Consider the following 144,179-nt stretch of genomic DNA (forward strand, 5'->3'; position numbering starts at 1 on the left):
TTTTTTTTTGTATATTGCTCTAATTCACCCGTTCGATTTGGTCTGATCACGTAACATGGCGTTTATTACGTTTTTATTTATTTTTTTAAATTTTGGTCGTTCACCGTGAGCCGCCAAAAACATCACACCCACACGCCCAGTTTTAATTTAAATTGTACACACAAAAAACATTTAACGTTCAATGATTTATTTTCAACCACGAGGTTTAAATATTTTTCGCTTACTTAAACCGGAATCAATCGTTTGCCTTGTCGTTATTTGTGCCGACACAAGTGGTGGTGTAATACACACATTAGGTATAATAATATAATATGACCACGTCGTTTATTAAATAATATAATAATGCGCGTAGTGAATACGGTGGCAAGTCCCTTTTTGTTGGGCAGCTACTAACTTTTTTTCTTTTTTGACGCCCAACAATGTTTTTCAACCTCATGTGGTTTTTGGGTTACCGAATTTCGGGAAGTGAAGACAAAATGACGATCGGGATAATGATGTCACATTCTTGGGATCGAATTGAATACCAAATATTTTCTAACACCGACCTGTAGATGTTGCGCAACCGAACAATGCTAACAAGCGTAACATCCCTTGAATACTCCGTTTTTTAGTTGTAAAGAATGAGTCTGATGTTTTTGTTGTCTCGAGTATCTAAAAAATGAACCTAACATAAATCACTAGTATTTTTTTAATAATTCGATTATATAGATGAAAAAAATTCAGTTGGAAATCGTACACTATTTCAATCCTTATATAGTATGTATAATTCAAAACATAACAATATTTTTCAACTGTTTTACACTTAAGGGTCCCGTTGCCAGTTTTTCAAATTTTCCACAATTCTATAAAATTTGAAAATTAAATTTTATATTTTAGCTGTCACCTCAATTATAAGACTTTTCCACAAATATACTACCCGATACCTATTTAGGGGGGGGGGGGTTGATAGGGTGTATTATATCGAGAAAAAAATGAGTTTACGGGAATATGAGAGATATAAAAGCTTTGTAGAATTGTCGGATTTTGATGATTTTTTTATCTAAAAGAAGAAAACTTCCTACAGCCTGCATCAATCTCTGATTTTGTATTTTATTTCAAATAATTGTATTAAAAAATTTGTAAAAAAATGCTTTTTATCTTGTATTTTTTTAGGCATATTATAAAGTTTTAAAATAAAATATTGAAAAACAGAGATCGGAACGGGCTGTAAAATATTTCCCCCTAGGAATTAAAAAAAAAATTATGAAATTTGGTTGATTCTACAAGCCGATATTATTGTTATTCCCGCAGAGTGTATTTTGGAGGACAAAATAGCATCGGCACCGGACGCCTTAAATTCAATTTTACAAGATAATCAATCATTATAATATTTAAAAATGCGCTAATATTGTTATCCTTCAGTTTCGATTCAAACAATTTAAATCAATTAAATCAAACAGGTATTATAAAAATCATGTTCTATAAAAACTGCCTTATCGTATTATACTAGTTTGAAAATGCACCTATTTCAATTATTGTTAAAAATGGAAACACAGTTAAAGTCAAAAAGTTAATTTTTACCGTTTATAATTCCTATATTTTATTAGACACACAATGTATTTTTAACAGATTATTATGTTGTATTATTTTGTAGTACGCATCGTATTGGAAATTTAATGATATACCTACGATATATTGTATTGTGTACAATGTACATCAATATTTTAGCATAATTTGACATTGTTAGGTATATGATTTGTCTGTATGGTTTATACATATTATTTCTGTTACAAAGCATTATTATACTATACAAATTAAAAACCTATATAATAATATATTTTATTATGATAATATTATGGTATAACCAGTGTGGTCACAGGTGTGCTAGAAATTTTTTCCAAGGGGAGGTGTGTTCAATATTTTCATACTAGTACGAATATTAAGTTTTGCCGAGAACATTGCATTTGAAAATGTCAATGTGTATATATAATATTATAAATTACTGTTATAACTTTAAAAGTTTTAAGTACTCACGCATAATATTTTTAATTAAGAACAAAATAAATAAAATTCTTTGTTTAAATGACTAATTTGGTCCAAATTTAAACTTAAAAGTTAGAATACCTATGGAAAAAATTGTGCCTATTATAATTTAAATTTTTTTGTTCAATTATATGAACTACTTACAAGTTCCCTTTGTATTACATTTTCAAACTTAAGCTGTAAAAACTGAACATTTTATACATTTTTAATTACAAAATAAATTATGTTCGTGATTTTGACAAATGTTGTCAAAATGTTAACATCAAAAGCTTATAATTAATAAATTGTGCCTATATATCTTTAATATTTTTCAACTGCTATTATAACAACTTCATAAATATAATAAATGCAATGTTTTAAAAAAAAAAATTAATTCAACCTATAGTAAGTATACAACAAATAAAATAAACTATTTTAATAGTATAACGCAGCAATATATCATATAATTTAAGATTTACCTAGTAATATCATACAGGATGTTACAGGAAAACCTGTTAAATAGAATAACTGTTGTACTAGTCATTATTTGTAATATATATTTTTTTTTAACATATTATTTACTGACGCTTGGGTTAAACGTAAAGTGAAACATTTTTTATTTTTATTGTTCAATACTGAAATTAAATATTTTTGAAAAATTCCAAATAGCCAATTTGTAAATCTTATTTTAGAAAATGTTTATTCTAAAAACATTTATTGAAGTCATGTACCTAGTTATTTTTATAATTTTTTGAAATATCATTATTATGTTGAGTAAAGTTTATCCAGTCGTTTAACATTTTAAATTCAAAAAAAATTAACTTTTTTTTAGATATTTTATGAGAATTTTTAAATACGTTTTTGTTAAAATTGATAGATTTTTTTTTTAAGTTACTATGTTTTAAATTAACAAGCCTTCAAAAAAATTTGATATTTAAAAAAAAATCATAAAATTAAACCACTTGACTTCAATACATTTTTTTACAATTAAATGGTTTCTAAAATTCAGACTAACAAATTGGCTATTTTGATACATTAAAATAACTTTTCTTTTTCTCACCTTTTTACTTTTAACTGTTATAACTTTATAAGCTGAACCTAAAAATATTATAACAAGCGTAATTAAAATTCTGTCTTAAAACGTGTTAGAACTTAAAAAATTAAATTACAGTTAATGAAAAAACTTTTTGTATTAACTTAACTTTTAACTTAATTGATTTTTTATTGATATTAATTTAATAAACAACAAGTTACTCTCATTAAAATCCGAGTTTTTATTTTTTTTATTCTTGGTACAGCATCAACAACTAAGCTATACGTATGAATGAGTATATTAAATTTCATTAGATTGAGTTATACATGTTAATATTATGAAAAAATAAAATAATTGTATTTATTTATTGTCTTTGATCGGGCTCAGAGCTTTGAAAATATTGTCTGAAATCTCTAGGCTACTTCTGAAGTTATGTTTATTTATATACTATTTAATAATAAATATAACAAAATGATTAAGTATTGATGATACCTACATTGATACATCAATCATTCCATTTAAATTGGGAAACTAAAAATGTAATTCTTAAATTTATTTCTTGTAAAAGCCATAATAAAATTGTTTAATAAAAAAATGTATTTAAAAAAAAAATCTGTCTACTCGTCAAAAAGAAGTTGGACGCTATAACGTGTGCTTTCAGTTATATAGTTTACTGTTTGCTGGAAGTACTGTAAATAAAATATGATCCACTTTATTTTTTACCTCGGTTAGGTGATTTATTCGTGTAGTACCTCAATGATAATTTATTACTTAAATGTTCAACCAATGAAATTGTAACTCTTTATTAGGAACAGTTTTTATATAAATTTAGATTTTGGATAAATAGTTTATTTTTCACTATTTAACATATTTTATCAATCACAACAAATTATAGCATACTAAATAAAAACTATAAGTGGGTATGTTTATTTGACAGGTTTCATAAGCTAATATAACTTTTCATTCTAATCTTTTTTTTCTAATATATTTCTTCTATCGATAACTCTGAGTTATCTTCATAATTATACACAACTGTATATAATGTACAATTCACTATAATGCCATACGTCTATACACAATATATTAACAAAAAAGCTTTTCTATATTTCGATTGTATTGGAATATGTCGTCTCTATTAAATTTTTTCTATAAATTCAATTATAATAACAATAATTATGTCTTATGATGATATTATAGTATACAATGAGCGTATAGTACACATGCATTTAAAATATTGTATGTACGATGATAAAATACGAATAAAGGTACCCACTGGCCACTGTAGACTTTTTGGGTAATGGTTTAGATATTGTAATAATTATTGTTAATAGTTCTTTAACAAAAAAATAAATACAATATTACAATACAAGAACAAATATTGTTTTATAATAAATATTTAATCACTAAATTCAAATTGTAATAATCTTTTTTTTAGGTTATTATCGTGGCTTTTTGTTGGTGTGTATATTATGTACCTAAATTTTGTTTAGAATAATAGTTTTAGATTTATATAATTTGTATCCTTGAAAACTATATATTCCACCCTTTCCAAATAACTTGTTGTGAAACTATAATATAATAGCATATTTGACAACGTTGTAAATTGTACTCCTCTATATACTTTTCATATGCTAATATATTTGAATATCACTCATATATTACTATTCCATGTTTCTAGGTTATGGTAAGCTATTGTGAATTTTTTACGTAAATCTTATAAGTACACTAGATAAATACTGACAATGCCATATCATGTCTATACCTATGTGTAACTCAAAAGGCCTATACACTATCGTCACTATGAGAATAATATAATATAATATAATATAATATAGAAAAATGAAAAACAATAGTTATACCTACACATACAAAAGTCATAACTCATAAACGTATTTTAAAATAAACTGATTTATTTTCTCGAGAAATGATATAGAAGTACATAATCAATTAAAATATTCTTACATTTAAAAACTTAATATTATATATACTTATTATATAATAAATAATGCACACACGTGGGCCATGTTATCGGCATTTTATCGTACGCAAAAACTCAACTGATTTCTCAAAAAATCGGGTAAGATGTATTTTTTTTTTAAATAAAATGTTTTTGTTTTTACGAGATTGTGCTTGAGGCCTCTTTATCGATCAAACTCTAGTGTTACAAATAAACCAACGAGATGTGCGACTGCGTTGCACACGTCTTGTACCTGTAGCTGTGCCTGCTAACAATGTGTATACCTAAAATAATATTATATAGGTCATACTTGATAATATTATTATCATTATATTATACCGTCATTGTCACCCACGGGAGTAGACTTCCGATGTGCCGGAAGAATGGACGTGTGTCTGTCGTCCGCGACAGCTCCTTGTGGGGTCCGCTCACGTTTTTCTCCTCGGCGGGACACCCGACCCGAGTGCGCCGCACGTTCTTCGTTCGCCGTCGACGACCGTTTTCCACGCACATTACGCATTACCATCCGTTTTCCGCGCTGCGCCGTCCGCACAGGATAATCGGACCTCGTCGCCACTGAAATAACGGCGGCCGCCACAGTGTCGTCGCGGTCCAATAGTCTCCCGAGAAAACTCTACGTATATATATATATATATATATTATGTTTGTAATCAAATATTATCGGTACCTGCTATGGTAGAAACGACTCGTATCCGATATAAAACTGTGCAAGTCGTATCGTATTAGTCCATTGTGGGGGACGCACGACGGACCCGCGGGGCTACCGTATATAACGACGAGACACGATAATAGCATCTATACGAGCTATATAATAACGATGCCGGAAGTGCCGTGTTATAATTGAATGTGCCGCGAGAGAGGGCCTTGTGTCAACAACAATAATAATAACGCGATAATAACATAATGATATTATTATTATTGTGTGTTAACATACAATTTTGTCGGGGCAAACGAGAAACGCTTCTCGAATATCTATAGCTCTCTTGAGTGCGTACCTACACCTACGTGGTGAGTTATTTCTTTATAATATATTCGTCTCTCCTCAGAGTCAACTGTTTAGGTACATAATATAGTATAGGGCCTATTATCACCCACCTGGACCGTTAGAAAGTAAATTCGATTAAAAAAAACCGAATTTTGGCCGGAAACGAGCAATCACGATTCCTAAACATTTTATAAATACGTTTATGTTTATGTTTTTAATGTTATCTTGGAATAACCATACATTTAAAAGTCTACACTCAAGTATAGGTACAATATGATGTGCCCGAAAAATAATATTCCTTGCCATTCGTAAATATTGCGCAAGAGGACTATTCGACATTCGTTGTATATTATATATTATACACGATCACATACAAATATATTATGTATTTATGTGTAACATACATTGTATACATTATTTCGATCCAAATTATGGTGTAGTTAGGTAGGAACCTTACTAAAAAAGGTGGGTAAGTGGATGTCGCTCTGCTGTACAGTAGGTTATAAGTGGTCACAGTAATCGATGGTGTTAAATTTGAATTCAATGATATAATAATATAATATCATTGTAAAAGAAAAACGATTCTGAGCGAAAACGGTCAGTCAGCCTATGATATTAGTATATTACCAAGTATATTTGATGATATTATTGCGAATAAAGTAATTTATAAATAACCTATTAACGTGGAGCCTTGTTTTCAATTTTCAATCCTTAGCTATAAAAGTTGAACATTTTATAAATTTTCAACTACAAAATAATTATTAAATTATAAATTTGATAAATGTTGTCAACATTTGAAATTTAAATGCTTATGAATAAAAACTGTGACTAAGGATTTTTAATTTTTTTCATCTGCCTTTGAAACAATAACCTAGAAGCCTTCTATTAAATTTTCAAGCTTTTTTTACCAACAGATAAAATTTTATTGATATTTATAGAAAAAAAACTAAAAAAAATGGAAACTGAAAATGTCCGAGAACAGCTCAAAATAAGTCAAAATATTTGAAAAATGTTATGGTGTATAGAAAATGCTTATATAAACATTCAGTCAAAATTTCATTTACCTACGATAATTTGTTTTAGAGTTGCACCAAAAACCAAAATCGATTTTCTCAAAAACAGATTTTGCGTAAAAATTCCCGTTTTCCTTTAATTTTTCTTTTGTTTTTCATGTCGCTTGGTCGCTTTTGAAATCTACTGGGAAATTTTTACTTATGACTCCCCAAAGTACCAACTAGATTCACTTTCCTATCAAAAAAGTTACAGTTGAAGAAAATCCAAGCACTTTTACTGTCCTAAAAGTTGATAACAGACACGAAAAAAAAAACACACATTATTGTAAAATCAATACATTCATCGCTTCGCTTAGAATCTAAAAAGAACATTAAACACGCCCAATGCCTAATAATGACGTTTGGTATAAGTAGGTATAGTGTAAAATGTAAATTACATAGGTAAGTGGTTTAAATATACTAATACGTATAAAGTCTTATACTCTTATCTTACTGTCATATTATATTAACTCCTTAATATATTATAGTACAGTATCTGAATTAAATATTAACTTCAACATATAGAAAAATGATCTTAAGTACCAATAGTAATCAAATCATAATATTTCTAGTTTATATAAATTATATATAGGTAGGTACTTTACAAATTACCACTCTACCAATGGAGTGGATCCTGCCTTAATCTAAAATCGCAAACTAAGTCGTATGGTTCCATAAGTTTAAGACGTCGAATGTCTATGAAATTATCTAATAATTGGATAGCCAATGCATATTAACATGATGATCTAACCTCGTCAAGTGTTTGCAAGCAAACCTTTAGATTTCGTCTGCTATTTGTTTATTATTTATTTATTTACGGGCAGTGAGACCAATATAATTCACAGAAATATATATATTTAACCTAAGTAGGTGTTACACTTACCCAACTTTACAAGTAGAAATTTTTAAATATAGTGAAGATCGCATAAATAAAATGTGTAATATAATTAAATACTGACAGATAATAATAATATATAAGATATATAAATATTTAGGTACTTAATAACAATAGCGATATGTATTAATATCAATTGGTTGGTTTCTGCTTTAAATAATTAGTATTGTGAGCAGTAATTGCGAAGGGACTGTAGGCAGCGTCATATCACGGTGAACTTTCTAGTTTGGAACCATTTAAGTACCTATTGAATCCAAAACATTGCAACGCAAAGCCCTCCCTCCATAAATTATATGTGCGTAGTAAGAAAATACTTTAAAAAAATAGCAAATACAATAAATTAAAAACATAAAATATATCGTTTAATATTATACACCTCAGTTCACTCAAAATCTAAAATATAATATTCATAATTCATTATTATATATTATTGTTCTATACAAATCATTTAGGGACCAGCTAACTATAATTAATTTGAGATTTCAGAACTGAATGGCTGTTGTAGCAGTAAAAATAATAATATTGTAAAAACTTATTTATCAATGTTTGTTTTTAAATTCTAATTATTTATAATTTTGACCAACGTTAAAAACCAGAGTATACAAGTTTTACAGCGACTTTTATTTTTCCTGTCGTAGTGTGATAACCTTTTTGAGCAGAAAGCGTATACTATAAAAGTTTCAAGTATCTTTGAAAAGAAATTAAAATCCTTTATAGTTTATAGTTACTATAAATTGATTTTCCTTAAATGTAACGTACAGGGAAATACTGAAGAAATTCCGTTTAGAATCGATTTTCAAATGTGACGATTTATAATTGATTTTGATTTAACACAATGTACAAAATGTGGAACACGACTTGACCACTGGCCTCCGTACATTTTTTCTTCGATTTTTTGTTTTAAACGTTAATGTATCTTTTAAAATATATTATGTTGAAACTAAATAAAATTGTTAGATTATTATATTCTTAAGATGACTGGTAAAATAAATAAATTTCAATACTATATTATTTTTGATTCACTTCCAGTTTCCATACTCCATACACAAGATTATTTTATTTGTTTCATTATTAACGTAAATAGTTTAATTTCGTTGACACTATTTAATATTATTAGACTTCCTGCAGCAACAAACACATATAAATACAATACGCAGTATATTATTCCTATACATTATATTAATAATTTATAATCACTGCCTATACAATAACTAACCAATTATTGAAAATAATAAAAAAATAGTTTCTTGTCTTGTGATTTTGTTGAGATATTGTGTCCCCTAATATTGCGTAAATACTAAATGCAGCCTGTGCTCAATTGTAGACATGTCTCGTGTTTGTGTATAGTTGTAGTTGTATAATCAGAGCAATTAAAATAATAAAGTGAATCACAGTTATTATAAAATAATCGTTAACTATCGATTGGACTAGACATAAAAATGTGTTATACATTGTTCGATGTGTCATACTTGTAAACAGATTAATATTATATATATTATATTATATCGTATTTGAGATTAAACTAATAAATAATTATGCACACAGGCACGCAGCCCGTAAAATAGCGATTACATTTAACGATTATAAAGGTTCTCAATAAAAATCAATAAATATTAAACGATAATGAGATCATAACGTTATTAATTTTTTCACGTACAAATTATTAACTTACTACTTACTGCGCATAACTATCAAAATCTAATCACAATTTTAAAATAAAAAATAATTTCACATATAAACGCAATAATCTTGATGTGCATAATGTATAGACGTCATAATAATATAACCGTTTCGATGGTTAAACGTTTTAATGTATAAGCAATACGAATGTGGATTGAGTAAAAGTGTAACATAAATTATTGTTTAGTCAAAAATATAAAAATATAAGTATATTGTATTTTGTACGTATATGAATATGTCATATATACATGTATAATTGAATGAATTGCATTGTTTAATTTTCGTCTCGTTTTATAATAGTAGCAAGAACATAAATTTTGGTCGTATAATTTTAAGTACAAAGCCAATTCGGTTCACCCTCATATTATTATTAAATGACGACCACTAAATTCCCCTCTTTGGACTCTAATGGGGATTTAAAAGGGTGTCTTCAGTAGTTGTTTTGTTAAGATCCCATTCTTGAAATTGACCCATTTTTTTGATACTTATTCTACCACACCACGTGTTTGTGTCCTCCGAGTCCAACCATAATATATAGGTACGCTGACCAACGAACCAGTTAATGCCAACTTGTATATCAAAAACAAATTTACATTGTTTTCACACGGTCGTATACAATACATAATATTAACAAAACACAAAAATCAAAAATATTGTTTATATACTCTCTATTTACGAACAAATATTATAGATACTATAGTGTACCCAATGACATAGGTATCTACCTAACTTAAAAGCCACGGGGCCTACGTTTACGATACGGCCAAGGACCAAGATTCATAGACTTATAATACAGTAGTATTAACAACTAGTGTTCATAATACTATATTTCATACCGAAATAATATTTTGTATAGGTATTGTTTTATCAAATAGTTTTATTTATAAATTAAAATAATAACGTCATGTAAGAGAATATATTTTTACTTCCAGATTAAAAGACGCTGAGTCATTTCAACAAATTTATCTATACATCGTTTATAAAAGAACATAACATTTTTAATGATAGTATGTATGAAATCATTAATAATCATCGTGACAGATGTTCTCAAATTCTCCATATCCAATATCCACTGATATTATGGCCCAATTTATCACTATTACATCATTATATTGTATATTATTAATTATTATTATGTTGTTATAAAATAAAAATAAATCGAATCTAGAACGATTATAGTAAAAATAGAATATTGAACAATTAATACGTAATAAAACATATTATAATAATATATGTCGTTATAAAGTCGTTGGTAAATATAAATTGGAATATTATAACAAACAAGTGGTTGTTAATAACATTAAAAGCAATTGATTAATTTTTAGTTTATTATTATTAATTAATATATTGTTTCCACTTTCAAGCTAAATTTCGGGCTTTTTGGCACACAGTATAATTAGTAGGTAATGGTAATTACTAATTATGGCATTAAACAGTAAGCACTTATATACCTATACCTACTTGTATAATTGATTACCTGATAAATATTACTGATTATAAAGTTCTATAGATACCTATATTTAATATAGCAATACTGTTTCGCTATGTATACTCGTATAAGTACATTTAGTTGTGATTTATTTACATGAATAATTTGTAGTATTGGTACCTTATAATTAATTTTTTATGTTTTTCTCTGTAGACATTATAACTGTTGATTGGACTGATGAACATTTAATGCTTAAATATATTTTTGTCACTGATGCCACACCATTTAAAATTTAATATAACCGCTTTTAACACATCGACATTGCTGGTCATAAATTAAAGACGACGGTCTAATACAGAGTTTGGGTCTTACAATTTGAAAGTTTAAACCTTAACAAGTGGTCCACAATACTTTAAAATAATTAAAAATAAGACTGTTTTTCGTAGGTACTTGATCAACCAATACTTTTATATTTTTGTTTATTACTGCAACGTACTCATATATATATACCTATATTTACATTTATTTCATATTTGTAGTAACTTTATATTTTATCAACTTATAAATTTATGTTTGACTATTTTTACCTTTAATATTAGACTATGGAAAAACTTATTTAGATCTATTTATAATTTTAATTTTAATAAAAAATGATTATTAGCATTGTAATGAATTAGCAATAAGATGTAAATAGGTAATGTCAATAGTATTAATGATTAATATTTATCGAGTTGTAACATAAGAACTAAAAGAAAATGAGGAAAAATTGTTATTTTTCGTTTAAACTTCAAATATAAAATGTATTTAAATTTGAGCTTCAAACGCTTTTTAACTTGTACATAATATTATATTGTTTTTTATAATATTATTACAATAAAACTTATGTGAAACTTTGTATTAAATTAAATTTTGTTTTACCAATGATAAACAACAATAATTGTGTTAATATCCAAAAATTACCATACTAACACTGTAAATAAAAAAAAAAAAAAAAATAGAAAAAAAATAGATTTTTTCTAAAATAAGTGTCACAAATATAATCTAGTTTTAACACTGTTTTAAGTATTATTTTTCATATTACTAAGATACCTATATTTTTTAGGTACATATACCGTGCGAATTCCTTATTTTTGATCCCTTCGAAGTAGGTTAGGTTGGTTAACTATACGTAAAACATTATTTCAATCTCAATTTTGAAGATTGAAGCAATTTTTCTGCTACAAAACGTGATGGCCTAAACAAAAAAAAACACACACATCAAAGTAAAACCCGCCCCGGAGTCAAATATGCAGAGCTGGTATGTACCTACCGGCCTGTTTTATATTAATATCCGGTTTTCGAGAGACGAGAGGACATCGTCTCCGTCGCAATAAGTCACTGTCTCGATTTGGTTACACGTATACGTAATCATATAATAATAGTAACAATAATAAATGTATTCGGTGGCGGTGGTGGGTGGGTCGGAACTCGGCGGTACGAGAAAAGTGGCGTATTTAAAGCGCATTATCTTTGGTGTGGAGAGACGTGCGGCCGACGACGGGGTCATCACCTGAACAGCACAATAATAATAATATATACATACATAGTATATAAAGACCGGAGCGGGTTGACCAGGGTGTGTGTGTGTGTGAGAGAGAGAGAGAGAGGTGAGCAGAAAAAAAGTCCGACTAAGCAGCCGTGAAACGCGTTAATGTCCGTGCATTCCGTGTTCATGGTAAACGATTTGATCGATGGCGCGACAGGCGCAGTCCGTGCGTGATTAAGTAGAAAATGAGCGGTTTCCTCGGGCGCGAGATCCTATAGGAAAAATCAATTAATAACGCATCCTTACTGCGGGCCTATATTATTATATATATAATAATAATAATAGATATGACTAAAAAAAAAAAAAAAATGTATTTAGTAATATGACTAGTGACTATGCCGGTGACGACTATGACGCTGTACTTAAACGCGCGTGTATAATGCAATAAGCGACGTAAGAAATTCAATTTTCGACGGGAGGAAAACCGTCGGCCGAAAAAATTAAAACAAAAAAAACTGATCATTGAGAATCGTAGACGGTGTTCTCTTCGTCGCGGGTACCGAGTTCGTCGGAAAAATAATAAACACTCTATACTTTACGTACCTATATATATGTATATTATCTAAAGGTTATCTGAATATTAAAATATTATATTTTATAGACTATAGACCATAGGGCTGTTATGGTGTACATATGGTATACATAACGATAATCGGTCGGTGTTCGACTGAGGTTCGAAAAAGGTCGTCTTAGCGTGTGTGCATGTGTGTGTGTGTGTAGCGTGTACTATAGGTGCCGTTTAGATAGGGGGAAAAAAACCCGAAAAATAACGTGCACATTGCACTGTGGGGGTTAGAGATAGGTCGAAAGCGATAAATATATTACGATAGTCTAAAACGAATCACGTGTTTTGAATACATGGATCTTGTGAATAATGAATATTATACTGTTTTATCCCTAGAAATAAGTCTTTTGATAATATGAACCACAGAAAATTACGATACGATGGTCTGATGATTTCGAATGTAATGATCAGGAATTCAACACGTGAACCGACGTATTTTTCGACTCCGGTGTTAAAACAATAACGACGTATTTAAATTATTGAAGACTTACTGATAGTGGATAATGGATATACTAGAATATTGTAGGAAAAGCTATGCTGAAATTAAATTTGTGTTGTCAAACAAATGGTACTTATAGACTATAGTCATAAACGCCAACATTGAGAGGACTTTAGCGGCTAAACCCTTCCACCCAAAATGTCCATAGCCTCCCAAACATTTCCTAAATTGTGTTTTAAGCTTATTCAATATTATTAAATAAGGGCTTTAGCCCCTTGCCTCAAATCTCAAACGCTATTTGGGCCTATGCGTATTATTATTATATGTAATATGGAACTGGTAGATGTAATGAAATTTCCTAAAATTATTGTTCTTATTTACACTAGCTTATCTCAAACTCAAACACATCTCACTATTTATATTTATCTAACTGCAACTGTAGAATATAATTAATTATCATTAAATGTTTTGTCAATGATAAGACTATTGTACAGATGAGTAGCTCTAATTAACTGTTTTTGTACACCAGCCCGCGGGAGTAAGCGATTGATTAAAATATTATGAGCGTAAATGGTTTTATTAAACGTCATGCTAAAAAACAATATGTGTTTTTACTGTGATGTTTAAATGGAGTAATGGTTATAAAAAAATTACTGAATAAATCATATTTTGTACTTTTTCCTGTTTGTAAGTATTTAACCTTTTACGAGATCGTTTGCCCGTATGCGATCGTTCGGTAATAACCGTAAAGTATAAATATTTATTCTTTCGTCATAATAATATGAACGAACTTTCGAATACAACAACATAAGTCATAACGTAATATATTACAATAAAAATTACAGTCTTACTCACATACCATATATAGCCTATAATACGTAGGTACTATTATTATACGATGCAGGTATTACATACCTAGTTGACATTTTAGCTTTATGTTATGTTTAGAATAGAATATCTATACGGCTTTATATAATATAATACATAGGCACTTATATAATAATATGTAGGCCCTTGCTTGAATTCGGGAAAATACATTTTTATATTTATTATATTACAATAATATATTATGTATACATAATATACATATATTATGTTTGTTTGATTGACATTTAAACATAACTAAACTAATATATCTCAACCATTTTGTACTTTATATTTATATATATTTTTTATGTTAGATTTTAAATAACAATCTTAATGAGCAATTATTGTCAAATCCTCCAAATAATAAAAAAAATTCTATTATTGATATATATATACCCAAATAGTGGATCGGTACATATATGAGCGAAGAGATAACTAGTACAAAATATTTATAGGATTAACAGAATATTATGATAAAGCGTACAAAACAGCAATGGCATATTTTTATATAAAACTAGATAAAGAAATTAACGATCCAATAGTTGAGGTACTGCAGAACTAGAATAAAAATCATATTCAATGGAATTAACGTGGTATCGAATCATATTTTATATTAATTATAGATGGTACAGTGGGAAGGGACATGCAAGATAAATTGGTTTCTGGTGAACCAAGCTGCAGATACACGGAAATAAATTCTGGAGAGTAAGAAGTGAAATCAGAGGCATCCGATGATGCCATTTAGGACGATAATATACATTAAGGGGATCGTTGGCGGATAGTTTTTAAGCAGTTAGAATTAGGCAATTTTCAAATTGCATGCATCCACCACCGATCCCCTTAAATAATATAATATATTATGTGTGTGTAAATGTGTAATGTGTATGCGGCCACAATGTAACGATGTGTGTGGTGGTGCGACTTATCTATACCGTTATCAATTATTTGCGTATACGAATTTCGTCAGCTTCGACTCGTGTGCCTGCAGTTACGTGTACGCAAAATGAACAAAAAAACAACCTCCCTCACTGGTGGGATTTTTCCACCCGGGCCCCCTCCCCCCTCCCCGCACCACGGGAATTTTCGCGGCCTCCTCCCCTCGCCAGCGCCGAAGTTTTCCAATTAAAAGCCATTACTGCAGCGAAAAGTTAAAAGGCGCTCGCGCCTGTTTTTCAATCAGCCGAACAACTCGGCAAAAACCGATATGCTCTGCTATGCCACGGGGCATTCACGCACACAAATAATAACCGGCCGCGGAGACGACGCCGCGAGTATGGAACGGAGAGGTAAGCGCGGGGCAGACCGCCGCCGTTTTCTCCATCCCCTTCACCCTTTCGCGTGGGGTATAAAAATAAGAGTGAAATAAAAAAAATAAGAAAAAAAAAATACGAACCATAGTGTGTAACGAAAGGATCTCGATATCCACTCTCTCTAAAAAGTGGGTTTCTTATTGAAATCAAACAGTCGATTGATAACGGCGCGGCGGCGGGGCTCGCATGATTAATGGTCGTTCCGCGGGCGGGGTGATGGCGGTGAGCTCGCCCGCCGAAAGTCTCGTGGCGATGCAAAAAAGGAAACACGAAAATAGGTTTTTCGCGATTCGAATAAAAACGCAAACGTCAGAATGACTTTAAGCCATCGCCTGCGCGCCGCCGACAGTTTTAAATGCGAAACCGATTTCGGTGGATGAAATAAAAATATAATAATGTAAAAATGTTATAATACGCATGCGCGCGCGAAAATCACGTCAGACTTTTGACACAATATTTCTATACGCGGCGGCCATCGCGGTGACCATCGTATTTTACGTAATATAATTTATTGAATATTGTATTATTATAATTAGTTATTTAATAATAATAATAAAAACAGGGCGAAACGTTTAAGCGTTATATTAGTGTACCTACAAATAATATTTTGTTTAGCAATCGAATAAAGTCGAAAGCACAAAATACTTTCGGAACTATATAAGCAGTTCGCAATATACTATGCAGTACGCGCCCTCCACGTGCACTGCAGCAACAGCGTGAAGGGGTGTCGAAGTCATATTATACCGACGCAATTTAAAGTTGTCAGTTACTGTCTATGCTCCCTGCTTCTTTCCATCCGAAATCGTCGTTGTAGATGGTTAATTTTCGGATGGTCGGGGAAATGTTGACAAACGATTTTTCCGCGGCGGACGACAATTAATAACACTGCTTCAGCAGTCTGCGTACACCGAAAAATTGGAAAATAGTTCCCGCGACGTCCGTCCGCGCGGGAGTTGAAAAAATAAAACAATTTAAGTGCTGAGACCCATTAATATTGTCATAAATACATCGATAATTCTCTTTTTACACTAATGCAGCGACGTGTTAATCGCATTATACGCACAGTATTATTCACTTCATATTATGCGGTATAAAATGACCTAGAGTAAAATGTATTCACACATACAATACACACACACACACACACACACACACACACACACACACACACACACACACACACACACAAATGTGTGAATGAATAAGTCTATTGTTGAAATAGTGCGAAATCCAAATGCATTAATCGGCTATAATATTAATTATTATTATGCACACCGGAGATTATACAATAGGTATGTATGAGTTTTGTCTTACTATTTGCACGTTACAATCGATGTCTTTGTGGAAAACGAATATTATACACTTATGCAAATAATCACTGGTAAAAAATATATAGGTAACGTCACAAACCGTAACGGAATCTATAATAATATATACTTACGTCAATAACGTCTGCTGCAGCAGGTGTGTGTCTGGCTGTACGCATTTTATAATACATAATATTGTAATGTGTAGGTACCTACAGCGTAGGTCTTTGGAAACTCGCAATATCGAAGTACAGAGATTGCGTCGTTACGCAATAACAATATGTGTACGTTTTTTCCGTCCTTTTTTTGAATAGGCTCGCGTTTATTTTTAGTCTCGTCTTAAAATTTGAATAACGCGTGGCCGTGAACGCGGGTCGCCGCCGCGTTTCAATGAATAATTTACAGTGGCTATCGGATTATTCCGAAATAGAAAAATTGCACCATAATACATTCGGTCGGCGGACCAAGGTCCGGAGTATGCGTATCACCGGCTATATACCTGTATTATGCAGGTATATAAATTGTGTATAATATAATAGTGCGTCGTTCGAGTGGTAACAAACCTGAACGTGAGCCCCACCGCGTCTGTGCGGCGTGCATTTCCTTTGGACAGTATTATTATTATATTATTATTGCAGTATTATGTTTAAAAAAGTGTACTCACGACCACACAACCTGCAGCTGTGCCGAGTGGTAGTAACCGCGAAGTGGACGATTCGTCAATCGAAGGCCTCGTGCACAAAGTCGACGAAGGGAGCTCATACCTAGAACTTTGTACTCCCCTAACAATTAAATAGGTAGTAACAACATACTATACGTTATTAATCCAAATAAAAAAAATTTGAGGAGTTATTTTTAAAAGTTTTTTTTTTAATATCGTGACTCGTTGTTGGGCTCAAATTTGCATTTGCGCCAAAGCACAATAATCGCTACATGCTGCAATTACTATCACAATAATTAACAAGCTACGGCACTGTGCACGATGCACGTAATGCATAAATGCACTCCCGAAAAGACGATTATTCACGCAGGAGCTCAGTTCAACAAAATACTTTGGTCGAGATCGAGACGAAACCTCGATTGCTGCAGTTGACTATATATTATGCATGTTATAAAATAGCTATAACTGATTTTCCCGGATTTCATTGTAAAAATGCTGCTGAATTTAAAAGTGGCCAAATTTTTTAACAGTACCTACCGTATATTATATGACTCCACATTAAATCGAAATTTCCGCAATATGGATTATATTCATTTTTAATTCCTTATTAATCAATACTATATATTATATTGTACAATAATTCCTATCACTAACTGTATACAATTACACGAATAGTTTCATCTCCGATAGCAATGCCTATAGTGTCTAAGGTAACACGATATAAAATATATTTATTATTATCATAGGTAATGTTAATACCGCAGCTATTACCCATTAGGAATATGCGTTTACCTATATTATGTCCAACCATATACCTATTACGTATTTACGTGATAACCTGTATGTATAACCTACCCGTAAACATGCGTTACACAAATCAACATCACAATGGGTTATGTTAGGTTAGTATATTACCTAACCTACACGGCAATTCTCAATATACAATATAATATTATAATACTATGCGTAAGCTCATGAATATAAATAACAATAATCTGTTGTTTTTCTTAATTGTTACATCTGTTCGTTTAAGTTGTTATTTATGTTTTTAATTGAATCGTTTGAGCTTTATATTATTATGCTTTTCGACGTTTGAACGCATGATTGGATATTATAAACTCACGACTTTATTACCTATATTGTACACGCTCGCAAGTCGCACAAGTATGCGATCGTGTACCTATTGAATGTTCGTTCGAGAGTGTGACCGAGTGAATGAGTAATGACTATTACCGAAACCAATAAAAAAATAAAATTTAAAGTTAATGTTAATGCGTGGTGTAGTCAACTTAACATACACGCGAGTGACGATGGGAATATAACGGCGTTGCAGTCGTCATCGTGCCCTGCAAAGGGTTTATCGTAAAAAACGTAAAACCTCCTCTCTTCGACGGCTTCAGTACATATATGTACCTACACATACCCAATACCAATAAAGTATAGCTACTTAATGATGTTATAAAGACTTGATTAAACGCTGTTCGTTCGTTGCAGGACTGCGCCCCTCAAAAAAGTCAATTACTGATTCAATAATATTATTATGTATATGTACAGTCGTTATTATTATTAGGTATCGGAAACAGTGTTGCGACAGCAGCTACACAACCCATTAAAATACAAATCGAGAATCGAGGAACAAAAAAATAACACGCACACTATGTTTATTTCATTATTTTTTTTATTATTATCATCGTTTGGATTCTTACAGAGAATTTTCAAAACACACCGTAACATCTTTTAACATAATATTATCTATTTACAATGGAAAAAAAAATTAAAAATTAAAACAGGCATATAATTTTTTATATAGTATATAATATATTAATTTATTATATATGTATATATATATTCATATTATAATATTAAATATTATAGTAATTAAAAAAAAAATTCTTGCAGGTTTCTTCTTCACGGTATAATATTATGTTATAATATTATTATTCGTGTGTAAAACTGTGAAAATATTTGTATATAATCGTATTATATAATAAACCTTGTAGATAAACTATACGCGTTTAAAATTTAATGTATATTACTATGTACAAATTATTATCATTGAAACATATAATTTATTGTTTTGATTATAATAATTTATTTATGCTCTCGATCGATACTCTAATGATTCGAGACAAAAAAAATATATCATGAGTGACAGCAACATGACAAGACTAATAATTATAAATTAATATATTAATATTTTTATTTTCTATACAGTATACGCTATGATAGAATCGTCTTTCTACATCTAGTTTACATTTTTTTTTCTTTTTACAACAAAAATCAAACAATAAATATTGCACTTTTATAATAGTTAAATAGTTTTGAAACAAAATATCGTCATCGACATAGCAAAAAATCAAAAAAAAGCCTGGAAACTGTTCATGATTTAAAAAAAAATATAGGAGAATAAAATAATTAAAGAAAGAACAATAAAATAAGAAAACAAATCATAAAAAAACAACTAGGTATTTTAATGTTTAAATATCTTGTTCTTAGAAACTAAAACATAATAATGATAATAATATAATAATAATAATAATAATAATAATAATAATAATAAAATAAAGAAAAATCACAGACTCTGGGTTAACACATTTACAGAAAATAGTTACAGCGTAATTTATAATATATTTTATACCTTTTTATACTATTTAAGTATATGTATATATATTATATATAGAATATTTACATTTTGTTGTTTCATATAATATGATGAATAATTTACAATAAAACCGTATAATATAGTAAAAATACTAATAATATCAACACGATAGTTGTACGTGTGCGACGACGTATAAATAATATAATATAATATGATATATTATTATAACGATTTTAAAATTACATTGTACATTTTTTTCTTAATTTCGTGAAAACCGGTTTGAGTGCAATAGTAAAATACAATGAAATATTGTATTTTTATGTAATATTGCGTACATAAATAGGTTTCATTATAATTTTATAATATTATAGTACTGCCGATGAGTTCGTTTCCGATAAAACTCTGCCTAAAAGCGTGTAACATTTTATGAGTGCGGATTCTATCCAACCCTACCCCCCCCCCCCCCCCATACGCTCCTCCGGTCTTCCGGTCCTCGTCGGGATCGATGGCTAAAAATTAAAGTGTGATAGCGGAAGTCGAATAGGTGAGAAAGTCGCTCGCTGTCGATTTATCGATTTTTTGGAGATCGCGGAGGTTCGTTGACAAGAAACCCACTTCAAATTATTTGAAAATATTAATATTTTCCGGTTTGTTATGACGTGAGAATTATGTGTGCCTCCTATGTGTATGCGACAGTGCGACGGCGTATTAACGGCATGAAACAACAATGGTACTTATTATTATAATAATACACTTGTGAAATAATCGATCTATACGAATAATGCGATCAATGTCATTGACGAAAACCGTCGAAATCAATCGGGCGCGCTCAAAATAGTTATCGCTCAAAATAGTAAAAATGTACGATATACACCGGACACATAATATTATTATAATAAGTAGTTATTTGTGCGCGCCGTATAATGTGCGATACGTATAGGTACTAATAAAGTTTTACACATCCGATCGATCCCGCGCAATTGTCTCCTCCTTTCTTATCATATTTTTTTTATTTTCGCGCATCATCGTCTCTCTATTGCACAAATAGTTATTGCTACGATGTACGTAACGAATAATAATTGATAGGTACCTCCGATTATAGTCCTAAATGTTAATTCTCGCCTACACAGCGGCACACGAACCGCGGGTGTTATCTATACATTATATTCTGCCGAGTATTAAAATATAGTCTTCTAGGTTGTTTATTTTTCTGTTTTCGTGCTCGGGTACACAACACTCAAATCTTTACGTTCACACCGTCCGGAAACAGTATATAGCAATTGGGTGTACTATTAAGATAGGGTGTCCGTATCACGCATATTATATACGAACCGAAGATTTTACGATTGCCCACATTTAAAATCGGTCTTGCAATGGGTGTGTAATTTATTGTCACAATATATAACAAAAAATGGTATGATATAACACGAAATCGAACGAAAGGTGTCGAGAGAAAGGTTTTTTTTTTGATTTTTTGTTTTTTTAATACGACGTGCTTCCATTACATTTTATTATATTATTATTTAAAAACACATTTACACAATAGTATTACACGATACAACATAATATTATTTAAATTATGATGTCCAAGCGATCAAATTGAATACAAATCGCAATATGAAATGAAATAAAATAGTATTCACCTATAAAATATAAATATATAAATACATAATTATAATATATTATATATATATTACTTTTTTTTTAATATCGATATTGTACACTTTTTACACACATATATTATAGTTACAGTGTCATGACGGTCGATATGCGGAGTCGCGAATTTCCCGCATACCCGCCCGTCGTGTAACGTTCGCGTGACGCGTTTTCGCACGTCTTACGCGAATTTTATTTTTCAAAATATTTTTTACGTATTATTAATTTAACGGTTGTCTTACCTATCGCGTGCTCGCCGCTATAAGCGACGCCGAGGCCGTTGCCCGCCGTCGATGTGGATGAACCGACATCCGGCGAATGCGACGACGACGACGGCGCCGCTTAAACGGAACCGTTAAATTAATAATACGAATCTCAGGTGGTGAGGTGCGTGAAGGGGTACGGGGTGCCGTAGGGCTGGGCGGCCATGTGATAGTGGTACGGCACCATGTTCATGCTGGCCATCTTGTGCTCCTTTTTCCACTTCATCCGCCTGTTCTGGAACCATATCTTTATCTGCCGCTCGGTCAGGCACAGCGCGTGCGCGATCTCGATCCTCCGCCGCCTGGTCAGGTACCGGTTGAAGTGGAACTCTTTCTCCAGCTCAAGCGTCTGGTAACGGGTGTAAGACGTGCGCTGCCGTTTCGTCTCGCCGTTGGCGTTCACCGTACCTGCAAACATCGAACGCAAAACGCATGAGAACAAACACTAATATTACAATAATATAATATGTGGTGGTGATGACGATGACGATGGGTGTCTGTCAATTATTGTTATAAGCTGTCCATAGTAAAGGTGTTACGATAACGATATATTATATAAATGTCGTGCAAAGGGTAGGTTTTATAGGAAGGGCCCACATAAAATTTTGGGCCGCTGTACTAAAATATGTTTTTGCGGGCCCTATATACAAAACTTCCAATAAAATACAACGATACACGTTACTACAGAATTACTTAATATATTATTACATACAATTATATCTTCAAATACCTATCAAAAAACCATTTCAACGGGCCCTAAAAATATAGCCGGGCCCCTGTGCTCCATGTCCAACCGCCCAACCTCTAGCGAAGACCTTGGGTATATTATATTTTGATATCATTGCAGATTATAATTAATAAATATGCTACTAAGTTCTAGTATTTATCAACCTGTATACATATATAAACATAATATAGTGGTATAAAATCGTCACGTTATAATATAGGTATTTTCAACTCGCAAGTGCGAACAAAACAAGTTGTGAAAGTATTTTCGTTATACCTCTATACATACTATATTATAGTGTAGTTGTTAAATAAAGGAAGCAGTAAAAATAATAATTTTCGGAACATCAGGCGATTTAAAATATTATTTGAAATTAACTTTTAATTTTAAATTCAATTTCAGTATCGTTGATTTCACGTTTGAAGTTATAGTTTTCAACTGTATTCGATCATTTTAAAGACATTTTCTATTTTAGAATAAAATCGACTCAATCGTATTAATCATGGTGTCATAGACGTGCTTTTCAAAGGTTATCTACGTACAATATGTATAGATTTGAATATTTGTTTTCACAAGTTATTGAAATGGAAATCCAACGGAATTTATTATACGGCGAAAACAGAAAGGACGATTATGTGTTGCAGCAGCATCTAGGATTTGGAATTAATAATATCGCTACTATTATTACACATACATAGGAGTATCGCGTATAAATATAATATTATGTGTGGACATAATTTGATTTACGAGTGCGCAAATTGCAAGGTTCGTCCGTATACAAGTAGCTAAATATAGTATATACGATATGCACATATATAATAACATGTATATTTATACATTTACGTATAGGCTATATAGGTATACCAGAGTGTTATTATGTGAAATTTTTTACTGAAGTACAACACAGAAGTCGTTACTGTATAATATGTATAATATTATATATATATATGTGCGCAGTATATAATTTGTGTACACCATCAAGTTAGTATATAAACGGACCCAACCACAGATATATACATTGGGCGAGCAGACAATACGACGTAATTGACTGTTCGTCACTGGTGCTCGAAACATAGCTCGCGCGTACACACTGTAATCGTTATATACATATAGATATAAATATAAATATATATATATACATATTCAGTAAAAGACGTGTATGTATTATGTATAAATATACCTATAAATATATAGGTTTACAAGCATAAAAGAATCGCTGAAAAGCGCGCAGTGCAGTTGTTATAAATCTCTCGTATAATTAGACAACCTGTTAAACGGTCTAACGAGCATTTTTTCAACACGTCTCGTGACAACGTAGTTATATATTATTATCATACGTATAGCTAATGTGTGTTATAATTATTATTATTATTATTAATATTGTAATACGTCCGAGAGGTGTAAGCGTTAATTGTTCGGAGAGCACACGAGCGCCACGAAGTCTGCTGACGTCTTTATTACTATATATTATAATAATATATACCTGCACGTAATAATATATAATTGTACTCAATCGACTAAATTATAATGTCACTGGTGAAAAAATAACGATTTGAACAAAAGTGGTAAAATCGACGGCCGAAACGACTTCTGCAGTTCTTACACAACGGAACAAAAACACCGGATATCCGTTTCGTCGCGGGCTCCGGTAGGTACGTATATTAAACAGCGAGTGTATACCAATATGTATAATTTTAAATCAGCTGTTAATATCACTGTATACGATCCGATATACTGTCGTGAGCGTCACACTCGAAAAACGTTTAATCCCCCAGCCAGCGTCTAGACCGTGTACCGCTGTGCAGCCGGAATTAGTGGTCTGGTGCGGAGGGTGGAGGGGGAGGTCGCTTTCGAGTAGACATTCCGAGACAAATTTCGTGTACTTACACGACACGGGCATGTCTTTTTTTTGTTTTCCGCGCGTGTATTCTACTTGTCGGTGGTGACGTGTATATGACACGCGCGTTCAGAGGTTGCCAAAAATACGAAACAAAAAAATAGTCAAAAACGTGATAACATCGATAAAACACGACCTGAAAATATGCCTCCTTCTGCCTCTCGCTGACTCACGTACGATATTATTATAATATATTAACAAGCTACACCGCATACGAGTTAAGCTGCTACGGGGGCTGAAGTATCCCCCCTCGGATACTATTTCAAAGATTCTCTCTCGTCGATGGTTCACCCACAAAAATGTGTACTACTTTACAGACTCTAACAGTATATAGTATATATTATGTAATTATTAACCGTGTACTTTATACTATGACTATATAATATTTCGCTTATGGTTTTTAATGCTATATTTCGTGTCTACCCCACCCTGTATAGCTATATATTACGTCCCTGCGCGTAGGTAAAATATAATATTTTATTATGTAATAATATATCGTCGTCCGAGCGACTGAATCCGAAGTCAGCCGACGGTTGATTTGGGCACCAATTATTCCAGCGGTTCGAGGTTCTTGTTTATATTTTTCACGCGTCGCGACGACGGGACTCGGTTGTCACCGAGGCAGACGACGCGTCTAAAACGGTGACAGATCCGCCTGCGATACGAGACATGTCGGTAATGACGACGTCGTCGTCACCGTCGCCGTCGTCGAGTGGGCGCGCAGTAATTATTATTATTATTATACGATTTTTTTTTTTTTTAAATTGTTATACTTTTATATTTTTTTTGTTCGGGAAAACGTCAAAACCGCCGACGAATTTTCGCCCCGCGAACAGACATTTCGACGACTAGCGGTGACGATAATAATAATAATCAGACAAATTAACCGTTGACGTGTATCGTCGGGTCCATGTTTTATTTTAGACTCTTCATATCCCATAATATTATTCATGAATATGTATATTTATATTTCCATCCGCCGTAGAAGTTTATTATTATTTCTAGTTTCGTTGTACGGACACGGCGTAGATCGGTGGTGATACGATTCGTCTCGATCGCTACCGCAGAGACAAGACATTAACTGGCCTTTAATTTTTCTATCTTGTTTATACACACCACGACCACGTCGTCACAATGTCACATTCTGTTCTATCGTAATATTATACTATCGTATTTATGCAAAACGCGATGGTCGTACTATATAATAAATCTATTATTAGGTATTATATAATATCTATATTAGGACAAAAGAGTATAAAATGTACTCTCTGGTCTAAACATTTTCGACGATACATAAACACAAAACCTAACTTCTTTCTTTATACGCGTGTAGAGGTTGAAATTAAACTATAATATATTATTATAATTTATAAGCATACGATGCAACTGCAGCTTTGTACAAGTATATTAGGTATATTAAACGTTATAGACGTAGACTTTTCCGAAAGCCTTTTACTGAGTGAATTTTTTAAATTTATTTAATAGTAGTTGGCGTAAGATCATAGAGATCTGGATATCCGCTGTCGATCGCTGGTCGCAAACATTGTATGGAGTGCGCGATATGATGGTCAGGAAAAATTGTTGTCGTGAACTTTTTTTTCTGGGTGGGACTCAATAACAATTATTATTCCCGACGTCGTCTGTTAAAAATATTACGATATACTAAAATACAATAAAAATTATTAATTTTTGTTTGTCGGGTTTTATTTTTTAATGTCTACTATATATTATAGACTATAACGACGTGCTGACAAAAGCTCACTTACGATCGTTTTACAGCTGCAGACACTCACGGAGATTTATTTCGTTACGTTTGCCAATTTATTTTCCAGTTTACATATATAGGTACCTCTAATAATATATTATAATATTATAAATTAAACAGTTCTACGTACACGCTTCAATGGTGCGGTACGTATACGTATAGGTACGTATAGGCATTACATACGTTAACTATATTGTCTGTGGTCATTTCGTATGGTATATTTATTATTTTATCTCTCGAATATTAGTAACAAATTTATCGTTATTATAACAAAAACATACATAGTATACATAAACGATGGATATTAAAATGTATAATTATGATCGATCGACCAATTTCGTGTAAGTTATTTTCTCAACACAATAACAAGGAATTAACAATATAATATAAATACCTATATATTTATCGCAAATATATATTTTTGATAATGCTATAGCTAGGTACAAGCGTACAGCATAGGTACAAATAAATAGCCACTCATATTTAAAAATGTGCCTATATAGAAACCTATAACCGAAGACAGTAAAAAATGGTTTGCGCCGCGGCAATCGTCTGCAACAAATGAAATTCGAATAGACTTCAAATATTGAATATTTTATTTAAAATATCGAGAGGTTAATTTGGAATTTTAAAAGGTCGTTTTTTACATGTGCACAGTGTTCAAGTATTTTAATAAGGCCAATTTTAACAAACGATCGTTCGTATAATTTAAATCGGCTGTAATTCTTTGAAAACAAAAAATGATTAATTTAAAGAGCATTACTCATTAGAAGACGCTGCTGTCAAGATAAATATACTTTATTTGTTATTTTGATTATTCTGTTTTCTCAAGTATCACTGTATTTTGATGAAATAAATTAAAAATAATCGTAAATCGAAATAATGATTAGGAGGTATAGGTATAACATAAAATTATACGTATATTTATAGTAACACCAAGAACGATAAATTCGTCGGTCTGTGATAAACACGATGATTACACGGTTACCTATACATCTATTTGGAATATTTTTTCTAGACCGTCAAAGTATAGACTACATAGTATCCAAAATATTATCATATACATATTACACTGACGTGTGTGCCATTAAATTAGTATTCTGTTTATTTCATACCGTTATAATGTAATATAATAAATAATAATTTACAATCACAAAATAAATTCAACACAATATAAAATTATAATATTATCATAATATCATTGCCGTTAATAAATATTCGAGTATACTATTTATAAAATATTTTATGAATTAAACACAAAAATTAACACGTGCGATAAATCGGTTGTTTTTAGTAGTACTAATTTCCAGTTAGTGTTGGTGGGAGGGGGGTAGTCACTAGTAATTATGGGGACGAGAACTTCAGCCATTTTTCCATCAATCGAGTAGTTATATTACACGCGAGGACGAGGATTATACCGTATTCATTGTACTATATTATTTGGTGTGGAAGGATCCCATCGAATGACTTGACGTTTTCGACGATGACCGTGCGACTTTGATCCCGACCAACCGTTTCGCTGCCGCCGCCGCCATGACCGATCGCGGCCAACTGTATTATATTCAACGAGTCAGTATTATTATAATATACCAAGGTATATGTTGTACGCGAAATGTGGACCAGCCCCCGTATAATATAATATATTGTGACTCGCGTATCTAGATAATAATAATTTCGTTTCGTCGGCGCTCGCTGACGGCCGGACAACGAGTGTTTCGTAATAATAATATATCAAACACATATAATATAGGTATACAACAACTACCGTACAATATTGTTTGTGTTCAACATGTTTTGTGTTCTTGGTACGTGTGATGTGCGCCGCGGAAATGGAAAACCGCGACCTGCGAAAAACGCCGGTTGCCTTCGCGGTTACACCCTATACTCGGGCCTTTGGAAGAGGAGCTGTAGTGTGTGTGTGTTGGGGGGGGGGGAGGGGTTGGAAAAAGAAACGTTCGCGAGAAGAACGCGTCGGCAACGGTGCAATAATGTTGTATATCTATATGTATATATGCCCTGCACCAGTATATATGCGCCACGAGGTAAGTGAAAACGATTTGAGTGACGGGCCGACCCGCGAGCGTATATAAACCCGAGTGCGTGGCGTACATATACACACGCGCGTTGAAAAGAGAGTCCCGGACAGTTATAAATGGCCAGACGGCGGCGTTACGCGCACTCACCCCTTCGCCGTCCCTCCCCGTCGGACAAAAAAAAAAAAAAAAAAAAAACAGTCGAAATAACCTCCGCGTGTGAGTTCCGCGGCTTTCGAAATTGTGTTTATTGAAACCGAGTACACCTAACTGTATACACCTAGGCGTAGCGATATTACATGCGTGTGCGCGACAACGGTCCGCGCGCGTTTGTGCGAGCGAGAGGAAACAATAATAATAATAATAATAATAATAATAATACGAAAAAATCCCCTGTACGCGAAACGTATACACCTACGCGGTGTATAGCTGCGGTACCTATAATACTACCACTCGCGTATAATACGAGTAAGAGCGACCGAGAAAGAGTGTCTGAGGGACGCAGCGATATAATATAGGTAGGTAAACGGGCGCACAACAATTTACGGCGGGAGATATTTGAAACAAATTGAATCGGATGTAGAGTCGGAATTTTTCCTAAATATATATATATTATATATAATAACATTTCGCCCGTATATACCTTTACCGTGGGTATACGACCTATCGCTTTACTATAATATATATATGTAATATTATGACGTGCAGCAGTCTAGTTCCTTGGAGCTCGACAGCGCCGTAATTGAATGCGACGCTGCTGGCGCACTGCGTGGACGCGGTCCGAGGAACCGTGGTACAAATCGTTCGCGTAATAGTGTACCGCGGTTGGGGTGGAATGGTGGGCCGTCACGTTTCAAACGGCAAATTATATCGCGGTTATGACACATGCGGCAAAGACGCCACCACCGCCACCCGTACCACCACTACCACCACTATAGTACCGGTCAGAGAGACGTCGCGCGTATATATATATATCCATCAGCTATAGGTGGTGGAAAGGGGTGTATTGTAAGGGTGTGTTTTTATAATAGGTCCGGATCGCTAGCGCTGGAGAGTGCGACTGTGTGCGGGCAGCGGTTCACCCTGTCACAAAAAGCGGGAATAGTGTGTATATAAAACTAATTGCGCGGGGTGGAAGACCGGATATATAGAATAGAATAATATGTACCTACACGGAAGTTTTCTCCCGAGACATTCGAACGTGAACCGCGATAGTTTCTACTCCACTATAATAATAGTGTACATACATTGCATCGTATATACGACCACGGGACTGCACGATTATAGTATCATAATATTATGTATATTAAACAATACATATTATAAATTATTGTCGTTTGTGTCCATTAATGTCTAGACCATTAAAATAACAGTCGCGGGACTCGTTCAAGTGTGTAATATTAGTGTAATATACTGAAGTATGTAAAGGTATACCTGTCCAAGTTTGAAAAAAACAACGCGCCATTAAAAAAATAACGCGTTGATAAACTCACGACGAGCGAGTTCGCGAAATCGTATGTGCATATATTATACTAAGCGCCAGATTAAAAATGGTTAAAAATAAACGATTCGCCCGTACTTGCCAAGTGCTCCCACATCCATGGAAGTGACCAAGATCGCAAACGCACGTTTATATATATATGTATATATGTATACATATGTATAATAATGTAATAATAATAATATTATAATATACTTTAAAACTCGCGTACCGTATCCAAACTCGATTTAAACGCAATTTGTTAACGTTGCCAAAACAAAATAAAATAAAATAAATAGTTTTGTTCACTCGCATAGTTGTCTATCTCTGAAGTATAATATAGTCTGTTAGAATAGTGTGCACTATATAGCTGTATTTTCCGCAATATCTGTATATTGTATAGATTCTTATAATTTATACGTGGCGAATAGAATAGATAATAATAGCTAAAAAAAAATGTTATTGATTTAAGCTGTTTTTTTTAATTTATTAAAAATTAAAAAATAACCTTTAATCAACATACAATTTTCTACCGGATGTATACGATAAGCATGCAGGGGCCATAAGATCAATCCTACTATACTGTATGTATATCTCGAAAATGATCACAGACATAATATGATAAATATAAAAAAAAAATATATAATGTTTAGAATAACTGTAATATCTAGGTATACCTAGGCTACCTAGCTATTGCTCAGAATCTATAATATAATTCATACTAACGGAAAAGTCTACTCAGTATAATATATCGTAACGTATAGGTAAAACTGTACAAAAATATTATTACTGAAACATAATCAATTGTGATTACTCTATGGTTATCATTATATTTGTCTACTTAGGACACACTAGTTTTGTCGATAACATACCTATAAAAAGCTATTTATTATCGTTGATGGTTTTTATATTTCTTCATATTCATTACACAAAATATAATGGACGATGTGTTAAAACAAATTAAATAAACGCGTCAATTACTTTTGTATTGCATAATATGCATACATATTGTTAACATAATTAGGTACCTATTTAATTTGTATAATAAAGTTTTTATTTAATTTCTTGTCACAATGTTATTAGGCAATAAGTAATAATTGTTATAGTATTTATTCACCGTTACAAATATTGTACAGCCGATAATAATATACTCCATATATGCATCCGGTGACTCATCGTAAATTGATAAAAAATAATTCTGGACCCCTTTTTACTTTATATGATTGTCAGTCATAGGAATAATATACGTAACTCGATAACATCGAAAGGTTATTTTACATTAATAGTTATTATATAATTTCCAAACAATTTAACTCGTTTCTAAACTCGTATTTTCAAACATAAGATTTTCGAACGTTTATTAATATAGTACCTAAATTTGAAATTAATCAGAAATTTGACTTTCATCACAATATTCAAAATATTGAAATATTATACATTTGGAACGCATAAAAAATAAATTTTACTCAAAATGTACACTTGTTTTTCATATTATCAGTTCTGATGAAGTCACGATATGAATAAATATCATACACAATAACTGTTACAAATAATATAATCGTAGAAAAATAATTAATTAGTGTCAAGTGTATTTTATCTCGTTATTTGTAATTTTATTAGCTTTCACCAAAACAGTATTTCAGATCAAAATTATTATAATATATTGTTTAAATTTACATTGTCCACTATGGACATTTATTGTTATAATATTATTAAATTATATTGTTTTAAATTAATTTTTATCGAATCACCACAATCGTGAGTGCGTCATCTTTACTATAATTTAGATTGTAGAATATAATATTATTTTTAATTCTCCTCATATATGTTTCCAAGTAAGAACTATTATTATTTTTTTTGAACTGACCGACAAAAGTGCACAATAATATTATATCATTCTATACGAATTGGTCCCGTCGGGTATCCCGGAATCGATATCCTAAGACGAGATTCGAACTTTACCATAAACTTTAAGTTATAGAAAGCCAGACAGGACCAGCTGGTACCGCGTTGACGAGTTATTTTTCATATTCGTGAACCGCACTTGCACAGCATGTAATTATACCATGTAGTGTGCACATGGTTTTTCAACAAAACTACAAAACCATGACAGTTGTAAATTCTATAAATTAGTATACCCATTGGACGAAACACCACTGGATATGATAATACAATATTATATGATGTGCATAATATACATTGGGGTGCGAAGCCTCTTGGACACCGGCCAGGCGCGCGTAGTTTATGATGTACGGATTGCGGGCGGTGGTGGCGGCGTCGACGGCGATAAGGCCGAGTGATTTCGTCAACCCAACAACAATAATATTGTGTTTTTTCGTAGGTTCAAGAGGAATTCGATAGGAAAATACTCGTCCACATCGCACAGAACGTCAAAACGAAAATAGATTTCGAATGTATTCCGTCAAAAATAATGTTTAAAATATAATTAATATAACAATAACATATGAAACCAATAAATCATATAGTTTGTATAATCCGTGTTTTTTCCGGTACCGATTGAAATTCGTTAAATTTTGAATGTAACCAAAACAGAACGACGTCACACGTCATTAGGTATATAATAAGTCTAAGAGAATAGCTATGCCAAATGTCATGTCAAGAACATGGTGTTTATTTTATATTACTATACTATATTGTGATAATTGCATATTAAAAATTTACTAGAAAACAACTTTTTACGTATAGCCGCCCTCTTTCACTACCATCACACACACACATCATAAATCGGTTCGATGCAGCAATTATTAAGTAATGTGACGCGATCGCACCGTGCCTTATCGGTTTTTTTGTCTCTTCACGTCATAAATGTTACTATATACATTATTATATTGAATAGTATGTATTATGTACATGACCGAGTCGTCAGCGTATGTAAGTCATAATTGCATGATAAATATAATATAATATCGCAACGATAACCTGCAGCTGTACGCATGGAACGTGAACAAGAATGATAAGACCGGTGACAAAAATAATGCTGAGACGTGTGTGTGTGTGTGTGTTTAATCACTCAGACCAAAAAAAAAAGGATTCTACTTATAAGTCATTTCGTCGTCATTACTTTAAACAACAGGCGTGATAAGACTTTACAGAACGTGTATATATTATAATATAATATAATATACACATTTTTGAGAGCAGTTACGAAACTTTTAGTCTTCTCGTTATTGAGTACAACGTGCCATGATAACAAGAAAGAAATTGGGCAACAGTTATTAAATATTATATTATTATGATTGTGAATTAGATGACTCGATCGCCACTTATTATATCGTTGTCGTGATAAACGCATTATTATCTTAGTGTAGTAAAATAATTATACTCGTCTCGGTCCAAAGCGGTGACGTAGTGTTCGGTTGAGTTTTCATATATATGGTATTATTGTGGTAATATAAAAACTACTCATATCTGACTAGGTCACCTTTTTATAGCTGTTATATTTTACGCGGGTCAAACGAATCTTTGACGATAAGCTAACAGCACTGCATACATATAGATAGGTGACAATATGCAATATTATAATGCGTGATATTGTCAGCGTTCGTCATTCTTTCACGCGCCGTTTTCCATATCGAAATAAAATTATAATTGTAAATATTGTAAACGCGAACGGCGAGCACAGTCGACCGAAATCCTGTACGGCCGCTTACAATAATAAGTCCGTCCGGATTATATGAATAATGTGACTGCGCTACACACGAAACCACACGCAATAAATCACCTTCAACCGACTCGGACGACTGTCCATATACGTATACCTTGGTGTATACATAATAATATTACGTATAATAATATATACAGCCGGTATATACCTACGACGACGACGGTTTAAGGATAAACACAATATCCGATATAGACGAGACGGACGAGACGGACGGACGGCGGTACAAACTATATATATATTATGTACCTACCTATATATAAAGAGAGAGTGAGAAATAAAAACCAGAAATTTTCGTCGAGTACGTCTCACGACGCGCATTCAAATGATATTGTCGACATATTATTATTTATATATGACAAAAAAAAAATTATAAAATAGCCTATATATAATATTCGCTACAGCTAGTTCTTCGTCACCACCGTCGTATAAATAATTATTGTACAATACGATCGGCAAACATATTTTGTGCGACACGACCCCCACAAACGCCCGGAGGAACGTTACCGCGCGCGGTAATTACCGCGATCGCGCCACCGGTCGTACCGGTTTATTCCGCGGCGGTGCGCCCGTAAATCACCGCGCGCGCGTCATTTCACCCGGTCGCGACGCGCACCGCACCCTTTGAAGAGCGCACGCTGATCCGCACGCACAACAAGTCATAATAATATATTATGTACGCGAACGAAAACATCGCACTCGGTTTTATGTGTATATTATAATACCTATATTTATTTATTATTCGTGATGCGCGACTACCAGTTGCTTCTATGTAAGTACATATAATATTATTGTTATTATAATGTCTACACTGGCACCGCGGCGTGTGTTTTAAATCAATTTTCGACGTCCCGACGACATAAACACACCGAGGTTAAACACTCTAGTCGTGTTTCGGGTGCACGTATATACAATAATATAATACACTGTACACGATGGATATACGCGTGTCTATGTATATATAGGGGAAAAATAAAATACACACGCACGGCGAGAAAAACCACCGGCGGTGGCGGAGGCCCAAAAGAAATTTATGGCGTTTAGATTGGGTGCCCGGCCGGATTCCTCGGCTGTCACTCGCTAGCCGGAGATATCTCAGTCGCTGTATGTTTATATATATATTGTTATATACGCGCCCGAATAAGTGTGTGTGTGTGTGTGCTACTTACACGCACAACGGCGGTCGACCGCCGCGGGGAGGGCAAAGGAAATTTACCGTTTTCTTATACGACGTGCACACCGCATATTATATACCTATGTATCATACATTTATACCTATATATACCTTATACACAAACACACCCCCCAGTTAGCATTTGCGCCCTCCCGCCCGCGGTCAAAGTGCGGTGCAAAAAATAACGCGCATAATAAAGAATAAGTGCCGCCGCCGCGGCCAGCAGCTATCTCTCGACGTTCGTATATACACATATTACATATATATATATATATAGGTACGGCGGGCGGCGCCCTCCTCCCACGGGGTGTTGCTCTCGCGTGGCTAATAGACCTCGAACTTTTTTTTTTTTTACTGATAAAACACCATGGGAATTGGTTCGACCCGTTGTTTTTTAGGGTCCCCCGCGCTTGTCTATGTGTGCGTGTTTTTTTTTTCAGGCCAAAGGGAAACGGTTTAATTGATACACACCCGGTGATCGTAAATCAAACGTGAGATTGCGTGCGTGGTGTATTATATACGTAGGTACGTGTGTACACTGTAAGGGACAAGCAGTAGTAAGCCGCCACCGAGCGCGTGGAGTATATTATATATATATATATGGGTATACGGGTCACGGGCGGCGGTCGGGATGTCAAACGATAAAAAACAAAACGAGACTGTGGCCGGAGAAAATTGATTTTTATTTCGCCTATTCTCATAAGTAATTGTTATTTTTTTTTCATTCCGATACGGTTTTTTAATTCCATATTTATATAATACCTATTCATGTCGTTGTTTAATTGTCCGTCTCGGCCTGTTATGTTATAAATATAGGTAGGTATATATATTATAGTATATTATATACAGCTAGGTACCTAAGAACAATGGTGTACGCATTTCGTTCAAATTGTTTTTTTCGCAAACCTCCCTTAGTCCTGTATACAGATTTCGTATATAGAAAAACTGTAATAAAACATTTACGAGTGTACATATTATCGCACACACACACGAATATTAAATTGTTTATGTATACAATAGGTATTAGAGACTTAGAGTTATATTTGGCATGGTACACAGAAGATTTATGGATAGATATTTCGAAAATGAGTTGGCGGAGCTCATCATACATCATCGTATCGTTCTCGTCCACCACGGTAAAATATATAATGAACAATATTATAATGTAATATTATTAGTGTCAATGTGATGAATAATATTATTATGTATATTTATGTTATTCTTTCGCATAAACATGATGACGTGTGAAATTAACATTTTCACCGAACCCAAATCCGTATTTTTTATGAAAATTAAAATAACGATACATCAATTTATAATAAACATGTAATCTCGGACTGCAAAGTTATTAAATTTCAAATTATTGCAAATAACCTAATATTATTCCCATGGTGATTTTATAAACTATGGCACCACTCATTGTAATCGTTGTATCTATATAAGACGTAGTTTTTATCGAACGAATGTCATCGTTTCTCTGCTCATAGAATATACTATATATGTATTGTTATATATCTGTTACGTATTATGTGATTTTATGCAACAAAGTTTCATTTCTCTGAACATAAATCATGGTGTGATTAAATTGTATAAAATATATGTAGGTATAAATAAAATCGTGTTCGTCTAATCCCCGTGGTTTTTGTAGCAATCCGTCACCGTGATTAAAAGTTAATAAATAAACGAATTCATTCGGGTTGAAGCAAGTTTTCAACAAACCCGTAATTTAAAAACAGAAACAAAAATTTAAACAGCTAATATAAAATAATATGCAATGTCGTATGCCTTGCGTACGACGAATTATATATTAAAATATGTAATATTATTATCATATATTTATAATATTATGTCATAGCGATTGGCGAATTGCTCGTGCGACAGACATTTTGTCCGGGTGGCGATGGTTTGCGTCGTCGACGACATTTTCCATATTATATTATATTCGTCCGTCATCGTTCATCGTATTCGTAGATATATATAGAGTAATATATTATAATATTAGTATTTATCATATTATTATATACTGTAAGTATGTAGACGACAGAACCTAAAGTTTTCATCCTTCAAATGTTTTTGAACTTTTGACATTTTTTCAACTATAATAGTATTTTATTCTAGGACTACAATTTCATCAACTATAAAACAATTTGACAATTAAAAGCCTATGAATTATACAAATAATACAATATTAACGGTGAAATATACGGCTAACGCTGTATTTTCTCGATAGTAACTTTTTTCTTAATTGGATATATACTGGAAAAAATTTTGAATTACATGTCACTTTTTCCAAAAAGTTTATAAAAATAATAATATCTATATATTAAACCACGTTATACATATTTTACCACCCCTGGACTCGTGATTGTACGCCGTTATACTATGACCGCCTCTGCCCATTCATATATTTTACGCTGGCGATAATAAAATTCGGTTCGAAGTTCGAACCTGTTTTCCCGTCATCCTAATAATATTATACTCGCAGAAACATAACACCCATACAGCACGCATCGATAGGACCATTATTATGCAGTAGGTAGGTACATAATATTATATACCTACACACAGCGTATTTTATATGCATTTAAAATATTATAATCGTATTATTATTATTATTATTTCGTGTGTTCCTTCGTATCGGTGGCTGACATACTGTTGCACGCGGGGTGTGTGTAGTGGTACACATAATATTATAATAGTAGCTGGTTTAATACAGAGAGCATGTACGCTATATGGCCCACGCCTGCGTTCGGCACATAAATCATTCTACAAAACACACTACTAACGCTTATTTAAAAAATAAAAATCTCTGAACGGTTTTATAATATATATTATATATATATATATATATTTATAAATATTAAAACAGTAGAAAAAAAATACTTTGCCAGAACACTGTGTACACACACACACGCTCGCGCGCACACACACGCGCGCACATACTTGCACGCGCGCTTGCGGCAAACAAAGTTTTAATTATAACTTTCTTTTGTCGCCGCCGCCAAAAAGACAAAAATCCGTTGATTTCGTCGTTTATAGTATACTTTATACGACATAAATCACGCGAACCAAACGCCGCCGAGGCGACAGCGGACACTACATGTGTAATAATAATAACACGCGTGTAGGTATATCATTGTAAAAGGTAACACCGTAAACTCGTCTCTACAACATATTATAATTACTATGATTAAGGTATATAATATTATGTATTTATGAATATCTAGATAGTCAAATTTATATACAATTGTCTGTATCTCATCCCTATGAAATTTTCGTTATCTATACTCAACACTGGCAGGGACGAACATATTAATATCGCATTAAGCCGGGTTCACACTACACCGTGTCGTGTAAAATAATCACGGTTACCACAGTTACCAAACGATACCGCAAAGTTGAATGTATTCGACTTTTGGCCGGGTGGTTACATTTATAATGTGCGGATAAAGCCGGGTTCACACTTATAATGTAACCACATGGTCAAAAGTTCAATATATTCAAATATGCGGTATCGTTTGGTAACTGCAGTGTAGTGTGAACCCGGATTTATTATTATTAATTATTATTGCAATTTATTATTATTTTACTAGAATAACTGTTGTACTGTTGGGCTTCGTCTTTCCGTCGACGAGGACCGTACCGGTGCTGCAGGTGTGTTTTGTGTTTACGCGTTCGCATTTCCGTCTGGTTTGTGTACGGCGGGCGCGACGTGTGCTTTTCATAATATACAAAACGATTTTCCATCCTCGTCGTACAAATAAACTGAACGCCACCACAATGCGATAAAACCACGCCAGCGTAATCGTGTTAAATCGGGGGTTGGGGATTAACAGACTGATCGCGATAGGTCCCACGCGATTGATCGAAGTATAACTGATACCCGGTCGATAAAAGTTTTTTTTAAGTAGAAGTTACGTAGGTACAGAAATAGAGGATATTATAATATTGTTATACCTTATACAACAAAAAAATACTGTTTGGTTTTAAAAATTATTTTGTGTTATGTCTAAAATATGTTTTAAATTACCTGTCTACTTATAATTCTGTAATGAAAAAAAACCATAACACATAAGTAATATTTAATACTAATATTATTGATAGTATGCCTGTTCTTAGACTCTTAAAGCTATAAAATATTTTTATTACATTACTATAATTAATTTTCTAGTTTATATTTTTTTAAATGTAAAAAGTAACCACTATTCAATTCTTAGAAATGGTTATGACAAAATATTAATTAATGGCAAATCGTATATAATATAGTGAAAAAAAAATAATAGTTTTTACCAAAATATGCCAATGAAATTTCAAATAACTCACTCTCAGGACACTCGCATACAAATTATTTGTAGACAAATATTATGTAGGTGAATACGATGTCTATACTGCTCTTCAGGTCACCAGATAAAATATAATATTATAGGCTCTATGCCATTTTATAGACGTGAAAGAATTTATATCATATTGATCTTGCCTGATTTGAATTTTGAATCATACAGGCAAGTACGATATAGTGAGTGCAGAGTGGCAAAAGCGGATGTGCTAATATTAGCTATAACCGCCATACAAAAATAAATATAGGCTCCTGAGGGTTATATAAGAAGGTATCTAAACAGATCGTCATATTTATTGGTATTGTTTGGTATTACCAGTAATACCTTTATCAAAAGTAAATCCACATAGTACTTCGGAACGTATTTTAAAGTAGGTACCTACATTTAATATGGTTTGTAGACGTGTGACAAATTGAGTAATCTGCACAGATGAATCTGCGCTTATCGAAAGATATGTATGACGGTAGACGAGAAACGTTCAATGATTTATCGCACGATAACAATCACACTGTATAACAAGGTCATAGGTGTATATATTTTTGTTTATCGTATACATTGCACAAATACATTCATAATCAGAAAACACACATATGGTTGAGAAATTTGTATGTATTCGTTCGTCCTAATAACACAATGGTTGTAAGATATATAGTGCGTTAATTTTTTTTAACTAAAATATTGGCCACCACCCAATCGCTTCAAAATGATTACGAACCGTGGCCACGGCATATTATTGTAATAGGTACCCATACAATATAATAATATACTAATATGCATACCGTGACATCGCGGTGCGAACTCGTAGACTTTCAATCTCGGTCTGGTCCGAGATATCATGCCGTTCGGGTGGACATATATTATTATGATGATTCGAAACGCACGTGACGATGATATATTACATAAGGTACCTGTGCAGAAGACTTGGTCGTCGGCAGAAAGATAACATAACATAATATATAATATATTACAACTCCTATATATATACGGAAACGATATCGGACACATATTATACAATATATATATTGTAGAGTATAATATATCTATATTTGTCGGTTGCACGTACGCTTTTAAATCATTCCGACACGAATTGAATCTGACCGCCGGCACGCCACGGTACAACTACGACCATATCACATAATATATTTGTATATAATATACAAACGCGCGTTCCGTAAAAAAAAAACGTCTTCATCGGAAATTTTAACACACACACACACACACTCTAATTTTACAAGTAGTTTATTATAATATACGTCTTAAACGCATACACCATATATATATATATATATATATATATATATATTGTGCTTTAAGCGCGAGTGCGTGTTGTGCGTATGTTTCAATATTATCTCCATTACAGTTATTTAATTAACGCCCGACCGGGGCCGTGTGCGACGGCGGGGGCGGAGGGCCCGCCACCGATAATTTACGACGTCCTCGGCCGGCCGACAATATTGTAATAATATAATATGCGGTCCCCGTCGCCCCCTTTAAAAACGCCGAATACGGTTGTACTACTACAACGGATTGCCCGCTCTACACACACGCCGCCGATGATAGTGGTAATCGTAATATTTGTAGTTGAAGTAGACAGTAGTAGTAGTAGTAGTAATGGTGGTGGGGGTGGTGGTGGTGATGATAGTTTTATACGACCTCAAATGGCTCAAATCCTATATCACATAATATTATGTATTACACGATATACGTGTAACATTATTATAATGTTGCCGATAATTGGGGTTAACGTTTTTTTTCTAGAATTTTTATTTTTATTAATTTTATTTTTTTTTTTTTGTCTTCTTTTAATTTATTGTACGACTTATTATAATAATATGCTACAACACACGCCGTCGCTCCCCTTTTTGGCGCACTATTCAAAAGAGAGGACGGCTATACGCGCGTAACACGGCACATTTAACCTGACCGATTTGACTCCCGCCGCAGTCAGTCAGTCGTCGGCGGCATACATAAAACGTCTCCTGTGTATATGATTTACTATTATTTCGCTTTTTTTCTCGATCGCCAAAAACACATTATTTACGCCGCGTGTGATGTATAATACTGTAAATATAATATATATATATATATATATATATATATTATACGAGCATGCGTCTCCCGCATACATGTACGCGTGTATTTTTTACTCCCATCATTTGTACGGACGCGGTTTTTTTTCGACGGTTTTTTTCGTTAACATAATTTACACCACGCGCGACAGACTGTGATGTTCTGTATGGGCCGCCGCCTCGGGACGTCGTACCACCGTCTCATGTGTGCCGGAAAACTATTTCCGAATCATCTTCGCGTGTACGACAATAATATAATAGCCACACGCGATTGTATACTGCAGCGGGGCCCATCCATTCGAACGGGTTTCGCAGAACAAATTCTTATACGCTCATACTGATCGCGAGTTTCGGCCAAGTCGTACGATTCGTTTTAAATATTGTACGAGAAAATTAATATCCGGAAATCTACCAGACTGCAGAGGTCCGGAAAACTGTTCCAAGACAGCCACCAACTAACTATTATACGCGAACGTAATAGTACACATTGAGTTCCGCTCCCACTGGTTTAACCGTTTATTGGAATCAAAAAAGATAAACCAAAACCAAGTCGTATATGTTACGAATTTTAAATTTACCTTTGATTAGAATCACTATACAATATATGTACCGGATATAGTTGAATCACTCTTTTAAATTGTCTTTTTTTTTTTTTTTTATCGATTTTACGGTTTTCCGAACCGTTTACGTTTGGAGACTGATTATGGTTACTGTATAATATACTATTTACATGTATGATAGAACATCATAAGCAGACGTCGCAGTGTATTATTGTTGGAAGAATAATATTATATACGATTGCTATCTCTCGTATATGATAATATATAGTATTAAATCATATGGTAAATTATATGGTAAGAATAGTAGGTATATACGAGCGCGTTAGTGTGTTGTATAATTTCACGCACGTTTGTTTAATTACACAGTATATAAATATATGCGGTGTAACAGAGTCGTGTTTAGATTCATCCAATGTGTACCGTTCATAATGAGAAATGACTTATAAATTAGATCGAGTCTTACAACAATAATAAATATTATATACGATTACGGTCATCGCCCATTGGCCATTGCTAGTCATATACCTACTATGGACATTCGTTCGGTCCATCGCGTATTTGCAGGTCTCACTGCGATGACGATCGGTGATCATCGGATTGAATGCGTTAACGTCACTCGAATAATTAAAAATTACAACAATATCCTGTATATAAATATATTATATCTTATAATACGCGCAAGATATTGTGCCATTGCCCCCGTTGCTATACGATTTGTATATATCAGATAACATTTGTTTTATGTTAACAAATATTTGAATTAAAATGTATACAACGTACGTACTAAAGTTAAAATATATATTATTTATTGATAGATTAATACTGCGCAGCGCCAGGAGTACACATAGGTACTGCAGATATCAATACATTTCCATTCGAATACGTTCAGACTATTCCGTATAATATTACATATATATACAATTCAAATAGGTACTCCGCATAGTTTTATCAATTAGCGTTTGTTATTATGTTAATAATTATACAGCACGATTTAGTTTAGATTTCTTTGGAGCCACGGAGGTGTGTGTACAAAAAATTTTAGCTGGATTATCTCATATCAGGAGAATTGAAACTTCGTGGTTAAGATTAAAACTTAAAACATACATCTCGGTGTTGTGCTTCTGTGATTAGTAAGTTTGATTTATTTTGGTATTGGTCGAAATGTAGAGTTTTATTTGATTTTTGCAACATGCGCATTCCTGATTAGCCCGTGTGTTATATTTAAATAGTTTTGCAAACACGAGGAAAAACAACTAGTGTAGCTCTCTATAGTAATTACATTTCTCGACGTTTAATCATGAGCGACGGTGTCTCTTAAAAAACACTTACGAATTTTAATTTGCCCGTTCGAATTAAACTTTTGGTAACGTCTATAAAAAATGAATGCGGTCAAACATCCGAAATGTTGAGCAGCGCCAAGTTGGGTGTTTACCCGGTGGCCAAGGCTCGGTCATAATAATATCTATATAGTGAATTTGTTTTATTAATAGTGTTCAATGCTGTGTACATCTTATTATTATTGCTATAATATGTATTTTGGACTACAGTTTTTCGGTTTTACCTGTTGTACCTGCGCGCGTTACGCGTAGGCCTGTAATGCAAGTACTAAGCAATGTAAATCCGAATTTTTTTTTACGGGCAAATTATGATCGTACGAATGCCGTTATTAATTTAACGGAAAAAAATAAAACTTATGTCTTTCCGGGCAAAAATTCTAACGACAATGTATACCTTCAAAATAACGACACGATTCCAGTAATATGGTTATTCCTATAATTGGGTACTCGAATTTCGTGGGTTTTGTATACCGCGGTGGAAAATTCGGTTACGTTCCGTCTGTTTTCATTCAGCGGTTTCTTGAAGATTTAATAATAGACGAGAGCGCGCCCGCGGTCTCCCGAACATATGTAGGTACGCGCACAAATATATAAATATAAATATATAATATTGATATATATAATGTTATATATAATACGTATATCATTGTATACGTGTAAATATAACGTAATTATAACAATATACATCGCCCGTGTATAAAATTCGCATTTCGTGTTAATGATTGTGCCGTATATATACGACAATAATGGCGTACGATGAATAAAAAGTTTATGCGAATAAAAACCTATAGAGACGTATAAAAAACGTGGAGCCGCGATGACCGTTCGAAATGGAAGATCCGATACTTATATTATCATATATTTTATTGTGATACAATTAATAATAGTAATAATAATTGCAATATGTAATAGTTGCGGTGTTATTGATGCTGATATGAATATTATATACTATTTTATAATACAATATAGTACAATACCGCGGCATTATATAGGTATATACTATATACAACTCTATATCGTATTATTCTATATTTTTTTTTTATGGATTTACAATATTATTATTATTTTATACGTATATAATATACCGGTACTTACGTATATATATATAAATATACATAGGTATATATAGTGGTTTTCGTATGCACGCGGATAAACGCCCCCGTCGTCAACGACTCGATCGATTACGATAATTACCGGTCAGTATACCTACGATACCTACATGTATACATTTTTATACGTACTGCGCTGGTATTATAATACCACAGCTGGTAGGACGCGTATCATACCTGTACGCAGGTCGTACATGAAACAAGCGCAAACTCGTACTACGGCGGCGGCTGTGCCCGAAGGCGCGAGACTTAAACAATAATTATTGATACGCGAGACGAGCATAATACTCAATAATATATATACACATTATAATACGCACGCCATATAACTATTATATACATATGTGCATATTATATATTAAATAATATATGGGTACGATGCGGTTTATATATGCACCGCTGCGCCATAGCGATGTTATTATATTATTATTATTACGACCGCTTCCTTGTCGAAAGCAAAAGTTTAGACCGGACCGACCTAGCCATAGCTCCTTCTATAATACATCTCCGTCGAACGACAAACACACACTCAACTGGCCGAACGATATTTATTCATTCCGTTCGTTTGTATATATAATAATATACCGTGTGTCCGCGAAAAGAGGGTACACAGATGCACAATTAAATTATCCATATTATAGGTACTAGGGGCTTCCACCTCAGATGTTTTTGAATTCCGTTTGCGCGACACGAAACTCGACTGTTGGATCGTCGATCGGACAGAATCTTAAAATATGTACAGGGCAATGCGTAATGTGGGTAACATGCAGAGTTATGGAGTGTACCCGGTTTTCGCGGACACACGATTGATGTATATAGGTAAATATATCTTTTATTTCGCACTTTTTTCACGACGTCTTCAAGCCCTTCATCACCACGTGTATATAAGGTGTATCGCGATGTTATAAAATATATAGGTAGTAACGGTGCTGCAATCGTATATTTATAACGATCGCCATAATATAATATTACAGTAAACAAGTCACACGGGCGCGTGTGTTAAGTGTTTGAAAAAAAAAAATGTCGTCGTTTTATTACTGCTCTCGCTCGGAAACGGACGACGAGAGTCGTAAAAAATAACTGCATTATATTATAACAAACGAAAAAATCAAAACGTAAACATATAAATTATAAACACGGTGCTTATAAAGTTTGGAAACTATATACGTACAATATGCTTCACATATACTTAGAGTATTTCTCACCATTTCGATCACTCTACATGCACATTGTACCTATCTATATACAATATCATAATATCTATAGTCAGCGAAACTCGTCCTAAATACCGATCTCGTAATCTTCACTATAGAATTCATTATTGAACCGATCCAAATCATAGAGTTTAATAATACTTATTACTAATTATATACTTCCATATAATAATTGATACACTTAATATAGAATCTTTTTGAATCTTATTTAAACTATAGGTACATAAAGCTCGGATTTGACTATATTATTATAATTTATAAGTATCTAAAGTGACCGATGACAAAAATTTTAATTATTTTAATCCTATAATAATATGCTTACATCAAATACCAAGAAGTAATAAAAGTCCAATGAAAGTCCTATAGGTACACGACTAATTTATATTTACTAAATGCGACTTTTTTTTAGGCTTTCGATGCACAATTATACTGCTGTACCGTACATACGCGCGTATTATTAAATATGATTTATCGACCATAGCACCTCCCCTTTTTCATTCCTGAATCGACGGCCGATTACCAGTATATACCTAATAATGTTTAATGGAAAAAGTCATTACGGTTTGACGCGTATTACGCGGGCGCGTGCGTGTGTTATTATCACGGGCCAATATAGTCACCCAATGCCGAGCCCCCCCCCCCCCCGGTTCATGTCGCAATAAAAAAAAATACAATTTAAACGCAGTGACACATTTCCGTAATTATTATGAAATCGCGTGGGAAATATTAATTTGTAAAATATTATTTGTTCGTGTGATCGGTTAGGTATATTATAACGAGCGCAATATAATAAAAACATTATCGTCCGGCTCGCACATATAATAATATTATATCCACCAACCAGAGGTATGCCTATATATTTTTTAACCTTCGTCGGCTGTAGGTTGATAATATTATATCATGGATTGTGGACGCGATACAACCGAATCGTCGTGCGTTAATAATAATTATTTAATTACGATTTTCCGTTTGTATATTATGGTTCGTACCTATACACAATGCGCGACGCCGATACGGCATATCAAGTGATTTCGGTTTTTTTCCTCACTCCGAATTCTTTTCAAAACGTCTGCTACATCGACCACGGTGGCGCCTTTTTTTGTACGCGGCTGCACGTGTGCGCATATTATATTATTATTTCTACTCAGAGACGGCGGCACGACGAGGATTTCCACCATTCGCTGGAATAATAATAATAATAATAGCTATATACCTATTATATATATATATATTATGTGCTACATACAAAGTGGCGTACATATATACGCTGCAGCACAGCGACGACGATACGACCGACTGACTGACAGCCGACCGTCCCACAACTGCACGCGCGACGGCCTCGACCCGGACCCGAACGACCCTTATCGCGTGTATGTGTAACCGCCGCCGACGGCCCAAAATTTGCGCCCCCGAACCCCCTTATACGCGCATTGTACTTCGGAAAACGACGGTTTTGTTCGTCCGATTTTTTTTTTTTATTTAAAAATTTTATCACCGTTCGCATATTGTATAATGATTGTATCATTTATATTGTACACGCGTTTATATCGCTGCAGCACATTGTATCGGCGAGGGTTGATTTTTCGCGGGGGTACCAAAGTCGTCACCGCACGAAGCTGTGGCGTAGGGGGAAACGGCCATTACGCGCCAACACCTGCCACCCCCGACTTCTATGCGTACATTATTATGTATAGACGATCGCCTATAATAGTCGAACGCTAGTTCGATCGTCGGCTATTATGTATAATATATGATGGGAGGAAAACCAAAATTTGCGGTTTTTTTTTTCGCACGCGGGCCCTATGATGTGTGGTACACGATTTTTGATCTCGCCACTCACTGCAGAAACGCAGCTCGTAAGGGCCCGGATTAGGCCGGCGAAATATACCGAGAAAATTTTGATTCATGAGTGTTTGGCCGAAAATTTATTTTATGTGATGATGAGAAATTATTACAATATGAACGTTAGTATAGAAAATATGATTGAATTGAATTATGAAACCGTACAGATAATATTCCACTTATGGTAGTAGCAGCCTGTAAGTTGTAGTCAAACGTTATAGAAATCTTAAGACTCGGTTGGCTGGGTGTATATGAAGAACCTATATTGTAGAACCAGGTCGGTCATCGAGATACCGCGTTTATATAGCGTTTCGTGATAGTCGACGTGTCGCAAACAAATAGTACTTGAAACGATAGGTACAATATAATTATTATACTGTCTAATCGTACCTATATAATATATATTAATATATATAGCTCAAATTTGAATAGACCTGCTGGGCATTTTCTCGTGGCTTACAAAAATCGTTCTTGTCGGCAGATCGTCTCCAAGGAGGTGCGATTAGCGACACGTTTTGAAATATTCACAGTATTTTTCATCCCAAATTTCATTTTTGTATTGTAGTATACATTTCGGTTTTAAAGGAGTGCATATTATGTCCGCGTAAACTCAACAAGTATTATCTGTCTTGTCTATGTAAATACAGCAAGCGAACTGTAACCGACACCAATTATTACGGATTATCTTATTTTACAATATATTATAATCACGAATTAATAAAATGAATATTATGCGTGCGTTTATTTATTATAATAGGTACACGGGCGCTTCTGTGTATAGTTTAATGTTATAATATTTATAATTTACGCACTTAATTGTGTTGTGTTATATTATATAGTTTCTTCATTATAACACGTTACGCAACGTCGACGGCCGTATATATTATTATTATTATAATGGTATAGTAATTATGGCGGATATCGTCTGCGGCTGGTAATAAGAAAAAAATAAACCGGCGCTGACGTCCAAATTATCGTCCTGTACTTACGTCCTATAATATAATATTATTATGCTTATAAGTTATACGCCATAATATTATCATCGTACCTATATAGTATAATATGTGCTGCAGACTATACATTACGACAGCGGTCGTGGGTCCCATCGCATACTACATTCCTTCACGAGGACTTGATTCGGACAACTTATATGCAGACATATGCATATAATATATATATTTTCCACTCGGCGTTTTCCTGCACTGTACACAATCGCTGCAGACACGGCGATGGTGTGACGATATATTATAACTGTTTGGATATTCGTTTAACCGCGCGTAATTCAGCGGCGTTTTCTACGATTCGCACGTGCACGCGTTAGAGTACTAATATTTTTATGATAATTTTTTGGAGACGACTTTGACGTAATATACGGTTGTTACCTAACCTAACCTATTAACGATGTATGCGCGTGTAAAAGGTACAAACCAAATTATTGTACATATAGTCACGCCGAGGAGGCGATCGTCGACCAATAAGTGTGTCACTGGTGGGAATCGGGGGAATCGTTTTCCGTATACACGCATATAAAATGTAAACACACGCTGGTGAGGGGACCTCGAAAAACGGCAGCGACGACGACGTTTGACACGAAAAGGCGTCTTATATACATATAATAAGCGGGAAGGGCGGCCGCGGGCGATCATCTCGCACTTTATTTACGAGGGATCCCTATCGTGTGTCTATAAAAAAAAAGCCCCTACTTGCAAGTCCAGTGATTATATATCGCTGTATATAATAATGCATACGACCCGAGATGTTGATCCTCTCGGCTCGCGCACACAATATTTTTATTACTGTGGTATTTGGCCGTGGCCCGTGCTGCAGTGTGAGCAGAGTTTTGCATTCAGCTATACGATGAGGACGACCAATTAATAAATCGTATATTTTTAAATAATAATATTATGTGATACACATTTAAGGTTCTCCGACGTCATCATTGGTACATATTAGCATATAATAATTACCATCTGAATTTCGCATGTATTCGCATTTCTATTAAGACACGCGCTAAGAGAAAGTCAGTCAGCGAGTGAAAAAGGGTGGTCGCCGATTATTTTAGTGTTATTTACCAGAAACGGTGCTGATTAGGTGTTTTTTTTTTCACGCGAACTTGAAGCGGTTCATTTTCAACCGAAACCGCGGTATACCAGTATTGGCACGTACGTTAACATATTATTATACTATAGCTGCATTGGAATTTTGGCTGATCAGACACTTCAAGCAGTATTGTAGGCAACAATGTTATATACGAAAATCGTGTGTTAAATACTACTTTACTACCAATAATTATTTTAGGTCGAGAAATAATTGTGGTGCGAGCAAATATTTGTATGAGTACCAAATTACTATAATATACTTTTGTGTTTCACCGTCTCGACTTCTTCGTTTGCTCTTGTTAGTATATATACCGATAAGGCTGAAAACTCGCGATATAATGTATTATTATACTCAGCTCTTAAAACATATTTCGCGAAATTCCCGATAAAGTTTTGTGGAAATCGTGATTGTAAGTTGTAACAAAACGAGCAAATAGATTGAAACGACGGAGCAATATTATATGGTATCCGCACCAAGTCCTTCCGATGTAAGTAACCTATCTATACCTAGCAAATAATCAGACCATTTTTTAGTGTCAAGTTTGCTGAGATCTGGGCTCTACTGATAATCGTTTTTTTCGAATGTTACGGTCCGTCACTGATGTCGAACTGGATTTTTATTTTTCACAAGTAGTACTCAAATGTATACATGTATATGTATATGATGCATACCTACCTACCAGTTTTACAATATTAGTATTTATAGTAGTCCATACAGTATTTTTTACTTTTGACCTACTCTATATAATATTATGATATCTCGAACGTGTTTCGCTCGAACGTGTTATTGAATAATAACAGAATATATTTGAACGTAGGCCGGTAATAATTATTTTATATATAATCCATTCGTCAGTAATGAACAATGTTGGTGCATATTATTCTCGTACAATTCGATGCATAATACAGTTTAATGTACAGAACATTGCAGGAGTGTTATAAAAGAAATGCTTTAACAATTAAACCGTCGTTAGTAGTTTTTTTTTTTTACGCCAATAGCTAATGTGTTATACAGTCCCATTGTTTGTTTCGAAGTAGGGTTGTTTTTCAAATTATATTTTAACCGCAACAATATTTTTATCGGTGTTCAAATCGAGTTTTAACTACCCGCGCGCGACCTCGGTGGTATGCTATTGACTCTAAATTAACATTATTTTATTATTCGGATTATTATAATATTTTGTTTTATGTTCAGACTCCCAGTGTAATTTATTCCACATTCAAACAGAATATACTCAGAATAAGATTTTTATAAATACCAAAATTAACTATAAACGGTTTGAGATTTTATTTATTGTCCACTAAACAACTTTTTAAGTAGGTATATTAATTTAATAATACATTTGATTTTTAATTTCATGAGCAAATATTTTCCTAAAGACATGAGTGCACAACATCTCTATTACCAAAAATAATTGATTTATATTATTGTATTTATGTATGTTTAATGTTTATGAGACGAAAGTATTCAAGATAAATTGTATATAAATTGATTTTTAAGTATCTGATTTTTTACACAAACAAATGCTAATCGTGAATTCACGATTTCGTGGTTAATTAAAACTTAATTAAATCATTGAAAATTCGACATTAGATTGTCAAATAAATTTACTGGCAATAATGTATTATTGCTTTAAATTATACGTAACATATTTTGTAATAATTATATTTTGTCAGAACACTTCAAAATTGAACGATATAAAAAGTGCAATTATAGAAATGTTTAATTATTTCATAATATTGTATTAAATTTAAAACGAAAAGTATATAGATTTAATTTTGTTCACATATTATATTATATTTGTGAGATGATTTATGTGAGAAATCATAAACAGGTTCTGTCAAGCAGATATTTAACCACAATTTACCCTATTTATTCAAATTATATAATCTCACACACAACGGGCACATACGATTTAAAATAATATTTCACGATTAGAATTTAACGAAATAGGTAGATTTTGACTATGCGTAAATTTAAAACTGCCAATGCTTATATTAGTCGTACGTATTTTTAAATTTCAGATAATTTAAATATAGGTCAGCGATTATCGTTTTTACAATCGCGAATTTCAAACACGAAATAAAAACGCATTGAAATTTATTATTGTAAAAACCATCACTTCCTATTACGTATAGTAATTAGTATAGTATAGTATAATATTTTGACTATACTCCGATTATCGCGATACTCAAACGAAATCCTACGATCCTACGATACGTGTTTACTATATGCCTTTTACTATCGAAACAATATCGTCATTATAGTATTATTCGACATACAGAATGTGTTCTACCTATATAACATAATATGTACCTACGCATATTATGTGTATTAAAATCAGGTACCTAAACCGGTATATATAGGTATAATTGGTATTAGCTATACATGGGGTGTACTCACTCTGTCCGAGGTGAACTCTCTTCATCCACGGGTAGATCTGCGGTGGGTTTTGGCCGGAGCCCTGTTTGCCGCCCGAAGACGCGGGCCCGTTGCCGTTGCCGCCGCCGCCGCCGTTGGACGACGTGGACGATATGGACGAGGCGGGCGACGAGGACGTCTGCGAGACGGGGCCCTGTGTGGCGGGCGAGGAACCGGCCACCGGGCCGCCGGACGACCGGACAGACTTCATGACAACGGCGGGCGGTGGTGACCGGGACCCGGGTGGCGGTGCCGCGGACGTGGTCAAGTCTTGCGGCGAGCTGATGCCGTTCGGCGTGGCCGACGCCGAGGCGGTCACTTCGTACTTGCACTGGACGACGCCGCCGGCCGCGGACGGCATGCCGACGACGTTGTTGTTGAGCGCGGACGATATGGGCGATATGGCGCCACCGCCTCCAGGCGACGGTAGACCGCCGACGCCGCCGCCGCCACCGTGGTGCTGCAAGTGTTGCAGGTGGGCGCCAGCGGCCGCAGCAGCCGCGGCCGCCTGCAACCTCTGGTGCTGCTGGTGCTGTTGGTGCTGTTGCTGATGGTTGACCGAGTGCAATTGCGTATAGTCGATCATGGACGGCGACGACTGTTGCATGTACTGCGACGCGTACTGTTGCGGCGAGTAGCAGCCGGCGGCCGGGCCTGCGTTGTACACGCCACCGCCGCCGCCACCGCCCTGAGCAGCCTGTCCGTAATAGTCGGCAGCCGAGGCCGAAGCGGCACCGCCGCCGCCCGGACTGTTGCCCGTCTGTAGCGGGTCGACCGGCGATGTGACCGCTCGGCCCTGTTGCTGTTGGGCCTGCTGGCTCTGCTGGTAGCAGTTCATGAACTGATACGAACTCATGTTCATCTAAACGGTTCGGATCGCGCGCGCGCGCTTCGATGCACGCCTCGATGCGACGTTTACCTTCGACGACCGGTCACTGTGCCCGTCTGTTATTACAAAGCTCACCGGAGGGCCGACGAACCGTGCTTTGACGATATATAAATATATATCATATATTTACGGGCAGCGGTGTGCAAATATTATGTTTGACAATGGTCCGTCGTCAGGTCTCCAACATGCCATTCGAAAACCGCGTCATAATGTCTGCTGTACCGATGGGAAAATTAACCGGGAAAAAACACGAAATTGAACGCACTCGAAAACAAAAATCAAAAAAAAAAAAAAATTTAAATAGTCGCGGAATACCTACGTGAATAGTTTATTATTATTATAATAATATAATAAAATAAATAATACGTCGAACGTCGAAAAATCACCAAGCGCGTCGCGGCCGAATAATAATATTAAATTACGATAATAATACGACAACAATAATGTTAATGTACCGTCGTACGTGTCCGTCGTACGGGGCTGGGGGCCACGTGCTAGTGTAATTTACGACTGCGGCGGCGATCCGCGTTCGGAGGCGAGTGGAACAGTACAGCGGACCGACTCGGAGGACCGAACACACTCCGAAACCCGACAACTTCCGACGCGGCTGGAGACGTGCGCGCGCTGTGCCCGTGTGTGCGTGTGCGTGCGTTTGTGTGCGCGTGTTCGCGCGCGTGTGTACGCGTGTACGTGTGCTTGTGTGTGCGTGTGCGTGTGTGTGCGCGCCTGTGTGTGAGCGCGCGTATCCGTACGAACGTAACAGCGGCCGTCGACCAATCGGGACGCCGGACGGTCGGCGCTCGGATCTGGCAGTCCCTCGTGTGCCGCCGCCGCCGCCGTCGACGGAGGCGGCGGCGGCGGCAACGACGACGACGCATGAATGAACCGGTGTGCGCGGCGCCGTCGGTGGCGGTGGGGGCGGGGGAACGTGACCGCCGCCGCCGCCTTCGGACTACCTATTTCGTCGCGGACGTCGTTGTTTCGTACGCCGCACGCAGCCGTGTCCGAGTTGTTGCCGGCGACCGTCCGGCCAAGGCGCTCGCGTATAAACGGTTTTATGTTATTATTATTATTATTATTATTATTTTTACTATTATTATTAATATTTTTACTATTATTATTAATTTTTTTATTATTTTTTTAATATATTTATTATATTATTAATAATATTATTATTTTTATTCTTTCAACTACGAGCGGAAAACAATAATATACCTATTTTCGAATAAATCACCTATATAATGTCCTAACGCGAATCATTTCATTGCATGTCGCTTTCGCAATGTAGTCTGAACACTGCCGCCTAGTACCTACACATTTTTTTTTTAGAGATTAAATACATTTATTTATTTTGACACAGATATAAAATAAATAGTTCATGTCTTAACTTAGTGAAAATGCGATTGCTCATAAATAATTATGAAACAATAATAATAACCAAATAATAATGCTAAATAATGTATAACAACTTAATATCATTTACAACGATTCTATGGATTATAATATTATTATTTTCCGATACGTGTTGGTAAACTAATTAATTTTAATATTATTTCAAAATAACTTTGATTTTGATTTCCTCACATATTTCAATGGGTTTATGTGTATATTATAATATTATCCGTTTCCCATCATATAGGTAATAATAATAAAATATTTTATTAATTACATACGTAATCTTATATGTTTATAATCATATTTTGTTGGGATTATGATTATACCTTCAATTGTTATAATAGTACAACGATTAATATGTATTGTTGAATATTTGAAATAAACGTTTATTTTGTTTGCTGATGTTATTAGGTATTTTATTTCGAATGGTACGGGTAAGGTTTAATAACGAAATTATTTATAACATTATTTGTAAGTACTCGCGTCTCACGTTGTGAACTTAGGCTAAATTTCGCTATATTTTCTTAACGAGAATTAATAATAATGGCTCCTACCCAATAATACTGTTAATCTCAGATGTATAAGACGTTTGGACACTTCGAGCAGATTGATTGATTGTGCAACAAAAGTACAATAATTCTATAATATACCAAATACTAAAATTTAGTAATTACAATTAAATTGTATGTAGGAATCCCTGATCCCTTATACAAAGGCATTGACTTGTTAAAAAGTAAATTTTTTTAACTTTTTAACTTAACTGGTTAATAATTTTTGTTTTTAACTTATTAGCTTATTCAGTTAAAATTTGTGTTGTTGTAAATTATAACTTTGTATAGTTAATTATTATTGTCGTGCAGTTAAGTTAATTTTCTTTTCATCATGTCATGCAGAACCAACTAGACAATACAGATTCGTTGACTCTTTCTCGATTTTAGTCATTTATTTTCTTATTATAATAATCTAATTTTTACACAGTGTTAAAAGTCTTGGGAAATATTTGTGTAAATCAAATACTAGGGCAGTATATGACATAAAAATATCGTAGCAAAAAAAAATTAATTTTCTTTTTAACTAATAGTTAAGTTAATTGTATTTTCTATCTTAACTTTGAACTTATCTTTTAAAATTTAACTGAAGGCAATTTAATTTATTTAACTTAGTTCGCCACAGTTAATTATTTTCATGAACTTGCCCACCTTTGCCCTTATACTATAAAAATACATTTTAAAAAAATGGAAGCTCACTTCTTCAGTATAACGTATTTCTATTTGCTCTGCAGTGATTGAGTAGGTCACTTTAAAGGATTAGTTAAACTTGAATTCAATGATAAATCATTGTGTATATGAACAAAAAATATAAAAAATGATACACCCGTCTCTGGGAAGTGGGTGGATTACTACTGGATTAGCATTTATTTCTAAGGGTATAGTTTATGTTATATTATTTCTATTATTATTAGTATTATATTAATTTGATATGTTAAATTAATATGTTCCAATAAAATTGCATATCATTCACTCAGTATCAACATAAATAGTCACTGGTATGAATAATTTTGTAGTACCTATAAATAAAGTTGAAAATAGTCTAAATATTTTGAAAATGTAATCGTTCATATAAATATAAGATATGTAAATTGTAGTAATGTAATATACATAATATTGTAATGTCCAGAAGTACCTATATAGTTTCAAGTCTTCGCGGTTAATATTTTTTGAATTATATCAAATTAACTAAAACCATTAGAGGAAAAATAGTTATTTTTCGATTAAATATTTAATTTCTTCAAAATTCGAAGTTCTAATGTTAATAAAATAAAGGTTTGAGGATGCACCTATAACTATTTTCAACTAAACTTATGAGGAATCTTATATTAAATGCTTATACTATTTGACTGAGTCACTGAGATATTATCCACATAAACCGAAAAAAATTTAATATTGAAAATGTTTATAAAATATAAATGGGTAGCTAAAAAAATAGTCGACACAAATTATTTGAAAAAAAATATTGCCTAGAAAATTTTAATTATATAAGTATTTGGTATAAATATTTCATGTCTCTACGGTGGTTATTATTTATTGAACTAGAAAACATCCAAAATTGATTTTGTGAATATTGGTGATGTGTTATTAGATTTTCTCAATTATTAATAATGGTTATTTTCGTATTTTCTACTTTCCAAATTAATTTATTACCAACAAGATCTACAATTTTCTATCAGACATCACACTCAATTTATTATGTTTATGTAAGATAGATTAAATCAAATTTTCTGCTCTAAAATGTGATGTAGACACAAGAAACCCCACTCGATTGTAACTAATTCCTTGTGCCACACAGGTGTAAATACTTAATAATATAATTTAAATTGCGAATCATTGTTGCTTGTAAATTATAGATTGCATGTCACAACACTGTATACATAATTATTATTTTATTATTATTTTATAACAAGTAGTTATTATAACTACTTAATTATAATTACTTTTAGTTATTTGGTAATCGGTACTTACGATTGACAATACACATTATTTTTATTACGGTTGTAACACTTTTAACATTAAATCATTAAACTGTATTAAAGAATAAAAATAATAATTATTTTGTTTGTGTATATAATATAGTATGGCTTGTGATGATTTAATACATTTAATAATTTTATTTCTTATAAGTTATAACTATAAAAACCCTCTGTGGCGTTGGTTATATATAGGCTCGTGTAACTTATATATGTATATATTTATAAATGGATGTTCAATAATTATATGTAATTAGTTACCAAATAGTCATTATAAGTAATTATAATATTTATTACATATATATGTATGTCTAAAGGAGTTACGTTAAAGTAAGGGATTTCCAATTTTATGAAAAATTATATAATAAATGAAAGGAAATAAAAATGATTTTATTGTTATTACCTATATGGCTATATAGGTACATATGCTTAAAAATATTATAAACAATTTTTTTTTGTATGTGGCATTACCATACCAGACAGAGGGACGGCAAATGTCGACCCGTTCGATATTGTATAAGATATTAAGATATAACTTATACAGTTTATATTATTATATAAATGTACTTAATTACTGATATTATAATATATTTTTATTAATTTAAAAATAAGTGAAATAGAGTTGTTTTTCTGCATTATTAGTTACGTCCAATATATTATCGTGTATTTTTAGTGTTCAAATGATAAAATAATAATTAAGATTATAGTGTTTCACATCGTCTCTATCGTCTAGAAAAAAATAATTGGTCAAGTACCTATACGATTTATCTATATCAATAGTATAATATATTTCTATCTACCTATTAAATAGGGTGATGACGATATGGTCAATCGTTCGTCTTCGGTAACCGCAGTCGGACGTCTATACATATTATATATTAATAATATCCAATCGATTCATCTTATCCTAACTTAAAATGCGAAAGCATAACTTATTAATTTGATACCAAACACATCGAAAACTTACAAATCAGACATGACGTATTAAATGAACACATTTTTTTCAACCCGAGTTACGCGTTTACGCAGTTATCAAAAATCCGTTGTTACTAATTGTTCGCGTCCCATGCAGCACGAAGACTTTTCGGTGATTTTACATGTCTACATAATAATATTATTTATTATGATATAATGATTAATGATCATCACTTTTGTCCGTGATTATTGCTGCACAACATGACTATATTTTAAATTTAACGTCGATAGCCCGCGTAGCCATGTCATCCTATAATCACACGAATATTATATGTATAGTTATTAGTTAATATAAATAGATTGAGCTGTTCTGAGATTTTTCAATGTCTACCTGCCTATGATTTATTTTTATATTATTATAAAATGTTGATAATTCTATTTGAATATTAGATTCCAGATGTCAATTTGTTTTTAAGAAGGTACAAGTGTACAAATAACTTTTAAACGGTATGCGATTTAATAGAAATAACTACTAAGTGGAGGTGGTTACAATTTTTATTAATAATTTTCTAATTATTTTGATTGTTTTACTGAAATTATCTTTCTAGTATTACTTAAGAAAATAATAACCTCAGTCCTTACCACATATTAAAGAAGCACAGTCTTTTTTTATAAAAATCTACCTATTACTTATTTATTTGCAAATCATATTAATTGTAACCTAACCATTATAATATTTTCCAATAATAACACATAATACAGTAAAATTATAATCATATTGAAATATTGAAATTGAACACATCACATCAATATATTTTGTATAGGTAGGTACGTGCCGTGTTTAACTTTAAGTTATGTCAGCAACGTGTAATCATAATGTATATATAAGTACAAGTTTTTATTTTCAGCTGTGCAATATACTCAAAAGATTTGCGAACACGTGAAAAGGATCATCAGACCATAAAATTGCTAAAAATTTCATCCCGTCTGCAATACGCTCTTTAGATATCCAGATGGTCGACCCCGCCCCCCGAAGCCTATAATAAAAACATATAACACAATATGATCGGTCCATCGGGAATCTTCCCGGTAACTCACCGGCCTGCCATTTGCCACTGGAGAGGTGTCTAAATCATATATAACTTTTTTTTTACATAATGTTTTAATATGGGCTAAGTATTTATAACATCACTTTAGAACAATATAAGATCAATTGATATAGATAATATTAGGTACACTAGAAAGTATAGTGTGAAGAGACCTCTCAGTGAACCGTCGTCAAATAGTTGGAGTATGTTCATTTGAGTTATTCATCAGGTTATGAAATAGTTGTATATATAAGTATATATTATATATATTTTATATAATATGCCTAAAATATTTTTTTTAAATTATTATTATCATTTATCATTATATAATAAGATAAGCAGGTCAAGACACCACTGTCTTTTTAATCTAATTCTTTTGGGGTTGTCTGGGAAAGTTATTATACATATTACTTATAATAGAGTCGAGTGATAAGCGGATTGTAATGGTGAAATAGTCGGTTTTGGAAGCGATTGTAGCATGTGGAGTTTAGCTAGTTCAATACAGCATTATATTATAGTCAGCTTAATATTTTAATAAAATCAGCTTATTCCAATCGATATTTTTTCGTAGCGCTTTGCTTACTTTCACCATGTGATGTGCTAATTGACATTTTTTCACCGTCGATTTATACTGTAGATTATATTTACGTACGAACGTCGAACGCGTTTCAAATGGAAAGCCTATTGCCGCATGAATCCCATCCAATATACAATTACAGGGACTCAATCAAAAAAAAAAAAAAAAAAAACCGGTTCTGCAGGAACTAATCTTTTGCTAGCTAACTAAAAGTTGCATTTTTCCATGTAAAGACTCTAATAGTATTTATTTATTTATTTTTGGTTGAGTTATGCATAAATTATATTGGACCTGGTTACAATCAGTAAACATTAAATATGATTTTTTAAATTTGAAGGATCAGTATACAGACGTTTTATTTTCTTCTAAGAACCATTCTGAAACCAAAAATATCATAAATAAATAATATTCCAATTTTTCAATATGACGTGATTGATTAAAATATACTTATACCTGTTTATTTATATCTATATTAATTATTGTACAAATAGACAAACTGAAGGGATATAATATATTACAGTGTATACAGTATACACACTAATAATCGTACATGCAAGGACGTGCGACTCAAATTTAATATGTGCCAATTTTCAAAGATTGCGATTTCTATAAGCCGGTGCATAATATTATATTATATTATCTTCGAACGATATTATTCATTTTCTATAATGAAAGGCGACGAAAATGGTTCAAACGGTTGAAATAGGTCGAAAATAAGAAGCATGTTTAAAGAGCGAGCGTGGGCCGGATGAAAAGGGGTAGGCGGCCCACTTCTATCTCAGGTCTAGACTATATATATATATAGGTATGTAGTTTCCTAACGAAATGCTTTAGTGTCTATTGCAACGAATATATATATATAGGGACTATATAGCGTGTGTCTCCCTATGTGTCTGTCTGTGATATACCTTTTGTTTACTCGTTTATATAATACCGCAGCGTATGATGCTTAAGTTAACCTATATATATATATATATATGTATGACATATAAATAATATTATGTCGTTTACCGCCGCCGGTTCAGGATATGCATATATATATACGATGGGTGGATACTGCAGCGTCTAGTTCGTCGCACACGTGTAAGTCAGAGAACTGTGCAGTGTGTCTATTGGATTATTGTATAGTTGTGCGGGTGTGTGCGTGTGTCTAACACATGTCTGAGGCGGCCGGTAAACGCGCGGGGCCCGACAACAACCCCACACACGGATTCTTAAGGGTTGCTATCGAGTACACGTCACACGCGCGCGCACACCCGCACCCACCCACCCCAACTACCCACACACACACACACACACACACATGACGAACATTTCGACAAACTTTGACCGAAAACCCGCTGTCCCGCTCGCGGTCCCCCGCAGCATCGCCATATAGATGATTATGCACGAGCGCGTGTCTGCGTCTAATCTATACACAATATAATATTATATTACACATGCCTAATGTGTGTGTGTACAGGCGGTCTTGACGTTTCCGTGAGTTTGCCGAAACTTTGTCCATATAGTCGCACCTCGGACAGATTGCCATCGTTTGTCACTTGGCGATACACTTGGAACCTGCTGCAGCGATAACGCGTTCGCCGCGCCGACTTGACAGCGCGCGGTGAGTCGTTTGCGGGTATCGCCGTATTATAATGCGATAAACCCACTGCAGGCCGGACGTCTTAAATGTCGCGTTGAACTGCATATATCATAATAATATATAGGTCATGGTCGAAATATACAAGTATATACAAGGTCATGGTCGAAATATACAAATGTATACAATGAAATGGTGGAAATATACAAGTATATACAAGTAAATAGACAAAAATAATACAAGTATATACAAGTAATATACAAATATTTGATGATAAAAATAAAATTAGCAGCGTAAAGAGAACCAATAATAATCTCGAGTGTGTATGCGCGGGAATTTGAATTTGTTAGCTTTTGTCAGCGTATCTTTGATGATAAGAAAAATTGATATTTGTGATATCCCTTTACGCAGCCGTTTTGTTTCTGATGATAACAATCCGACTCGATATGCAATAACCTGTATATTTCAACCATGATACAGTTGTATACTATATTATAATATATGCAACACCTGCCCCGCAAGACGTCGTTTCGCGAGACGATGTTTTCGTCCCGTTTTAGCTCGTCCGCGCGATTATTACCACTGACCCCACACGCTCCGCGGGCCGAGTCCTTTGACCGATCCCGATAAAAATGCCCGACGGACGACGGAATTCCCCCCGATTTCTCTCGACCACGCACGACGTGACACGGCTGATGGATAATTATAACGTCTAATTTGTACGTCGTAAAATGTATACATATTGTATTATATCATTATGATATACCGCGCAGATGGTAGCGTTTTCGGCGGCAGTGTTTTAAGAGGAAATATTTTTTTCCTCATATTTTTAATGTGCGTTCTGCGAGTTTTTTTCTCATTTTTTTTTTTTTTATTGTTATTTACAACTGCGCATATACCCGCTTGTTGTATATAGATACAATATGTACAGACGCAATACGCGTTGTATTAATTTTTGAAGCGCGCACGTGATCTTTATGTAATATTCAACGGCTAAATTATACGTATGTTTGGTTTGACTCCGGTTCAAGGTCTTTTTTTTTTATTTGTTCGCTGTTTGAAACACTTTATAGTATAACAGATTTTATCTATTTATTTATTTATTCTTTAAGAAGATCGCATGGGCCCCGTCACAAACTCAGAAGACGATATTTGTATTATCGTTCTATACCTTCTCGTATAATTCGTGTGAAAACGATCGATTGGAAAAATAATGAAACAGTTAAGAGATATAATTAATGGTGTTAAAAAAAATACAGTTTGTGTGATGGTTACGGATTAGGTTAGGTATAAGGTCTAGATGATCCGAGTGTAATGAAAAGAATTCTAATCGACAATAATATATCGAATCAACGAAAAATATTATTTTATAGATAAACCTTATAACATATATAGTATACGTATACTCTGTCCAAATACGCCGATCCTGACACCCTGCCATAGAGACCTTGGTTCCACTATGGCAGGGTGTCACGTTTAGGGGATGTGCAGAAGAACCAATTTTCGTCGGGCGGCGTGTTTTCTCGCTGCGGACAGAGCATATATATATGTATAGTGTATACACAATTTGAAAGGTATTTTTTGGGAGAATTTAGAACAACGTAACATACACCGTATTATTGTATGGCGTTTCAGCCATCGTTAACCTGCAGCAGCCACCCCAAGTGTAATATAATGTTATACCTACTTTTGAGTCTGACCTAAATAATTAGTTTTATACGTATACAACGACAGCCGTTGAAAAGTACAAATTTCGAGCGCTGACGAAGCTGACGAATAGTTACCGTTCCTCTGTATGAATATATAATATGATATTATTGTACACGGTTCAAGAAGTATATATATACACAAGAGACGAGTAAACATGACCATGTTTACGATACATGTGTATATGTTTGATATAGTCTGATAGAACAGTGAGTAATTAGTCTTATTATAATTTTAACCGAGTTTAGACATTTATATACATAATATATATATATATATATAATACACGCGTCGAAACTTTGAATAACGACTTATGCGCGTTTAACAACTTGACGATTTGTCAAATTGTGCCGCTGCCCTGGACTATTTATTATGTATGTATAATTCTTTGTTGTAATCGCGGTGCATATAGTATGTACACAACAGGTTACGTTATGGGAATTATTTAATAAGTCTTCCGAATCTTTTGACTATATATTTTACGAGTATACATAATATATATGTATTATAATGTGCACATGGCGACGTTCCTTTTTTTTATTTCCCCCGTGCAAAGTGTTTCCAGAAAGAGTCCCTTTGCCCACGGAACCGGTTTGCGTAAGTGCTCGAATAATAATAATAATATTATAGTTGTGTCGACGACGATGTACACCGGCGGCAGCGCAAGGGAGGTCCCTCGAAACCGTTTCTCGCATAACATGTACTACGAAATTATAAAAAACATTACTAATATAATATTAGGTGTACGTACGATACGATATAGGCCAAGGACGTTATCTACTAGAGTTGTAGTACGCTCTGGCAGGTAAATGTGTTATAAGCGTGTATATAGCGTTATATGAACTATTATAAGCAGATCGCCGTTTGTTCCAAAAACAATACAAAATACGCGAACGCGCGTGATTTAAATACGTACTTACCTTTTTTTTTATTTTGTATAACATATTTCGACAGATTTACTGAATACAGGCAATGTATTGTCGGTAAACGTACTTGGCATTGGTATTCAGTTTAAGTTTAATATTGGTGTACACAGTGTTCAAGCTGGTGCTCCGGTCCGTGGCGGCGATGTTTACCACTGCGGCGCACTCGAGTTGCATAATAATTATGCACATGCACAAAAAACTGCAGCGAATAAGGCGATAAGCAAAACGCCTATGTAAGACGCGAGTACTGCAGCGTGCAGCATAATAATGTTGCTCTGTCCGCACGATTCAAGTTTCCCATAAATGTTATATTACATCCGTATCTATACGAATATACTTATAGTAGAAATTTATTGTTTTGATGCCCATATTATTATATTCGCCGTCACCTGCCCATTTGTCGTTTAAATATACGTATACGACGAAGGGGTGTGCAGACCGCCGCAGTATTAAATATGCGCGGAAAAAAAGACCGACAAACGTTAATCGTTCGAGTACAATATATGTTTTATACTTTTCGTAAATGATTAATGATCTATAACATTCGTATTACGACTCGACAGTCCGTACCATGCGCGTGTACACGCGATATTCCGTTAGCATAAAATACGGTTTAGTGTTCACGACGGTTCGAACCGCGATCGGACGCGAATTATATGTATACATAATATTATGTACGCGCAGTTTGGCGACAGTACGTGTACAGTTCATCGATTGTTATTTGTTATATTATTGTTTTCTTTATTTAACACGCGTGAAACGAATTCTTACGTGCGATACAAATACCATACAATAGGGGGTGTATCGCACTATTATTGTAATGCACGAGCTGTACGCCAGACGGACCGCGGAAGACGTTTATAGCGAAGTCGATGAATTTTGTATACACTGCAGCAGCAGCAGCATTGCGGCACACTGACAACGGTCGTACGTCTATAATAATAAATATCATTCGTGAAAACTCGCCTTCGTACGCCCTCATAAACGGATTATACTTAAATGCACACGAAACGAAATCCACATGCATACGTCCTGCGCCTAATGCCTACCACTCGCCTCTGGGCTATGACTAATATTTTGGTACGTTCGAATGGCCTATAATATTATCTCTTTCGTATAACACTGTAGTATGGCGACGTCACTATTAAATATAATATATAGGTATATATATTATTTACTGCGCGTGACGTGTCGTTCGTCGTTTAGAGTTGCTTTGCAGATTTCGATTAAGCGTGTTCCACGACAACACCGCTTTTTTGTTGATCGCCGTACGGGTACGAGACGAACGAATATTATATTATATTTTCCCGCGTAGGCGTATAATATACCTCTCTGCCCACACCTATATATATATAGATATAGATATAGAAACGAGACGCGTGTGCACTCGAGAGGAACAAATCGACGCCGATTCGAAAGTTCTACATGACGACTCGGGTGGGCCAACGTACCAATTATCGTATTTTCCGTACATTTCCGTGAAGTCGGTGCGTAATTTAACGAATTTCAAAAAATGTGCTCGCGAATCCTCGCAAAGCACGTTTCGTTATCTATATACAAACGTGGGTGGCATACGCGTTGTTTTAGCACTTAGACTAATATAACATGCATAACAACTGCACGCGCGAGGTCCCTATATAATATATTATAATGATATTATACTTACTACAAGTATAATATGATGTATTATATTTTATATTTGACACGCGCGATAATCGTTTTTCGTTTCGTTCGAGTGGCGGTGAAAAAAAAGCGTTTGACTTGCGACCCATTGCGAAGAAAAAAAGTAATTTCATATGTATATGTGTGTGTGTGTGTGTGTGTGTGTGTGTGTGTGTGTGTGTGTGTGTGTGGAGTATTTATGTGAGTGCCCAAAAGACTGCAACAGTAGCGTTGGGGTCACGCCGACCCACCACCCCTGACGCGACTCACCGAATTGCCTTTGTGATAAAGATTCACGTCTGCACCCTCCAAGCGGTGTGCCAAAAATGTTTAATTATCAATAGAACGTGATGATATCGTCGCCTCGTACACGCACGATGTTATGATAAGGGTTATTCCGTTTTGTTATTCCAAAAATATGATAAATCCCGCGCAGTGTTGTGTGCTGTGCACATACACGACATGATGGTGTGTATATTATGTATACATTTATATGTGTGTGTGTGTGTGTGTGTGTGTGTGTGTGTGGACAACGAATTTGGTGGCATTATATTATTATAATATTGTCACGATAAAACGTCACGACACATTCACAATCGCATCGAAGTAATAATGCATATCCTATTATTATTGTTGTAGATGGAATTTTTTCGGTGTCGTTCGCCGGGGGGGGGGGGGGGGAAACGTCGTTCAAGGTTCTTCGGGGCATTTACAACATATATTATGTTTAGGTACGTCCATAAGTATAATGATATTCGAATTGGCTCATTATGCACCACGCACCGACGTCACGCGCCACTGCAAGATTATTCAATTATTGTAATTTCATACATCGGTGATAGGTACCATTCGAAGTAATATTATATACCTAAGTAGTAGGTGTCAGTATGTTTAACAGTGTCCGATGAACACGTCACTCGAGATATCTTCTTTCAAATAATTATTATTTTAGTGAATTCACCTATTATCAAACTTTAAGCTAAGAACAGTATATGTGTCCCTTACAGTAGCTTTTTTACGATATTTTAATTATTACACAATTCATAGGAATTTTTAAAATTCTAATAATTTATACGCTCATAACTTACATAAAAATTTAAATATCATAAAAAACCCAATGCCGGGATACAGATAAATATATTTTTAACTTAAAGATCGATAATAGAATTATAGTGAATTCACTCGATTATAAAAAGTAATAATACAGGGTTGGTTCTGCTAATCGTAAATTTACCACGATGCAGCGCGTGGGCCAGATAGAGAAAACAAATGTCGGGCTGACATACTCTTCAAATGCCGCGAGGATTTTTTCTCGATAAAACAAATTGCATGCAACCTACGAGAATTGTCGAAGAAGTGCATATTAGTGTATACCTATACAGTATGTTATAGAAAAGCGTCGTTTTCAAAACAAAAAAAATGCCCTCCTCCCCCTATACCGCCGCAACGAGCTAGAATCGTATCATATGATAATATATTATAATATAATATATACCTACGCGGAACTGCAGCGGTGCCAAACATATATATCGCATAACATTTGTAAAGATTGTAAACCGTCGAACGCTACTCGCGTTTCCGGCGTGCGTATTGACCAGATGCTCGTCACATGCGCGTCCGCCGCCGCCGTTTCTTCATAAGCCGATAAATTTCTCAACAGCCCCTCTCTCTCTCTGCAGCGAAGCTAAATGTCGTACTGTTAGATTATATTATATATTATGGGCCGGTATATACGTATATAATATTCCGGTATGCATCGCGCCACTAATAATATGGTAATAATAAAACAGTGGCGGCGGCGTCGTAAACTGTACGACCGGCGATTCCATCATTCGGCCGCACTCGAGTCGGCCGACCTCGCGCGCCCCGCGGTGCGATGTATATTATAATATTTAATGTATAATACCACGATCCCGTCGTCCGCTGCTGTTTGCAGTTTAACGCGCAATACGCCACCGTCGCGGTCGTTCTCACGCGAAGACAGTGATAAATAATGACACACACACACACACACACACACACACACACACACACACACACACACACACACACACGTGCTAACGATTTTATTGTTGTAAAAATCACTATACAGCCTCGGCGACACGTCAGCCACAATAGCTGCAGTCGCGTATATGATATCATTATATTATTATTATTATCATATCATTCAGGCGATTTGATTTTTTTCTACCTCTCCATTTGCGAATACGCCCGCGAATAACGCCGGTGAAATAGCTAAAATATAGATAAAATTAAACGTGGGCGATACTTTTATTCGATTCTCCGATACTATATTATATACGAGATGTTTCTCGCGACCCCTGTACATTTTCACCGTATAACATAATATATATGTACCTATATATATATATATATATATATTGTATACATAATAGTATTATATAGGTTTACGTTTCCGCACAATACAATAAATTGTTTTTGAGAAAATTACGGAAGGAGTTAATAATTAAATATATTATTTTAAAACGATTCATCGAATGTAAACGTAAAAATGTTTGCAGATATCTCGGCCATCTCAAGTGTAATATAATTATTCAAATATATGAATGCACCTATTTATAAAATTATGCTCGTGTGTTCAAATCGAAAATGCCTTTCGGAAGTCGTAGGTATGTGTAAAAAAAAATAATACAGAATAAAAATCCAGTGCTGGATGACAAAAGGTACGGAGGTACATTATGACAATATTATACGACCATTATATCTATATATTCAGTTAAACATCGGGGCGCGTAAAATATCATTATATTCATTACCGACACGCACAAACGTTAATATTATTATATAACGACGTGTGTGCGGTATTGTTTTCCGCGATGGGTCGACGGCGAAAAAAATTCAAAATGGTCTCTGCACCAGTGCCGGCGTATGTGTGCGTGCGTTCGCGTATTTGCCTGTTGCGAACATCCATCCATCTTTTATGTATTTGACAGCCCTACAGCGCGGCGAGTAGTGTACACGTCAGCGGCGGCGGCGGCGGTGGGGGGGGGGGGTGTGCCAATACCGGGGCCCGGTGTCATTAGTCAATGCAGTTCAAAACTTGAGTGACAATCCGCCCCTTGGCCCGGAGAGAAAATTTAAAACCCGAACCGCGTACGCACGCATTGTTTCTTTTCCGCTTTACCACCCTTTCCTCGAAACCACCGCCCACCACCACCCTCTGCCGTATCATCGTATCGCTGTCGTGTACGTATATATATATGTGTATGACATGCAACCATTCGAAATGAATATAAAAGGAATTCTCAGAGGGTTCCGAGTTTCGTGTTGTTGTTGTTGTTTTTGTTTTTGTTGTTGTTTTTCTGTTTTTTTTTTTTATCTTTTGACTAATGATGACGACCAAATTGGCGTGTTACTCCGAAATTTTTTTCGATTTAATGGACTTTTTTTTCTTCTCAATCGGGAATATTGCCCCGAGACGCTTTTGTTTCACCGCATTCTTGGTGACTGTCGTGGGCGTATATATACGAAAACGACTTTGCAGGGCAGGCTAACCGCGTAGAAATTGAACCGGCGATCATATAGTCGGAAAGTATAACATATAATATATATTATACAACAGTTAAAAGTTTTGTCGAACATGAATTAAGAGCGGCATAAATAATAGTATAGTACGAATATGCGTATATGGTATATATTATAATATAAACGCGTGCGTGCGTGGCCCGGTTTGATATTATTATTGTAATCGAATTCACTTTATCATGAAAACGACGTATGGTGGAGCGAAGCCACCACACCCTATTTCTTTTATTCGCTGGATTATAACCGCGAGAAAAATTTTCATATTTACATCATTTACAAACGTCCGCGCGTGAGCATTTATTATCACCGCCGCGTGGGGAGTGTGAATATTATAATGTCGGAAACCTGGTGTCTGCGAACGGCGTACACCTCCCCACCGTGACACTATAATATACGGTTTGTTCATCGACAGAATATTATTAAATTATTATTTTTCACGGTTGTCCGGCGACCACTGCTGCTAGTACCGACTGCTATGTTCGCGGAGACTTAAACGAATGTGAACTACAACGAGATTCTGAGACTTTATGTACCTGCGGCGTCATTTAATATTATTTTATACCTATATTTAATTCGATTCTCGAGTGTAAATAAATTGTGATCAGCTATTTTCAATATCGTAACTTATACTAATGGACCGGTTACCTTTTGGTTTATTCAGTTAAAGTTATAAAATCTATAGGTCACTTTTTGAATTCAGCACATTGGATTCATTTTGATTTTTGAAAAATACGTACGATTGGGGTTGTCCTGCAGTTCTGATGATAATCGGTTCCAAATATAAAAATGTAAACCATGAATACATCGTTCTTGTCGCTAATTTATTAATAAATTAAAATGCAAAATCGTGTACTTACATATCATTTCAAATCAAAAAAGATATTTCTAAAATTTAAAATACTGGTATTCTTAGCTTAAACATAAATAATATTCCTGGGTCCGGTTCTTCCAAAGCATTTATTTATATATTTATTTCCGGTACTCAATATTTTTATGGTTTTTAGTTTTCAGAAACAATATTAATAGTAAAACGTAAAACATTAGTTATCGTAATATTGTGCAGCATTCGCTCCGCGGTATATATTTTGTAGTACGCCCGTGGCAAAGGATTGGTGACATATATGTTATAGTATTGTATTTTATATTTTAATATAGTCACGCATACATTGTTATTATAAAGCGACACAGCGCATAAAGTATACCAGTATATTATTATCGATTATGTTTTGTGGGATTCGATAGTTTTATTTTGATTTTTGGTGCACGTATCACAATAATAATATATAATATTATGCTGCAATGTATTATATAAAATAATATGACGTGCGTGTGGTCGATTAGAAAGATCATCAGTCATCGTTGTATCGGCGGACGTGTGTTAATATTATTATTTTTTATTTGCTCAGGGTGCTCAAAAAAAAAAACAAGGGGCAGCAGCTGATTCGCGACGCAGGGTGGAGGTGAATGCACAACGTTTCGGTCACGGTGTTTCCGCGCGCCGAGATCGTCACGGAAAAAACCATTAAGAAGATCCGCCGCCACCGCCGACCGTGAACCGTTGTGTCCGAATGTTTTGTTCTTGTGAAGGCGTAAACATTAAAAAAAATTCGTGAAAAAACGAATTCACATGTTTCACAAATACTTCCGGAAAAATATTTCGTTGGTATTACTATATAATGTATCTCTCTCTCTCTATATATATATATATATATATTATAAAGGTATTAAGGTATTTTACATTCCTTTGGTGTTTTTATATGAAAAAAATAAAAACCTTTTGAAAATGTCCACAATATAGTTCGATTGTGGTGTTTTTATTTTACAAAAAAAAATCACCATTTAAATCGACAAGTCTCAAAAACTGACCTTATACCTACTAAAATATTGTTCCAGTTCAACCGTGTGACGTAACCCGCGATTATGCGTGGAGGAGGGCTGTTGCTACAAGTAGCTGGTAAACACTTAAACCTATATTTAAAAATAAAAAAATAACAATTACGTTTACTAGACATAATGATGAGGGATGCATTTTGCGAGTACCCAAGATTAAATTGTAGGTATTTATAATTAATGTATTATACATAGATATTGCATTTTTAATTCGTATTGAGCCCGATAGTTAATTGATTTTACTTTTTAGGAATATGATAAATTGATAACGTATATTACTGGAATAACAAAAGAATCACTTAAATACTTCACAATTTCATACTAAATTGACTTAAATTATAAATAAATAACAATTTTAAAAATAGTTATGAAATTATGTTATTTTGTGTTAGTTTGTAATACTGAACTCGCCGTAAATAATTTAAAATAAATTTTTTCCTTGGAACAAAGCCAATTGAAGATAAATCATCAAAACATTTTTGTGAATATTATAATTATGATGCAGGTATTTTAATTGGATTTTGAATGTGTTTTAAACAGGATATAATGATATTAAGCCATTTCTTATGGATACTTCTCGAGAATTGATCACATTTATGTCACTATTGTTTTTTCTTAAATTTCCATTAATTTTGAACATAATATTATATTATAGTAATTAGTGTGATGTTTCTGTGTAAGCGCTACTATAAACAGCTGTTCTAAGCTCTTATCTAGAGTCTGGACCATATTTGATTTTAGATTCTGAGGAGAGAGAGGGATCTAGTGGTTCTACAATGGTGTTTATCTTTTTTATTTTTTTTATCCTGTACACAAAATTTCTACCGAAAGTAGTGCTTCGATTTCAACATAATATAGTATCTTATCTTTTAACAAATTGGATCAATATGGTACTTTAAAGAGGTCATTTTTCTATTTTCTCAATATTAATTTAATGCCACAGGAAAACCTTTTTAATTTTAATTTCTAACGCTTTAATTATCACCATAGAAACTAATAATAAAAATAACGATTTTAGTTATTTTGTTGTAATTTATAATATTAATTCAACTTACAAGCTTTAATAATATGTCAAATTATGCTAACAATATAAAATATCTAGACTGTCAAACCGTCTCCGCTCAGAATCGTTTTTTAAATGATATAATATCATTGAATTCAAATTTAATACAATCCATTATACAGTGACCCACTTGTAACCTACTTAACAGCAGAGTGACATCCACTTACCCACTTTTTTTTAAATGCATTTTATTTTGCTGGTTTTCTATACTTAAATAATTCGTTCAATTTGGACTGAATTGCTTCACCTCACAACAATAAAATAAATTTAACTTACGGAATCGTGTTATCAAAAAAGTACCTGCACCGTTAAGCACCGTAGGCACTCGACAGTTTTCTGCCCTTGGATTTATAGTTTTTCTATTCGTAGCGGTGGTTCAAATAACGGATTGAAATTGTTTGGTGAAAAAAATATGTTCTGATACATGGCAATAAATTATTATTGTGTAAGCCATCACAGACATTTTTTTCTTTCGGAAACATGTCTTATCCCATCTTAAAAATAATAATACCGTTCGTGTCCAATACAAGTCACTGAAACAACACTCAGCCGGTGAGTGGCTATACTCCCGTGTCTGGTCCATGCAGAAATATTAGATATTTTACAAACGGATTGTTCAGTATAATTGTCGTTCGTGAAAGCGAAATTTACCTGCGAGGCTTTACGAGTAACCACTATGTACAGCTACTACAACTATTACTACTATACATGTGAGTAGGTAGGTATACTCATCGGCCACAAATCATAGTTTTCCCACACAGTGCCAGTTAGTTCACGATGTTTTGCAAAACTCATATCGTAAATGTGTTTTTAATGTCCATCTGCAGATTAGGTGTATATCGCCGCTGCAGCCACCGCCGTTCTCCATCTCGTATTTTATTTCTACGTCGCTGCGTTGCGCATCGTCATCATGGTGCAACGATGACGTCGCAATAATCGGCCATCGCGCTGTGACCCACATATTATTATTAATATTATATTTATTAAATACGAGAATACGAATACAAAATAATATATCAGCAGTGGTATTTTAGAAAACGGCGAGTTATGGGTAATTGAAGGATATAATATTATAATGGTGCAAATCGACGTGTGCGACTTGTATTTAATCTATATAGCTATATATTATATATGATATCGTGTATCAGTTAAGATATCTCAACAATTATTTATGAAAGTTAGTTTAAAAATATTAAATTTTTAATGTTTAGTATCGATCGTATAGTTTGTGTCGAGTCTATAAATTATAATATATACCTTATTTTATTTAAGACTTTTAAAAACGCGCTGTTATTGTGGTAAACTAAATATTTTATCGCAAAAGGCGAGAACCATTTCTATAAAACTCTCCACCATCGATATAAGTATCTCGGGGAATATCAAGCCCGGAATTGGTACCTGTATAAAGTTTAAGCCCTGCACCAGTCACGACCCATTCACTCACCCCTAAAATCTCGGAGTCAGTCGTCTTTTAAATATTCCATCACCACGAAACAGGGACGAACGAATATAATATGAAGTATAATTAATGGAAATTAAAACGCATTATTATGATGGTTAAAATGCAAATGGCCAAACTGTTTGTTTTTGCTCAACACGTCACTACGTCAGTAGTTTTCAAGCGGATTACGAGCGTCAGGGTAAGATATTTATTGGGTTTCATATAGGAATACACACTTTCATAATATAATAAACGCCTCTATGACGACCGTTATTGATAATTAACTGTACTTAGGTGCGTATTATAATATGTGTTTATATTATGTGAATTTTGAAAATTCTAGTAAAATCTATAGGTAAAATAGTTGTGCGTTTTCGTCACTTATATTATATATACAGTGGAATCTTAATAACTTGAACACATATTTAAGTCGAATTTTCGATAACTCGAAACAATTTCTTGGCCCCTGCATTTCAATATGTAGATACATACAATTTTTTCTATAACTCGAATTTTCGAAAGCGTGAATTTTGGTTTAGTCCCCGACCGATTCGAGTTGTTAGGTTTCACTGTATATGAATATAATTGGTCTTATATAATAATTAGGCAGGGGTGTGAATTCAGAGAGACAAAATATGCGCAGAGCGCATACGGTCGGCGCAATAAACGGAGCGTTTACGTATTGTGTTTAAGAGGACGCTACCCATACGCATTTGTTGTCTCCGTTTTACACACGTAGGTACGTACATTTTCGTTCACTGGTTTCAATAGTTTGCTGTTAGTATTGATATTAGAGTGAATTAACCTATAGCCAAACTTTTAGGTAAGAACATTAATTGGCTTAAGTGTCGGCTATTTGTTCAATATTTTAATTTTCAAGCAAGATATAAACATTTTTAATTTGTGATATTTCACCTACTCATTTTTTTGCTTGAAAATTAAAATATTGAACAAATAGCCGACGCTTAAATACAGATAATGACGTCATAATGTTCTTACCTAAAAGTTTGACTATATGTCGATTCACTATCTAATATCAAAACCAACAGCGCACTATTGAAACTAGTGAACATTTCCTATGTCGTGCGTCTGTTGTAAACGTCTGAGACATCAAATGCACGGGGTAGCGTCATCTCAAGACCGCTATTTAATAGAATAGAATGTTATAAAATCGTAATTCGTAATATTGTCTCTGCAAAAAAAAAAAAAACCATTAAATATTAACAATATTACTATACCTACCTTTACGTCCGGTATATACCGCAGTCAGGACGTCAGCACGAGACTGCATGGACACGCAACCCTCGGCTTACCTGAAAAATATATCGTCGTGTGCATAACGGTGACGAGGCAGCTGCGCGTTTAAATGGTCGCGCGCAGCAGGAGAGCAACCCCCGCGTACGTGCCCGACTACGAACGAAAGACTTCTCGCGGGTGCAATATTATATATTTATATACAATATTATATTGGTATATGCCATTATCACACATACATATATATATATATATATATATATGCGTGTTTTTATACATGGGTTTCGATCAGCAAAATGCGTATTGTGGCATCTTATCTCCAAAATTTTATACATCCCATTATAATTATTGGATCATTTTATTTTTTATTTTGCTCATTAATTTATCGGTATTTCCAGAACCGCGTTACCTGTATGATTATAATAATATGTTAACTGTTATTGAAACAAAATAAAAAAAACTGACTGACATTAATAGTGTAATAAAAAATATATACTCATTATTAATATTTAATTATATATTATACTATATTTCAAATCATAAAACACACGGGAAAATATATTATGAAGGCACACAATAACATATTATTTTAATATGCTGCTATCTATATATATTATATACTTATAATAATTATATTAACGTACGATATACTATAATTTTGATTAGAATTTTAAATGTAAGAAAATAAAAGTAATAATACTTAATAATAATGATAATAATGATAAAGAATGATTCACATATTTTCACGTGTTAGGTGAGATTAGGACCGAGTATATGTGTAGTAGCTGTAGCGTCATCCGGTGGCAGTGTGTGGGTGGTCTGATCCAAAAGGGCGCCTAATTCTGATGGAGTTTTCGTATTCATCATACTATGTTATAATAATATTGTCATGATTGGCCCTACGAGACGACCGTTATCAGCTGGACAGCACCTTTTTGTGAATTGACTAGAATTTTATCACCATGCAGCAGTCGAACGGTATTACGCAAGAACGAATAATATAATATTATAATATATAGGTCGAACTGCATATTATAGTATTATTATACTCGCGTTGAAGAATACAGTGACCACCGTCAATAACCATGTGCAGCCTGCAGCTGTGGCGGACAGTAGTCCTGTACCTGTGAACACAAATAATAATTTATACACATTAGAATATTATAATGTGAACGTCTCCGAGGCGCATATTGTACCTGTATAATATGTACGTATATTATTATTACGTATTAAATTTAATTAAAATTAAACGCGTCCCACCCCGTTACGACGAGTAGGTATAATACAATACGATCTCGAGAATTATATTATTTTATGGGCACTCAAGTCGATGGCACGAGGGTTGTGTATGGGTAACCCATGTAGTAATAATGATCAAAACGTTTTTGGTCGGAATTTACAAACCTAGAATATGTAGGTATAGTTGACACACGATCGACCGAATTTAATAATTAGTTTATAAAATCACGACACGCGCTGTTGCTGCCGTGAAAATATATAAACGAATTCGTGGTGATTCACATTAGAATGGTTTTTGATGTAAAGTTTAAACGTTAATCTACTTCTTCGAATAGTTTGATAAACTAATTGTGTTTTAATGTAAGAACGTAATTCGTTCGACACCGAGTAATGGAAAATAATAACATTATATTATATAGGCACAAACAGTATTGTTTTTAATAACATTAATTACTTGTGAATTCAACGGATAGTGGTGGTGATTCGTCGACAGTCTTTGAAAATGGCTTGAATCGAGCTGAAAAATTAATCGCTTATAATTAATAAAATTGGTTTTTAAAATTAATACTGGTACCTAATATGAAAACACATTTTTAACTTAAGGGTCTTCAAAAATATTCTAATGAAGAAAAATAAGGTTCAAAATTACTATATAAGTAACTCATCTCCATGCTAAATAATAATTAGCATACACAATATTTATTTAATATAAGCGGGTCTAAATGAGAGATTAAATAGATTAAAATAAACCTATGCGCGTGCATAGGTTTATTTTAATTGATTCTTCAAGTAGATAATGGGATCCACAGAAAATGTGCGTGTTACGTCATTATAGCGATTGACTATGTCGTATGTGTCATTCGAGACGATATATTATAGTTTCGAGTGATATCTTACGAGCAAAATAATAACTTTATTTGTATTTGCGGGAACATGGCGACCGAGCGCGCTTGTCTAAGTCTTATGTACATTTGAATGAGTTCACAAGTTATAATATAACTATACCTACGCATACATTGGAAGATAAAATTCTAATAGTATTGCCAAAAAATTGATGTACTTAATATATTGTAATAAAGGTACTCACGTCACCGTACAAGTCTTGATGGAAGTCGACGGGAGCAGACCAACACTGTTGTTTCGCCACACGTTGGTCGTACGGGTCCGTAGTTGCGGTCAGCAAATCGTATCCACCGTAAACGGCGTAACCACTGCCGTCGTCCGGTCGATGTTTGGTCACTGCGGGGTGGTAACCGCCGGCGAAAACGTCGTCGTCCCTCGGGTCGTCGGCCAACTCGATGGCGTTGTTGCAGTAGTCTTCGGCGTAACCGGAAGCTAATGCCGCCGGTGGACAGCACTCGCCCTGCACCCGAGGCTGCACATTCCGGTCGACGACGATCCGCGGCGCTTCCTTGTGGCATTTCTTCTCCTTCATCCGCCTGTTCTGGAACCATATCTTTATCTGCCGCTCGGTCAAGCTCAGCTCGGCCGACATCTGCTGTCTCTTGTTCCGCACTATGTACCTGGAAGTCTGGAACACCGTCTCTAGCACGGCCGTCTGGTATTTGGAGTACGTTTGCCTGGACCTTTTGCCGGCACCTAGAAAAGCGCAGCGCAAACCCCGCGATATGAAAACCGATGATAATACGAGCTGTTTGTATAATATATTATAATACGACGGGTTTTAGAGTCTACTGAAAGTGATTTTTTTTACACAAAAGTCTTGTTGACATACATTAATAGTGTGTTGTCTCCCGCTAGGTTGTGTACAAAATATATTGTATTGACTATAGATATAGTATATCATAATATTATATTCTCGTCTTACCTTTGACTTCGTGCAGATGAGTTTCGTCTACGACGAACTGCTGCTGCTGCTGCTGCTGCTGTTGCTGTTGCCGCTGCTGCTGCGGATGCCAGTCGTACGCGGACATGGTTGTCGGTCGTGTGTTCGCGTGTACCGGGTCGGGTTCCGAAAACCGACTAACCTATAAATCAGTATACGCGAGCGATGGACCCTCCCGCGGCCGGGGATCGAGTCCGGCGAAAATTTAGGGAGATATATTCGTCGACGGGGCGGAGGTGTAGGGGAGGGACAAAAACACAATGAACTCGATAAACAGAATCCGTGTCTCGCCTTTTGTGTCACCGCCGGGGAGGTGCCACCCTCGGTCGGACTGCGCGCGGTCTCCGCTCTACCCCTCCCCCCGTCGGCGGCCGGCTTTCAGACGCTCGCGACATATCGTCGACGCAGGGGAGTGTGCGATTTTTGCGCCCGGCCTGAGTAAATATACACAGTGCACACCGTGGTGATGTACAGCAGCAGCAGTAGGGCATTGGGTGATTCACCTATATTGTATAGTATTATATTATGTGTACGTATACATTGTTTGAACGGCCATGTCGATATATCATAATGTATAATATATGTGTATGTGTGTGTGTGTGTGTGTGTGGCACGCGCTCATCCAAAATCCCTTTCCGACGGATTCAGCACGCACACTGCGACGATATATATTATATCGTTATTTTATTCGTTTATATTATGTTTGCACTTATTACAATAATAGTATTATTGTAGACTAGACTATATATTACAGTGTGGTCCGTCTGTATAAATTGTATATTTTTCGATGTCGTCGACCATCGCATCAGCTGCGTTATTAAATGTTCGTCACGTTGTACGGGTCATCTATACATAATAATATTGTGTATCGTCATAATATGGTCGAATCTGTCGTCTGATACATAACTTTTATTTTAATTCAATTACTGGCGTGTTAATTAGGTATATAAAATAATTTAAAAATATAATATATCATTGTCTCGAGCTATCATAAACGTTCAAACGGAATATAACAATAATCGCAGTACCGACATAAATCTTATTCGTTATCAAAGATTGAGCTGTACGATGTGAGTTATTTACAAAACACGCTTATATAAATCGATTCGTGTAACATATGTTTTTAATTAAGTGTTTTTTTATCCAATTAAATCATTTTCTTGACTATTGATATCGACAATATGAAAATTATTACGTTTAAAATAAATAAACAAACATATTAAAATAATAATGATGTTTGATGATAGTGCCTATAATAATAATAGATAAAAACAAATCGAATTTAATAATTATTATTCATATTAATTACTATTGATCGATATCCATTATATTGGACCGTAAATGTATATAATAACAGTAATAGATCGTGTCTCAGCTGTTCTATTAGTCATGCCCTCATGTATTTTAAAAATGTGTTTATGCGTGCGTGTATAAGAGGTTCTGAGTTAGGTCTTTAGGTGCAGTTTAAAAATATTTTTTTTTGTTTACTGTTTTATTTTAATTTTTGAAAACATTCCCTGCCGATCTCTTAAAAATCAAAAGCTAACTGTTAATTAAACGCACGCGTATAGAAAACAAGGAGATAAGACCTTCAGACAACATAATATGTTATTATTATTATTATAATTATAATTTATAATGAACTTTGCAATACCTATATCATAATAATTAACAGCTTATGTTTGTGTCTGCGTAATTCAGAATAAATAATTGATTTCCTAGACCTCTATTTTTTTACCTTTATATGTTTACTTTGTTGATCTATCAAAACGATCGTGCTGTAATCGACACAGTTATTCATTTATCATTTATCATTTATCATTTATCAGACAGAATAATATATACCTATAGCAGCTAAGACATCTAAAAAAGATAACTTGTGCTTAAAACGATTGTACAACTATATATACCTATTATGTATCTGACCTACAAGTGAGATCACGGTAACATAAAAAAAATACAATTGATTTATTCAACTATTATTTGTTATGAATTTACGATAGATAATTTATTTATTGTGACTCACCGCCGTGTCGATATTACCACCGTGTGTGGTATAATAAACACATTTAACTATAACACATCGTAAACGATGCAATGACGATAACTTAATTCGCTTATAAATGTGTCACACTGTATTTAACACGTTTAATAATTGTACTTGTCAGTGAATCTATGACTGGACAAAGAGATCGGCTAAAGAATAATTGATACCTGTGATGAGTTATTGAGCATGATATATAATAATAAGGTGCATAATATTATGCGTTGACGTTACGTCATACTCACGTCCACCACCATAATATACAAAAATCTAAAACGAAACTCAATTATCCACCTTTGATAACTCCTTAGGATCCGTCACTGATTGTATACTGAATCTTGCACGCCTATATATAATATAATATATATAACTAACATTATACAACGTCCGTTTCTATATGTGGCTATAGCGGACTTCATTTAAAAACAATTTTTGTTTAATGAAATATTTTTGAGAAATAAACGTATTTCATTATAATATTGTGTAACGAATTTCTCTATAATATGAATTTTTTTTGTTGTCCAATGTAAAAACATATGACGTTTCACGATATAATATTATATTGCACAGGGAAATTAATGAGAGTCGGCGATATCTTAACCCCAAAGATTGCAACGTTTGTTTTGTATAATATATGTCAGGTCCGAGTGTATAAATTTGTAGTATTTGCATTTTGCAGGCGTACAAAGCACGATTAATAATACGTTTTTATTTTCGAATTGAAAAGAAAGATCGCGTCTAATCCACGTAACGATTGTCCGATATTCGCATTTTAAACCTTTCTTAAAATAATCGTCCATGAATGATATATTTTATGGAGTACCTATAAAACTAAGTCCTGTATATTATTAGTTTTGACGACCATAATATTAATAACGATAGTGGTTACATAATAATATAATGAACGCATTTTGTCCGGGTCGTAATTATTCGTCACCATCGCGAAAGCTCTGCAAATCCCCGTATAGTCACTCGATTCGAGTCGGACTCATTAATTAGGGTGCGAGTGGACTTTACATGCGATTTGCATACGTTTATCGGTATCACGGTGCAGGCCCCTCTCCCGATTACAGTAAGTTGTAGAGGGAGTCATTAACACACGCACATGTGGACCCACAGAATCCATATAATTGAAAGTAATAACTATAATAAGTGTATAATACATTATATAATAATTGTAATATGTAAACGAACCGAAATCCGAAGACTTGTTGACGATTTGACCACGGCGCAGCACAACGTCATCACGTGATTCGATGGAGGGAGAGTTGTATTATGGCGTGGGGAGACAACGGAAATTGGACCAAGGGTCAAGTTCAATTATTATTCTTATTATTATTAATATTATTATTATCGAATCGCTGCAGTGTATACCGAGTATACGTATTTATAATCATTATTGTCGGTATAGCGTTATTTCACGAGGGTCGGTCCCGGAACCGAGACAACACCCTCTCTTATTAAAATATATTATATAAAAGTACGCGTCGAGTTCTTTAATAAGACTGCTAGCTGCTGTTCGTGGTGACAGTGTCTTCTGTTATACATAACTACTTCGACTGTACTACTGGGATTCGACCTAACCAGTATTTTGTTCTATTTGTAGACGATAATTGTTTATTATATTAATATAGACATTCAAGATTCGCACATGAAAAATGTACACGTTATATACCTTATTTTTTCGTATTATCGAGGACCGGGGAAGAACCGCGATTTGCGTTACAGCTCCCCGGCCCACATTAGACACGTGACACGTCATATACCTACATGAAGTGAATAGTACAGATATATCATATTGTATAGGCTTGATACCAAAAGAACAGTTACTTATTTAAATCGTTACAGGTATATTCTCCAAATAGTTACGCCATATTGAATAGTGATATAATACGGATCGGTGTTATGTTGTTGTTTTGAAACACCGTTGATTTAGTGTAGCTGTAACACGCGTTACCTCGCAAGTACTCACAACTTAACTATATTAGTATTCTACGTATATAGATAACAGATAGGTAAAGATATAAAAATGTTTTTTCAAAATTAAATTTTACTAAAATATAAGTTATTGTAGCCAATTAAATGGATCACCTTGCATTACACGTGTAAAAACATATTATCGTGACGTGATAATATAAATGGTGGGCCGAGGTGTCAGCTATATCTAATAAGTAAACCGGGTGCGTGAAATTTTTATATGATTATACCGCGCCTCGTTCTTATTGGCACGCGCGTTGTTCAAGGCTGGTTTCGAACGGTTCTCGAATTGTGTGTAAGTACATTTTCACGAATTCTTAGAATATAAACATTCAGCACCCGAAGCTCTACCTGTAACAACATCCTCATTTAGGTATACGTTAAAAACGCACGTCGCCGCGGCTATGGTGATTAAAACTGATCATAATGTTCACATTATACATTTCCAAGGACCGCTGTATACCAATATACATTATACCTACATATACCATACTCGTGACTAGGTGTCCGGAAATACGTGTGTATGCGTACTAATTATACTCGCCAATTATTATCAATCGTATCGGAAAATATTTCAAGCTGACGGAAAATTATTCGGGATAACCATTATCGTATAATGACGCTGCTGTCCACGCGACTGTGGTAGGATCTACCACCGCCCGTAGCGGTTTTTCGAGTATAATATATTATTATGTGTCTGTGTAACATCTCTATATATTGTCTTCGCTCGCACGAGTATATAGAATAGGTAATGGTCTTTAAATGTTTTACTCACATTGTTGCGACGACGTGATTGTGGGACTAATATTCTTAGAAATCCATTTCGCACATCATCGCTGAACAACATTATAATGATATTATATAGTATTGCGTTGTTGCGAGACGCGTGTGTCATTTTTTAGTAGGTATGATCGTACAATTTTAACCACACTCGTTGTTCACGTCATGTGCATTTGCCAAGAAAACAAACAATTCTTGATGATTTTTATTTCTATAACGGTTGGATTGTGTGTGGATTATAAATGTTCAGTATCGATTAAGATATTATATAAACTATTGATTATCTATGATGCATGGTTAATGTACTAAATTATAAATAAAAAATTATTTAAATATCATATAATTTAAAGTCAGACATATTTTTTGAAACATTTATCGTTTACTCAACGAAATAATTTTATATAATGAACATGTTCAGTGGGGTCAGTTATCTTCTTGAAGAATAAAAAAAAATAAAAATAATAATATTTTCTGGATCTGGGTACCCTCACATTTATTAGGTATTAAAATAAAATTGCACTACGTGAAAATTTTCGAAAATTGTGGAAATAACAACATTTTATTTCTAGACTAACTACCTACCATTGTTTCGGACAGTCGTGTGTCACAAAAGATTTAGCCTATTAACCAGTTTTTCCGATGACAGTAAATATCAGTGCCATATATATTATGTCTGAACATCACGAAGACTATAATAACAATAATCGTCGTTGTTCGTAAACACTAAATAATCAATGGACACTATATATTATAATATTATGTACATGAAAATCGTATAGTACCTACCTAGTATGTGAGCATGGCGAGTTCCCCTATAATACTGGTTGACATTTATGGCTTTTGGGTTCACTACAGTGTAATTAAATCGCATACGCTAACAATTAGCCACATTATGCAGTGTGGGTCGATACCCGATGGGGACGAATAGAAAATCTCCATTCAACAGTTTGTACCTATTATAATTATTTATAATACGCGCGTAAAATAACAACAGCGATAATAATGAGCAATAAAACACAAAAACTATGGTTTTACATTTTTTAAACGTCAGTATAATATTAAAACAAATGATAATAATAATAATGTATTAACATCGGCGAGACGACCGACGACGGAGCAATGGTGATTTGAACTTTTTTGACAGTAAAAATGAGAAAACGCCGCATTGTTTTTAGTCATTTATTTGAAAGGGGTCTTGTAATTTGAATGGAAGTATTTCCATTATAGAGTGCGGAGTAAAAAGAAAGAAAGAAAGTGGTATGTTGGACCCTTTTGTAATGTTTATCTGAACATGCCACGATAAATCAATCGCACTGGCATGCCACTCGGAATAAGAACATCCCTCAATAAGATATCTGTACGTTCAGCAGTACCTATATAGACATTATATTTATATATATTTACACTTTTTGTATTTCATTCAACTAACGATTTTAAATGGACGTCCACCAAACATTTATATTTTATCGTATTTTTTTCTATGCGCGCATAACCATAGGGTATTATAGTTATTATAATATGTTAGACTTCTTAGCATTTTGTTAAGTGTGATTGGCCACATAAACATTTAGGGTCAATTATTATTGAACTGTCCTGTGATAACATATTATTATTATTACGAATTAAGTCGTAATTTGGACACCACAGCATGTTGGATCCGTGGGTTTCTAAACAGTATATTATAATAGTATAAGTATTGTATTCAAATCAATGTGTTTTGTATCAGCGCTAACGTATCCGTTTTCACCGGTCTCCGACGGACCGTCAGTGTAGACCGGCTCTAAATATGTTTAATTATGTTATTGGTGTTTATTGGTCTATTGTAATGAGGCGGGTTAAGAAATGTGTTGTACCTATACGGCGTCTAATAAAGAACTTTGAGTAAAATAATTGCAATCAGTATAACTTTACTGTACAAAAATTAAAAAAATCAAATCAATTTTTTTTCACGACGATTTACTTATCTACAACATAGATGATGTTATACACTAGGTATAAGCTGTACGTTTTAGAATGGATTCGATTAAATAAAGACACGTCGAGTCCGCCGCTGTGGCAGCTATACTAGTAAAACCTTTCGATGGGGTTTCGGACTGCTGTTTACAACTACTGAATTATTTATTCTTTGTCGATTAGGTTGGCCGTTTGGGATATAATACGTCCAAATAGATTATATTATATAAGTATAGGTACTATATGTATTGAATATAAGAGCGACCATCAGGTAATTTTTGGATCGGATGGACCAGAGACAACCGGCAGAATTGTAAAAATTCGTGTTTTTTATTTCTTAAATGTTTCAACTTTAAGGAATATAATATTATTATGGTTTTGCGAGTTTGATTTGAAGCTATCGGATCCGGCTAGGTGTTTATTAAGGGACAATAATTTGGAAAACTTCTAGTTACGTAATAAAATCTAATCAATAAATGACTTAGGCACAGGAAAACACGTAGAATTCTCGGATTTTGATAATTTTCTGTACATTTGAAAGAGGAAAACATTATTTAGGTCGTATATTAAATTCTGATTTTGGAATTAACATAAAACGACGTCAAAAAATATACATAAAAATGCTTGACAATTCGTTATTTATAATAGAACTTCTGAAAGGTTAATTTTAAAAAGCCGAGTCTTCAGAATAATATTTTAGAACAATATGTATCATGTTTCTTTTTTTTAAATAATTTATTTTATCTTCACTAAAACTTAATTTTATGTACTTTGACTGGCAGGTTGATTCCTTTCTTTCTAGGGGTAGATCCCCATCATGGTTCGGGGGACACTTATTTTGCTCGCCCACCGATGAACATCTGGTAACGTATTCAAAAATATACACACACACACATAAGTTGACAATATAAATAAAAATACTAAGAACGTGTGATCAGTTATCGTGTGGTGTGTAACAGCAGCAGAACTCATATTAATATTATAATATATTATGTATAGTAATAAGTGTATATATATATATTATATATAGTTATGCAACCGCCAAAAATTACACAATGCCATACACTCGGCATCCATTGTACCCGACACCTAGGCACGATACGCGTATATTATGTTATATTATATTATGTAGATACCGTATAGATTACGTTTCGAGTATATCATAATATTATACGATTGCGATCGAATAGTTGTATTAACAATGGTGCGTGTACACAACATTATATTATTATACATTAAATCTTATAGGTATAAGGCATACGCGTATAACAACCAATCCACTCGGATTTCGAAAAAGTAGCAAAGGTGTGTTCGAAAGTACGTTTTTAGATTTTTTCACGAGGAATATAATATTAATATTATTATTATTAAGTTATAATGTTTGACGACGAAAAACGTAATATAGGTAATAACTGCTGTGTGCACGGTGCACTATGAAACTGTTGTTATATATATATATATGTGTGTGTGTTTGTTATAATGTGTATTTAGACTGCGTTGGCATTATACCATAATATTATACTAGCTGACTCCGTGCACTTCGTAGCCCGTTAAAAATGCAAATCTATATGATTCAAACTTTGGTCAATCCGTTATTTAATATTTTAAAACAATTAATTATAAGAATACTGTAAGCTGTAACAAATAGCAACCATTCATAAACAAACATTTTAATCGTAAAATCCTTTCTTAAATTTTCAATAAAAGAAAATTATAAGGACCATTTATCGAGATAACAACCTTCCTATATTTGTAAGTTGGACCAAATCACACACATTGAGCATAATCAAAATCGATTAAGTAGTTTTGGAGTGCATTGCACGTAAGCTCCGTTGTATGAGTGATTTATATATTACCTATGATATATACAATATACATACAAATATGTATACCTTATACTATATATTATGTATAACTACTTGGGTATATAATTATTATTATTACATAATATTATGATAAGATATAGTTCTCGGCCGTCAATATATCATACGACCTATGAATTATTATGATATTCTTATACGGTGTACGATACAATAATATATATTTATCGGACGGCGCGTATATTATGTATACAGTTTTCGGCTTGGCATATTTTACGGGCTTGAATCAATTTGTTAACGATTTAAGCAACCAATTTTTTTTTTATTGTAATACACACTCGTACACACACACACACACACACACATATATGTATATTACTCCGAGCAATCATATCGCAATCGACTCGTTGACGGTGGCAATTTACGCGGTGCACACAAAGCGAAAACCGCACACACACACACACACACACACACACACACGCTCGCGAGAGCAAAGCACATACAATTGCGACGGGGAAATCGATCTGGCCTAATAGCCCGTTAAGTCCGTAAGCACCGCTGCCGCCATATGTGGTGTAAATTATTCGGGAAACGTTCGGAATGAAATAGAGCGAAAACCTTACGCACATGGCGCGCCCGCGTATATATTATATTATAATGCGGTGCAGTCGCCGGGCCGACATTGGTCGTATTGTAAAAAAAAAAAAATTGCACGCCGTGTGGTGGGCGGCAGGGGCTGAGTCGGCGGCTCCCGCGAGAAACCAGTACACATAATATCATAATATATATATATATATAGCAAGTATAATAATGTAATATATATAATTTGGATTTAGCTGTTGGAAAAGACATAAAAAAAAAAAAAAAAATAGAAAAAAAATGTGCTCCCCGAAAATAATGAAACATTGTCAACCGACACAGAAAACACAATTATACCATTGTGCGGCTGCTTCTGCAGTAGTGTAGTACGACTGCTGCGCGAGCGGGCGACGGTGGAATTGCGAAAACGTCTATCGAAATCGATTTATCACGTCGGACGTTCGGATGCCATACGCACCGCATTTAAGGTCCGTCCACCGTATCTAAATTCCCCGTTTGCCGAAAAAAATAAAAAACCATTACTTACTGCAGTTGTATGATATGTGCGTGTGCACTAGCTGTGCATTACTATTGTGTGTTTAAAATATTTAAAAAAAAAAATAATAATAATAATATATATCCGATATAAAAATATATATATTATATTATATATGGACACGTTATAGTATAGAAAAATGATGTAGATCAGCAGCGTCTCTGCCGTAGCGATAGCCACCGCGAAGAATTAAACGTCTTTTTATATATATGTTTTTTTCTGCTTTCGGATAACGCGCGTGTCGGCTTCCGCAGGGTTTAAACATAAAGATTTATCGGTGCCATACCGGCCCGACGCCGACCGACCGACCGACTCCTCCGCGGGGCGCACGTCGCATTATCTCTTAAAAAGGTCGTCTTTTCCGTTTTCGAAAACCGCAGCGGTTGTCTGCAACACATATTATGTTATACATGCATGGTAAACATTAAACACGAATTCTTTAGCCGTACACGTATTATTACGTCATATATACAATAGGGTTGTTCCCGCACTCGACATACTATAAAAACGATCGTTATGAAATAAACCGAATCGGTGATATAATAATAATATTGTATAATGCGCCATACCACGTGTGACTATCAACAGGTTTACAATGAATTGCGTTTTGAACTCCTGGATGTTTTTTTTTTCATTTATTTGCAATAATTCAATAAAGTTTTGAAGTTTATTTCCCATACATAATATGCGTATTATATATACGCATTTAATAGAGTTAAGTCGATTCGGTCAACTATATATATACAAGGTTCGGATTCACTAAGCATTATCACCCATTTAATTACCATTTAACAATCAATTTATTCAAGTTCTGATTTTTAGAATTTTTAAATATACTTAAAGGCCATATTTTCAAATTCTTGAGATTTTTTCAAGTATAGTTGTTTAAGGAGTGTCCTGTGGTGATATTAACTTCTGTTTTTCAAACTAAAGCCCCCGGCTTTATTACTCTAAATTATTCAGTCTATATTTTTTTTGAAATTTTTGATGTACTTAACTCAAAATTTGAACGAGTAGTTTTTCAGTTATTAAAATTTTTATACTACGCATATTATTCCTTAAAAATGGTTTTATGAAAATAGAAAATAGATGTGATATTGGACCTAGTTGTCATTTGAAAAACAAAAGTGTGTATCCCCAAGACAGGGCAGAACACTTCTTAAGTAATACAAAAAATATAAAATATTTGAAAATTTGGTATTTTACTTATAAATTCCATAATCAGAATTTCAATAAATATTAAATTCATTAATAAATGAAAAAATTGGGGTGAGCATAATTGGCACAATGGATGTGTAGTTTTTTTACGAAATACTTGGACGGACGATTTGTCATACATAATTTATTATTAAAAATTATAATGTTCCTACATAGCCATACACATGCACACGCTATGAGGAACGAATTAAGTAATTTGCATTGTATAAGACTAAAATGGAATATATTATAGATATATCCATGAACAAAGTTATTAGGTATTATTGGATCCAACTGTACCTAAGTATATAATTATAACGTAGATACAACATTGCTACAAGAATTGAATAATATAATATATAATATACTATAGAAGTATATACATATTACTGACGGTTTGTTGGCAGTATTAAATTTTTTTTTAAAAATCAAGTTCGTTTACTAACGAATAAAAGTGTATATTCGTGCACGAATATTATGCTAAAAATTGCTTATAAATATGTTATTTTCCTAAAATATGACAAAATTGAAAAATATGCAAAAATATGCAAATTCAAACATTGTATTAAACTTCGCCTTTTCATAAAACAAAATATATTGTATAATACAGCTTACCTAGAATAATCTATGACCACTATAAAAAAAAACATGCAAATGCAAGAAGTTCCTAACCCTAAATATTATATTACAATATCATACGCGTCAATTATACCCCGTCCCTCTACTGCAATAATCGTGACATTTTTTTCATCGCATAACGAAAAACGGCTGTTTATTATCACGTCGTCGTACATAATATAATAATGATATACACAACGTACCGATATAATATTATAGGTACGTCCTAGTACAATGTCATATACTCATATATATATATGCGCACACGATGGAGGAGGAGGTTTCAAACGTGGGACGTCTCTATTAGCGTATAGTTGAATATTAATATAATATATGTCGTGGTTGTCGCACAGAGTTTTTATTAGCATATTATTGGGTGCAAATTGTACACTACTGCAGGAGCAGGGTCGGAACGGGCGGCGTGTACGTAATATACATATATATAATACGACCATTCGCAAAAATAGCGTCCATCAATCACCGGTCACCGCCCCGAAAATGTCGCGGTTTCCCGCATAATATATATACGTGTATTATTATTATTATTATATTATATTATATTATATTATTAAACTGTATACAAGGCGCACGCACACTCTATGGTTCGTTGTGGGTAGGGGGGTTGCAGCAGCAGGGATAGACGCGATAACAATGTAATAATTGTCATCCCCTCTTTTACCCCTTTACAATATACCATTACACGATGCGATGCCCTACAATCCTTTCTTTCGGGTATTTTTTGCCCTTTCACATTATATTCGTATTCGTATATGTTATATTATTACATATTTTTATTATAATATGCCTACACACGAAAATTTGATTCCGACTCCATGTTCGCGCTTATATTATTATGCGCTGCGCTTGGCGCTCACAATTATTATTGTTCGCGTCAGACGTCGGTAACGACACTATACTGTACCATATTATAATATTGAAGGATATAATGTGAACATTTTGTAATAAAAGGACATTATTATCAATGGCGCGGTCGCGTATGGCATATATAATAATATATACATATTATATGCGGACGTCGTCGTGCGATTAATGATTCGGATGACGGGTACCACTGTTGGACTAATTAATTTGTCGCCACGCCAAATTACGCGTATCCATATTAAATCACTTTATAATAATACATATTATTATTGACGGCGAGTGGGTTGCGATCGAAAAGTCAATTAGGAATTCGGAGGGATTAGAATCCCTTGCCGCCGCGGGTATACTCGACGGACGACTCAAATCGTTTCGTCTGAAAATATGATGATTTAAATATGTAAATATTCAAATATTTAATAGGGGTGATAGGGCTATCCGGTTATATCAATACGGAAAGTATTTAAACGGACACAGTTTTTTTTGTACCTACTTGAAACCCAAACGGAACAATAACATGCTAATAACAGGAATATTGTGTTGTTATTAATACTATATTTTAATTTATATTATCAAACTATATCCGTTTGACTTTTGATCGTTATTATATAGACATATAGTATTGAGTTTGTTGTTATAAAGTGTACCTAGTTATATACTAGTCGTGTTGGTTTGATATTGCGGGTTAATAACTGTCAAACTCATTATTATTATTTTATAAACAATCGCTTTAAACGTGTGTTGTTTGCCATTATTATTGGTGTGTTGACGCAAGCCTCCCTTACACGCGCACACAATATCTAAAATTTAATACAAAATATATCAAACGCCTTGGTAGGTACTTGACGAATAAAATATGTAGGTAGGTACTTACAGTTTTAAGACTGCAAAGTATATCTCAGAAATAAGTACTAACTGTTCGTTTGTACAATATTGTACGTATTATTATTTGGTATTTATTATTTATACTATTCATAGTGTAGATGCATAAAAATATGTTCCACAGTGAAATCTCTTCTGACTTACACCTCCCAGTAACGGACGTTTTCTTGGGAACCAACAACACACATTTTACAATCTGGACCTTCTAAATAGCGGACAAAATTTCAGCGACCGAGAGCGTCCAGTATTAAGAGGGTTCACTATATTATGCTTACTAGTTACGGACCAATGACAAAGGCCAAATCCCGGGATTCTTTGCTACATGTTAAAATAAAAATAAATAAAAATAAGTATATTATCTAGTTTTATCTGGTTGAAAATATACAAACAATAGTGGATCGTGCTCATTGCTCAGCGAGTATTAGAGTACAGGGTAATAGGACTTAATTGTTTACTAAAAGAAAATCTTTTTGTGGGTTAAAAATAAGAAACTTTCAATGCTGTTTTAATGGTTAAGGATAACTAACAGAAAACCGCGGGAAACTGGAGTATTAGTACTGAACAGTGAACGAGATGAACATTTTCGTATAACAAATCTTACTTTTATACACACCAATCATAAAGAATCACGTCTATTATTAAAAGAATTTTAACAGCTTCTATATTGTGAACCACCGTCATTGTTCACAGTGTATCCTTTTTATTTATTCTATTAATTATGAAGTATCTATATTGGCAATATACTTGCATGTACCTACTTAATATTATAATCAACAATAATATATTACTAATAATGTATAAGTCGCGGTGTGTTGGTGATAATACATAAGAACATTTTCTGTTCATTTCCTGCCTGTATTTAGGTAGGTACTTATTATTGTAGTAATTATTAATTCATTTATATTAATTTTTATACCATGAATATTGATGATCTTTTTTATATAAAACTGTGGCATGATGTTTGGACCTGTTCAATTATTTGCAACAATGGGTTTTTATTATTTTAGTGTATTTAAAAAATTATATATTATAATATTAAAGTTAAGAAAAATGTTAGTACAGTTTACACTTTAAATACGTAAATTTACGGTAGACCACATACATAAACCTATTAAAGAAATTATAAAAAATAATATAGCATCAATGTTTTATTTTTATTTTTGTTAGATTAACCTTAACAAACGTAACTATATCCACATAATTTCGATCTTTGTACATTGCTGCCAATAGTCTCGATGGGATGTTCCTAGACAACTTAAATGTAGCCACAATACACGCCATTACATTTTATATGACTGGATATCGTGCATTATTGAACATCAGAATCCAAAATTATACGAGCAATGTCATGAAGATTTTTTTTTAATATTACCTCGTATTACCTTGATAATATGTTTACGAAGGTCCAAACATTTTTTCAAATAACTATTCTCGCCGATCGGGTATATTCTGGCCTGTTTGATGTACCTACCTATGCACTTAATTGAATATAGTTACCGCCGTAAGTACGGCAGATTTTTAATAGTGATATTGTTATTGTATCATGATATTCGGAACAAACCGGTGTGGCGGTGTTTACAGCGTTTTCGTCCTATATATTGTCTGGCACACAAGCGAGTATAGGCGAAGGGTAGTGTACATTATATTATTATACATATACGAAATATACATCGTACACTCGAATTATTATGGCGCGATGGCAGCGGCGGCGATGACGTTTACGCGCCACCACTTTAGTATAATATATTATAATATATATACTTGTATATACACACATACCCATTATATACATATACATGCGTATATATGTATACCTTTCAATTATTGTGTTTAGCGGCGAAAATATTTCGAAAGGGGTTTTCTTTTGTGTACACTTACACGCCGAGCTTTATAAAAATAAAAAATAAACCCACCCGAAAAGAGAAGGGTCTTGTCTGTCTGTCACGCCGCCGCTGCCGCGAGTTGTTACGTCGGCGGACGTAAAAAGAACGACGGGAGGGTCGAGGGGTTGAATAAAATTGATGGAATCGTAAAAAGTGCGGCGGCGGCGTGTGTATATCCGCAAATGCCGCAGAAGAGGAGAGAGAGCGTTTTGCGCGGTGGAAATGGACGAGCTGCAGCGCCGTGACGGGTCCTGCCATTCTGTCGACTCTTATATTGATATCAATTTCATATTTTTATTTTTATTTCAGCGATGATTTGATACGTTTTTGCTTCATTGATGGACCGACGGGTCCATCATCATCCCCATTGGAAATAGTAAAGTAAAGAATGGACGACTCGGAAACATTATACATTTATACATATATAGATAATATATACCGGGGTCACATAATATATAGACCTGTTGTGCACCACTCTATACATATATACTAGGATGGGTTATAGTGGTAATAGGTTAATAAACTTGACGCATTGAGTGTGGAATATTTTATATGTACCTACATATATATATACAGATAACCGATATAATACCTTCGTTTGATGAAAATTCAAATCTATTCATTATTCGTCACTGCGTATATAGTGACATGTTATATATACATCATACTGTGTGCTTAATATATAATTTGCATCGAGTCTCTGCGGTCTGTATCATATACCTACCTACTCTTATAACATACTATAAAAACCTACATATTTGTATCTATACGACTATAACTATATGCTATATTTTATTCGATACTCCATGATGTAAAGTTCAATAATCATTGATATTGGCTATACCGAAGTGTGTTTCCTTTTAAAGGTAACACGAAATATTTCGGTCCAGTGACCTCGGATTGATATATTATAAGGTTTGCGGAAGTACATAATATAGAAAATACAGAAATATTTATTAAAATAATTTGGTGATTATAAAATTTGTAGTACTTTCATTGTGCTCATGCGCATTACAAATTGCATTTTTTATATTAGCAACAGGTGTTTTCAATACCAAATTCGGATAGTCATTTTGACCTATTAACCATATGACAGCTCTAAAACAAAAACCGACAGAATGACAACGAGTTAATGTTTTAATTTAAATCATTGCATTTTTCAACGATTATCCTATGATTTTACAAATTAATGTACGATTATGCGTATTAATTTGTTAGCTCAATGACAAATCTATCACTCGTCGTAATTTATCTTAAACCGATAAACCTATTCTGACGTTTAGTTTATTTCTGATACTTTAGAGTTTTAGAGTGTTAAATACATTATTATTTCACTATATCGAAATAAAAATGTTAATACCTACCCTGTTGTTGTAAATACGAGCGTGGCTGCAGCTGCCCGCGAACGCATATCCTTATGAAAAATCAACAATTGCTACTTAAATAGTATATGTTTTTACCTGTACTTTCAACAGTCCCAACTAACTTTAATTCGGGCGTCAATGTGTCATATAACATATAATTGCGTGTTAACCACGATTAAAGATATACAGGTTGCACATCGCTATAATATCACATCCTATAATAAACGGCTTTCAGATTGATTTACAAAGTGACTATAAAAATCAGCTGTTCATAATTAACTAGCGGTGCTTGATGTCAACACTCAACCATATGTGTCGACATTTAGAACTAATTTTACATCTATATATCTATAATTGATTAATTGTAATACTGCCGCTTGGAGCGCCACTGGTTAATTATTGGTAGTTAACATTTCGTATTTCACCTTATCAGTAGTCGATGTGCAACCTGTATATCTTTAATCGTGATGTTAACTAAATAAACCGACTAAGAGCTATAGTACGAGCAGATAAGTATGCGGTAGTAAAGATGTGATTAAACTGAATAGGTAAGATTAGTAGACGCGTCTTCTTTCCATACTTTTGATAAGATTTAAACTTTAAAGGAAAGAAAAAAACATTAACTTGAGTGTCAGAATACCCTAATATACCTACCTGTTGTTCCTTTCAAAGATAGTATTATTTTTATAATCGTGGTCTTTTTATGACGTATATCAATACTTATAATATGATTACTGTTTTATTTATTTTTTAAGAAAATCTGTTTATCGAATATTTAAAATCAATACTTTTGTAGTTTTGTACAACAAGTAATGATGATGAAGGTACTGCTTGATAATATTTTTAGGGAAACTCTCATCAGAGTCAGTACAGTCACCAACTCACCATTTCTACATATTAATATGGACCATGGTCACCTTACGTTTGAGTCCTACTACATCCTAAGTAGGAGGATGTCTCTGCATGCGTTCGATTACGACTAGCCGGACTGATGATTTTTGAACGAATATTATCACCAATATGTATACCGAGTCTGATCGTTCAGCGACTTCACTTCGTGGACGCGGATTTACGCGCGAGCAACGGTAAAGCGCCATACCATGGTAATGCGCAAACCGAAATAGGCCAGCTCGGTGGGTGTACCTATTATACCATCATCGGGCATAATATAGCTGAGTTCGGTGCAGTATAGGTGTACAATAATATGTATAATATATATAATAATAATATATTCCCATGCAAAGTCATTGAAAATCACGCGAGTGGTGGTGACTATCGATCAAGCAGCGTTTTCGGCCCGTATTATTGAGCGACGGCGGCGGACGTTGACAAGTGTGACAAGTGCCTTTAATTGGCGAACGCTGTTAACGGAACACTCACTCACACACACACACACACACACACACGCACACACACACAAACATTAGTGTATCAAAACGTATATACGCCAACGCGCCACACATCAATCGCCGCGGATAGAGGCGGACACGAATTAATTGCCACCGTCGTCGTAGTCGTCGTCGTCGTCGTATATACAATACTACAGTCGAAGCCCGAGTCCTGTGCCGCTCGAGCGACGTCATATTATTATGGTACCTACCTTTTATAGTATACAGATCGTGTGAAAAATAGTTTTCTATCAAATATAGTATTATAGACCATAGGTATAATTATGCAGAACACCGTAAAAAAACAGGTAAAATAAACGAAGTGCGCACACCATCAAACATGAAATGACGCTTGTAGCCCCTAAATTTTTTGTTATTAAATTTCTAAATATTAAAATACATAATATTAGTATATTAGGTGAATCTATACATTAGTATATATTTAATTTATAAACCATTATATTTATAATCCTTTGAAATTTCATAAACTCAAATATAATAATATACAACCTGCTATATATACAGCATATAATTTTAAAACAGTCAATAGACACAAGAATCGTGAGATTTAATATTTAGTTAATACAGTCATAAAACTGTAGTTGAGCTGTTGTGATTTTATTGTTAAACCGTTTTTTGTTTTTAATTTAGATTTTTGATTATTAGAAATATTCAATGGATTACATTTAAAGGATTGATTGAAAAGAGGAATGGGAAGTTCTCAAGAGAGTACACAATTACGTAAATACATTACTACATTAGTACATTATACTAGGACTCCTCGTGTAATCGGATCGAGTACTTGGCCATAATTTCAGCTTATTAGGCATTTAGAACCGGCTAAAAACCAAAAAGAATTTGCAAACATTTATATACAAATCTTGTTTTTCAGACACGCACGTATTTATACGATAAACTAGTAAATTTACCACTGGTAATGTACACAATATACAACAATACCAACAGATTAATATAACAATTTAACGAAATCAAAAAAGAACTCTACATAAAGAAATTGTTTGAGAAAATGATTGAACCAACAACGTGAATAACATTATAAAAAAACTCGGGGATAAGTTGGACATCTTGAAAGGATTTCTTCGATAAGGGAGACAGTAACTATTGTATATAGCGATGAGAACATAATATATTATGTGGCACATGTCACATTTTTGTAAAATGTAAACTTCTACTCAAAGGTGGAAGTGCGGCCTGGGCCAGATGGGTGTTGTATCCAGGCTAATTGGTTCTCATCTAAATAAATATATATTTTTATGTCCCACATAGCTGTTGATTAATAAAATGCAATTTAATATGTATTTTAAATTGTCTAAGTAAAAATTATTTATATAAATATAAGTTAAAATTTTTTTTAAATTTAAATGCAGACCGTAATTTATTATAATAGAATAACTGAGTGATGTAAAATTATAAACTCAAAGAAATCGCTCTGCAATCTGATGTGTAGTAGGTTTCAAGTGAACCTCGGCATTAAATAGGTCACTGTGACAAATCTGTTCGAATCTGAATGATGAAGCATTGTAATTACCCAAACAAGAACCATAGCATACTACTCGTTATTTTTCCTCTACAAGGTAGTCTATAAATCATAAATATGTTTCTGTTAAAGTAACCATGACAACGAAAACCTTACGTAAAATCGGTCTGAAACAAAAAACGTATATTCAGCCCAAAAGTATATTTATATTAAAATGATTCTGAACTTAAACTTATTTTTTTCAAAACATCGCTTATATTAGATTATTTTAATATAGTATACCTATACATAAACATAGGTATATGCAAAAGTATGTGATATTGGTTCATGCCTCCTCATGTCTCATGGTGTGAATATTTTAAACTTTAAAATTAATCTAAATATTATAAAAATTAGTTTATGAATAGAAAGTAATATATCCAACGGAAAATATTGTGAAGTCTTTATGATTAATATTTATTTTTTTTAACTATTTCAACCTAATAAATAAAATAGTTATTTTTGTTAAAAATATATCAAATGTTGTTAAAATTAAAAATGTAAACGTCTTTAAAAAATTGTGCTTATGCACGGTTTTAAAATGCTGCAATACCAACATATGAAGAACCTTACATTAAAGTTTACTGGTGTAGCTATTAAAATATTAAATTAGATGAATGTTATTAACTACAAAATATTTTGAAAATTGCCATAATTTTGATGAATGTTGTCAACATTTTAATTTAAATCTCTTATAAAACAAAAATTATATATAATATACGTATATTACTTTTATAAATAAAATATAAATTAATGATGTAGTTACAAATTATGATTAACCTGTATTAAATTTCAAGAATTTTGTCTTAAAAAAACTATTTTAGAAACAAATTGAAAAGAAAAAAAAGAAAAAATTTCAAATTCTCCGACTATTGACTAGGTACCGCTTACAGATCAAAAATGTTTTTAAAACTATTCTATTACTATTCTATTACTATTATATTACATATCTAAACAAATATTTAGATAAAAAGTAAGTAGGTAGTTAAGTCTCTACTGTCAATATTTTTGTAATTACTACAAAGAAACAAAATATATTTTGTCGCAAACTGATATTGCTTAAACATTCCAGTTTTTACTTTTTCCGTAATTTGTTTTTAGTTTTTCTGCTCCAAAACGTGATGGCCATGGATATTGTAAATTATTATTCTTTCTAAGGATTCGTAGCATGTCGTAGGTCAGACAATGTGTTATCATTTCTCGACCGGATTGTTGTTGACCTTAAGCGCATAACCTCATGTTTTTCGAGAATATTTATAATATGTGTTATACTTATATTATTTTAAGAGTTTTTAGAGCAATCAAATATCACATTATTAAATTCGTTAAAAAATTATAAATTATTCATTGATCATTCAAAATATATAACACATTTTTAATAGACTATTAATAGATCACGTTTCATATTCATACCTAACCTATGCAGTCTGTAAAAACATGTATGACACGATTGTAAAGATTGAACGAGCACCTTTACACATTAAACCTAGGTAATAATAATAAAAAAAAATGACCTACAGTTAATACGATTTACAAAAAATTACCTATTTTAAAAAAAAAAATTTAAAAATATAAAAATAAATCTTATATAATTTTTAAATTACTACACTTTTATTTAAAATAATTAATACATTAATACAATATAACGCATAGTATTGAGTGCATAATAATACCTATACAGTTGTATACAGGTTTTATAAGCGTCATCTAAATCCACAAAAAAACAAAAATTCTAAAAATCATTTTTCAGCTGTGGTGTTATTATTATATTAAAGGGGCTCCAGTCGATGAAAAAGTGACTTTTAGACCAAAAAGCCAGACAAAACTGGAGGAATTTGACCGATTTTAATTTTGAAAACGGATTATGACCTATTAACAAGTTTACTAGGTTTTTATCGAGGTGATTTTTAATATTCCATTTACTGTTAGTGTCATAATACGTAGTGACGTGTCCATATAAATACAAAAATATCATATTTTTTTATCATAGATATCATAGTTGAAAAAATAGATATTAAAAATCGCCTAATAAAAATCTAGTAATCTAGGTAATCAATGAAAATAAGTTTTTAAAATTAAAATCCGTCAACTCAAATTCCTTAACTTGTTGGTCTAAAAACCACTTTTTTTTCAACAACTACAGACCTCTGTAGCCACCTTAAAATTGATTTTATGATACACAATTCAAATATAATATTTTAAAATAAACGTTTAGATTGGTCAAATCCACATTAGTTTTGACTTTAGACAAAACCAACCGGAACCCCCTTAAATTGAATACAAATATCTAGAACCCAAAAAAAACTATCTAAGAAGGCCAACAATAAATTTAATAAATGTATATAAACACTACAGCTAATTATTATTTTTTATTGATCTTCTTTATTTATAAAAATATTTAAAAATATTTAGTTGCATATTTTTATTGTTAGCACATTACCATCATTCACGTTAAGATTACTTCTTAGGTCCTACTTAAGTGCATATATTTTTTAATTCAAGATCTAAAAATAGCACATTTATTTACATTTTTTGAGGTCTACAAACTACAATTATTATTCACGGTTTGATACCTCGTAATAGCGTAATAGTAAATCACCGAAAAGGCGGAAATGAAAACACAATATTAAGATTAAAACATTTTATAATAGAGTAGCGCAGTAGAACACGAGAAACATAATGTCCACATTACTGTTACGACATCCTATGTATAAATAATCTTGATGAAATTTCAAACATTAATTTAATTTTTTTTAAGACGTGTATTCGTCGAAAATAAAAAGTTATAATTTACAATAATTACTGATTGTATTATAGTACACAAACAACAAACGTAACTATATTATAATTTAAATGTAAATTTAAAAAAAAAAAAAAACATGCTCAATAATTCAATTATTGATAGGTAGTATTATTTATAGACGTATTGTTATTCAATATTATGTACTTTTTTTGTAGGATAAAATATCTGATATAAGTAATGGGATGTTAAAAGGACAATTTATAATGTCTTATATTAAATTGAGACCATATTATAAAAAACAAGTACCTCTATAATGATGATTAAAAAAAAAAATTTAATGATGTAAGTATATACTATACTGCGGTTCGTTATGTTTTAATTATTAGTTAAATATTTAATATAGAAAATATTGTTATTCATTTTTTTTTAAAGTTCTTCAATTATACACAAGCATTCATTTCGTATTAGAAGATAATTAAATATATGTAAATATGATATATCAAATAAATATTATAAGTCATTCGTATTTGATAAAGTAAATGGCTGCAGTTAATCGAACAACAGCTTAACATATTTATTAGCTTACTACATAATACTATTATGAATGGTTGTTGAGCTATAATTGTTTATGTGATTATAGTTATAGTCTAGTGCCACTGCTTGAATTATGGGAGGGAGGCCTCCCGGAGATAGAGTAGCTCTTTAAAAACAAAAATTATTTACCGTATACCCTTAGGTAAAAGGTAAATCCCCATCAATAAGTCATTTAAATTTTCAGGCGCACACATTTTTTTTTACACTTTACCACCCTCCTTTTACTTTGTTTTCCAATTCAAGCAGTGTAATATTACTTAAATGTAAATCGTGCAACTATTGAGTTGTGCATTTATGACGAGACGGGTAGGTATTGCGTTCGTTTCTCTGTCGTTGGTCGCAGAAATGATATTTCGCTGCCATGCAAAACTCACCCTCGTAGTGCCCTCTGTTGGCCCGAGGGACAAAAACGAAACCCACGCGGACAAACGAGGGCAACACTATGCTCAGAACAAGCGTAAAGACAGAACACGTAAAAAAGAATCTATTTTACCGATATCTGATTTTTATTTTTTATTTTATCTTTGTTTATATTCCTACACGTTCGACTACAGCGGTGAATTATACGTATATTTTATTGTTATCCGCAGGGTCAACAAAAGTATGATGGCCAGGTTGGAGATGTAAAACTCGGTTTTTGACTAATGTGGTATAACAATTATTATACGTCCCAGCCGCATCCGCAATTATTGTCGACTACCACCTTGAAAACCACACACCTATTATGAAAATTAAAATAATTATCCTTGTTTGTGCGTTAGTATATTTACGTAATCGAGATATCAGTACCAAGTACGTAAAATGTTACAATTTCAAAATACTCATAACTAATTGATAAATCAAAATATTGTATAAACCAGCGTACAGGCACAGATAATATCGGTTACGCGTTTCTGTTCCGAACCAACAATAACTTTTACTATCTACTTTTTGTCGCTAATCCGGAATTAAAATTATTGATTATTATAACATTATTATTATATCGTACCCATGTCCTACATATTTCAATATCCGCAGTCTTACTGGGCGGTGGTCGAAGGTAATAATAAAAATTAATTGTATGTTGTATGTTTGAGCGACTGTCATATTTAGTCGGATATTTTATACCGGGTTTGGGGGGGAGAAATTATTTTTACCTACATAAGATAAAAACTTGATGACTTTGATGTGAAAGTTTTTTAAAAATAGGGTCCGTTATTAATAATTTATATTATGTATATCGTATATGATTTTGTTTTACTAATTGCAAATGTGTTTATTAATGTTGACAGTATAATATTACAATATTACCAAACAAATATCGTTTTAAAGTTAAGAGTTCATTATTATGTATTTCGTATGTGGCTTTATTTTTTCAATTTTCAATGTACATTAGTATACAATATATACATTAATTTACCTATAAACTCCAAAATCATCCTCAGTCAACCTCAAACATTACCAACTTCATGACCACCGCCAAACTCCAATCTAAAACCTAATAAACCTCCACAAAATTCACGCAATGTATTCAATGTTCAACTATAGTTTATAATTGTTAATTGTACACCCAATGGTCCATAATAAAGCGGCTGGTTTTAATATAATATATAAATAAAAAAAAATTCCTAAAAGAGCATTCATGCTTATTCGCCCGAACAGTATTTTCTGTGGATAACAATTTCACCCGATCAGTAAATATGATATTCAGATCGCATTTTGGGCCGATTCGCTCTAACGGTGTAGGTCCCTTTTACTTACAAGTCGATCAAAACGTGAACTATCTCTAAAGGTAGGTACAATATTTAGAGCTGGATAGATCTGTGCGGTGTTGAGTCATATAATATGTACAATACTATTATAAAGTACTTATTTACCCCTAATCGTTTGCCAATAGTTGTGGTCGTCTTGAACGAATATCGATAGGCACGACACGAGTAAACGTAATATTGTATTATGTTCAATATTTGTCAGCATAATAATAATAGTTTATACATTGCAGTGATGAGTTATCCGTGAAAACTAATGTCGAGAATTCCGTTGAATAACAATCGATTATATTGTTTTTTAATTCGTATATTATATAATATTGTAATTTATACCTGTAAATAAATATGATGTAACTTGACGAATATTGTCATAGCCCTCCGACGTTTTATAATGATATTTTATAATCAACAATAATACCGATGCGTAATATTTTTGATTGTTTTAAACATTGTATAGCCCAACTATTTTGTTTCGACAATTGGTCTTATAAATGTGTTTATTTCAACATTATACGATTCCATTATTTTTATGTATAATATATAGATATACTAAATATGAAGCGATATCTTATATAAGACTGAGACGTAAAATATAATTAATGTTTCCTTTGAACCGGTCGAGAAGTGATAAAAAATTGTCTGACCTACGACGCGCTACGAATACTTAGAAAGAATAATAATGCGATTAATCTCAAAAAAAAATGTTTGATTAAAATGTTAATTTCCAAGTAAAATAATAACAATAATCGTATAATATAATGTTTTACCAAGTGTTTTAAAATAATTAACAGTATTATTATTTAACTGCAGTTCTTCATATGTATATATGTCTTATATTTATTCTCTAAAAAACACATCATTGAAAAACCAATACGATCATCGCGCTATACTCAGAATCTTAATACACTTCCAATAAGTTATAACACATTAAATTATTCAAGAATTAGTTTATATATTTTGTTCTACATACTTTAGTTTGAATGTGTTGAGTGCGTTTAATGATGTTAAACTTTAGGGAAACTTGAATTATGTAAAAACTATAATAATATAATATAATATAAACGTTAAACAATTTAATTTTCCGTAAAATAATAAATTGTTCACATAGAAGTGCGTTTAATCATGTTTCCGGTTTAAATCGTCGATGAGCATTATATATATAGGTGCCATTAAAATAATGAGCCAGAACTTATAAACTATTCAATGGAAATAGTTATAAAAATTAAAATCACACGAACAACAAACGCTTGTGGCTATGTTTAATGAAAAATATTTTTATTTTTTTTTTTTGTTAGCGTATTAATAATTATAGGAGTACCTACAGGACAATATAATATTATTATTACTTATATTGTATATTATATATTTTTTATGTTTTGATTTGTTTTGTAAATGCGTATCATGAAATATGGCAGTTTTTTTTTTTAATTTAAATAATAAGCCTCGGCGTCAATGGCCATTGGCATACAAGGAGTTTTAAGGTTAACAATTTCTTAAGGTTTTAAGTATTTACATAAACAAATTGCAGATTATAAACTATTGATAAGATTGGTTTTAATTAGAAAGGTCATCGTGTGACTTATGTTATCTGGATGGAGGGCTTCCGACATAATATTTGATACTCCAGCTTCACGTTTATATGGTCGTTTTAAAGCACTCCTTAAAGTGTTTTTTTTATTATTAGAAAAATTTAAAATTCACCATCTGTATTTACGTAATACAATAAGTAATTCGGTTATTAATGTACAATATAGATGTGTCGACATGAAAGAAGTGGCGCTACTTTAAATGTGCTATTTTTTTTCCGCCTTTAAAGTATTAAAAACAAATCGAAATCGTTTAACCTCATAACCTATACCGTATAGGTACTTTACTTATACTTATACCAAATAATATAATACGTATATGTACGGTATAATAAGTATACACAAAATGTTTCGATAAAAAAGTAGGTAATACAAAAATTGGAATACGTAAATGTAATTAATACCTCATCACTCGTGCCTATAAGGCTATAAGTTGCAGTATATACGTCATACGCATATTATTTTATCGTTTAAAACGTGAAACACCGGACACTTAACGTCATAAAGGTACGCAGCAATTTATTGTCGACCTTTTCCGCGATGTCGTTGGATACCGTGGGAGCAGATATCGCACAGAGTCGTCGGACGAGTTGCACATTATAATATACAATTAATGAAATTGTGCACGATGGGGGATACAATATAGAAAAAATAAAATTATGCATTTATTACGTATTAAAATTATGCATTTATTATACGTTAGCTGTGTAGGAGCGATATATAAAAATCGGTTCCAATAAAATATAGGTAATAATACTTTCGCGGGCGGCGTATAATCGCTGCGACAATGCCAAACACTTTATTATATTATATTATTATGGTGTAATATTATAATACGCGTATGATATAGGTAAGCTGTATACAGCGCGCGTAGAAAACGGTCTTCACGGCTACAGCAGTAGTCATTAATTCTCGCCGTATAATATATACCTACCATTGAAAGTCGAAGTTCCTATTATATTATCATTTTACAACGAACAACAATAATAATATGCGATGTGCATATAAATATAACGTGCTACAACAATAATAATATAATATTATCGTGATGGTTGTACACTGTACAGTGGTCAGGTAACGTATAATATTATTAAATACAACTGAAACACCACTCGGTCCGCCGCCGAGATGACACTAACGATTGGTCGTTTTCATCACCACCGCGTTCGATTTGTACACAATATTATTATATGCATAATATGCGATATTGTAGGTACGTGTTATAGTCTGCATTCATATAATACCTATATACATATTATGTTGTATAAATAATATTGTGTGTACGCCGCGTGTGGAATAATGCTGATCCAAACACGTTTTAATTAAAAATCTTTTGCTTCGCTTCTGTTGTGTGTGTGTGTGTGTTTTTTTTTCATACCCTACGTTTTTATTTTTTACTTTTCCCTCTTTATTTTAATTTTTTTTTTTCGTTTTTCGTTTTTACTCGAAATAAATAATAATTACGAGCCACCATTAATATCGCTAATGCGAGCCATTCATTACGGTTGGAAAAACATAGAAGGAACGGCGGCGACGGCGAGATGTGGGCCGATAGGGTCCCGACCACGTTAGACCCGGTCGTGTGTACGTATATACATATTTATATATTATTATGTGTGTGCGCGCGCGTGTATATTATTTATTTTTGTAGAAAATAATTGTGCTGAAAACGCGAGCGCATGTACATAATTGTATATGTATATATTATATAATATATAATATTATAAATGATACTAATGGAGACTTTTGGTGACAAAAAAAAAAAAAAAACGAAAAAAATTAATCGACTAGAACTGAGGAAAAAACTCACCCGACAAAGAGAAAATAATAATATAATGTAAGCACACGAGGACCGACAGTAATGCGTTGCGACGACGAGGAATGTGAAAAATGTTCGTTCCTATATATTGTATTATAGTATATAGCCGAGGACCCTTTATATTATTATTTTATCAGTTTCGTAATTAATGCGGGCGAAATATCTAATTTAATATTAATTCCTAATAAAACCTCTACTTGACTCTTCTTCAAATATTTCACTTTCGTGAGTACAACGTTTTCGTCGGGTGTACAACATGAGATCATAATAATATTATGTAGTTATAATAATATTATTACGCAATATAATATTAGATATTATCATATCTTACCTGAATCCTTTCGGTCGATAAACGATATTATTATAAAAATAATAGTAACAGGTACATATTATGAGATATTTAGTTTTTGGTCGTTATTACTTCTCGATCCCAATCGTATACTCTATAATAGGTACTACAGGTATAGTTATTGTAAAAAATTATTAAAATTGTTTCTCCTATATTATTAATAACTAATAAGACACACATAAACTGTATTATATAGTTATCGTACAGTAATGTATAATATTCGTTCGGAAAAAGTTGTCCAGTTCTCTCTCCATCTTGATGTCGCGTACGTATAGCTTGGGAATAACCGACTCGCAATATATTGTGAGTTGTTCCACCCAAGTTCGTATAATTTACGTTTTAAAGTTAGAAATCTTTTACACCTATATAATATAATAGAACTATATAAGGTGTAACGTTTACACATTGAATTACAAGTCCCAACTGGTATATTATTTTGCTGCTGTCAACGGAAAGTCGAAATGAAATAATTAAAAATATTCTTGGACGGTATAAACTATAAAATAACGTGCAATCGACTCGAAATCTATACATAAATAATTTTTTATTTAAAAAAAAAAAGACTCGTTTATGACATTATTCAATGTTGCGATCCGAAACGCTGATACAGTTCGAAGAGTATAATACTATACTATATCGTTTTAACGAATCTCCATATTATTATATTATTATTCTGAAACATAAATTAAAATATCATCGTATCTTACACCTAAATTATATACTTATGAAAACATATAGACGGGGTTATATTTAAAAATACCAGCTCACACTGTTGCTGGGCATTGGCTTCTAATTCGTATATGCACGTTATGTCTGTTCGGCGTCCACGTATCACTGCTGCAATATATCACTATATTATTATAGTTTTAAATTTTAATAATAATATGCTATTTGTCACCGACTATCAGAGGGATTGTTTTTGGAGGGTCGTACAATGTTAACCATTGTTTATACTATGATTGGTAAACTTGTTATATGCCTAATTTGTTTTAATATATTATTATGATCCACACAAGCGGATTTTTTGGTAGATAAATGGTTACTGGCTACAGCCAGAGTGGACTGGAAACAACATTTGGAAAATAATTGGGTTGTCGGTTATGAATATTTAATATAAATTAATAAATTGGTTGCACATTTAAGTTAACGCAAAATTACATTTAATACACTGTGATTATACTACTATTTACTTTTGTTTCCTTGTTCGTTTTGTTTTTCTAAAATATGACAATAATTATTTATCTGCTTTTTTTTCAGATGTATACTTTATTATCTTAATAAAATAAATGTCTCATTCGCTCAGATATAATAATTAGAAAACAAAATTTACAAATATTACACATAGATATAATTGGTGTATTTTGGTACAAAATTTAGCATATACTTTAAATAATATAAGTATAATATGAATATTATGGTTAGGTGCTAATGGCACACACTCTCTCTATCTCTTTGCTACACAAATCATAAAACGCCGTCTCAAAATTAATAACAATAACTTTCCATGGTCATTATGTGTGTACGTCACGGATGGAAAACTATTGGCCGAAATCAGGACGCTACAGTCAGAACATTTTCGTAATTTAAGTCGAGAAAATAAATGAATTTAGCCCCTATAATGTACACAGGTATATTTATTTATATTATAAATTATAAATGTGCTTTATTAAAGCGAATAAAATATATAACATGTAAAAATCTTGTGTAAATTTGGTACATAAATTCAGAACTTGGAGAGCTGGGGTGACGGAGCTTATTATGATGTAATATATTAGTCTAATAGTCTGTGTATATTACATCCAATGTAGAAGCAACCATATCGGTATCTTATTAAAAAATATGTAATTTTGTTCTATTTGTTTTTATTTTTAAATTATTTAAGAAACTGACAGTAGGTAATAAATAGGTAGGTACTTACTATTAGTTTAGTATTTTCAAACGTTAATTCATGTACCGCATATTTTATTTACCAAACCAGTATGCGTATTATAATAGCGTACCTACACACTTGTTTTAACGTTTGTTTTGTTTTCCTTGTAAAACGCGTTCTATATTATGTCATTATAATCTTATGGGTGTGGGCTCATCATCACGTATTTCGTAATTCGATGACTTGTGATATCATAAAGATTTGGTTTATGAGAAGAGATATTGTCAGTGCTCAATGACCAGATTTCCAATACTTAAATACGCATATTGGACACATTTTTATTGTAATTTTCATGCTCTCATTTTGACATTCAGGTACAACAACTTTTGGGTTTAATCAGAGAAATTGACAACTTAATAATATATTATATATTCAATCTACCGTTAAATGTATGTTAAAAATTATTCCAAAATGTATGCACATCCAATGTCGGTAGTTTGCAATAACTTTCATTGCTGACCATACAGTATATTATATAATAAATATTATAATATTTGTTTAATAAATTATCATAATTATATACACCTCTCGCAATATTATTATTGTCACACCAAATATCATTAACTAACGTTAATACCTATACTAATAATTAATATAATCTACTACTGATAGACGATAGGTTTTAGGTACAATGTTCTTGTCCACACTAAAACTGGAAATACAATATTTTTGGTACGTAATTATCTTGTATCATATACCTTGTATAATAATATGATCTAAGGTAATTATAGACGTCATTATACTCACGGAGACGTAGTCGTTACATCCCGTTGTCATCGTTTGAATATTTACGACAAGTAAAAAACGCTCAATTTTAAAACTCTCTTTTTTCGCGTTTAAGTGATTTGCATGTATACGCAGTGAATGCCTTTCCCTTTCTGAATAAGTAGTTTCTGTATAATATTTCTATTAGGGATTTCTATATAGTTTATAGGGATTCCTGATTAAAAATATAAATAGTTTCTACCTCTAAAAAATCGTACGGTTTTTTTACTTTTTAGTATCTTGCTTAGTCCAATCGAATCTAACAGCAAACGGTAATATTCGTATACAAAATATAATGACGTTAATTTCACCAAAATATATTAAACTCTGTTGTTCTTCAATATAAATTAGTATCAGGTATAAATACTTATGATTTATAAATAACTAATATGCTTACATAATGTAAGAATAAAAAAATCTGAATGTACATTCACAATATTTTTTTATGAGTATCTGAAGTCACGACAATTTTGTGTTAGAAATTCATAAAATGTATACCTTATTTGTATATCTAAGATTTGAAAGTTGAAAACAAGACTCCTTATAAGTTTTTCTATCTTTATTAAAAAAAAATGTCGTTCTTACACAATATTATGTATAAGTAGCATGCTACTATATAATTTTTTCTCTACAAAGGATATTAAGGAATCAAAGATGTTTTTTGCGTATAGTACAGTGGAAACATTTCTAGTAGCACACTACACTTTGTTAGGAATTAATTAATTTTTTTTTTAATTATTAATAATTAATAATTAATTATTATCGTGATTTGTGTTTCTATGACTTATGTTTTCTATGACTTCTGTATATTGTACGTGCATATCGTGTCAGTGTGTCACTGTCACCGTACTCGCCCATTGTTAGCAGTAATTACGCATAACGTGCGCCAACCTAGAGCCCATCTTATAATTTTTCCCATAATCAGGACACCGGGAACATCGCGTTATGCACAATATATTGTATATGGGTCGATCGCCCAGAACAACACAAGCCAGACTTTTTAATAATATTATATTGCGCGTCTACGTCTATTGTGTCATTGTCGACGCGCACATTGTTAGCAATATAATTACAATATAACGTGCGCTAGTGCGCTACCCTCGAGCCCGTCTACCGTACATAATACTATATTATATTCGGACCCGCCGCGGAAACACTCCTGGACGTCCCTGGGGCTGCCTAAACAAAGCGCCTCGACTACATGACAATGATATGGGTACGTCATAATATCTGTTTCACGTGGCGCTTAGGTACGTCTGTTTAAGTCTATGTGTATATCAAGTAGATATATAACTATATACATAGACTGCGACGTGTACGTAAACCGTTTACGGCGTGGCGCAGATGTATATATCAGACGCATATTATAAGTGTGTAATCGACTCGAGACGCGAAACGCCACTGCCCGGATAAGTGTACACTGTACCTGCCTGCCTGCCAGCCTAACCTACGAATATTATAATATCGTATTAAAATACGACTGTTTTACACGAGAAGCGCATAATATTACTATATTAGTGTGCCTATTGCAGTCAGCGGCGAATGGTGCGCTTGGGAAACGAAATAAAAGAATATCTTTACTATTATTATCATCGTCATCGTCATCGTCATCATCATCGCCGTCGTCGTCGTCGACGTTGTTTGGGCTCTACGCCGAAAACCGAAAAGCTTCTGCCACCACCACCACCACCACCGCCGCCGCCACTGCTACCGATGTGCACAAAACCTTTTTAATCAAGTCTGCCAGCGCTCGCGAATTCTCGGAATTGATTCCCTCGGGACGTCGCGCGCGCGAAAACAGACGCACTTGGCGGCGGAATGTGGATGGTTATATATATATATGGAGAGTTGCTGCGCTCTCTCTCTCTCTCTCTCAATTTATATATTATAATATATATATATATGCATACCGTTTTGGTGTATAGCCCTCAGGAATCGTTATATCCTTCAATTGTTATGGTAATTTATTCACAGTTCGAAGCGTCCGCGCCAAAGTTGCCGCTGCAGGTCTCTCTCTCCGCCCGTCCGCGCCCGCCACCCGTCGCTCTCCCAGCCGTCCGTCGGTTTCGAGAGATGCCGCCAGGAGAGTGTTGGCCTCGCAAGAAATTGAGATCCAACGTCTTCCCCCCCCCCCCCTCGCCGGTGCCGCCGCGCTCCGTAGTTTGATCGTCGTCTAACGAGACGTCGTTATTTCGTGTATATAGAACTCGCGCGGACGTGCGGCCCGCAACGATAGCGCAGTAATGCCAGTGATATTATATATATATATGTGTGTGTGTGTGTAGGTTTGTATATGTGTGTGTGTGTGTGAGTTTGTTGGCGTTTTTACCACCCTGCACGAACAATAATATAAACGAGCGGAAACAACGAAATATTATTATTATTTTTGTTTTCACCGTCCGTATATTAAATTATATATTGTATATTTTAATATATATACGCGAAATAAGTAAATTTCGTAAATTTTTGTAAATTTTTGTTTACATGACAGCATGAGAATATAATAATGCACGTATAAATCGTATAATGTATATATAGGAGATAATGGGTATACTATATTATTGCCTGTGATGTAAGAAAGGCGCCGAGCCGTTCAGTGATGATGTAGGTTAAAATTATGGTTTAACATGATATTTTTTTTTTTTTTTTATTGGGTAACCCGCGGCAACATAGGCCATTGGGTGTGGGGAGGGCACTGTAGGTTTTATATTGGGTAGGTTTGGTAGGTTTTATATTGGGTAGGTTGGTACACGTGTGTGTTGTGTTTGGCAGAATTTCTAATGGGGCACCCGTAGGTTTCTGCCGTGCCCCGGGGTGGGGGGATGGCGGCACTTGTTCTCCGGACACCGTGACTTGCACGGAGAAAAATGCCGCCCAGTGGTCGAGGATCGAACTCGGACCGGCTGTGCCGAATCCGTCGCGTTAGACCACTCGGCCACCTCGTCCCCCCTAACATGATATTATAACATACCAATAATTATATTTATAATATAGTATTTATTAGCATTATTCTTATTACGATTTATTAAAATATGATAACAATGCGATATAAATATAACCTAAAAATAAATATTTTCTAATAAGTTGTCAAAATCATTCGTTAAAAGATGATATTTTCTTATTTTTAATATAATATTATATACTCTAAAAAATGTGTAACTTTTTAGAATTTAGAATTCACTTTGTTCATGTTCATAGTAGAAAATAGTAATTTGTTATTTTGACTTGAACAATTTGTAGTCATGACATTTTCCTGAACGGTTTTTGTTTTGAACAATCGATTTCTCACGCACGGGATCTGCAGTTAGATGTACTTAATAATATTTCGTTTTGCTAGTAAATAAAACATCATCAATATGAATGAAATTATTGTTTTAAAAAGTAAGTTGAAACTTGATCGATCGGTAGAAAAAGAAACCATTAATCTACGTCAAATTTTTCATTTGAAATAATGTCCTCATCTCAATGCCAACGCCAATACTTACTTTCAGTTTAACATCGTAGTACCTATAAAAATATAATTTAAGGCCATTTAAGACGTATCATAATGCAGTCATATTATGGGTTGTAATGTTGTACACAAATTATTTATCAAACAATAATAATATTTTTAATACAACATTTTATCTTAACGCGAACTTCATAGTTTGAAAAAAAAAATTATAGTTTTATCAATCAGCGTAGGTATCTAATTTATAATAACGTTACGTTAATTGAAATAGGTAGGTATTTTTTTTATGTGCGTTTAGTTATATTCGGATATCATATTATATGCCGGGAAAATATACCAAACCAAAATATGCGTTTGTGGGTCAGTAGAATTCTGATGGGTTGTCTGCAGCAAACTATATTATAATAATATATGTTCGCAATAGGTATATGAAATTTACATTTCAAATTGAGATAGCTTGTGAGTTGTGATAATATATCGAACGACCTTATGTATTTATTCTATAATTATAGTTTAACGATAACGTCATTAGATGTATAAGATATCATGTGACGTAAATATAGCGTAAAACACACGGTAACTATCATATTTTATTTCAAAACACGCAGACATGCAGTAGTATATTGCCACTTGTATGAATAGGTATATGTTGTTATGAGAAATAAATACAATATAATAACATAAGTCGTAAATTCATAATGTATCGTTCTTATAACGACACACATGACTGACCTTCGTCACTGCGAATAGTATATAATATATATATATAGATATAGGTTCCTGCAATCTAATATATATATTTGGAAAATACGAAAACAAAAATATAAGATTGCTACAGAGTTGTACCTGAAGTGCATATAGTGGTACGTTATAGTACATATTGACTCGTCTACATATCATATACGCGAAGCCAACATTAATGTATCAATTGATACATTAAAGGTAAATGGTAATCATAACATGCCAATACGACGTAATACGATAAACCGTATTTAGTGGGTTAATGATCAAGTAGAAAGAACACTGCAAATTCGTATACGCTAAGGGTGCTATTAGGACACTCAAGTCAATCATTTTCCTCCACGATTTTACTCGCTATTGAATTCTCGACAACAAATTTGGTAGAAATGTGCCATTTGCTGCAGTACCTATTATAAAATTGACTTACACCTAATACCTATTGACATCGACAACGAGTCTATAATTGGATGTATATATACGGTAATAGTGGTTTGGACGAATAGCCGACGTCGTATCGCGCAGATTCCGTCGTGACGGGCTATCGGATTTCTTATCTTTTTACCTTCGTCCAGAATACAAATTCGTGTTTTATTTTTCAAATCTATACCTATACGTCTATGTGACCAGCAACAGTGAACACCCAGAACGGAATTGTAGTATACTGTAACGCCGGCTCAGATAGGTTTCCGTGGCTCGAACCGTGTGCGATGGGGTGGAAGGTAGTCGCCCATACATACATATAGGTAGGCATAGGTACACATAATATATAATATATAATATATATATATATATATATATAGGTACGGCAGTCGTGACTGCCAGGCGGTGGCGGCTGCGGCCGTGAGTGGAAACGAAAAATAAAATATAAGCCCGCACCGATAGAACCCCCAAAGATTTGCCCCGGACACGGTCGTATCGACGTTTGATTTGATCGCTCGTCGTTAATCTTCGGATGTCGTGTGGCACAGCCGCCGCCGCCGCCGTACGGTCGTTTAAAAACACTGTCGTTTGATAATGGCAGGCAATAAGTTAAGTCACGGTGTTTTTTTCTCCCTCTCACTCTTCCCCTCTGCCCCCTGCCCAACAATCCACCTCTCTCTCGACCTCCTCGGCGGACGACCGTTTGTACCGATTTAATGTCGCCATTGTTCTTGTGTAAAATAAAAAAAACAAACGGAAAAAAAAACAACAAAGCACACGAAACGGTTTACGTCTCAATCTAAACGGTGGCGGCGGACCCATCGACAGAATGCGCATTATATATTATTATCATTATTATATTATTATTATTATTATTATTGTATGGTGTTCGGACCCCCTCGGGAGACGAAAAGAACCGTATCGGACCAAAGCATCTATGTATCAGGTATATGCAGCGGGAGCTACCGGTAAGTACAGAAGTGCTATGTGTATATTATACTTTATTATAATAATATAATATATTATTATGTAATATATATGCGTACATAAAACAACGCCTATTTTATAATGGCATTGGCCTTATAATAATGTATTATAAAAGCAATAACAATATTATATAGATAGTTCCTAATAGTTCCGATATCCGAATCCGTCTGCGTGGATTCGATTGAGACGTATAAGACGTCATTACTCACTCAAACGGCATACTGCAGCGAGAAGGGTAACTGAGAAGGGAATACCTATACCTACCTGTATCATAATTTAATATAAAATTGTCTGAACGCCATGTACAAAATAAATAAATAAATTGTCATCGAAATGACAAAAAACTGACAGGGTTTTTTTTTTAATCTAAAACTGATGCCTATGTAATATATTATAATATATTAACTTGATATTAAATATTAATTTAATTCTATATTATAGCCGTAGGTACGTTATATACTCGAAAATGTTTATTTGAATTTCAGTTGATTATAATATTATATAATTGTATAGAACACAAACATTATAGTTAATATCTTAATTGTTTTGATTTTTTTTGAATGTTTTAATAACATAATAATATACTATTATAATATAATATACTAATCAAGTTTTTTAAAGCCGCTAAGCTGAGTTTAATAATTATTTAGCAGACTATTTTAGCATAAGTGATATACTGATATCCATATAATAGTTGAAAGACCTTTTTTTTTATACTTAGCGTTTTTTTTACACGCAGTTTGGTGGATGATTGTTTTTGTTGGGTTATAATATATAGTAGGTAACTAACTTTACATATTATTATTATTATTATTATTATTTATTAAACAGTTAAATTTAGTAGCAGCACTGATTACAATAAATACATTATATTATTGGTGTCGTGATATTTTGCATACCTAATTAATGTTATCACAATAAATTAACAAATATATTGTTGCATAACTAATGTGGATGATTGTGACGTGTATAGGATAATTAGAAAATAACTGAGATTTTCGAAACCATAAACGAAAAATATTGGATCACAAAAATATACAATTATTTTAGTTATTAGTTATTATTGATAATTACTCGTATTACATATCGATAGGCATTTAATATTTTTGTTTATTATTATAGTCGCCATTTTCGTCGGTTTCGGGAGGACGGTTCTTCGCTATGTGGTCTTAACAGTAAGGTCGCGACTCACGACGGTATAATATTGGATCGATCAACGATCTGCCGGAAGTCGTAATAACGTGAATTCTGACAAATAATATTTTTCGCATATAATATGACATTAAACTGTATAATATTATAAAACTACACTTTTTTATTTTCTCAGCTCCGCGAATGTCCACAAGTTACATATTATGTTTAGTTTAATCGAGCACCTGCACGCAGTCGCCAGATCTACAAAACTACAATGCCGTAGACGACTGTCATGTCATTCCTCGTCTATATGTCAGCGAACATAATAATATTTTGATACTACTGCAGTTGTACCTCGTCGACTCTCCATATTTGTATCATGGTTTTAATTTCGGTCAACCGCGCGAGGACGAAACTTTTCCATCTCCAGGGAGTAATACATACATCATACAATATATACATCGCGAGTATAGTCGCGACATCTGCACCAACAAAGAATAATATCAAATTTAAAATATTCCTAAACGCATAATAAAAATTAAAAATATTACAATGATGTTGTGTAACATATTATAAATGTTTCGAATCGCATAATATAAGTTCCCGGTAGTCATTGCAGCGAGGAATATTATTGTTGTCAAGTTTAATATATTATCCATTATCCGTGGTCGTGATTGGACTTATATATTTTACAAGCGATTATATCAGGTATATAATATTATGACGTGTTACAAGTATATCCGATGATGACGAGTGTCTTTCAAGAATATTTATGCCATCACAATATATATATATATATATATATACATATTATAAAATATATATACTGACGGTAATTATTGACGATGAACGTGCATATACTGCTCTTGTGGGTAATATTCGAGATGTCCGCGTGTTCAAATGCCGTATGCGATAATTACGATCAGCCTGCAGGTCTTTGCCTCTATATATATTATAATATAACATAGTATCTTATAAATATATACGATGAATGTGCGTTTTCGTTTAAAAGCCCAAACCACGCCGTATATAACCGCTTAATATAGTCTTAGCGTTCGAATTAAGCATAGGTATATGTTATATGTTTATAAATACATCCCGAACTCATTCGTCCAATGAGATATATGTATGGTGCGTTTATATTGTGGTAATCGGAAAAAAAATCCCCAGGAAAAAAAATCCCCGACCCTAGGAAAAAAAATCCCCAGACTACAATATTACTCATAACCACATGCAACATGAACAAATATTTTTTAAACGTTAATTAGTATCTATAATTACCATTTACCATATTATTAATATTTAATTAGGGGGACGGAGTGGCTGAGGGGACGCAGTCGACCCGAGTTCGATTCCTCGGCCATGGGCGGCATTTTTCTTCGGACAAGTCATGGTGTCCGGAGAACAAGTGCCGCCATCCCCCACCCGGGCATTGCAGATACCTACGGGTACCCACTTGAAAATCTGCCAAAAAACTACACACACGTGTTTACCAACCAACAGTATCCTCCCCTACAAATAAACAAACAAATAGCTAATGGCCATAGTTGCCGGGCTTAATGACCAATTAAAAAAATAATATTTAATTACAAATACGTATATTATATTATGTTATTAAAAAAATTATATATTATAAATAATATTTTGTTTTAAATTACGATAATATATTATGTGTAATATGCCTCGTGCCTATACATTCAATAAATTATTGTTTGATAATTATTATTATTATTACCTATATTTTATATAATATTTTTGAATACTATGTTTTTAACTTTATTATTTGACGTATCGATCATTCGAAATATTTTTATATGATATATTTGTGAAGTTGTTAAGTTAATTAAGTTGAATTGATATTTAAAACAAAAAATTATTTATAATGTATAATTTTTTTAATAATTTTATATAATATACGTATTTGTAATTAAATATTAATAATGTGGTAAATGGTAATTATAGACACTAATTAACGTTTAAAAAAATATTTGTTCATGTTGCATGTGCTTGTGAGTAATATTGAAGTCTGGGGATTTTTTTCCTGGGGATTTTTTTTCCGGGATTCGTGGTGCATTTATATTATATATAATACGGCAGAACCTCGCGGTATCTCGAAGTCTTAAGGGACCAATAAAAAAATTTGACATATCGAAACTTCGAGTTACCGAGTTACCTTATTTAAAAACATGTGACTCAACGATCGGGACTTAAAAAAATATTCGATATACCGAACCTTTGATATACCTCGCGGTTGGAGATACCGAGATTCCGAGGCGGTGTGCAGCAGATATTGTTGGGATGTAAAGACATCGCCGTTTTAAAATATAATTTAATAATACCCCTGCACCCACATACCTATTATTTTAACCACCCTCGAGCTGCACGGCAGCAGACTTACACAGCAGCGGCATGTTGTAACACTATAGAACTCGTTGTGCGCGTCATCCCCTTCGTGCCCGAGCTCGCCCATACTCAGATGTCGACACCACGTGTGACAATATATTATACACATTATAGGCACCCACGATATTATAATATATTATGTTATTATCGCATGCGGTGGTGTATCTACGCGTATATATTGTTGTTGTATTATATTGTGCTCTGCGTATTGTTATGCTCCGAAAAGCGAAGAACAATCGGAGGAAACACAACGCACGAATTTATTATATTATTATTTATTATCGTATTGTCGTATTGCGGCCATAGTTGTAGTATAATATAGTGCGTTACTTCACATATTATTTTGTAGTCATATTATGATTTTGCTAATTTTTTTTTTTATCGCAAAACGACAATATTTCACACACACACGCCGGACGCTATAGGCGTATAATAATATATTATACTATGTGAAAATGTAGAATTCGAAAATTGCACAACGTCCTGTGATGTAAATATAACTATATAAATATAACCTATACGTGCACCATTTGTACGATTAACAGCGCGCCACGAAATAAATGCGGTTTTGTACTCTACCTATCTACATAATATGTATATAAACGCGTAATGAAATTATATTATATTATTATGTCAACTTAGAATATAATATACGCGTGGCGTGCGATACGCGAGAAACGAATTTCACAGAGAATGAAAAAAACTACCTATAATAATAATAATAATAATCATAATATATCCCGCGAGTTTCCCTCTTATACGTTTTTCCCTTCGGTTTCTGATATTATCGTGACGCAATATTCGTGTAAATACCATACGTCATTTATACGTGCACGTCGAGGATACAAAGAGTGTTTTCGAGTGAATAATGAGATTTAATTCGTCAACGTGTTTTACGTGTACGGCGTAGGCATATATATATATAATATACATATATATTATATATTCGTGTGTATATATATATATATTCTTTGCACGCGTTTAATTATAACGAACGGTTTAATTATTCACGCGCGGGTTGTTTCGCTTGTGTCGGGAGTTAATTGGTATATTATTATTCTTATTCTTATTATTATTATTATTGTCGTTTGATAACGTATTACTACACTGTATTACATTATATATTCTCTCACGGAAATGTAAGAGCTAAATGAAATAAAAAAATTATACAATTAACGCGAAAACAACGAGCACCTCCCACCACCTATTTATACACGCGCTGCATTTATTATACAAATACAGTCTGCTATTATACTATATTATAATATTACAATGGCGGTGAATACTTCGGCTGTTTGAGACTATCGAGTCGTATTCTATGTTATATCATAGTAAATTGTGAGTTTTTTGAATACATATTATATAATAGCACGTGTAACGTGTATTACGGTACTATATAGTGTTATATACTAATATATACAGCTGTATACAACTGGGCATTGGGTGAGTAGTCGGATCTCACGAACGGATCCACCGATCCAGAGTGAAGATAAAAATTCAAATTCCAGACATCGTTAAATAATATTAATTATGCGACGACTCATTATGTGATGTGTACGATTCGAATAAAAAAAAAAAATCATGAGTTAGGGATTTAATATTATCACTGGCGATCGTGGCACCTCATTCTCCCTCCGGATCCATCCTCTGCTGCAGGGTCGAGCGTGAATTCGATATTTTCGCGGTTTGGCCGAAATACCTATTTCGATGTCCATGGAATATCGATATAGTATTACATAATAACTTAATGATTAATAATATAATAATAATAATAATATGTAATATTGCGCACTGATGGCGCATCTATCATCCCACATTTCCACCCCAACAATATAATATTAATATGAGAGACGGCCCTAGCGCTTACACATAATATAAAAAATATATTATAATATCATAAGAGATCGAAACGAATGTAAAACTCTCTCGCTGCGAGAAATAATAATAACGAGCCGTAGGTACTATATACGTAATATTATGGTGTATATTATAACGATATATAGTTGCCGGCAAAGTCTCTCCGTCCGCCGTCACGTCATATATCAATCACGAGGGACTTATTCGTTTCCGACGATGATGCTGCTGCCGTTGCTGCGACGCCGCTAGTGAAGAAGCAGCGGCGTACAGAGACCGCCTCGGGAGTCCTCGCTCGTCGGACTATACGGTGCAGCGGGATTCCTCCGCTCTTGTGATATGTACGATTTTTTTTTGTTTTCCTATATTATAACTATGATGGGCAGGTCTATAATATAATAGAGTAGGCAGTAGTTCTAGAAAAGTGTACGCGCATGTTATTCTGTGGGTCGCAGTCCCATACCGCAATATCCCCCGGACAAAAAAAAAAAATAACTAAAACAAATTGCCTTTTGTTGCGATGCGTATATAGGTCCGGAGATTTCGTTTTATGGTTCTCCGCTGCCCATTAGTCACCATATTCTGTATGATAAATATATATGTGTGTGTGAGTACACGAGCGTCTCGTTTATAATTAATGTTCGGCTGGACTGTTTTTTTTTCTGTTTTTATTTAACCGAAAAATCAAACGAGTCGGATCGGCCCCGCGTAAAGAATATTACACATGCCTGCGCAAGTCATCTATATGGAAGAATTCGAAAATATCATCGAGAAACGAAACGTTTAATTAGTGTGCGGACGCGCATGTACATATTCCTATATTCACGTAGGTACCCACAGCATACTCGTATGTATATATATTATATGTACCTAAAATATGTTATAATATATGTGCGATCTGAGCTGCTGATCGATGATTGGGTCCGCCGGCCGAACAGGTTTATACGGACGACGTCATTTGTCAGTCGCCGAACCGCCTCTAAGGACTAGGTATATTGTAAGCGCGCGGCGACTACCGCGGATGACCAGGTAAGTACCATGCACAGGACGTATATGTTATAATATTATTATGGACACTATATACAATATAGGGAGGTCTACAGCCAGCGATAAGGACTTGGTCGCTGACACCGACGCTATCTCGACGATTTTTCTTATAGCTTTGTGAAATCCGCCGACCATATAATATGTAGGTTCGAGACATTTAAATTTTTTTGGAATTTTAGTCGCGATCATATCGGTCATAACAGTTTATTATAACCACCGTGTGTTCTAGCCCGAAAGTCAGTTAAAAGTTATGTATATGTCACACAATCTCGAATCAATGACGTTTCCAGTGCCGTAGCTCGAGATTGTTGGTGGTGGCATACGCGATCGCAAAACCCATTTTCATTTTCCCATATAGAATTACTGTAATCCATTTATTTTCTTGATCGTTTAATCTCGGTTATTTAAGGCGTAGTATTCATCCTAAAAGAATTATATAATCCGAAATGCTGCGATAGGAAGCAGTACAATATTTTTAAAACTGAATAAAAACGTGCTTATAGCGATAATACAGCTAGAACGCTGAACAGAGCAAAATGTTGTTTTACTGGAGGCGTAATGAAGGCTACTGCAGGCATTGGGTGAGAGTTCAATATTTTGACCTTATATTTTCAGTTTGTTACATCGTAGAACTCGTGTCGGATAGCCTCGAAGAAATCGAAGTGAATTTTACTTTAGAGTGGTGGCTTATGCAATCATAATTATTATGTAGGTATACCGTGCTATAATATACGACATACGTACAGGGGTTTCTGAATGAAGTAATGACGATCATAATAGGACATTTTCAAACACATCATATACCACCCGTTAAAGGTATCAAATATAGTAAAGTAGATAGGTATAAAGGTGGTATCGGTATATATAGTGTCGTAAACTCGTAAATATAGAAAGAGTTACAACGACGAAAATGCGATATCTACAACTAAATTTATATACCTAATGTGCCAGCTAAACCTAAAATTGTTTTCCTTAAACGCGTTGTCTTAAAATATTATGTATTACGGGTAATACCTATACAAGGATACACATCACGAGGCGTAAATTGTTTTAACATAATTTATCGATCACGTGAAGGTACTTCTGCAGTTGACTCGGAAATGAATAAACTTCAACCCCTATACTGCAGCTGTACATGTATAGGAATTAAAAGCTAGCATTTAAAATTACAATCACAATTATTACAGTGTAAGTATTTATGAATGAAATTACTTGAGTAAAACTGTATATTTAATTTGAAATAACCTGCGAAACAAAATCGCACATGGATGATTATTATTAGTTTTTACTTCGAATTATTAGGATTATATTATAACATAATATTACATTCGACTTATTGCACCGTAAAATCGCGGTACATATAACTATGTAAACGTAAATTCGCATTTATTTAAGTCCTATATACGTGTGTACCGTATACCACATATCTCCGTATAATAATGTATTCGACGTAATACGAAGACTCGTCGAGTTTTCACCGCGTCGACCGTAAAACGATTATCTCGGTGCCGCGGTCCTTAATCGCCCCGCTGAAGCCACACGCCGCCCCGCGGTAAGGCGCTCTTTTCTCGGCATGTATATATACGCAACATAGTAACGACCGGCGTTCAGTCAGCTGCGGTCGTCTCACGCGACTTCGGCGAAATTCCAAAGAGTTTGTCGATTATGTGCTCGCGTGATATATTATATAGGTATAGCCGGTTACCCATATACCTATGTATGTATGTGCGCCTGCATGTACGCACGCGTAGGTATATAGCCGAGTACAACTGTTATTGTATCCGTCGTATATACGTGAGCAGTAAAACGATCGCCCTGCTCACATACCACCGCCACCGCCGCCGCTGGTTCAACCCTTCTGCAGCGGTCGCACGGCGGGAGGGGCGTTAAACGCGCGCGAGCCTCCCCAGCTCTCGATCTTAACGGCTCCCATTAAAATAATCGCGACCGACGACCGCTGCCGCCGCCGCACGCGGTGGTAAAGACATTATTTTCGGTCGTCACTGCCGCCGCCACCGTCTCGATGAGGCATCTCACCGCGCTGCTTCCGCTTCCGCTGCAGCGGATCTTTCTCGCGGTGCTAATCGACATTGGCGGCGGCCGTGGACGTTTATGAGACTTACGAGACTTGTTGTTGGCGGCCGGCGATTAAAAGTTTTCCCGCGAAGAAAACATCGCTTTGGCGAGGCGATGCGCGATTTTCTCCTCCGCTGCACCCACCGATCTCACCACCCACGACCAACCCCCTCGATCGTATAAGACGCTCCGCAGTGTGTGTATGGGGTGGCACATATCCTCCGTTAATTGTCATATACATTACCGCGTGGATATACATAAAATATACGAACGTACCTAACAGTGGTTACACACACGCGATATCATACTATATACCTACATTGTGCGTTTACGTCAAACCTGCCATTGGTTCAGCTTTAAGTGTAATTTTTTATTTACGGGTTCCTTTATACATATTATCATTATTATATAGTCGTCTAGAGAGCAATACGCGCATCGACATTAATTTTGGTTTTGGACGAAATCTCATAAGATGTGTGTGCAGTATGCCAGTGTTATAATATATTACATATAGTAACCACTTTGAGTAATCTGTGGTATGGTGTTATTTTTATTTTTACTTCGTGATTACGTCACGAATGACATTTACTATACGATTGTAAAGCATATTACAGAAGTGCAGTTAAGAACTTACAAGCCCACTAATTATTGGTCTAATCGTAGGGTTGTCACTATTGTGTTATACATATAGCTAGTCCATATTATATCCCGGTTAATAACTTTATCTTATATTAATCATGTTATAACTCACTGGTCGCTTAAGTACCTGGATGATTATTGATGTTTTGGTTAAAATGTCGTTTACATATGGATTATTATAAATAACAGTATATTATATTACATATTTTAATATTTATGTACGTTTAATATAATGTATGTAATATATGTATAGTCTTGCAAGTTTGTGTTGAATACTTATATGCATGTAATATATGTAAATTTATTTGTACTTTTTTTATATCCAACAAATTGAGGCTGCCCAACCGTACTTATTAATACATCGAACTCATAATATACTTTATAGTATTATACTACTGCACATGAGCTTGGTCTCGGGGTCCGTCTAGGCGTTTCCCGCCACGAAAGTCGGGGAGATCAAAGAGTTTGACGGTCGCTAAACTTTCAATTTTTAATTAGTTTGCTTAAGTTTGAAGCACACCAATCATATTATTACGTGTTTGTTCACTCTATACAATTACATAAACATCAATGCCGACACCGATGCCACGTGACCGCAGCCGCAATTTCAAACAAAATGTGGACTTTAAAAGTTCACGAGATCTCTAATAAATTGTATGCATGGACGAATGGACGTTGCAGAAGCGAAGAAGATGATACAGGTACGCCATGCCTAGAAGATAGATATAGTAATGTCTTGACTATATATCTGTAGATAATCTAATGACGGTTTATGTAAAACACGTGTGCGTGTTTTACATACATGGGTATATTGTTAATTGTTTTTGTTATTTTTCTTTGAGTTTAAGTCTCAAGTTCACAGCTGCTACTGAACATCCCACCAGTCGCCATACGGTGTTAATTTTACCTTCCAAGCGTTTTTGTAATGTACAAAGTTATAAAATATAAAACAGTCAATTTAATAATGATATGTTTATACTTTATTTTACGCATAGTGTATATTATATATGTACAGTAGATTATATTTATTATTTACTTGAGTGTACTTGAGTTACTCAGTTTTTTTTTTTTAGTTGAAAAATAATAATAAATTAGATTCTTACCCTACACATAAATAATTATAAGCTCCTTCGAAAAAAAAACTTTAACATGTATCTTATCAAATTAATGATAAATAAATATTATACTTTGTGATATAATACTTATCATGTTGTATATGAAATTAATTTGATAATATTACAATAATATAATCAGATAATAATAATAAATATATTGTAATACCTACTGTGTATAATCATTGCAGTTGCTTTTTAACTCCAATACTATTCATAACGAATAGTTAAATAATACGTTCTGTCTGTATAGCGCTCTAGGGTGTGTATATACAGAGTTTTCGACAGTGTAATAATATATATAGGTACTATGCCTTGTTCTATAGCACATCTGGCCAATCAAAACAATTTTTCACACCTTTATAATAATATATGGTTGGTATACACCGTTGCTCTTTGATACACGACTGTAAATTTGTTTTTTCAAGCAAAAAAATTAACTATGTAAACAATTTATACCTACGTTCTATACCCGCACACGCGCACACATTTACCCGACTCGGCACCTAGCCGATATTAATACCTGTTTAATAAATAATAATATATATTTATATTTCTCGTCTTCAGGATGGATGATAATAGGCGCAGCTACCAAACTATCTAGTTAGATATATAGAACGCAGACATAATAATATATTATTTAATTTATTTTTTATGTTTTACACACCGTAGGTACAGTGTAACGCGCACCTATATAAGCATACCTAGACACCGTACGAAACCCGTCGTTATAACCGTGTGTAGAAAATAATGATAATATTATCGTAAATCGTCAGCCGCGTATCGGTTATTATGCACGTGTGCGCGTAACCACTCTGTTTTTAATTGGCGTTCTACGTCTATATCATAACATCATATACCGTGGTATAGGAATCGTCTAGTCTTACCTCGGCGTCCGGGGTGCGCGATTTTCGAGCAGAAATAAATTATAACACTATATTATTATATCTATACCTAATATTATTATGACAAAAACCCGTGGGCGAAAATTAACCGTGAACGAAAGATATCAGTTTAAGTACGAGCGGTATACCCACGTTATAAATATAATATATTATATGACGCAAACCATGTGTATATAGGTACTTGCGTACACCGTAAATCGCGGTATTGATAATTTTTACGCAATAATGTTTACGGTGCGATTTTGATGATGTCGGACGAAACAAATCGATTTTACTACAGTGAAATTATTGAACACACGTCTGAAGACTGGATTTTTTAGTTTTTCATTTTAATCTCATTCTCGTCATTACGAACGCTGCAATAGATTTAATAAACGATAACGTCCGTCGAAATAGTGCATTTTTTTTTATTATTGATCGTGAAGCTCGGCAACTATGGCCATTAGCTGTTTGTTTTTTGTTTGTAGGGGAGGAACTGTAGGTTAGTAAATACGTGTGTTTTGGTTCGGCAGATTTTTTAGTGGGTATCTGCCATGCCAGGGGGGGGATGGCAGCACTTCTTTCCGGACACCGTGACTTACCCGAAGAAAAATTCCGCCCGTGAACCGAGATTTAAACTAGCAGCGGTGTGCGTCACAACCGATGCCTTAGTCCGCTCAGCCACTCCAAAACCCTACACTTTATAAAGATTTATAATATAATCTATAATTTATTAGTTATTAGTGTTATTACCTATTTATTAATAATTATTGAAAAAAAATATATAGTTTATATAATATTAAAAATGTAAGGTAATAATTATAAAACGGGGGGACGGAGTGGCCGACCCGAGTTCGATACCTCGGTCGCGGGCGGCATTTTTCTTCGGGAAGTCACGGTGTCCGGAGCACAAGTGCCGCCATCCCCCACCCGGGCATGGAAGATACCTACGGGTGCCCAAATTAAAAATTCTGCCAAAACAAACACACACATGTAAACAAATCTACAGTACCACAGACTAATGACCTAGTAGTCGAAGCCTTAACCCTAATAAAAAAAAAAAAAAATTATAAAACATTTTTAAAATGTTTAAATCATAAATTTCTTTTACTTAAAATAATCAAGTATTTTATCAACCATTGCCTCCTTTATTTCTATCAACAATTATAATTATAATTCAAAATATTTAAATGATAACACTAGAAATCACATACGTTTTAACCACTATACATATCCATATAGGTATATCATAAAACTATACACTAGACTGACTAATAGCGACTAAAGACTTAAACGTATTAGTATGATAATTGTACAGTATCTTACTGTCTTATCTATTCTATTTGACACTAAAAATAGTGTGTGGTATTTTGCTACACAATCAACTGATTAAGTGTATAGCTTTTGTCTACCGACCTTTTTTGGTGTCAAAAACATAAGTGTACGGTTTTTGGATGCAAGTAAAGTATAGATCCATTTTACTACTTGTAACATCTTTTTTAAAGTTAAAAATTTAAGTATTTTTTCTACTAGATGTATAATGTGTCTTCAGACTCAAACAAAAAGTGAGTAAGTGGGTATCTATGATGGTTATGCGTTTTAAAATTACATAAAAAAAACAAAATAGATTTTGTCGAAACTGGTTTTCCGTGAAAATTCCCAATTTTTCTTAATTTTTTTTTTTTCCTGATTATCAAATTTGCCATCTCAGAAGTAGAAAATAGACAAAATTGCCCATCAGACACTCCCCTTGTTGTTTAAAATTAAATCATTATTTCGACTACTTATCACACACATCATACACACCCGTCATTGTAAAATCAATAAACCCATCGCTCCCCATAGAATCTAAAATTAATAAAATAAATCTATCGACTATCAGTTTCAAGTTAGTACTGCAGACATGACCGTGCCACACCTATACCGATACATAGATGATAATATTTCTTAAGTGTATCATGAGTCACGACATAGGCGACGTGCAGCATGCAGCGTCAGGTAGGTGCTGCTGATCGGCGACCAACTCAACTGACTTAACACGGCTCAACCGGGTAGGTATAGGTAGACGAGTAGAAAACCGCAGCAATACCGCACATAAGGTTCAACGAAGAACGTGAGACCGTCCGAATTTCGCACCCTGCTATGGGCTCACACGGTATCGATTTGATGCTTCTGATTGGTCTATAACAATAATTTGTCACCTAAAAGTTCATAATTATAATGGTAATAATAATATTATATCTTTTTAACAATAATAATCATTATTAATTATGAATTATAATACAATATCTTGTATGAGTTATGTCTTATGAATTACAATAGGTATACTATATATGCAATTCGTATCCATTATTCTTCTCATGATGTGTATACCTCAGTCCTCAGAGCTATAAAAATAAAATCGTTTTTGGAGACAACAATTTTAGTACCAAAATTTAATGAAGAATTTCAGAATATCAACAAATATCTTTAATTATATAGTTAATTAATTGTATATTAATGTATTAACACAAAATGTTTAATGTCACCGCGTCCTTGTAATACGAATACTTCCAATTTGCTGGTGGAAGCCACGACCCGTGTAAAATACAAGTACATAATTGACTCAACACAGAATACCCGATATCGACCAACGCCATGACCACAGCCATTATGACCTCTAACACCTTGACCACGGTTATCAAGACGACCGCGTACACCAAGACGTACATTACCGCTATGACAAACAGAACTATGAGTGGATGGAGCATTTCGATGGATAACACAATATAGGGCTATATAGCCCTACAAAGATTTATTCCGATTTGCAATCAATACACGACACTGGATAGAAATTCTTAGATAAAGATATTCTGTATGCTTAGATGTATACTAAGACTATAATAATATTGTCATTTCGACGATGTTGATATCAATAATTGCCGTTTCCATGAGATACGATATAAATTGATATAAATAATGCGGATTTCGAACTTTCAAGATGACAAAATCTAGTAGCTACTCATATTATTATGGTCTAATCATTTTACATCCAATATGTTCACTGTTCATCAGTCATCATACACTGAATTTTTCACTCGTCGCAGTACAAATTTACAGAAATATTTTCTATGGTCGAACAAGAGCACAGATTCGTAGGTAATTGATATTTTGTTTTAAAATATAAATAATTATTAGTCTGCAGTCACTATCATACTATATCATAATCGTGTGCAACTAAAATTAAGTTCTCAGCGTATTACAGTCAACAGCGCCTACCGTGCGTGCGCACTTATGTCCATAACTAAAGTCACCTACTAATTATTAAATATCACGATGCATAATAAAGAATGGTTTAACATTATGAAAAAAGTGTAAAGTGCCAAAGGTACTGGACGACTTTGTATAAAAAAATTGCATGTAAGTAACCTGTGTTGCAAATTACAATACATAATAATAAAAAACAAAACCATAGGTTTTATTTTTTAAATATTAAACCAATTATTAATACACACTACCAAAAAAATATAACTTTACCTCTTGTATTGCCTACATTGTCCGAGTATTTTATAAAATGTCCAGTTTTCTACTTTGAAAGTTACACATTATATATTATAATGTTTACGGTTAAAGTACTATATATTAATAAAACATTTTACCAATCGTTATTCGTTAGTACCTATATAATTATTTACACTTTTTTCTTTTTAGTCTAAATAAACCCGTGTTACCAGTGCAGGCCATTGTTTGATATTGGCAAGATTAAATAAAATAATATTTATAGGTAACATAACGAGAGGTATAATACGATGCACACATTATAATAAATGTACTATACTTGAATACTAGTTGATACGTATTGGAGAGTTCTTAGAATAAACAATATTTAATACTTACATAATATAGTAAATATTTGTTCTAATTTATGCGTTAAGTAACTTTATACATAAGGTAGGTCCTTATGATATAATATGTTATCATTAATTTATTAGTCTCAATATAATATATGTATACAAAGTATTTTTAGGAACGACCATAAATTACTCGTATGATAATATAACTATAATATTTCACGTATACCTGTGTATTAATGAACTTTCCGGCGTTTTAGAAAATGGAAAATTTTTGAAAATATAAAAAGAATATTATTACGATAAAACCGACGGTGGAATCGTTTTCGTAAGCATCGATTTTCATCACGTTCAGCATACGAACAATTCCGTGAAAGTATCGGAAATTTACTCGTCGTAGATGAGGCCGAGATGCGCAATGAAGATGCGTCTGTATGATCGATTTGCTAATCGAAACCAAACAGCCAACGTAGCATAAAATATTATGATATAATATCTAGTGGACGGTTTGATTATCGTTACGTCTTCACGATTGGAACATTAAACCAATTATAATAATAATAATACCTATATAATATTATGTTTGCTATATACAGGTATCTACTACCCACGTCAGCGCTCACCGGTCATAGCGACGAAAAGGGTTGGAGTGCGCGAATAGTTTATCGAACCTAGCTACAGCCTAAGCATGGTGAAAGCGTAAAGCGTACACATTATTATTATTATTTTATAATATTATAATAGGTAGGTATGTAGAAGGTAAATGGTATGTACATATTATTGTATTGTATACAACTATTATACGCATATACATATAGACATGGGAAAAATGTACTATTTCCGCGGCGGCGGTGGAGGTGGTGGTTATTATTAATTCGGTCGGTCGACGGCGGCGATAAAATAAAAACCGCCGGTGGAGCGAGCCCCGTGGGCGGAGTAGGGCGTCGTCGGCCGGGACGTCGAGGGGGGGCTCGGTCGGTCGCTCGAGTCGCTGACTGATGGCCCGGCATCAATCAACAGTCGCGGGCGCATACACCGCCGCACGAGAAGCACACGGCGGCTAGAAGGGCTCTTGGGGGTTGCGCGCCGGCAAGAGAAAACAAATTATAAAAAAAAAAAATATATATATAGAACAATATACCTTTGCCGCCGCGAAGGCCGGAGAAGCGAACGCGAGCAGGGAATATAGAAAAATCGCCCGCCGAGGAAAACTAATGGCGTCCGTCGTTAGGAATAATAATAATATTATTATTCGGTAACCGATTTATATATTATTATTATTATATTATATAAATTATAAGTTGAATTATCCTGCAGCGTATCCAAAGTTAGGCGGTGTAAAATAAATTAATGTTCGACCTTCAATCGTATAATAGGATTTTTTGAAATATATTATATAGGTCGGCGACTGTAATAGTGGGGATAATGATATTAACAATTTATTTATACCTAGTTCCTACAGACTATAGCTATGTGGAGATAAATGAACTTTTTCTGCCACGTGAGAGTTTAAGGTTTAGTTTTTACGCTGTTATGACTACTGCCGTTGATTTTCGTTATCACGTGCTTCGGATTATTGCTTGTATTAATATATGCAGGAGTGTGATTTTGATTAGCTAAGATGATATTTTCCAAGTTATAGAATTACGCGTCGAGTATTGCAATTAATTCGATATTGTACAAAAATGTATTTTTTTTCACTTGGGTATCGTTCTAGAAATTGAATATGATTTGTTATAGCTATAAAAAAAAATCGTTTTTTGTGTACATGTGTATTAACATTTCTATAAAAAATTGTATTAATACTTCAATAAAACTAAAATATTTATTATATAACTTTGAACTTTGGTACAGCTTTGCTAAGCTAACGTGAGCAACCGCGGTCGTTAAATATTATAGTGTGTGGTGTTTTTACGTACCTACACAAACATGATTATTTCGATGAGTCTAAAATATAAATTGTATTCTTATATTTATGGCTACTCGCAATAATGTTCTCTTATATTAGTACCATTGATTACGGCTGTATACTTGATCAATGGTAATTCCTATAGATAATAAAATACACGCTGCAGCAGGTTGCACTCCAATAAATTATAATAGGTATGTATAATATATCATGAAATATGAACGATTATACTTGCAACATATCTGCAGATATTATGTATAGGTATAATGCAGGTATACCATTAACCGTGTACCTGCAATGGCTCAACAAGCGCAGTCGGTGAGCGTAGCAGCGGTCAACTTTCGTTCAATGGTATAAATTGATGAGATTGTTTTATATTTCAGTCGTAGTATTATTGCAACAGCGTGTTTGATTAACGACAAGGGCGTGTGCGTATTATACACCACGGCCGAGTAAGACTTGTGGGATATTCCGCACGCTTGTTTACTGCAGCAATGTCGGTAAGTAATGTAATTTTTTCACGATTGTTACTATTATCATTATTATTATTATTATTATTATTATTTTTTATTAATTAAGTAGGATTATTAAAATGCATCCATTTACAGAAATTCAAATAATAGCCCCGCAAAACAGCGTTAAACGTAATAACAATATGATAAATGAGGTTTTGCTCCACGCCAACCGTGTCACTTTTATGATTGAAAATAAACTAGGTATATAATAATATATCCTGTCTAAAGTTTCAGATAAATCATATAGACATTGTGTATAAGTGCACGCGTGTGTGTGAAATTGTGCAGTGTACAAATGTTACATTTTTCCTCTGCCTTCGTAAATTCATCAACGTCCATCAATCACGTCTGCAGTACATGATACGTCATAATATGTATAGGTAATGAGTATTTTCAGACGTTTCGAGTGTAATGTACTACATTTGTGTACCGGAACAATTGCAACGTTTTAATGTATTGTGTTTTGTGAAAGTAAATACCTACATAATTTTTGGTAAAACGCGGTGAAAGCTTTGAAAATTGTATCATTGTGACTTGCACAATAATAATATAAAACGAACAATCGCATCAGCAATATTATTACCCGTATACAGACGCGTATTATAGTTATAGTTTGAATATCTATGGTTTTCAGATCACAGCGTCTGACTTCAAAGCAAAATATAATACTTTCTTTTCTTGACGGGGGGAAAACAAAAAAACGCCACTTCGGTTAACGGAGCTACCTATTAAAAAAAATTGACACAAAAATTAACCGCTACAATCTAATACATGGTAATATAATATATAATGACGTATATTTTAATACGATGGGTTAAGAGAATGTCGTTTACACCTGTGACCGGAATTGTATTTTTATGTTATTATAATGACCGTTTCACGTGGACGCCCGCGCATTTCGGTCGTTTCGGACGCTAGAAATTAATAGGTAAGTTAGGTTTATTATTAACCAAAGTCCACCCAAACGACGCGAACATATTGTAATTTGTTATAATAATTGTGGTCCAAAAATTGTAAACCTGATGACGAAATGCGGTTATTAGTTTGATTTAACATAATAATATTATTATAATGATCAAAATGGAATGTTGATTCTCCATTCTCCCTGCAGGCTGCAGTTACCTGCGTATTATAATATCACTGGTAAGTATATTTTCTTTGACATCAGGAAACGGTTACCTATATACCTAGTTTTAAAAATACTGTTAAATGTATTACTATTATATAGGTATTTCGTACCAACCCGGGTAAACCTAACCCATAAAGTCAGGCGAGTCAAATGATAAATATTTTATATTATCATTTATAAATCCCAAAAGTCCCGTATCACTTTACCTATATCCGTTTAAAATCAATAAATTCGGTTAAATGTTAGCTGCAGTTGTTACTCTAAATTAAAATCTATTCGTCTAAATAACTGTCGATTATATGCAGAACTTTTAATAATAATCAGATAATCCATAAAAATTAGCAGAGCTTTCAATACATTTTATAATTTAATTCACTTTTTTTAAAGTCATTATCCTATTATTATTCATAAGTCATAACAAATAACAATTCCAAAATAATTTATCTGCCTATATTTTGAAACAAAATATCATTCACACGCAGTTATCATTAAACTTAACTATTGCTTAATTGGTCAATTTTTACTAATTTATTATTTGCAATATTTTTTTTTTTTTTAATTATTTGAAAAATTAAAATTTACAAATAGCTTTTATTGCGAAATGTTCAAAAATTGAATAAATTGCCTAATAAATATTTTATCAAATGTAGGTATGTCATTAAATCAAGCATGATTTTGAGTTTTCTTATAGATAACCATTGAGGAACCTGTATTAAAATATTGACTTAGGTACTACAGAGATACACAGGAATATAGTATGGTCTTGTATAATAATGCACTGGAATAAAAAATATTTAACTTATTCCGCGGACTGTAGGTTAGGTTAGTGCGAATGTGATTTGTAGGAATGAAAAGGTAATCGATCTTATCGAAAAAAAAAATGTAATTATAACTGTGTCAGAAAAACAAATCGATGATTTCGGTAGACATGGACTATTATTTTGCATTGTTTTGTTAAGTAATATATTATTATGATTTCGGAATCCACATAGTTAGCATTTATACAATAATTATTATTATTATTATTATTGTTATATTGACTACAGGTATTTGCACACCTGCAAACGTGAGTGTTTTGACTGACAGCTTCGGACGTCCTTTTTAGATGGCGTGAGTTATAAACTAGGTACCTAATATTATAACGATAAGACCCGCGGATAAAATAATGAATTCGGCTTAAACCCGTTTGTGCGAGTGTGTAGGAGATTGCCAAAGGTGGGTAAACGCGGAAAGAAAAGTACTTGCAGAATAACGCTCTAAAGACGTGACGAGTGTACACACACACATATATATATATATTTATAGAAATCGGCGAGAAACAACAACATAACGATGATGACGGTGGTAATTATTTGACGAAGGACTGTGAAGAGACATGGTGAGAGAGTGTGAGAGGGTAAAACGACGGTGTGTGAGGAGTAGGGGGTGTGAGAGAGACCTGCAGAGGAGCTCGAACGTTGCGGCGACCTGTCCCGTTTGATTTATGTCGGCTGCGGCCTCGGACGTTAACAAATCGGTCGGCGGCGGCGTACTCGCGAATTTATATCGACGATTCGTCGTGTACACATGTATATAATATAAATACACTATATATCCGCGTATACATAAAATACTATGTGCCAAGAGAGGAAAAAAAAGTAAATCTATATGCCATCTTCTGGGCACGCACCGATCGACCGACGACGGAGACGACGAATCGCTAATCCCGTCTGCGGGAGACGTAACGCGCGATTCATCTGCAGCCGTCGCCACAGCAGCTGATGCATAATAAAATATAGAGCTTGGTTCCTACCGATTTTAGTTTGTAGTTATGTAACATAATACTATATATATTATTTTTCATTCCAGTTTCACAGCATACCCAAGCCTATAATACGTATTTTGAACTTAATCGATCACACGCCTGCTAAATTATATACAGGTGATATATACCTAAATATTGGAGGTGGGCGTCACTAAGTAATTCACATTTTTTTAGATCAAGAGTCGATCGAAATATTACTCTATAATATGCGAACAAGTTTAAGCACCGACATCTTTAGAATTATTATTTACCTGAGCCAATGATATTTTTAAATCGAAAATATTTATTTTTTTCATTTACACCGATTTTACTGGCTCAAATTTCCTTCCAACTCAACCACAACATATTTAGCACTCTGTGCAAAGTGCAAACGCTTATATTTTGGTTATACGGTAATAATTTTCAGTTGATATATTATATTATGTACATTTTTTTCTACATATAGTTATGGAAAAGACAATACGTGGACCGAGAATGGAAAAGTTCTATGTCCACTTTTTTCAAAAATCGTTTTTTCCATACATTTGTTTAATTTTCAATATTGTGCATCTTTTTATTCAAAAACGGTGTTTCTACATACAATAATTAGTGAGATACAGAAAATGAAAAGGTTATATGCCATAAAAAATTACTGAATCGTGATTATAGTTGTAGTTCGATAGAAATTTTTATTCTGTTAGTTTAAGTAAGTATGAAAAGGTTCTATCGTCATGTTATAAACTGTAAAACTAACTATAATATATATATATATATATTTCCTATATATATATACTAACTATAGTAATAAGTAATTACTTGCTCACCGTATATTGTTAAATATTATGTTTATACAATATACATACATTACTGTGAATATATTTTGTCCGATTCGGCACTATCATATATTTACATACTTACCCGAGTAATAAAAATACTGTTTATGGTTTATACCGTGTACCTACTGGCACATACTATTTTACCACGTTATTGTTTTGTCTTTTAAACATGTTTGGCTACATAAGGTATTAGATTTTAAGTATGTGATATGTATATATGCTATACAAATTAAAGTATTAATTAATCATATTACATAGCTGGTGTGTAAGTATATGTAATATTCAACGATTTAAAGTTGAAGAAAAAAACGATGAAAACTGAATTTCCACGTAATGGTGGTGGTTTGCACAGCTGCGATTTAGGAGTTTACAGGGACGACTGGAACTCTATTTGGGATAATTTTTTTGTTAGGTTAGGTTAGGTTATCCTAATCCTATAATGTTCTCCATGACTCTATTTTATATTGTTATATTACAATATAATATACTTCTCAGTGCATTTTTCCACATTACAAACCTAAGCCATAAATTGTGAATAACGAGTCAATATTTTTATTAAGATTTAATGTACCTATATTAATACCTCTTTCATTCAAATATTAAGTTAAATGTAGGCTAAAAACCTAAGTAGTTGAATCCTTTTACTTATAAAAAATATATATATACTTTTATTAATATTATATTGTCCACGTCACGACGATCAATCGTTATCAACTGATTAGTGTAATATTCTGTGATAATATTATTGTCGTTATAATAATATTATATTACGCTCTGAACGTATGAAATATTATATTATTATTATGTATCGTACCTTGTGAAGTTTTAGTTGTTCACGCGCGGGCCGGCGGATATTGCGGCGCCTCCATACCGCCACCGTCTCCCTCCCCCTCCCCATCCCCCCTCAAACCCCGCCGAAGCACCGTTTCCGACAATCGCGCGCGCGTGCGCAAACACCTGTACAACTACTAAAATAATATACAACCGTGCGGTCTCCCACCCGACGACGACCAGAAGTGGTCAGCGGGGCCGCTGTCCGGCTGGCCGCGGACAGTCTCTCTCGCGCGGCCGGAGACGCGCGGCCAATGGGAGCGGCCGCGGCACCGGCTCCTCCCCGGCACATGGTCATTATTGCCGCCGCCGAACGAGTTTTTCCCGGCCGGGCCGTTTAATGGGTTTTTAAGAGACGCGTTTAAAACACCATTAACTCGGCTAACCCTTGAACCCGCGCCGAAGTCGCCACCTACGCCACCGAACGCCCCTCTACACAAGTATGTCGTATATAACGACCGCGCGCACGCATGGTATAATATGTGTAACGTTATTATATTGTTATACCACGTATACCGCAACACGTACAGCAGGTACACTGGTATCGGTAGGTGTACATAATATCGTGTGCATCACGAGGACGTCGTAGTGTAGGTGTAGGCAGGACACACCGCAAGCAGCAGCAGCAGCAGCAGATACATAATAATATATTATAGTATACCGCACGTGGTATATATTATATTATGCGGTTATAGATGCGCGTACTTTGTCGTATTCAATGCCTATATAATATAGTGTGTCATATTATGGTATATAGGTACAATACAATATTATAGGTAACTGTATAGGTATGTTGGTCGATACCGCGGTGCGTATAACGTTATTATAATAATATGATGAGTGTTGTCGAGGCAATGTGCAGTGTGGTTATTAATTTGTCATTATGTTATTGATACTTTTATATTTTATATACCGAGGTACCTACCGAGTTACTTTTGTTTTCTATCAGCGACTTAACCATGCATGTATTATTTATATAGTACACTTAACGATAATATCGAGTTGATTTTGAATCGAATCCCAGTTGTATTTTGTTGTTATATATATTATGACTATCAGACTATTACAACCATATAGATAAATAAAACTACTAGATGGCTGACTAATTCTTATCAATGATATAATATTATAATACTACTGTACCTATGTTTCTACTATAGTAACATGTTCAATACTACATATTATAATATAAATATCATATAACATTTGCCAGATAATTGGATGTTCGTTTCTTTTTCTTGATGTGACTCGGATTTCACAATCTGATAAAATATTACAACCATAATTTTAATCGAATACAATTATTGCTGGAGACCTCGTACACCGGTATATTGTTCTTATTGAAGATAACCTGTAAAATGTCCTAATAAGTTGTTTGAAAAACGACGTATCAGTATAGGTGCACCTTAATACCTTATATTGATATAGTGATATGGTTTTCGATTTCTTCCATTCGTATTATCATATTGCCTTATCACCATTTTTGTCAAAAAATATTATTTATTTTGTAGATATAATACATATTATAGTATCTACCATTAATTATGACCATGCTTTATCATTTTTATGTTCTGAAAATAATATAACACATATTATTAAGAATATTATTTAATCCCCTATTTATAACAAAGACTTAAAGTTTAACGTACTCACATAATTTATAAAATAGAATTCATGTATAAATTTATTAGTAACGACTGAATCAATATAATATAGCATCTATACATTATTATGTAATAATAAATTAATTTTATAAATTCCAGGCATAATAATAATATAATCGAGAGATTTTAATATTTTATATTGGTGACTTTTCGTAATTGCTAATGTGCATATAGAGTATATAATGTATAGGCGTATCACGTATAGTATAATATAAAGATTTCTCGGATGACATATAATAACATAAATGTACATTATATACTGTAATATAGTTAAATGGAATTAAACAAAAAGTTTTTTAAAATAAAAAACACATACGGTAGGTATAGCTGCTGATCGGTTAGTTTAAAACGTGAGAACAATCTTCATTAGTGGAAGCCGCACGCATTTTTATTATTACCAATCGAATTGAGGCTGCACTTTTCCAATTCATCTTATATACCTATTATGCAATGTAATATTATATCCTTTCTAAAAATATAATATCACTAGCATTGTCATCGATTCGCACGAATCATTACAAACAATTTAAGTCTAGAATATAATTTTGTGTCATGTTAGTAACTATAATATTTGATGTGCATAACCTATCATAATAATATATTATTAGTGTATCTGAAAACCTGCCACGGATGTCGGATACATGTAAGATATAATCTTAAAACCAATTTTCCGTTTATAAATATGAAATTTTTAACACACTGGTTGAATATATTTGCAGAACATTTTATGATACATTTCAATTAATAATAATTATTATAAATATATAAAACAATAATTACCAATAGGTACCTATTTAATTTATTCCTCGCACTTTTTGCATCTCTATATAGGTAATTAAATACATTCGTAGCATAAAAAAAAATCAGCAAAATAGTATAGAATTTTAGAATATAATAGCGTTTTTAATCATATTTATTTTCTTGTGTATACACAGAACATTGCTAATAATATACTTATAATAATTTCACAGCTGAGAGATTGTTCGAAACTTAAGTCAATTATAAATTAATAATTTTTTTCATCGTTTTTTTTATAGCATAAAATGTATAATTAATAATAAAAATAATAACGTCATTACGTTCGATAATTTGTCGAGAGTTGTGGATCGGACTTCGGGTGCAGCGAATCGAGTCGAGAAAACAATATAATATTGCACAATATTAATGAAATGGGAATTTTCCTACGCTGTGCGCTTGTCGTCATCCGAGGCCGATGACAATTGAGGCTGCAGCAGCTATATAATATATTAGCCGAATACTGTACGACCGAACAGCAGTAGATTTTCAACATTTTTTTTAGAGCATATAATTTATTATTATTTATAAAAATAATAAAACATTAGGTCTGACAATAATTACTTAGTAGAGAGACGTTGGCGGGGTGCAGCGAATCAAGCTGAGAAAACAATAATCAATTATTTTAACTGATATTATAATAATGCAAAATATTGCAGCAACTATTATAGCGAGATTTACCTACGCTGCACTCTCGTCGTCGTCCGAGGCCTTGATGGCGACTTAGGGTGCAGAGCATGAGCTATATATAAGTAATATTATAGTCTGCTGCAGTCGAGTGTTGTACGACCAAACAGCAGTAGATTCTCTGCATTTTTTTAAAGCATATAATTTATTATTATTTATAAAAATATTAACACGCATTAGGTATGTTCAATAATAATTATCTAGTCGAGAGTGTTGTGGATCGGTCTAAGGGTGCAAGGAATCAATCTGAGAAAACAATAATTAACTATTTTAAATGACAATATATTTAACTGATATTATAATAATGCAAAATATTGCAGCAACTGTTATAGCGAAATTTACCTACGCTGCACTCTCGTCGTCGTCTGAGGCCTCGATGGTGACCTAGGCTGCATCATTAGCTATAAGTAATATTATAGTCTGCTGCAGCCGAGTGCTGTACGACCGAAGAGCAGAAGATTTTCAGCGTTTTTCAGATCATATTATTATAATTTATATGTTTGATAATAATTAGTCGAGAGTGTTGCGGGGTGCAGCGAATCGAGCTGATAAAACAATAATCAACTATTTTAAACAACAATTTATTTAACTTATATTAGAATAAGGCACAGTATTTCAGCAGCCGAGGGGAATTTACCTAAGCTGCACTCTCGTCGAGGTCCGAGGCCGCGATGGCGACAGAGGCTGCAGCAGCTATATAGGTAATATTATAGTCTGCTGCAGCCGAGTGCTGTGCGACCAAACAGAAGTATAGATTTTCACTATTTGTATTTTTTTAAAGCATATAATTTAATATTATTTATAAAAATTATAACACAATATGTTTGACAATAATTTTAGCCGAGAGTGTTGTGGATCGGTCATGGAGTGCAGCGAATCGAGCTGAGAAAACAATAACCAACTGTTTTAAACAACAATTTATTTTAACTAATATTATTATAATAATGCACTATATTGCAGCAGCCTGGCGGAATTACCCTACGCTGCACTCTCGTCGAGGTCCGAGGCCGCGATGGCGTCCGAGGCTGCAGCAGCTATATAGGGAACATTATAGTGTGATGCAGCCGAGTGCTGTTGTATTATACGACCGAACCGCAGTCGATTTTTCAACGACCGTTCCTGCAGCGGTCGCGCTAATTGGATTTTGGACCGGTCCCAATATACGTATTATTATTATGTACCGGGGTTACCTGCAGTACGACGACATTATAATATTATGTATTATATTAAGTATATATATTATATATGCAGGTTACCTGCGATATTCAACCTACACTGGCTATCCGTCTCCGCGGTGTTCGTGACGTGCGCGCGCGCGTATAATATAATATTATAATGATATCGTATATTATATAGGTACATATAATATTCTATGCTATATAGTATTATAATGTATAAAATTGTTAATATTATTATGTTTGCCATAATATAATAATATATTATGCACTCTATAGTGTGCGCGTCCGCATTCGTACAAATTATTGCAGATGGAAGCCTCCCGGACGGTCCGCCGACGACGTCACTAAGTCTTGTCGTTTCACCTCTAATGGTTTTCCCGTGTACGGTCGTCGATGGATGCTGCTGCAGCTTGTACAAAACGGATTAATCACAAAATTATTGATATATCATTGTATTGTCGTGTTCCCGGAATCTTCCGCGATCCTGCTCCTCTTGATTGATTTCATTTCCCCCTGCATCCCTGTGCCACACAACTCGAAGGTTCAATAATAATATTTCTTTATGCGATTATGATTATAATAATATACATTATATGTGTGTGTGTGTGTGTTTGAATATAATATGTGTATTCATCACAATCGGATCGGGAGTGTTATTTGTTTCACGCGTGGCGGATTTTATTTGGTCGATAAAAAAAATACAAAATGTGTTGCCGGGTGTATGTTTCCAATTATATTTTATATTATATTATTATGTTGTATCTATATAAGGACAAAAAACGATTTTGGCATCGTGTCAGATTTTTAATCTACAAACAGATCTTCATCGTAACAGACGTGTTTTAAACTATTGCATTATTGTACACGCGTAATATTTCGTGTTGAACTGCGCAGCAATTTAATAATAAGAATAAGAATATTGCAACACGAACGTTTTGATTAGCCGTAAATAGTCAAATTTTATTGACAATAATTTTATTATAATAGGTATTTAACGATAAAGGAATAACGAATCGTGTAGGCGTACGACCATATTATAATATCTGTTTAGACGTTTGACTAAAATTTTGCATTTTTGTTCTCTTTGGCTTTCGTTTTAAAATCTAATTGAATTGTATTTATTTTTGACTAATCGCTACGGCTACAGGCGGAAAGCTCTACTGGCGATTTCTTGCTTATGTGCTCGATTGCGTTACTTTAAGTGGTACCATTTATTATATTTAGTCCCAAGTTTTTCCGAAACCGTATATACCTCGATGGTTATTACTTTAATAATTACTAATATATTGTACATCGAAGTCGCTGATAATTGTCTGAAGTCAGCAGTATACATGAACATACATCCATCGGCGTCATCAATCGCGTCCCGCGGCGTCTTTCCGATCGTCTATAAACACCTCTGTCGTATACGCAATAATCGCATCGATTATGATAGATATAGGTACTCGCGTATTATTGCTACTGTCCATTAAACGACCGCTTAAAAGCCTGATTGAAACATAATATAATAGTTCAAATTAATAACAGACAAAAATCCGGACTCAAACATATAAAAAAAGTTTATAAAAAAATTAATTAAAACTGTTTTTTATGTTTGAGTACGAACTATTTTCTGCCGATTTTTTTATTACATCTATATTCTTTATAATCTAGAGTCATTCGTTGTTGGAGGCAGACGCACTAAAATTTGTTGATTTATTTTAATTCTCCCCCTCTCCCGAGCCGGTCTACACTTCTGCCGAATTTTTATTGTATTCAGCAGGCCCGATTCTATATAGACTGTAAACAAATCAAGTGAGTTAAAATGGGTAAGGTCAAACCGTCAGTAACTCCTGGACTATACAATACAATACAGATAAGTATAGGTACCTACCATATTATGCTATATTGCTGTAACTATATTATACCGCATAGGATTTCGTTTGAACTCGACTTAATCTAATTAATTCTAACCTATGTAAATACCAATATATACTATCGCGAATATGATTCTAACTACTGGCTTGATTTTAGCTGAGAGGGTTCCAAGGCGAAATAATTGTCTGGTGGATAAAGAGCGCCGTCGATCATGAGATTTCACCGTGAAATATAATGTAAATCATTATAAAGATGCGACTTCTGCAGGGCCGATACATCATCACATACATCTAAAAATAATAACTATATACCTTATATAGAATACCGATATTAAATTCTGTGTGTATAAAGTTGAGAATCGAAAATTAACTGCTCAGTGTAAACATATAATCTATCTATCTGAGTATAGGTAATTGCTAAAGGCAATAGCTCTAGAAAAAACGAGATACTAATTAAAAATCGATTAGGAATTTGACGTACACGGTCATCTGACATCCAAGGTCGACTTTTCTAAAATTGTTTTACTTCAGCATATTATATAAAACAGTGTGCAAAATTACTACATTATAAAAGAGTGTTTTTAATTTTCCAATAATATACTAGAATCGCAGTGACTATATAATAGTCAATCAAGAACTATCAAGTTAACCAATTCAATTCATATAAAATATTATAATATTATATAATACAAGTTTCAAAGTGTATAAAATATGTCCACCCAATTAAATAGCAAAATATAACTTACAGGTATCGCTTAAAAGTCTAAATTTTTCGAATACTTAACATTAACTCCAAAATCCTTGTAAACTGGATAATATTTATTTATATGAATATTGTGTTTATAATTTTTACAAACTGGGCTAAATTTATCTCGTCACTAATCTGGATCTCAACGTAAAAACCTATATATTTATCGGGAATTTAAAAATATTTTTTGATATATAGATGTAAGTACTGAATAATTATTTTTAAATTTAAGTTTCATAATCGATGTAATCGTAAACTGATGCATAAATCAAAACAGTTATTTTGTGATTCCCTGGTTATTTCGACTTTCGTGTATCTGGAGCCGAATCGGTATAACTATATAATTTATATCACACTTAAGGGCCGTTCTTACAATGTCCGGTTAAGTGTCTGATAACACTAACCGGCAGAATTTATTTTGCGTTACCGATATAATTCTGCCGGTCAGTCTTAACCGACACTTAACCTGACATTGTAAATACGGCCCTAAAAATATCATATGTATAATATAGGTACGTAGCGAATACGTCGTATTTTTCATATTCCTACGCACAAGTCTTAGAATAATTTACAATTTATTATCATTTTCCTATTATAAGCATACGGCGTACATGCTGAGGTGTCGTGGTAATTTCGAATTACCGTGTAGTAGTGGGCGTCGGCGGCGATACGTCAAAAAGTCGAACGCGGTGGATGAGAAAACCTTCAAATCGAATTTTAAACAGCGGTCTAGTTTTCCGTTCGAGACGAGGCCATTAATAAAGGCGATCGTGTTCGATGGATTGTAATATTATAATAGGTATTATATTATACGATGTACGAAACAAAATGACTGCGTCTGGTCGACGATGATTTATGCGTTAAAATTAATAAAACATGAAATAATATTAATCCAGCGGTGTCCGCGATCCAGGTAGAAAGCGTGTATGGCAGCCGTGTACTCCGCGAGTCGTGGAGACTGCAGCAGACTGAGTAAGGAGGCTTTCTCGTGGTTGTATAATAATAATCAAAATAATAATAATAAAATATAATAATGTGTACCCGCCATCTGTACTTAAATATACCAACGTTAATTAATGT

The 144,179-nt window shown here is 33.6% G+C and overlaps 2 protein-coding genes across 2 annotated transcripts; both read right to left on the reverse strand.

The window, feature by feature from the left end:
- Positions 1 to 19,502: 19,502 nt before the first annotated feature.
- Positions 19,503 to 53,691, reverse strand: LOC132938022 (homeotic protein Sex combs reduced). The gene is made up of 2 exons (XM_061004676.1): positions 52,038 to 53,691; positions 19,503 to 22,716 (listed from the first exon to the last, which is right to left on the reverse strand). The coding sequence occupies exons 1-2, from the start codon at positions 52,915 to 52,917 to the stop codon at positions 22,421 to 22,423; spliced, it is 1,176 nt and encodes a 391-aa protein (XP_060860659.1). The 5' UTR covers positions 52,918 to 53,691; the 3' UTR covers positions 19,503 to 22,420.
- A 21,375-nt stretch (positions 53,692 to 75,066) lies between these two features.
- On the reverse strand, positions 75,067 to 77,748 carry LOC132938516 (segmentation protein fushi tarazu-like). Its single transcript, XM_061005395.1, has 4 exons — positions 77,582 to 77,748; positions 76,841 to 77,352; positions 76,208 to 76,270; positions 75,067 to 75,638 (listed from the first exon to the last, which is right to left on the reverse strand). Exons 1-4 carry the CDS (start codon positions 77,685 to 77,687, stop codon positions 75,591 to 75,593), a joined length of 729 nt encoding a protein of 242 aa, XP_060861378.1. The 5' UTR covers positions 77,688 to 77,748; the 3' UTR covers positions 75,067 to 75,590.
- Between the last annotated feature and the right edge of the window lie 66,431 nt (positions 77,749 to 144,179).

Source organism: Metopolophium dirhodum, chromosome 2, assembly GCF_019925205.1.
Source record: "Metopolophium dirhodum isolate CAU chromosome 2, ASM1992520v1, whole genome shotgun sequence".
In the NCBI taxonomy this organism is placed as follows: domain Eukaryota; kingdom Metazoa; phylum Arthropoda; class Insecta; order Hemiptera; family Aphididae; genus Metopolophium; species Metopolophium dirhodum.

What these genes read in the sequence shown, in the direction of transcription:
- LOC132938022 (XM_061004676.1), bottom strand. Translation starts at nt 52,917, where the DNA reads ATGAACATGAGTTCGTATCAGTTCATGAACTGCTACCAGCAGAGCCAG. An exon ending in GAGAGTTCACCTCGGACAGA is followed by an intron (nt 22,717 to 52,037) that starts GTGAGTACACCC and finishes CGATGTTTGCAG; the next exon opens with GTACGGTGAACGCCAACGGC.
- LOC132938516 (XM_061005395.1), bottom strand. Translation starts at nt 77,687, where the DNA reads ATGTCCGCGTACGACTGGCATCCGCAGCAGCAGCGGCAACAGCAACAG. An exon ending in ATCAAGACTTGTACGGTGAC is followed by an intron (nt 76,271 to 76,840) that starts GTGAGTACCTTT and finishes TTAATTTTTCAG; the next exon opens with CTCGATTCAAGCCATTTTCA. An exon ending in ACTATCCGTTGAATTCACAA is followed by an intron (nt 75,639 to 76,207) that starts GTAATTAATGTT and finishes TTGTGTTCACAG; the next exon opens with GTACAGGACTACTGTCCGCC.